This window comes from Rosa rugosa, chromosome 5 (assembly GCF_958449725.1).
Source record: "Rosa rugosa chromosome 5, drRosRugo1.1, whole genome shotgun sequence".
Taxonomy (NCBI): domain Eukaryota; kingdom Viridiplantae; phylum Streptophyta; class Magnoliopsida; order Rosales; family Rosaceae; genus Rosa; species Rosa rugosa.
In genome coordinates, this window is record NC_084824.1 from 14,982,825 (window position 1) to 15,123,904 (window position 141,080).

General features: G+C 39.5%; 14 protein-coding genes, 1 long non-coding RNA gene, 5 other non-coding genes and 1 pseudogene across 27 annotated transcripts; 8 read left to right on the plus strand and 13 right to left on the minus strand.

Moving 5' to 3' along the window:
- Window positions 1-6,516: 6,516 nt before the first annotated feature.
- Window positions 6,517-14,947, minus strand: LOC133708770 (uncharacterized). Its single transcript, XM_062134292.1, has 14 exons — window positions 14,807-14,947; window positions 13,379-13,719; window positions 12,684-13,092; window positions 11,954-12,611; window positions 11,719-11,759; window positions 11,222-11,290; window positions 10,866-10,966; window positions 10,654-10,732; window positions 8,547-8,645; window positions 8,342-8,410; window positions 8,184-8,233; window positions 7,970-8,051; window positions 7,450-7,544; window positions 6,517-6,936 (listed from the first exon to the last, which is right to left on the minus strand). The coding sequence occupies exons 2-14, from the start codon at window positions 13,669-13,671 to the stop codon at window positions 6,792-6,794; spliced, it is 2,190 nt and encodes a 729-aa protein (XP_061990276.1). The 5' UTR covers window positions 13,672-13,719; window positions 14,807-14,947; the 3' UTR covers window positions 6,517-6,791.
- LOC133708771 (serine/threonine-protein kinase STY46-like) lies at window positions 14,830-20,733 on the minus strand. 5 transcript variants are annotated; one of them, XR_009846033.1, is made up of 14 exons: window positions 20,210-20,733; window positions 19,545-19,959; window positions 18,803-19,469; window positions 18,395-18,435; window positions 17,913-17,981; window positions 17,552-17,652; window positions 17,315-17,393; window positions 17,076-17,174; window positions 16,880-16,948; window positions 16,704-16,753; window positions 16,529-16,610; window positions 15,903-15,997; window positions 15,220-15,443; window positions 14,830-14,969 (listed from the first exon to the last, which is right to left on the minus strand). XR_009846033.1 is itself a non-coding variant. In XM_062134293.1 (13 exons), exons 1-13 carry the CDS (start codon window positions 20,425-20,427, stop codon window positions 15,317-15,319), a joined length of 2,112 nt encoding a protein of 703 aa, XP_061990277.1. In that variant the 5' UTR covers window positions 20,428-20,733; the 3' UTR covers window positions 15,079-15,316. The 5 variants fall into 5 exon arrangements, 2 of the variants coding, with proteins under 2 accessions (XP_061990277.1, XP_061990278.1); XR_009846032.1 differs by having other exon boundaries at window positions 14,831-14,969; window positions 15,201-15,443; XR_009846031.1 differs by having other exon boundaries at window positions 14,835-14,969; window positions 15,207-15,443.
- A 2,071-nt stretch (window positions 20,734-22,804) lies between these two features.
- LOC133708499 (phytochrome B-like) lies at window positions 22,805-29,237 on the minus strand. The gene is made up of 4 exons (XM_062133962.1): window positions 26,839-29,237; window positions 24,554-25,361; window positions 24,008-24,301; window positions 22,805-23,558 (listed from the first exon to the last, which is right to left on the minus strand). Exons 1-4 carry the CDS (start codon window positions 28,916-28,918, stop codon window positions 23,339-23,341), a joined length of 3,402 nt encoding a protein of 1,133 aa, XP_061989946.1. The 5' UTR covers window positions 28,919-29,237; the 3' UTR covers window positions 22,805-23,338.
- A 3,278-nt stretch (window positions 29,238-32,515) lies between these two features.
- Window positions 32,516-37,585, minus strand: LOC133708847 (ATP-citrate synthase beta chain protein 2). Of its 2 annotated transcripts, none has more exons than XM_062134384.1 (17): window positions 37,430-37,585; window positions 36,874-37,002; window positions 36,674-36,776; window positions 36,474-36,539; window positions 36,261-36,384; window positions 36,036-36,170; window positions 35,580-35,640; window positions 35,388-35,464; window positions 34,899-35,054; window positions 34,681-34,809; window positions 34,408-34,540; window positions 34,183-34,310; window positions 33,973-34,078; window positions 33,780-33,856; window positions 33,617-33,687; window positions 33,230-33,514; window positions 32,516-32,826 (listed from the first exon to the last, which is right to left on the minus strand). In XM_062134384.1, exons 2-17 carry the CDS (start codon window positions 36,971-36,973, stop codon window positions 32,751-32,753), a joined length of 1,827 nt encoding a protein of 608 aa, XP_061990368.1. In that variant the 5' UTR covers window positions 36,974-37,002; window positions 37,430-37,585; the 3' UTR covers window positions 32,516-32,750. The 2 variants fall into 2 exon arrangements, with proteins under 2 accessions (XP_061990368.1, XP_061990369.1); XM_062134385.1 differs by lacking the exon at window positions 37,430-37,585 and adding an exon at window positions 37,205-37,355.
- A 1,022-nt stretch (window positions 37,586-38,607) lies between these two features.
- On the plus strand, window positions 38,608-39,603 carry LOC133711252 (uncharacterized). The gene has a single exon (XM_062137405.1). It carries the CDS (start codon window positions 38,608-38,610, stop codon window positions 39,601-39,603), a length of 996 nt encoding a protein of 331 aa, XP_061993389.1.
- Window positions 39,604-45,673: 6,070 nt separating this feature from the next.
- LOC133713226 (U2 spliceosomal RNA) lies at window positions 45,674-45,868 on the plus strand. Its single transcript, XR_009847899.1, has one exon. It is a non-coding gene; the product is annotated as a U2 spliceosomal RNA (small nuclear RNA).
- A 3,712-nt stretch (window positions 45,869-49,580) lies between these two features.
- On the plus strand, window positions 49,581-49,697 carry LOC133713235 (U5 spliceosomal RNA). The gene has a single exon (XR_009847906.1). It is a non-coding gene; the product is annotated as a U5 spliceosomal RNA (small nuclear RNA).
- A 750-nt stretch (window positions 49,698-50,447) lies between these two features.
- On the plus strand, window positions 50,448-50,642 carry LOC133713224 (U2 spliceosomal RNA). Its single transcript, XR_009847896.1, has one exon. It is a non-coding gene; the product is annotated as a U2 spliceosomal RNA (small nuclear RNA).
- On the minus strand, window positions 50,491-53,612 carry LOC133710033 (uncharacterized). Its single transcript, XM_062136005.1, has 13 exons — window positions 53,454-53,612; window positions 53,183-53,328; window positions 53,051-53,099; window positions 52,806-52,952; window positions 52,380-52,516; window positions 52,201-52,270; window positions 52,026-52,116; window positions 51,830-51,899; window positions 51,616-51,711; window positions 51,394-51,493; window positions 51,197-51,283; window positions 51,045-51,112; window positions 50,491-50,927 (listed from the first exon to the last, which is right to left on the minus strand). The coding sequence occupies exons 1-13, from the start codon at window positions 53,506-53,508 to the stop codon at window positions 50,790-50,792; spliced, it is 1,254 nt and encodes a 417-aa protein (XP_061991989.1). The 5' UTR covers window positions 53,509-53,612; the 3' UTR covers window positions 50,491-50,789.
- Window positions 53,613-55,087: 1,475 nt separating this feature from the next.
- Window positions 55,088-56,542, plus strand: LOC133711253 (receptor-like protein kinase ANXUR1). The gene has a single exon (XM_062137406.1). It carries the CDS (start codon window positions 55,088-55,090, stop codon window positions 56,540-56,542), a length of 1,455 nt encoding a protein of 484 aa, XP_061993390.1.
- A 311-nt stretch (window positions 56,543-56,853) lies between these two features.
- On the minus strand, window positions 56,854-56,970 carry LOC133713234 (U5 spliceosomal RNA). The gene has a single exon (XR_009847904.1). It is a non-coding gene; the product is annotated as a U5 spliceosomal RNA (small nuclear RNA).
- Window positions 56,971-65,628: 8,658 nt separating this feature from the next.
- LOC133708899 (major strawberry allergen Fra a 1.06-like) lies at window positions 65,629-67,270 on the minus strand. Its single transcript, XM_062134467.1, has 2 exons — window positions 66,656-67,270; window positions 65,629-65,882 (listed from the first exon to the last, which is right to left on the minus strand). The coding sequence occupies exon 1, from the start codon at window positions 67,139-67,141 to the stop codon at window positions 66,659-66,661; it is 483 nt and encodes a 160-aa protein (XP_061990451.1). The 5' UTR covers window positions 67,142-67,270; the 3' UTR covers window positions 65,629-65,882; window positions 66,656-66,658.
- A 481-nt stretch (window positions 67,271-67,751) lies between these two features.
- On the plus strand, window positions 67,752-68,531 carry LOC133708900 (major strawberry allergen Fra a 1.07). The gene has a single exon (XM_062134468.1). It carries the CDS (start codon window positions 67,842-67,844, stop codon window positions 68,322-68,324), a length of 483 nt encoding a protein of 160 aa, XP_061990452.1. The 5' UTR covers window positions 67,752-67,841; the 3' UTR covers window positions 68,325-68,531.
- A 183-nt stretch (window positions 68,532-68,714) lies between these two features.
- LOC133713261 (U1 spliceosomal RNA) lies at window positions 68,715-68,880 on the minus strand. Its single transcript, XR_009847927.1, has one exon. It is a non-coding gene; the product is annotated as a U1 spliceosomal RNA (small nuclear RNA).
- Window positions 68,881-70,324: 1,444 nt separating this feature from the next.
- Window positions 70,325-73,720, plus strand: LOC133708898 (receptor-like protein kinase ANXUR1). The gene has a single exon (XM_062134466.1). The coding sequence runs from the start codon at window positions 70,711-70,713 to the stop codon at window positions 73,294-73,296; it is 2,586 nt and encodes an 861-aa protein (XP_061990450.1). The 5' UTR covers window positions 70,325-70,710; the 3' UTR covers window positions 73,297-73,720.
- Window positions 73,721-74,034: 314 nt separating this feature from the next.
- On the minus strand, window positions 74,035-75,289 carry LOC133708525 (TPD1 protein homolog 1-like). Its single transcript, XM_062133989.1, has 3 exons — window positions 74,698-75,289; window positions 74,481-74,594; window positions 74,035-74,363 (listed from the first exon to the last, which is right to left on the minus strand). The coding sequence occupies exons 1-3, from the start codon at window positions 74,777-74,779 to the stop codon at window positions 74,056-74,058; spliced, it is 504 nt and encodes a 167-aa protein (XP_061989973.1). The 5' UTR covers window positions 74,780-75,289; the 3' UTR covers window positions 74,035-74,055.
- Window positions 75,290-96,047: 20,758 nt separating this feature from the next.
- On the minus strand, window positions 96,048-97,239 carry LOC133708335 (leucine-rich repeat protein 1-like). Its single transcript, XM_062133796.1, has one exon. It carries the CDS (start codon window positions 97,053-97,055, stop codon window positions 96,495-96,497), a length of 561 nt encoding a protein of 186 aa, XP_061989780.1. The 5' UTR covers window positions 97,056-97,239; the 3' UTR covers window positions 96,048-96,494.
- A 1,420-nt stretch (window positions 97,240-98,659) lies between these two features.
- On the minus strand, window positions 98,660-102,250 carry LOC133710244 (protein high chlorophyll fluorescent 107). The gene is made up of 8 exons (XM_062136268.1): window positions 101,695-102,250; window positions 101,449-101,592; window positions 101,047-101,352; window positions 100,867-100,926; window positions 100,455-100,700; window positions 99,889-99,999; window positions 99,505-99,681; window positions 98,660-99,388 (listed from the first exon to the last, which is right to left on the minus strand). The coding sequence occupies exons 1-8, from the start codon at window positions 102,178-102,180 to the stop codon at window positions 99,065-99,067; spliced, it is 1,854 nt and encodes a 617-aa protein (XP_061992252.1). The 5' UTR covers window positions 102,181-102,250; the 3' UTR covers window positions 98,660-99,064.
- Window positions 102,251-102,835: 585 nt separating this feature from the next.
- Window positions 102,836-109,512, minus strand: LOC133712476 (FIP1[III]-like protein). Of its 3 annotated transcripts, XM_062138583.1 has the most exons (10): window positions 109,000-109,512; window positions 108,615-108,787; window positions 108,393-108,519; window positions 108,129-108,200; window positions 107,929-108,030; window positions 107,676-107,777; window positions 107,399-107,595; window positions 105,794-107,310; window positions 105,537-105,688; window positions 102,836-103,981 (listed from the first exon to the last, which is right to left on the minus strand). In XM_062138583.1, the coding sequence occupies exons 1-10, from the start codon at window positions 109,399-109,401 to the stop codon at window positions 103,370-103,372; spliced, it is 3,456 nt and encodes a 1,151-aa protein (XP_061994567.1). In that variant the 5' UTR covers window positions 109,402-109,512; the 3' UTR covers window positions 102,836-103,369. The 3 variants fall into 3 exon arrangements, with proteins under 3 accessions (XP_061994567.1, XP_061994566.1, XP_061994565.1); XM_062138582.1 differs by having other exon boundaries at window positions 105,537-107,310; window positions 108,129-108,191; XM_062138581.1 differs by having other exon boundaries at window positions 105,537-107,310.
- Window positions 109,513-128,064: 18,552 nt separating this feature from the next.
- Window positions 128,065-130,796, plus strand: LOC133710502 (uncharacterized). The gene is made up of 7 exons (XR_009846727.1): window positions 128,065-128,328; window positions 128,895-129,046; window positions 129,504-129,603; window positions 129,704-129,811; window positions 129,957-130,067; window positions 130,191-130,307; window positions 130,613-130,796. It is a non-coding gene; the product is annotated as an uncharacterized LOC133710502 (long non-coding RNA).
- Window positions 130,797-132,276: 1,480 nt separating this feature from the next.
- Window positions 132,277-134,432, minus strand: LOC133710789 (palmitoyl-monogalactosyldiacylglycerol delta-7 desaturase, chloroplastic-like; annotated as a pseudogene).
- Between the last annotated feature and the right edge of the window lie 6,648 nt (window positions 134,433-141,080).

Genomic DNA, 141,080 nt, shown 5'->3' on the forward strand with positions numbered 1-141,080 from the left:
CTGGCATATTGTATTCTATATGTTTGGCTCCAATTTTGTTGCAGCTGGTCAACAGTCTCTTTTCTTGCGCAGGCGTGCCAACACCGTTCAGGTGCGGTCGTCGGGGGTGTCCCTTGACCTGACTTCTATCAAGCGATTGTAGACGAGGAGAGCACCAACCTCGTCGTGGGATTCTTTGTGCCTCGTGGCGAGGACTTTGCTGAAGTTTCTTCTTGTTCACAAGTCGATACTCAATATTGCAGATTGAGCAGAGCGAAATCACCGGGAAGTATTGAGATCTTGCTAAAGCGTGACTTTAGCTTGGCTGGGTTGCTAGGGCGTTACCCTTGCTTGGCTGGTTCTGTAACCGTTGTGGTCGCGGCACTACCGTCGGCTCCCGAGGAGACTAGGACCGAAGCACGTTGACAGAGGGTTTGGTGGCACTGAAAGTCGGCTTCTGAGAAGACTAGGACTAGGAGTGTGATCACCGGTAAGAGAAAGAGAAGAAGAGGAGTTGCTCTTAGAGAGGTTGCTCTAGAGAGAACTTAGATCATCTTAGAGATGTTTTGATGTTGTGAATGTGTGTTTGAGAATGAGAGGAGAATGTGTTTATATAGGGAAGAAAAAGAAGAGTGAAATGATGAGTGGAAGAAAAATAATGAAAGTGGAGTATGGAAGTGATTTGTAAAATATGGAAAAGATAGAGAAATGATGAAATGAAAGCAAAGCATGAAGGTGCAGAAACATGGAAGTGATGATGATCTATTAAAGAGATTGTAGAAGAAAAATATATCCAAGGAAAAAGAGAAAAGCATCTAGCTTTCTTCATGTGGGTAGGAAACATGAACATGATGAATATTAAGCTGGTTTTAGGTCAGTTTCTGCCCCTTTATTCCTTCAATTATTTCTCCAACAAGACTTCATAATGAGCCTTAGACTTCTTCATAAAAAATGTTCCACTATGAGTGTAGATCATTCTGATAAAGTTTCAGAGCTTTATTCCATGCGGTTGGGCCGGAAATGCTGCTGGACCTCTTACAGGTCCAGTTTTCCAGTTTTGCTTCTGTAGAAAATTGGACTGATTGTTTGAAGGCCTTCCACTCAAAACTAGCTCTGGCACTCTTCATAAGAAATTATTCTTGGAATATCTAGTATTAATCTGGAAAGTTTTAGCTCATTTAGATTTTATTTGGTTAGTCTTCCGCCCCTACCTCCTTGTTTAGCTCGGTTTCTCCTAGCCGAAGTAGGAAAATGTGCTAAAGTTGACTTTTCATGCTTCCATGCTTCCATAGTAGACTTTATTTAGCCTCTAAATATATATTTCGAGCTTGTCGACAATATATAGCTTGAGCCACTGACATTGGCTCAATTTCTCCAACACATGCCTTGTCAGGCCAAAATGTTTATTTTGGGTCCAAACACTATACTCTATAGATCTAGAATTGTCCGCACTTCACTATTTTCTTGCGGTTTGGGGATCAAGATAAGACATTGTGGGGACATTCCATGTTAATTCACGCCGTTCATCAGGAACGGTGACGTTCTTATCTCCCCCTAACGGCGGGAAGACTGTCTCATCAAAGTGACAATTAATCCACAAATCTAGCGGTAAAGAGATCGCCTGTCAAGGGCTCTAAAGAGCACATAATGGATGAGACTCATAATCGACATGTATGCCCATCCTTTGTTGAGGACCCAACTTTGTACGTTGTGACGACACAATTGGCACGAGGACTGCATACCCAAATGCGCGTAAGTGCGAAACATCAGGTTCGTACCCAGTCACCAGCTGTAATGCGGAGTAAGGTTGGTAGCAGTGGGCCTCAACGGGACCAACATAGCTGCATGCAAGATTGCATAGCCCCATGCAGAAATTAGAAGCTTGGTGCGCATTACCAAGATTCTATCTACGAGACCATCTTGGGTGTGAACATAGGGAACTAAATGTTCATCATCTATCCCAAGGGATATGTAATAATCATTGAAAGACTTCGATGTAAACTCTCTGGTATTATCAAGTCTTATGGACTTTATGGGATAATCCAAGTGGTGAGCCCTCAATTTCATGATATGGGCGAGAGTTTAGCAAAAGCAGCATTTTCTTATGGACAATAGTGTAACATGTGATCATTTTGTCGATACATCAACCAAAACCATTAATATTTAACTGGTCCACATGGTGGTTGGATATATATGTCCACAAATTTCTCTTGCATTCTGTGCAGAAAAATGGTGGTGTATGTACTAGTCTTTGCATATAATGGTCTAGTATTAAATATTCTTAACGAGTATGGCATAGTGTGTCATTATATACAAGACCCTTATTCAGAAGGGGATGCACCTGCGATGAGTTGAGGATACGTACGGTGCATCATACTTTGACCTGGGTGTCCCAAACGGTCATGCCATAGCAAGTAGTTGCTTGAATTAGTTAGCTTCTAGCTAACAGATTTCAATTTCTCCAATGTATTCTTCTGGCCACACACTTGGAGGTTATGCAAAGATATTATACTCATTTTTCTCAGTGGTTTCAACGTGATAACCGTTGGTTCGAATATCCTTAATACTCAATAACGCTCTTCTGGAACGTGGAGAATATAAGGCCTCATTAATGGTAGGTTCAGTACCATTGGACAACATACAGTGAGTTTTTCCATAACCCTCTATCAGGTTGGATTGGCCTAATACGGTTGTCACAGAGATATGAATAGACAATAAGTTTGAAAAACATCTCCGATCTGGGAGTATGGTGTGCGTAATAGCACTTTTAACCAGGCAACAAACTTCACCACATAATATGCCTATTCATTTATTTAATTCAATGGATCACATGTACAAATAAGTTTATTGAATTAAATATATTCGAACATAACCACATTTCTATAATCCAAAATAATTGAAAACATAAATCACCAAAATCCGAAGATGTTTCATTCATTAAGATGAAATAGATATGGCACAAGGGGCCAATTATACCCATGTCTTCGAGTTCTAATCCTTGGTATGTTCAGTAAGTGCCTGAAAATCCATGATCTCTAGTGTGGAATCGATAGAAAATGAACCTTCAATAAAGTTGGTATTTCGAGTTCCGCGACCGGCGTAATACTCATCTACTGCTTCATCTATCGCACAACAGGTGCGGGACCAGCAATCAATTCCTCCACATCGATAACAAAGATCATGCTGATTCTGGTGGCGACAGGCCGGACCAGTGTTCCTTTCAACTCGGGCTTGCTGAGTTATGGCATCATGGTTCCTACCACATGGGCCTTGGCCACGTGGAGCCTGATTACGTGGCCTCTTGGGCTTTGGCCAAGTGGCAGACGGTCATATGGGCTAATTTCGTTCTGCCAATCATGTCTTGCTTCAAGCAAGAAAATGGTCATCTGATGGTGAAAATGCTCTTCCAACGCGACCCAAAGAGTCTGTGTATCCTCTTCATCGGATACTCAACTTGGAGTGTTTTCTCCATATGTTTCCTTTTTGAAAATTATGGCACTCATATTAAAAACCTCAATGACGACATTGTTAGCATTGATTGTTGATCTCATCTTCTTTGCAGTCAGATTAATTTTCACATCTTGAGTTCACTTTAGATAGTTTCTTCTGGAGACCTCCAAAGCAACAAAGTCAAACATGTTGAGATTTGACATTTCTTACAGGAAAGGAACAAATAATATTAGTGTTTTGGGTAATATCATCCATAAGCAAGTAATTAATGAGAACTTCAGGTTCTATAACATGGTATGAGAAATCGGATTAGACATGTAAAATCTACTGGTTTTATCATGTGTGGTGAATTTATGAAGGAAACTTCAAGTTTCTTAAACGGCATTATCGAAACTACAAGTTCGATATATGTATGAACTACTGGTTCATTTAGAACTTCTAGTTCATTAAGTACTTGCATTTTCTACACATATATTCTAGTGCGAAAATTTAGACAAGTAACTCAATAATATTGAATAAAGCAAATTGAAATAATCTCACAAATTTGGATAAATAAAAGTCACAAATCAATTGAGATATTAATTGCATGCTACTAATTTAACATATTAACTATCACACAATTATGTGAATAAATGCTTCTGGCAATTAATTACACATATTAGATATGGTGAATTTATTTACAATATCAAATCATTTTTCATTTTATTTTTGATTCTGCTGGACCAAAGAAGGAGTGGGCTTGATAGTGAAGCCTATCGGGCTTAGTCTGCAGGCTTGTGACCCGGGCTTTCATGCGTAAGTCAAATGGTGTGTGAGGCCTGCTGGCTGCTAGGTCCCGCAGAGGGAGAGTGGGTTTGCTGGGCTCAGGTTGGTCTGCCAAAGAATGAAAAATTATTACTCAACCATTTCGGTAACTCCAATTGAATACGACCAGGTAAGGAAAGATGAGGTTTAGGTGGAGCGAGGCTCTCTTAAGTACACAGCCTCATCTGAACCTTACCTAGACATCGCATCCAACTGGATGAGCCTACTTTGAGAAGATTCATAACCTTTGTTATGGCAACACGTGGCGAACTTCTGTTCTGGCCTTATAGCTTGGGCCTGAGCTTCTGGCTCGGGTTTGTTGTTGTGACTTTGAGCTTGATTTTGAGCTTCTGACTCAGCCTCATTTAATATTCACAATTATAACATAACCAAATTCAATATATGTTATTAAATCGTAACGTAAATAAATTAATGCAGCGATTATGTACCTAAGGAATTAGGTTCAAATCTCATTAATGCTTCTGACATTTCGTATAGGTAATAAGGGCAAATGTTTCTGGCTTAATGTTTATGTAATAATCCTGTAATAATTTAGCCCATAATGCTTTTAGCATAAGGAATTATAATGCCATAATTCAAATTTGTGAAACCAAAAATTAAGCTCATAATTCGCATAATATACAATATTAAAATGTAGTAATAAATGATACATTGTGAAACTACTATGGTAATTGTTTTGGATAAATATCAATCAAAACCAAAACATGAATTGAATCAATTGATCAATCACCAATTATATGGAGTTGAATCTGCTTCTGGCAGTATTAATATTAAATGGTGTTGATAAATTTCAGCTAGCCATAGTGGCATGGTGGACAATGTGCTAGGCTAATGCATGCTGTGGTTGGGTTCGAATCCCAGGAGCAACAGAACCCCTTTTCTTTTTGCTTGTTTTTTAATTGGTATGCACTAGGGCTGGGCATTTAGCCCGAAAACCCGAAAATCGGCCCGGGACCGGCCCAAACGGACCGGGCTTTAAAAAATAAGTTTATAGTTTTGCAAGGCCCGGCCCGAAAGCATTATAAACTATCCGTGCCCGGTCCTTGAAAGTCAAAAGAATAAAAGCCCGAAGGCCCAAACTAATTATACATGACTCATACTTTTTTAGTTTCTTATTCTTTTCTTTCTTCTTTGTGGACCCTTGTCTTCTTCTCTCTCTTCGCTTTCTTCTTTTAGTTTTTTATTCTTTTCTTTCTTCTTTCTGGACTCGTCTTCTTCTCTGATCTCTCTCTTCACTTTCTTCTATCTTCTTTCCTCTTTCTTTTCCCGTCTCTTCTTACCTCCCTCCCCTCTTTTGTCCCCCATTTTTCTTCTCTCCTTATGTTCTTCTTCTTCTCCTCCCCATACTCTCCACTGTCTGTTCTTTTGTTTTCTTTTCCTTTCTCTCCCTAGTCCTCCTTCCCCATCAGATCAATCGTAGATAATGAGAGAATTCCTAATTCTTCTTTGTCTGTACTCAACCCCAAAATCGGAGGACGAATCCGAGTTTGAGCAAGGGGATCGAAGTTTGAGCTTGATTCCATGAATCCAGACTTTCAATGGTGGTGGAAAGGTGCTTTGGAGGGCGGAGGAATAGGTTTGGAGCAAGATCTGCTCTCAGATCTATTTTTTTTTTCCTTTCTTTTCCTTTTAACCTTTTGGGCCCGAAAAAACCCGAGGACCGGCCCGGTTTTTTTCGGTCCGGGCCTTTCCGGTCCTTAAAACTGAAAAACGAAAGTTGAGCCCGACCCGAAATATTCGGGCTCGGTCCCGGGCCTTGCAAATTACATATCGGGCTGGGACCGTGCCCAGGCCTAGTATGCACTATATGGTACTATTGGACCAAATGCTTCAAATCCAAGAATCCCAACCTTTTTTTTTTCTTTTCCAACCAAACAATCCAAGCCAAATAAACCAAGACACATAAACGAATATATATAAATATGTATATACCAAATATTAGGGTTCATGCATCATGGTGATTGTTCATATTCAATCAATAGGCTCAATAAGTATGAATATAAAATTAGATTTTGGAAAGAAAAATACTTGATGACGAACAGAAGAATCTTCAGTTTATATGTGCAGAACTGAAAAGATTGTCTTCTCAGCCAGTCCAATAACTCAGGAGTTATTCGCCTCTTCTCTTGATTGAATGATGAACCACCTCTTCTCCGCAACTCACAATCTGAATCCTAGAGTTCGTCGTGCTGATAACGTGTTGTAAAATGAAAAGTAACAGAGTTTGAGAGAAGAGAGAAATGACACAGAGAATAGAGAGTGTGAAGAATGAAGTGATTCTATTCATCTCACAATGAGGTTTATATAGGAGTACCTCAGGTTTACAAAATGTAACTATCTAACGATTACATCAATTACTCATCTGATTACAATCAATCAATCGCTAATTATATTCTGTTAATCACCAATCAATCTTAATTGGCGTATATCACGCCACACTAATTGCTATTACATGAATAGCCACATTAATATTTACAACATGCAGCATGTAAAGACAATTGTAAGCAATCAAATTGATATACATTCAAGTCCATCATTCAGTCTTTCAGGCTGGTCTGCAATTCGTTTTGGGTGCTATCACTAGAGGCAGAACGCGCTGCTTTGAACTGGAGAGCACGCCATCTCTGCAACGCTTTAAGTTCTTCCAGCAATTCATGAAATGTTGGCCGGCTAGCTGGATCACTAGGTAAAAGCAAAAAGAAAAAAAGATAGAAGTTAGTCATAACTCATAACACAGCAAAGAAAAAACACTTTGACCTTTCAATGCCATTATGTTCAAATGAAACTGACTTTTACAATAAACTGATAAGAGGTTGACAAACAGAGTCCACGTCTTGTTACAGAAAATCACATATTATCTTCCAATAAAATCATCCTAGCTACTTGCTATGGAATTAATATGAACATCTGAAATTCTTAATTATGAAACATATCTAACTTATGCTCGCAGTTGGCTACAGACAATAATAACGGTGACTGCAAAACCATATCGATCAAGTGAGTTCTGGCTAGAAAGTTTAGTGTTAATCAAGTGAACCTAAAGATCATAGGAACATTTTTAACCTTCCTGACCAATCACCAGGTAGCAAAAAAATGTGAAGTCATCCAAGTCGAGTAGTATTTCTTACATTAGATGATTTTTCATTATAGTAAAAGAAAATTAAATCAACTAACAAGCATGGAAAGAACTACCACCTGTGCCAACATCTCTCAGTCATAGAAGCCCATTGTGGATCCACATCCTTTGGGATCTCTAGCCTTTGGTTCCTGAACCCTACAGCTCCAATCACCTGCAAGAGTATCCCAAACAATTAGTTATTTATATGTGAACACAATCTGTCATGGTCCTTTTGTTTACTACTACAAAAAGAAATTAGCATGTTGAAAAGACACTACGAAGAACTCAGTTCATTTCTTCCCATAAAAATACAGTCTTCTTCTTTTTGGATAACAAAAGACACGGTCTAGTCCGAAGAACCGAAAATCAAATTATCCAAACAACTGATTGAGTACAATATCAGACCTCTTAGGAAAGCAATGAATATTACAATATTTAGTGAAGTAATTTTGATACTCCACTTTTAACGACTCAGATGTAGAGTTTAGTGTGAAAAATGTATCAAAATTTGGAGTGCCAAAATCACTGTCAAGATTAGTTAGATATCTTTCTTTAATCTCTTGAATAGAGCTGAATATAGTTGAAATAATAAGATACCTGCATTGCATTCAGATCATCCCAAGGAATCTTCTCAGTGGCGAGCTCCCACAATATCACCCCGTAGCTGTATACATCAGACCTGTATATGTCAAAAAAGCACCAAGAAATACATAAAGAAATATAGTTGAGAAAAAAAAAAAAAAAAAAAAAAAAAAAAAAAAAAACAAGAGCAGGGGAATAAGGAGTAAATTCAGATGAACAATCAACATACTTCTCATCTGAGGATTCATTACACAGAACTTCTGGTGCCATCCATTGAGGCTACAAAAGAGAAAAATGATAGACTTAGGCAAGAATTTCAAAATACAGCGCCCTACAGTAATATTTAGACTGGTTTTTATATGTAATAGTGAATGCCAGTTACAGTACCGTCCCCTTCCCGGTCTTGGTATGGAGAAATGTTTCATGCTTAAGACGTGAAAGACCAAAGTCACCAACCTGTTTGATGACATCAAATGGGTCACATATATTTCTTACTTAAATCTAGTTGTACACTCTCAAGAAACAAACCAAAACAGAAAAGAAAAAAGTCAAATTAAGGGATTTACGAATAAAAACATGAACAATGTCCAACCTTGACAGTCCAGTTCTTATCAACTAGGAGATTTGAAGACTTCAGATCTCGATGAATAATAGGGGGGCTGAAATGATGAAGATAATTCATGCCTCGTGCCTGTGGAAGGATTGCAAAATAATTGATACACTAAATGAAATAAATTAATATATGGGGCTGTGACCAGTTACCCATTTTTAGCCCAAAAAATGCCCACTTACTCCACCAAGAGTTTTTTAACCCCATTTACCCAATCTTACATCTATTGACATTTTAGCCCCTGTTAATTAAATTAAAACCCATCCATCTCTTATCAGTCTCTCTCTCCTTCCCAAACTCTCTCTCTCTCCCCCCGATCTCCACCTCCACTCTCTCTCTCTCTCTCTCTCTCTCTCTCTCTCTCTCTCTCTCTCTCTCTCTCTCTCTCTCTCTCCTCCCCATGATCTCCACCTCCGGTCTGTCTCTCTCTCTCTGATCGCCGCGCCGGAGATGCAGTCCAAATCTGAACACGACGATGAAGCTCCAGTCGGCGATCCAACGTTCTCGTCGCCGTTCGATTGATCGGCGATCCAGCCACTCCAACGTCCTCGTCGCAGTTCATCGGCAATGTGTCTACTGCCCCTAACGCTGCCCCTAAACCCTAAACTTAACACGAAGACATTATTTGGGGGCAGTAATGTGTCTACTGCCCCCCCCACTAAACCATTATTACTGCCCCCCACTAAACCATTAAAACTTGCCCCAGTTTTGTGAAGGGTTCTGACTTCGTATGAAGACATTATTTGGGGGCAGTAATGTGTCTACTGCCCCCCACTAAACCATTAAAACTTGCACCAGTTAAGTGAAGGGTTCTGACTTCGTATGAAGACATTATTTGGGGGCAGTAATGTGTCTACTGCCCCCCACTAAACCATTAAAACTTGCACCAGTTTCAAGGATTTACAGTGTATTGCACTTTATCACAAACAAATCAACAAGAGATGATTACTGTCTCCTAAGAAAGACATTATTGGGTGGCACTAATGTGTCTACTGCCCCCCAATAGACCATCAAACATTACACCGCTTCCTATGTTTCGCAGATTATACAAGTTATTCACACTCAAAACAACAGATAATGTCTAAAAACCCACATTATGAGGGTCAATATTCTGTCTACTGCCCCCCACTAGACTGACACAAACAACACAATTTTTTTCATTTATCAACTACTGCAATTTAACACTACATTTACTTTGGAATAGCAGTTTTCAGTCCGTCAATAAATAAAGCAGTCATCATTGGCCCCCAATACAAAGTCTACTGGGGGGCACTAATGTTACAACTTTTATGGTTATGACTGCACAATAGCAGATAGCCATTTTCAGTCCGTCGTCGATTCCTTCAGAAGGTCAACCCCGGCCTCGCCGAGCTTCTCAGCGACGAGGACCGTCGGCTTGGCGTCGAGCCTGGCAGCGGAGAGCACGACGACGAGTTTCGGCGCGGCGATGGCTAGAGCAGGCGTCGTGGGCGACCTGCCGGAGGGATGGAGGGAGGGAGAGAGAGATCCGACGTCTTCTGGAGAGAGAGAGAGAGAGAGAGAGAGAGAGAGAGAGAGAGAGAGAGAGAGAGAGAGAGAGAGAGAGAGAGAGAGAGAGAGAGAGAGAGAGAGAGAGAGAGAGAGAGAGAGATAGAGAAATCGGTGAGGGGGGAGGAGAGAGAAATCGGTGAGGGGGAGAGAGAGAGAGAGAGAGAAACTGAGAGTAGAGAGATTGAATGAGAGGGCAAAAAAGTCCCAAAAATTAATAAAAAGAATTAATTGGGTAAAGGGGAAATAATCCCTTAGAGTGTTTTGGGTAAATGGGGTTTAAAAACTCTTAGTCGGGCAAGTAGGCACATTTTAAGCTAAAATTGGGTAAATGAGCATTTTCCCTTAATATATTTTAAGCACAGATTAGTAAATACATAACCAAGACTCTATTCAAACACCAGATGAACACAATTTGATGCAACCCAGAAGATAGTCTGATATAAAATGCCTCAAGAGCCTACAACAATACATTAAAAAACGAGAACAATGGTGTGAAATAAACACTGTAACCATATTTTTTCTTTCTTTTGTTAGCGGATGGGGCAAAGTCGATACTCACTATATCTAAAGCCATTTGAACACGTCGTCTCCAGTCTAGTTTTGACTTGTTCTTCTGTAGTAATTGAAACAAACTTCCACTGCATTAAGAAAAGATTGAGATGAGAGGCAGCTGTCAGCCCAAGAAGTACATTATACAAGACAGTATGAACTATGAAACAAATATTTATTAACAAAGAATAAAGAGTTTTCAGAAAGGGAAGTCAAACAGACCGTGGGAGGAACTCTGTTACAATGCAGAGACGCTGAGGTGAAGTCACCGCTCCCATGAAAAGCAGCACGTTTGGATGTCGAAGCCTTTTCATTAGAGATACCTACTTAAACAACACCAGCGTATGCCATCAGATAAAAAACAAAAGAAGAAGAAAACCAAATTTATTAAAACCAAGATAAATGTAACACAGTGGAACAGTATGACACAGATCAATGAAGACTGCCATGGCCACAGGGCAACAACTTCCTCAAGCACTCATAAAGAGAAATCTCGAAATGGCACATTTCAAATTTTTCAGTCATTTCATCTGTCTTTCGAGTACAAAGTACTAATACTGCATAAGTAGGAAGCTCACCTCTTGTCTAAAAGAAAGAAGCACATCACCTGGATATTCTTGCTTGAAGAATACCTTAACAGCAACATCCTGTAATTGGCAAAGATAAAACTCAATTTACTCAACCATACATTAACATTATATATCATCTTTATATTTTAGCTGCTTCTCTCCATTTCCATAACCTAGAGACTATTACGGAGAAAACAGATCGCAAGATGCACCAGCACTGTTAGACTTGTTGAGATATATGAATAAGAAGGGTTGTTCTGTTCTTAAGTTTATATGAATAATAGTTTGACATTTCATCAAGTTATATGCTTTATGCAGAAGACGTAGGCATGAAAACACTGTTTAGAGAGACATTTTATGAGCATTCTTTTCTGGATAAACAGGTGTCACTTATTGAAATTTGAACTGCACTTTTTGTCTACATTGACTAATTGGAAACATCATTTCCTGGAAAAAGGTTTGTAGCACATCCATATTTGAAGTAGAGAAAGAGCAAGATAACATACTGATCCATCCCACACACCATGGTATACAGTTCCACATGAACCTGTAGAGGAAAGTAAAATGGCAAAAGAATATGTGAATTTCAACAAAGCAAACAGTAGTGGCAAAAGGATATCAGAATGAAATTCATCAAAGCAAACAATCAAAACTGGTATGCGAGAGGAGAAGAAACATGAGTAAAAAAAAAAAAAAAAACTTTGTTTTGTAGCAGGCATTGGGCAGTTGAAAGATCATTACCTTGCCCAATCCTCTCTCCAATTATCATGTCTTCCCATAAGACTTCATAGTCCAAGCAATCAATATCCACATCCTCCTTTTTCGCAGAACTGTTGGTACTTCCAGAACTGCTACCACTTCTTGTGCAGTTAACATTAAACAAAGAGGTCCAGGCTCCTGAAGCTTCATTAGTTGCAGGTCGATTACTTTCATTCACCTGATTTTCTGGTTTTAAAGCACAATTACCCTCCTGAGGTATTGAATCTTTTCCTTGATCATTATGCAACCAGGGCCAAACAAAATGAGTGCTCCTAGTCACCGACCCTTCTTTCTCATTTTCTTTCCATGGCCATGATAGTCCCTTCTTACCAATCCATGCTTCTGCCTTTGAGGTTATTATCTTATGCATTGGGCGTTTTCCTTCACTCTGATCATCATATTCTCCGGAGGGTTTACCTGGAAACTTGTCTTTAATTTTGGCAAACATACCAAAAGGAGATGGACGTATATCTCCTCTTGGTGTGCTTGCCCCACTTGAACACCCATCCTCCAAATGGTCAGAGAGATGAGAAACTGAACCATGATCACACCAGCAACTATCTCCACTCCCAGCTTTGTCATCCAAGTTTTCTTTTCCATCCTTAACTCTTGACTTGAATTTGTTGCAGACCTTGGATGCCTGTTTCATGATTATGAGATGCCACTTAATTTGTTAAACCAGAGGAACATGAAAACTAACTAGAAGACTAACCAAATTTGTTATTCTTGATGCAAGTTCATTTTGCAGAGGTTGCTGAGGATCAACACCAACTTGAGTTGCCGCACTAGTGGTAGGGCAACGGCCGAAGCTTGAGTCTGGTTCCAAACATAACAGTGGAACCCTCGTTTCTTGAAAATGCCGCAAATCCCATGAAACACATATAACCCCAATGAAAGTGCCATCATCATCATAAAATGGAGTATTGGTGGCCATGGCTGAAAAAATTTCCCCCATTTTGTTCTTGACAGGGAACTGCCCGGTCCAGCTCTCCTCCTTGGTGAGACGTTGAACTATACTATATCCTACAGCAAAGGCCTGGGGATCTGCTAAGAGCTCAAGGGGATTCTGTCCAAGGGCCTCTGCCACAGAATAACCATATAGATTTCCAGCAGTCTTGCTCCTATAAAATTGAGTTCTCTTCAATACACCAAATTGAAACCTCCAAAACACTAAAGAATTTGGAAGTAAAAACCCAAACTTCAGAGATAAAATTTCTATGCAAAAGCAGATAAATGTTGATCACCAATTCAGAATCACAACCCATTGATCTAGTGTATTAACAGTTGCAACAAGTATTGAAATCAAATAAGCACGGAAGCACCCCAAAATTATACTGAAAACTTAAAATCCAAACATATGACAAGGTCAAAGCCAAGACATTGGTCGAGTTGAGCTGAGCTACTCACCAGTAAATTATACGACAACTGAGATCAAATATGTACACAGACTGCCCTATTGACTGCAATATGTTGAGATACTGCCTGTCACTGAAGTTGAGACTTGGCGGCCGCCAACTTGCACCGCCACCGCCACCGACTCTTCTTTTGGAAGAGAATCTTGAGCACCTTTTTGAGAGAGCCCTTTGGTTCTCCAGTTCGGCATAGGAATACTCCGAGAGCTCTTGCTTGAGGTAGGCGTGACCCTCTTCCAGCACTTGAAGCTTCTTCAGAAGCTCCTCTGCTGGTGGTGTATCATCCATTGCTCACTGATTTCAACAAGCTCGGTTTGAAAAAAAAGGCTGTAGTAGCTGCTTCAGAAGGAAGAAAATGTTCAGGCTTCACTCTTACGTACTCGTGAAGAAAATGAGTAAAGCTATTGAAAATGGAAAAGGAAAAAGGAAACAGGGAACACAGTATGGGCATGACATGAACCAATAAAGATAAATTAAAGTCTCTTTCATCTTCCTCACAAACTTGCTTAAATTGGTACCAGCTGATCTGTTGGCACCTTTCTTTTTTCTATTCATTAAAACTGTCATCACTGCGTTCTTTTTCGAGGTCATGGCTTTATTTTAAGGAGAAGTCAAGTAGACACATACACAATCATAAGAAATTCTAAACAAATTCTGAGGTTTAGGATGTAGACCAAACTTCCTATAGTAGTAATAGGACCCGTAGTAAATATCAGGCTAAACTTATCTATCAATACATGGAACCTGTCTACATCTATACCTAATTGGATACACGAGATTCAGCATATATAAAAACTTCATTCACCAAACTATGAGTGGTTCTGATTATAAAAAGATAAGGTGATCAGAATCCGTTACTAACATGGGATGTATGAGCAAGTTCACCCTTGAAGGGAACTTTACGAGGGAAAACCTAAAAATTATTCTTTTTACAATGAAACTGTACTATATGATGAGTGAGCAACTGAACTCCCATCTGTCTAACAAGTTGCCAATTATCAAAACAAAAAAGTAACCAGCTTCTATCCATTGTTAGGCAGTACAGTTATTTTCGCAGCAGATATGCATGGGATGAGCTAGGCAGGACGATCCAATGGGGCTGTAACCTTTTCCTTTGAGTACATGACCATCACGGAAGTGACAGTGAACTTGTAACACAAACAGGAGGATCCAAGAATTTATCTTCACCAATTGAAAAGTATATACGAATCAGTTAATTACATCACCCAGGCTACCAGCTTCATTATACAGAAGAAAAGAATAAAAATTTACAGTTCAGAAAAGAAATAGTGTGGTAGAATGCATGCATGGAGGACAAAGATGCAATTAATCCAACCACCGAATAAGAAGCAGTTTGTTCCGTGCAATTTGTTTTGTGACAAGGAGCATATCTTGTTGAAATCAGAAAGTCTGGAGTCCTTACCTAATCATCACTCCTTGTGCCTCTTGGAGCGACAGGAAGCTCCAATAACATCCTTCTTCTCTGATATATTGGACTTCGCCATTCATGAGCTTTTTTAGAATCTTCCTTCACATGCTCCAGGCTTGGCCCTCCTGAGCTGAGTCCTCTATCGACTGCTATAGAACTAGTTCAGGATAGGAGATTCACCAGGGCATACCAACATTCACACCATGTTAATTAAATACCAAAAGAATAATAACATTCATGACATGCACAATATAAGAAGGATAGAGTTGCACTAAGCTGAGTGATCTTTTTATGAAAGAAGATGGCAGATAGAGGAATTAGAACTGTGTTACAGAAAGCACACTATCTTTCGACTTAGACTGCTAAGAAAATAAACGATAATAATTACCATTACCACTTTTCAATACCAGGTGGAACTGTGGAAGTATCTGAGAGTGGCTGCTTCATCTACCAATGTGGTGAATGAAATAATGAAACCCAATGAACAAAAACGTGGCCTGGTGATTACAATTCCTTTTGGGTGCTCTCACTAGAGGCGGAACGCGCTGCCTTGAACTGGAGATTATATTGTCTATGCAACACTCTAAGCTTTTCGAGCAGTTCTAGAAATGTTGGCCGGCTAGCTGGATCACTGGTGAGAAGGAAAAATATATCCTTGTAATCACAGACAACACAGCGTAGAAAATTGCAGTTGACAATTGGATGCCATCATGTCCATAGGATGATTAGGATCTGATGAACACATCTAAAACTACACTAACAAGGAAAATGAAAAGTAAAAAAATCATGATTGAGAATCGTTTGACAAGAATAAAATAGTCCCAGCATCAAACCATTCTAATTGTTAAGCAATTAATATGACCATCTGAAATACAGAACTTGTAGAAAAGCCTAATTATACATACTTGCCTTGATGAAAAGCCCTAATATGCTAAATCTGGTTAGATCGGCAAGTCAGTGAACAAGTGCAACTGATGATCGTTAGGAATTTTTCAGCATCTTGACCAACTACCTAGACAGTATTCTACATCTTAAACTAAAACCTCGGACCAACTAAACGAAAATCAACAAAGAAGTGCAGAAAGAATACCTGTGCCAGCAACTCTCCATTATAGAAGCCCACTTTGGGTCCACATCTTTTGGGATCTCCAGTCTTTGGTTCATGAATCCAACAGCTCCAATCACCTGCAAGTCATAGAAAAATTGTTGCTCATATGCGCACACAACATGCCACCAAGAAAATGCCTCTAAGAAATTACATGTTAAAAAGATAGTGCTAAGAACTAAATTCTTGCCATAGAAAAGAATAAGAAAATATTGTATAAAAAAATGAAAAAATAAAATAAAAAGCAAATTATACTCGGTTAAAAGAAGCTAGATATTAATCAAACATATCTATTAAGTTTAATACCAAATCCCTTAAGAGTAATAGATGTAAATATTCAAAATTTACACAGAAATCTTGTGCTGGCTTTCTTTCCTAAATGGTGTCTCAGTGTAGTACATATTAATCGAAACCACTGCAGTCTAATATCAAATCTCTCAAGTAATAAGAGCCCATTGGACAACTGTTCTGTTTTGCTTTTTAGTTAAGATTGCTCTAATCCCCTGAATAATACAAAATATTTAACTAGCTCATGTCTTAGTTTATAGAACTGTTGTGATATCTTTCTTTCTTGAATTCTGACTGAAGATATGTTGAAAAGAAGAGATTACCTGCATTGGGTTTAGATTATCCCAAGGAATCTTCTCAGTAGCAAGCTCCCACAATATCACCCCGTAGCTATATATGTCAGACCTATATAACCAAATATATTTAGAATATGTAAATATAGTTGAGAGAAACCGAGGGGATAAAGACACTAAATCCAGAAAAACAATTACAACATACTTCTCATCCGAGGGTTCACTACGTAGAAATTCTGGTGACATCCATTGAGGCTACAGAGAGAATACGACAGACCTTGAAGTCAGTATATCCAAATGTAGCCTCATGTAATAATTTTTGGACTGATTAAATTTAATACAATTAAGAAAAAAGGTTGAAGTAAATGCCAGTTAGAATACCGTTCCCCTGCCACTCTTGTTTATAAGAAAAGTTTCATGCTTAAAACGTGAAAGACCAAAATCGCCAACCTGTTAGTTAACATCAAATGGGTCACTTTTTTAACTTGATACAGAACCAGAAGAAAATAAAAACAAAATGGACAACAACAAACCAAAGGGAGGGCTTTAAGAAACAGAAACAAGAAATATGGCAGACCTTGACAGTCCAGTTCTTATCAACTAGGAGATTTGAAGACTTTAAGTCTCGATGAATGATTGGTGGGTTGAAATGGTGAAGATAATTCATGCCCCATGCCTGTGGAACGATTAAACGACAATCTATTCGGTAAGCACAAAAAATAAAAATTAAAGGCATGGACTAGTAAATTTAATATAGAATCCCACATGCGCACAAGTTTATTCTTTTGTTTGGGAAGGAGGGAGGTCAATACTCACTATATCCATAGCCATATTAATACGTCGTCTCCAGTCTAGTTTTGATGGGTTCCTCTGTAGTATTTGATACAAACTTCCACTGTTCAGAGAATATTGAGATGAGATCAGGGTAAGAAGTACTTTAAAATACAGTACGAACCAATATAAACATTCTTACATTTTTGGATATTATAAACATGCATCAGAGTACGGGTAATATAGAATAATAAGTTTCAGAATGGGAAGTTGAGAACAGACCGTGGGAGGAACTCTGTGACAATGCAGAGACGCTCAGGTGAAGTCACCGCTCCCATGAAAAGCAAAACATTTGGATGTCGAAGCCTTTTCATTAGAGATACCTACATAGATAAAATCATAATGTGAAATTATACTAGACATAACAAATAAAATTAAGAAATGAGAAAACGAAAAATAAAAGTAATTAAAAAGAAAACGTATAGGAACATTTTATAACAGAGTAATATGGGATAGTCAAGATTGCTACACCCAGAAGTTGCTCCCACACTCATCAAGAGAAACGTCCAAATATATCAAACTTTCTGGTCAAATTCTCATCTGCTTCCGAAGTAGGTGGTCGGTACAGATATTTTTTACTTACCTCTTGTTTGAAGGAAAGTAACAAATCATCCGGATATTCTAACTTGGAGAATACCTTAACGGCAACATCCTGTAAGAGCAGAGATTTAACTCAACCGCACATTAAAGTTATTTAAGCTCACAAAAACTTTCATGGTTCTCCCCACTTCCCTAATCTAAACACTATTCAAACAGATTGCAGATTCCCTAGTCTAGACTTGTTCATATGATAACAAGTATTATTAAATTTTACTGCAAAAACACATAGATAGACTTTGAGCACTACGTTTGGCACTTTATCCAAAAGTATACCATATGAAACCAAATGTTTAGCAAGAGAATTTAGGATCATTCTTTTCTAAGTGTTACTGCTTGAATTTTGAACTTGATCTTTCTTCATTAGAGTAATTGGAAATCATCCCTTGGACATATCACTTCTGTTACTTTGTTGATGTGAATCCACTTAAAGTTGAAGTGAACTAGAGAAAGAGAGAAAGAACATACTGATCCATCCCACTGACCATGGTATACAGTTCCACATGAACCTGAAGAGGAGGGGAGCAGCAAACAGATATCAGAAGGAAATTTAACCAACTAAAAGCAGAAACTCACAAGTGAACCGAACACAAGTACAAAAAAAAAAAATTTGTTTGGTTGAGATGATCAAGTCTACAGCTACAGAAAAATGACAGTTAGATCAACATTTTGGTCACCATGTATGTCTCTTGACCAGTGTCAATATGCTATACAAAACAGCAGTGGTTCAAGAAAGATCTATCTATTGGAACACTCATTTAATCACCTTTTGTGGTTCAGTCAATTACAGCTTTCCTAGCAGTAATTAAACAATTTGTAGAAATGAACAATATCAATACTTCACCAGCATGCTTCCGTCACTAGAAATATTATTACCTTGCCCAATCTGTCTTCCAATTATCATGTCTTCCCATAAGATTTCATAATCCAAGCAATCAGTGTCCACATCCACCGTAGGCAAAGCACTACTGGTCCTTCTAAGGCTGATGGCACGGCTTATGCTGTTAATATCCAATGGAGAGGTCCAGGATCCTTGAGTCTCATCATTATTATTTGTTGGCCGATTACTTTCGCTCACCTGAATTTCTGGTTCTGAGACACAATAACTCTTCTGAGGAATGGCAAAATTGACTTGATCATTATGAAACCAGGGCCAAACAAAACCACTGGCCCTAGCCACTGACCCATCTCGCTCATTTCCTTTCCAAGGCCATGATATCTCCTGCTTACTAATCCATGCTTCTGCCTTTGAGGCAATTAGCTTGTGAATTGAAGATTTTTCTTTGCTCTCACTGGCAGAGTCTATGGAGGGTTCTCCTAGAGGCTTGCTCTCAACATGGTTAAATACACCAAAAGGAGTTGCTGGGGGTATAGTTCCTGTAGCTGTGCTAGTCCCACTTGCATTCCCATCCTCCCTATTGGCAGATGTGACAGAATCTGAACCATGAAACGGATGATGACTATCTTCGCTGTCACCTTTGGGATCCATGTTGTTTTCTCTTGCCTGAATTTTTGACTTGACTTTGAAACTCATCTTCGATGCCTGTTTCACGATTATAACAATCACGACATACAGCTACATTACAAATCAGAGGAACATGAAAACAATAAGACTAACCAAGTCTGTTAGTTTTGACAAAACCGCTTTTCGCAGAGGCTGCTGAGGATCAGCACCGAATTTAGTTGTAACACTAGCCCCACGACTGCTGAAGCTTAGATCTTGTTGTGGTTGCTTCTCAGCTGACATTGGAACCCTCATTTCATAAAAGGGCTGAGAATCAGTTGATGTAGCAACAACCCCAATTAAACTGCCAGCATCATCATAGAATGGAGTATTTGTTGTAATGACTGAAAACCTCGCCCCCGATTTGTGCTTTACAGGGAACTGCCCAGTCCAACTCTCCCCGTGGATGACACGGTGGACTATATTATATGCTACACCAAAGTCCCGGGAATCTACTATGAGCTTAATGGAAACCTGTCCAAGGGCCTCTTCCGGAGAATAACCATACAGTTTTTCAGCACTTCTGTTCCTGCAATTTTGAGTTTTCTCAATTGCACCAAACTTCAAAGACTAAATTTCTATGACATTTAAATACACAAATGTTATACAATAATCAAAACCCAGAGGCATATATAGTTGATAGCCCTTTCTATTATATGAATTCCCACTTCAAATAAAGCACCCTATAATCCAAAAACTGCTGAGACATAGCAAAAATCAATAACCAAACCATACTATAAAACTCAGCAAGACTTTGATTGAGCTAAGCAGCTACTCACCAGTAGATTATACGACCACTACGATCCATTGCATGCACAGACTGCCCAATCGACTGCAATATGTTGAGATACTGAGCATCACTCAAGTTAAAAGTCGACGGCAGCCGACTGGCACTGCCGCTCGTTTTGGGCTGCGGAGTACCGGAGCTGGCGATTCGGCGGTGGCTGGTGACCTGGGACATTTCTTGCTTGAGGTGGTCGAGATCACTTTCGACCATTTGGATTTTTTCAATAGCTCCAGCTCTGTTAGCTAGTGAGTAGTAGTGTCCATTGAAGAGCGAGGTCCCAAGTGAAGAAGAAGAACGTTGAGGAGATATGAACAAGGAATGTGGGGAAGCTCCCAGAAGTGTGCACAGACTTAAAAAGTCTCTGGTTGCTTCACTGTAAAGTAATCGTCAGGAAAGGGTTCAGCTGTTGCTGCTCGCCACAAGTTGCACTTTTTTTGTCAGACATAGTTTATCATTAATGAGCAAAGTACAGTTTCAGTCCAAGGATGGGGATGACCTGTTCGGATGATCCATTAGGAGCACATGAGTCAACAAAAACACACACACACACACGTAATGAGTCGATATTATGGAAGTTACAGATTCGAATATTAGTTTGGGATTGTCGTGACTTTAAAAAAAAAAAATGATCATTACCCAATTTTAGCTTGAAAATTGCCCACTTGCTCCACTAATAGTTTTTTAACCTCATTTACTCAAAACACTCTAAGGGATTATTTCCCTAATACCCAATTAATTCTTTTTTTTTATTCTTTTTATTTATTTTTGAGACTTTTTTGCTCTCTCCTTCTTTCTCACTTAGAGAGAGAATTCATCCTCCACCTTGATGTGCTCTGCTGACCAGTGGCCGGGCGCCGACTCCGGTGACCGGTGACCGATGACCGAAATCCGGCTACCGGTCACCGGAATCCGGCTACCGATGACCAAAATCCGGCCACCGGTCACTGGATTCCGGCATCTGAATTTATTGGCCCCTAATAATACCCAGTAACCATATTATTGCCCCCCCCCCAGTAATCATATTATTGCCCCCCAATACTCATATTACTGCCTCCCAATAATCATATTATTGCCTCCCAAAATCATATTATTGCCGTCCAATGAATTGTATAAACTCCCAAAACCAAAATGAATACACTACAGGCACAATTGATCAATTTATATGCATATTATTGCCCCCCAATACTCATATTATTGCCTCCCAATAATCATATTATTGCCCCGCAATAGACATGTATAACTACTCAATAAAACTTTTTTTTTCATTCTTCTTTCTTCTTTCCTTATAAGCCTTCTGCCAAATTTATCAAAAAAAAAAAAAGAACTTTGAGAGAATTTCACAGAAGAAGAAGAAGAAGAGAGAGAAAATTTCTACAGAGAGAAAGTTTGCAATGGCGAACGAGAAGCCACTGAGGAAAATTGCAGAGGCATTCAAGGAGCTGGAGGCAGTCGTGAAATCGGAGACCGGCGAAGTGGAGGTTGCGCCGATCTCGCAGGCGTGTTCTCTCGTCTCGCCGATGTTTCAAGACGGGCACGGAGCCGGAGGTGACAATGGGCATGGAACGGACGGCGGCGACCTGAGGCTGGAGGAATCGAACGTAGCGGTGCGCCGCCACGAGCATGGTGACAGTGTCCATCTTCTTCTCCCACGGCGGCAGCTTCTGCAGCCGTCCGGTGCCGTCTGAGCCGCGAGAGAGAGAGAGAGAGAGAGATCGGGTCTGTGGTCAACATATCGCCGGCCGGAGGTGGGAGGGAGGGAGGGAGAGATCGATGAGGGGGGAGGAGAGAGAAAATAGATCGAAGAGAGAGAGTCTAAGAGAGAGAGATGTAATTTATTAATTAAAATAAGGGCAAAACTGTCAATGAATGTTAATCGGGGTTAAAAAACTCTTAGTGGAGTAAGTGGGCAATTTTTAGCCTAAAATCGGGTAAGTGGTCACGGCCCCTTAAAAAAAAACCGTTGATGTTCGCCTCTGAATTAAAACAGTTTCGTGTTTGGTAAACAATACTTTTAAAAATGTTGTCAGTACGTAAAAACAACTTCAGAGCGTGTTTAATCGAAAACAGCTTTTAAAAGTAACAATAGGTTGGTTTTAAAATCTGCTGCTAGTGACCTATAATTTTCAATTAAAGCTGTCTTTTATAAATTTACCAAGCACTATAAAATTTAAAATTTTAGACATAAATTGATTTTTTTTTTTTTTAAATGAAGCAATCGTAAACGAGACCTAATACTGTTATAAAAACAGCACACCACTGATCGAAATTCACACTAGTCTCCCTTACAAAAATAGAGCCACCAAAACAGTACCAAAGCAAATGTAAAGAAAACGAAAATTAGGAATGAGAGTCGTGATTTCTTGAAGCAGAGTAAACTTCTCAATAATTTATTCAAAAAAAAAAAAAAAACGAAAATTAGGAATGAGTCATGATTTCTTGAAGCAGAGTACACTTCTCAAAAATTTCAGACTATTTGATAACTATTGACTGGCAAATTCTGAATTTTCCAGGATAAAAGGCTGCTTTAAATAAAGAATTGGTCTGAGGCTTGGTGTTCCGTGATGCTACATAGCAGGGATCCATCGCATCCTGACCAATTGAGAACCATATTTAAATCAGATATTTATATCTTACATCAGATTCAGCAACTGCTTTTATTTTTAAGAGAAAAAACTCAGCCCCTAATTTATTACACAAAGGAAGAAATTTACACCGAGAACCTGTTACAAACAGAAATATACAAGGTAGAATGAATGGGATAGCAGAATGATGTCATTCAATCCAACCACAAGTCACATTGTCACAATACCAAAGAGATTTCTATTGTATTTGTGGAAGCCCAGTTATCCCAATGCACCCGCTTGCTCTTTTTCAATAAATAACCCACAGCAGCAAACCAACTCAATAACATTTTCACCATGTTAGTGAGATCTTAAGCATATTGGTGACTTGAACTGTTGTTGGCAGCAACAAACACCAATAACTCGATGAACTGGGTAGAATCGCGATTTCTGATGTGTTGAGTACCGTTAAAAAGAATCGGGTGGCTAGTATGAGGAACGGTTTGTTCTGGTATAAGGAGCATTTCTAGTTGAGACTATACTACAGTGCAAGTATTTACCTAGTCAACACTCTTTGCATGTATCCGAGGCATAGCAAGCTCGAGAATAACTAAGAAATAACATCTCTCTGATTCTCTGATATATTGGACTTCTCCCTTCATGAGCTTTAGAATCTTCCTGCACATGCTCAGTCCTAGGCCCTCCTGAGTCATCCATCGACAACTATGGAACATGTCTTGAACTAATTGAGGGGGAAGACCTTCACCAGGGCATACCAACCTTCATCATAAACACCATATTAACACTAGTCAATCACATATCAAAAGAATTATAAATGCATTGTCATTAATAATATAAGTGCATTGGTAAACACTAAATCAAGTGACGTTCGTATAACACAAAACACATTATCTACCTAGTTAGACTTTGCCAAGAGAAAATCAGGAGTCATTAGTGCCAAACAGAACATTGTACTACCAACCCAAATCCATCCAACCAAGTTATTCAAAACACAACAAGGAGGTTACTTGCTATGATCATTGCAGCAGAGATTTATTAACCCAATATGGCTTTGATCAACACATTCACAGCCCAACCTAGACTAGCTTCCTAGTTGAAGTTCAAGTTGAATCCCCAAGACACCAAGGACAAGTTGGTTACTTACTTCATTATGTTGACTTCAACAACATACAATTATAATATCAAAACAAAGACAAAAGCCAAAATACCTGAATTCTGTATGAACCATAGAGTGTCCATCAGGAATTGTAGTTAAGATTGGACGAACATGAATCTCCACCCAGCCTTCCTCAGATGGTGCATAACGTACCATATTCAATAAGAAATCAGCTAAGACCTGCTGAATTCTCACTTGATCACCATAAACAGCTAGTGTTTTGACTTCTTCAGGAATATCCCGAATCAATTGCAAATTTCTTTCCCTCAGCAATAGCATTACTTGGCTAACAACAGCATTTATGACACTTCCAAGTAAGAATTCTTCCTTCTCAAGCTCCAAAGAACTAATTTCAAAAACAAAAGAAGACAAAAGAACTTAATCATGTTCATTGATATGAATTTACAGGGGATAATGTTATTATAATACACTACAATGTGATAGGAATCAGTGGGCACATATATTAATATAAAATAATATTTAAATAATCTTTGGTTCCTTACAAGCATGTAAATTTTTTGTAATCCTCACCCCACCACCACATGCATGCACCAAAAATATCATGCCTAGTAAATTAGTTTTTAAACCAAAAACTTACCCATCTTCAATGCTAGCCAGATCAACGTCCTTTATAATCTTCAAAATTTGCTTCTCACAAGCACCACTAGTCTCCAAGAACTGCTTTTGATCTTCAGTCAACTCTGTAGCCTCCAAAAGTGAGTTAGTAAAGCGTATACCACTTAAAGGATTTTTTATTTCCTGACATATGTAAGCGAATTCTTTCATCCTAGTGAAACATTGCTTCTCCTGTTGTCTCTGAACTCTAAGAGCTTGCTGCAGTTCTGGACTAGGAATCTGCAGAAAGCAGAAAGCTCCAATAACCTGGCCGTCTATATTCACCCTCTTATTTGCTGTCAAGAGAGCTTGTACATATTTCCCATTCTGGTCAAAGAATGAAAAAGGAAACTTGTCCGTGTCTAAGCCTCCAATGGCGTTGTGCAAGACAATCATGAATTTTGTTATAGCATCTGGACCCTTGAGTCGACAACAACTGCCAAAGACCTCCCCAACCAACATTTTTCCAATGATATCTCCACGGCTCCACCCAGTAAGTTTTTCCATGGCAGTGTTCCACTCTGAGCAACATGTGTTATCATCTGACGCAAATATGGGCGGGATCAAAGCATTGGGACTATGAACAATGGCCTTGTAATCACCTTGTATGTTTATGAATTTGTCCATTACCACTTTTTGACCAGTAACATCCTGACCAACAAAGCAAACTCCCACGATATTATTAGTGTAATCCTTGCTAGAGCAAGCATTAACCACCACAAAAACAGGCTTGTTTTCATGCTCTGGGCCAAATGTCCTCAGTTTTATCTCTACATTTTTATCTTCTTCTCCTGCATTTGTGTTCAATACAAGTTGATTACTCACCCAATTCTGTTAAAGATAGAAGTTGATTATTCAATAGGGCAATGATATAGGGCCTCAATGAGGCCTAAGATTTGTGGCCTCAAATCCTAGGTGTCATGCCATGTAAGCAAATTCAAATTTTATTTTCAATTCCACATAATAAATCTTGTCACATCATACTATTGCATTCCACATAATAAATCTTGTCACATCATACTATTGCAACACCAACTTTATCATTTTAGATGTTAGGGGATGAATCAATTACATTAAAGAATTAAATTAGGTGACGAAAAAAAAAGATAAGCTATTAATTATGTATTCATTTAAGAGATATGTCTATAAATTCTTTGACAATTATTTTTCTTCATTTAATTAAATTCTTTCCTATAATTTTTCTTTCCAAATAGCATCAATATAGTCAAGAAATAGGCATTAACTTTTCTTTTCAAATATTGATTAATTTCCTCCAAAAAATAGCATTAATAAATTGAATTTGAAAAATACATATGTCCAAATTAAGAGGTAAGAAAAAATTTCATCGATTAATTATCATCTACAAATCTAAATATAAGGAAAAAAAAACAAACAAAAATAATAATAAACTCAAAATATAACATGTAAACCCTAGCTACATATAGAGAAGAAAAAAAAATTTAACATAAGAATACATATAATGAATATGTACTTTTCACATTATACTTTCAAAATTTACAAGAACCCAACAAAGGTTGAATTCATATACATGTGTTATGCAAATCTATTGATCGAGTGTATGTGCAAATCTATTGACTGAATTACATGAATTTTTTTTCCATTCTTGATTGAAGAAAAAAATTGTTGTTTAAATCTAAGCATGAGAGTAATGAAAAGAAAAAATGAAAAAAAAAAAACCAAAATAATTTTTGTTTAGAAGAAAGCCAAAGTAACTTAGATTCATTAGATTTTGGAAAGATAAGATTGTCTTTTTCTTAAGAATTACATGTCATGATATGACAAATTAGTGATGTGTGTAGGTGACATGGCATGACACCTAAGATTGAGGCCACAAATCATTTTCCTTATTCAATAACAGACTAAGAAAATTACAATGCTAATTCAAGAAAGTCTAAAATAATTACATGTGCACAGAAAATCAAATTAATTAGAAGGTATCTATGCTCCAGACTGAAGCCACCATCGTTAACACATGGCACTTGAAGTAAGCCAATTTTTAGTTTGACTTTGTTCCGTGTCCTAGATTTCTAAGGAGAATTTCACGTATTTACTTTCCTCAGAATTTTCATGCAACACTTTTATCACGACAACTTTGACAATGAACTTACCTTTAGTTTTGAAAATGGTTTTACTAATGTGTATATATATTGGAATAGAGAATAAAGTAGGAAAGAATGTCAACAACAGCCCATTGACAAAGTTTTTTGAATCGAGCAGGAACAAATACATTAGGAAAAAAAAAGATACCTGTCAGAGCGTGGAGGAGAAGTTTGTCAACAGTTTCTTCAGATTCTTTGTAAACCAGATCATGTACCAAGGATTTCCCTGTAGCCTCCTCAACTGAGAGCCCTGTCAGCTCTGCAACCTTTGCATTCCACCCATTTATACACCCATTAACATCTACAGCAAATATGGGAGCAGTTGCAGTCTCTATCAATCTAACCATTTCTCTTGCCACTGAGCTGAGCTCGTCAATCCCTTGATATTCGAGATCCCCACGCTGGGCCTGTGTAACAGCCTTTAAGTTGTTTGTCTCAGCATCCTTAAATGAGTCTCGCAAAATAATTTGCAAGGAATGTATGGCATCCATTTCTGCATTGTCCCATGGCAAACTACGGCTTTTAACCACTTCCAAAAACGCCTTAAAGGAAGAACGTGGATGCATCCTCTGCCCATCATCCTTGTCCTCAGGATGATGCTTTGCTCCACCCCATTTCACCTCTTTTGCAGTGTGGGATCGGAACCAGAAGAGAAAGTCCCTTTTAGTAATATAAGCAGCAGCCATCCCACAGACAGCATCACCAAGTGAGGCAGCTCCAGGGTACCCAGCATCAGCCAAACTGTCAGTGCTTAAACCTGTCGAAGTTCCATGTGAAGCCAACAACCACTCAACAATGTCCCTGATCTGAGCTTCAGTGGGGGTGACACCAATTGGGTAGTACTTGTCTTGGTAGTAAAGCGCTGCCCCATCACACTTGACAAGATTCATGATACTAGGACTTTGAGTAATAATCCCAGTCGGGGTGTCACGAAGAAGCATATCACACAACAGAGTCTGAGTCCTCAAAACATGTTTCTCCGACATCTGTGAAGCCAACTGCAATTCCATATTCAACTGTAGTCCAAAGGCCTGCATTAGAAACTCACAAGCATACCGAAGAGGAAACGGGATGCACCTCGCAGAAGTGTGATGGCAAACAACCAAGCCCCACAGCCTCATCGAGCTCCGTCCACCAATAGCCTCATCATCATTTCCATTAATGATAACCGCCAAAGCCAAGGACGCAATGGAGCCCATATTAGCCATATACTGGGAATGACAACCATGCGGCGCGCGCAGCGTTGATCCAACCAAGCACAGAGGCTGCATAAGCCCTTCATCCTGGATCACATGAACCGGCGTGGCATGACAATCCACAATCATTCTCACCCTATTTTGCTTGAACAAAAACCTCGACGCCTGAGGTATGTCCGTGGCCGGATAATGCAGCCCAAGATAAGGCTCCAAATCGGGCCTCTTACTCTCCGCCAAAACCTCCCCGTGCTCATCCTCATGAAACTTGTACACCATAACTCTATCATACCCAGTGAGCTCCCTCACACTCTCCACCACCGTGTCGCACAAAAGCTTAATATCCCCACCGGGCAGTGACTGCAGCAGCGAAATCGCCCTCACGGCCAGCTTCTGAGACTGCACGGCCCCGGCTATAGACAGAGCCGGGTCCTCTGTTCTAGCAGGCTCCAAATCAATGACAACCCCGACATCAATCCTATGCAAAATCGCGTAAAACGGCTTGCCGGAAACCCTCGAATGTATCCAAATTGGGTTGAGCAGAGTAATCTCCCGAGCGCCAAACGCCTTCTCCAGCAAAGTCGAGCTGGAAGGCGTGAAGAGCGTCCTGACGTCGGTCCCGATTGTGAGGATCTCCCGCCTCTCGAGCACCGGAACCGACTGGGGCATTAGGTCGAGCAGGTCGCGGGCGTTCTCGCTGTAGGCAATGACCCCGAAGGTCGACTCGTCCACGGCAATCGTGCACCCGAACGGCTGGATATGGCCGCCCCTCTGGATTTTGGACAGGTACGCCGTGATTTGCTGCTCCGGCACCGATTCTTTGGTGCTTCTCATGCTCTGCGAGTAGTCGAAAGACTTCCCGGACTCGGACTGCTCGAACACGGCGTGCAGCCGAGCGTCGACCGTGTACTGCGCCACCGCTTTGCTCACCGACTCCGCCGGAGTGCTGCTGTTGTGCTGCTTTAAATTGCTGGTGCCCGAAGACGACTGAGCCTTCCCCCAGCCGCCGCCGCCTCCGCCTCCTGCTGAAGCCATTATCGGTTAGTTAGTGGGTCCCGCACGACGCAATTCTCAGTAGAATTGCGGCCATGAAGAAAATGAGAAACCCAAAAATAGGTCTGATCAGAAAGAGAGGTCACAATGAAGAGCAGAAAAAGAAAAAGAAGGGAGTAGAAGAGGAAGAGCTTGGTGAATGTGACTGCTTTTGGATTTAATTGAGGGGATGGGGAGGGGCCATTGGGCCAATGAAGGGAAAAGCTAAAGTTTTGGCCTTGGCAGTGATCTTAAATTCGTTTTTTTGTTTTGGTTGGATTCAGTGGAAGAGGAACTAGTAGTGGTAGTAGCAGTAGTACTGGGATTTGGAAAGGAGAATGACTCTGTTTTTTTTTTTTTTTTTTCCTTCTTTGTTTTATCTGATTTATTACATGCGTTTTTCTTTGCAGGTGGTTTCTATAATTTTTCTTTTACTTGTGGGTTGTGGCTGTGGGTGGAGGGAGGGAATATAGAGGAGGCAGTGCGATTGGTGCACGCGTGCCAATCACAGTTTTCTGTTAGCCTTTTGTTTCCTTTTTTTTGAATACAAGGGGTGTCAGTCCATTGAAGTAAGAGAAATGACTCACCCGGACTCCAGGCAACGACAGAAGAGGGAGCCATGAATGACCTCGACCCTAATCACTCCTGGACGACCATGCAAGCAACCTCGAATTTGCAACCCGCCATGAGAGCAGCAGACATCAGATCCGACGACAACCCCGTGAAATCCTCGTTGCCAAACGTCCAAGGCCATCAACACCTTACCACCATCTCCATCATCAAATGGAGACGACCACAGATCAAACCCATCGAGACCGGCCACCATAACACTTCTAGCAAAAGGAGGAGCACCGTTGGCCAGGAGCTTGTTGATTGCGCCACCATAAGCATCAGCAATGCTGACGAGGGGAGGGAAGCCGAAACCACCCAGTGCTAGGAGGAGCCACCACACAAGGCCGTAACCCACACCCCTATGAAAACCCAAAAAGGAGACCAAGCCTCCATCTCGGAGAAGAAAGCCCGGGCCACTACAAAGAAACCCTAGGAAAGAACTCGAGAGAGAACGCATAGTTTTTCCAATTAGTATATGTTAATGTGGGTTGTTACCTTTTTTCTTTGTTATTAGCAAGGTTTGAAAAATTGTTAGGCGCTAGTCGGGCGGTGGTCAAGGGACTAGCGCCCAAATGCTTAGGCGGATGTCTAGGCGGTTTTTATTTTCTTAATTTTTATTTTTATATTTATATCATATAATTATATATATATATATATAAAGACTTAAAAAGAGTTTAAAAAACTACTTAGAAGAGTTTATATTTACTAGAATTTCTATTTCATTTAATCATATATTGTTGATTCGTGGGTCAATTTGCTAAGTCACCTTAGCAGAACAGTGAGTTAAAAATATTCTTAGAAAAAAGAAGAAGAAGAAAAACATGGGGTTAAGAAGACTAAAAAACCCATAACCATGTTTCTTTTTCTTTTTTTAAAAGACAAAGTTCAATTCGTCTATCATCTCTTTCATTCTATCTACCTTCCTAGAATCCCAGATCAATGACTCCTCCTCCTCATCATCCTAAGCATTGATCATTGAGATCTTTTGATCAATTAAAACATGAGGTCAATAAGTGTTTCAGAATTCAGAGTTTCAATGAGATCTCAAATGTAGATGTAAAGATGAATTTCATTTGCTTCAAAAATCATTGAGATCTCAGATCTAAATCATCTGATGAATTTCAACGCCTAAAATGGCCTAGCCCCTCGGCCGCCCAGCCTGCCTTACTGCTTGCCCAACCCGCCCAGCGCCTAGTCGCCTCAGCTGCCCAGCCTACCCAACCCGTCCAGGCGGCCGCCTAAATCCTGACAGCCCAATGCCTCCGATTACCCATTACTCGAGTCGGCCAGCTGCCACCCAGCACCTAGGTGGCTTGGGTGGCCGTTTTTTAGAACATTGGTTATTAGTTTCTTCTTGAATATAATATTCTTATATTTTCAAACGTTTTGTTTTTTTTTTTTTTTAACTTGAGGATCGACATACCAAGAAAAACAAAACTTGAAGATCGGATTAAAAAAGGAAATGTTTTAATAGATTCGGATGCGAGTTTGATGGGTTGGATTTGATCGAAACTGTCTACTGGATCAATAGTTGGTCTAGCCTTTTATCGAAATCGTATCAGATTCGGACTATTTCTGTTGATGAAAAATTAGTTGTCGAGAATGTAGTATGAGACGATGAAGATGAGGCAGAAAAATAAAAAAACTATGTTTGGCTAACTCCAAGAGCTTTATATGATCACCATATTTGGTGAGCAAATTTGATTTGATTAATTGAGCAAATTGACACCTAATCCAAAGATTATGACCTTGGAGGAAAAAGGAAACAGTGTCTCTCGAAGCCATACATTATTTCCATTTTCCAGCCCTATATGGCTATATCATAGACTCGATCTCGTATACCAAGTTACCAACAAGAGAGTGAAAAGAGGCATACACGTGTGAGATGCTGCTAATCGGAGAATAGCCTCGAGTGCCATCAATTATTGTCTGGTCACGTCAAATTGTGAGAAAATTATGTGATTGGAAGAAAAAGGTTTGTACTATTCCCAACACATAGCTTCATTCCCACCTGCGTCCCACGTGAAAATTAGACCCCATCCCCAACTTAATAATGGAATTCTTTTGCACTAATTGAAGACGAAAATTCTATAGTGTATTGATATTCTGAAATCAAGAGCTATTGGCTGATTTTCTAATGTCTTGTAGTATTCTGTAATGTTGAAACTTCTGATCGTTAGATTAGCTTTTATGTTTGGAGTACCTCACACAATAAGACAATAACGTAATTTTCAATACTCTAAAGCAAAATAGAATAGGAGGGTGCGTTTATTTCCACCTTACTAAATACTTTGTTCATCCTATAACAAAAAAATTTCTTTAAAATTCCAAAAATTGTCCTTAACAACAATTATTAAAAGAAAACAATGAAAATGAGAAATCAATTTTGTTTTAATTAAAATTTTACCCAACAGACATCCTAATTATGAATTATCATAACAACTTTCTATACCCAAAAAAAAAAATTTATCATTTTAGCTTCTTCATCGCTAGCCAACCAAACAAATAATTAGACGAAATTTTCAAGTGATAGCAACAAGTGAAAAGCATTGTTGGTTAGTATTATTTTGTTCTACTTCATGTGACTCGTGTTTGATTTTATGTCATAGTAGTTGATGAAGGGAGAAAATAGAGAAGAGGAACAAAAAAAAAAGAGTAAAAAGAAACTAGAAGGCATGGGGTTGATGATTTTCTTTTTCTTTTTTCTTTTCCAATTTCACATTTTCAATGGTAATATCTTTTCTTCTTTTTAAAATTATTTGAGGGTGAAATTGAAAATTTCATGATAAAAATTTAATTGTAGGGTGAAAATATCCCGCCTCTTTTAGCTCAAATGGCAAGCCTGAGATTGAGCACTTACACAGAAAAGAAAGAGGAAATACAAAGTAATTGTATCGGAACTTTTGACGACTTTCTATTTATTCATTGACCACCTTTTTTTGGAGAACACGTGATACATTAACAGGCAGAGAGCGAAACCAAGAAGAATTTGACAGAAATCATAAACTTTGTTTAGTAAAATGATCGTGGGTTCTCGGTTTTATGAACTTTTCGATACACAGCTTACAAATGAACGTACTCCGGCATTAGCAGTACAAACACTATACTAACAAGTGAAGAAGAGCAATCATATTCCAGCAAATTGCAGACTCAAGAAACTCGGAGAAGACACCATTGCTCGTAGAAAGCAGGTCCAGCTTTGCACTAGCTATAAGACGTCTTTTCACTTGGTGTAAAGAACATCCTCCCATGGGTGGCGGTACAGGGGCTGCTTCAACCTCTTCTGGTCAAATGTGTGCCTGAGATTTAAGGGAAGGGAGCAATCAGTCATTTGAAAGTATTCTACAGAAAAGCTTAAGGAATATGATATAAAAAAGCAGAAAGTGATGCCCTTTCTCCCTAGGATATCTGACCCACCAGCTTATCTAGGAGAACCTTTTTTTCTTGTACTCGCCACAATGCCAAATTCAAGTGTCTAAAGTCTAAACCTAAATTATACCCAATAAATAGGAAATTGACTGACTCTAGGAACATAGGACCACCTAATCTGTTTAGAGACCCATTAAGTCCAAATGCATTGGCAGTATGGATGACAAGGGTATGTAGAGTCGGTATTCAGATTGTTCATGTGTCCACATCAAGAAATTAATTCTACCTTAAATAGTATATTGCCTAACTTAGCGATAAGGCAAAGAACTTTACCCAATCAAACCAATGGAACGTGCCAACACAAACAGCCCATTCAGATAGCCAATCTCCACAATCTCATCAATCTCTGGCTTGTTGAACATTCCACTGCCCGCAAGGAGATCCAAGAACAAGGTTCCAATAGCACCATCCACATTCATGACCAGGTTGTTTGCCTTTGAGAGCGTGTAGGTCTCAACTTGTACGGCGTATTCCATGTACTTGACGGAAGGGAAATGTGTGCGTGCGAACAGTTGTAGGAGCTCTACTCTCTTATCTCGGTTGTCTCCTCTCTTAATCCTTTTTCACAGCAAGTAAAGTATACAAACAATAAGATATGCTGCTATTAAAAAGCCTTAAAATTGAAAGTCCTAGTTGCATGATTTAAAAAAATATCAATACCTGTGACCAATCCCTGGCACACGAATGCCCTTCTTTTTCATGCTTTCGACAAACTCATATGGTGTAAGATTCTGATGAAACAAAGGAGGATAGCTTGTTAGAGTTGAAATAGAACAGTGTTCACTGTTCAGTGATTCCACACATAATGTCCAATGAAGCTTACCTTGTCATATGCATCCTTGAAGTATCGAGCAGCATCATCAACGGCACCACCAAATCGTGGACCAATTGTGAGCAAACCTGTTTCAGAAACTCATCTTTGATTATTCTATGACAAAACAATCTCTGGTAACCCCAGTCATGGAGCAGAAGGTTTAATAACTAAATATAGAAGCTTTTGGTGGCAATATAAGTACCTGAGACAAGGCTGGAAACAAGGTCCTTGCCAGCCCTAGCGGTTACGATTGTGTTGTGAGCACCAGAGACGCAAGGACCATGGTCAGCACACAACATGACGCATATCTGATATCAACGTCACATGTTTTAGTGAAAGAGCTAGAGTTTAAATAAATAAAAATTAAATGGGAGGATAAAAAGTAGCAGCTCTAAAGTAACCAGCGACCTACCTCAATAAATTTGGTACAGTAACTGGGAAGGCTGCGTTTGAACCACAAAAGAGAGATAACATCACCTACACCATAACCCTGCTCAACAATGGAAGACATAGGTACACCAGCATAGCATGGTTCCTCACCTGCAAAGTACATCAAAAGGAGAAGTCAGTGAAACTGATATCTATAATATCTAACAAATTAATTATATGGAGGAACATCATCCAATTGAGTACATACCTCTATCATCAGAGATTGTGGATATAACATGAGTTGGAGCCCTAACTTTTCCACTCTTAATTGCGGTGTTAAGATCTTCAGGAATCTGTGGAGGCTTAAATTCCTTCACTGGTGCAATTTTCCCCTCTTCAACCTGTGGAAATCAACAAAATTACTTAATTTTAGACAGCCACGCATACAACTGAATTACAGACTTTGTCAAGAAAATTTTTGCGGTGTTTATCTTGAAGAGAATGTTGGTTTAGGATAGAGTCAAGGATTGCTGTAAATTACCAATTTCTCAAAGGTTTCCTTGATGGCAGTTTCTAGAGCTTCATATGAAGTGGGAACAACAGCTCCAGCGTCCCTCAGGGCTTGGTTCTTTGCTTGTGCAGACTCCATCTCACCACCACTTTTAGCGCCCTGATCAGAAAAAGTCAAGAAAGATTCAGAATATAACCCTCCACTGTCTTGGGAAGAGACCGATCAAGAAAACAGAGATGATGACTTACAGCATGTCCAAATTGTACTTCGGATTTGAAAAGCGTTGCACAAGTTCCACTAACCCAAGCAACCACTGGTTTGTTAACTTTTCCCTGTTTTAAAGCTTCAACTAGAGAATACTCATCTCTCCCACCAAGTTCCCCAAGTACAACAATAATTTTAACCTGCATTAGATCACAAAATCAGATTGCAAAAAGGACAATGACAAGAAATGCAACACAATGGCAGTATCATAACCTGCATCCATAAAAATGCGATAATCCTCCTAGGTTGACCACAAAAACTTGCATGACTTTAGCATGAGAAGCATAGTTCTGGGACTTAGAGGGCACTAATTAGACCATTCATCTTGTGGATTGCATAACATCACTTATACTTGATAGAAATAAATGACAGCCTCACAACAAATGCTAATCAAGGACAGGGGCTCTCAAGAGAAGTAAAGGAAAGAAAATAATCTGGTCTGATTAGACGCTTGGTTTTTCCCACATGCTTACCTGAGGGATATTGTTAAATCGCAGAACATGGTCCGAGAGAGTAGAACCTGGGAACACATCACCTCCAATAGCAATACCTGAAGAGTTCCAATACCATACCCAAATTGTATTACAATTTCTAACAATATTTGAGTCCACACATTACGGCAGCTAGAAAAATTAAATTAAACAGAGCAGCAAGAATGTGGCTACCTTCATAAAGTCCATCTGTTACACGGGCTACAGTATTGTACATTTCATTGGACATCCCACCCTGGAATTACAACAAACTATTATTTCTAAGAATTTTAAACAGGTATATGACTTTCTTCACAAACACATCTACATCGCATTTTGAATAAATCTGCGGAAATGAATCTATCATGTGTGGAAAACTAATGGCAATTTGCATAACCATATCTACTCTCAGTAGTGGCTCTTCAGCCTCAAGGCATAAGACAGATATCAATGAACTCAATCCCACAGTAAAAACATAATACTTTCTAACTAGATACATCCTGTTTGATGACAAAACTCAACATACATTATCATAGATTTTAGATATCTAATATCCAAAAATTATCTAAAGGTTCAAGATTTGACTTAAGAGTACCATTAAGAATGGTTAAGAATTGGAACAAAAGTGCATGCACTGGGATAGCTACTTACAGATTTGGAGACAAAACCAACAGATCCAGGCCTGTACAGCTTGCAATGAATAATGTTATCAATTGTTCCGGCAGTGTCACCAATCTTAAAAGCTCCAGCTTGGATTCCTCCAACAGTAGCTGGGCCAATGACAACCTGCATCACAATACCACCTTTAAAATTTGTACTTCTTTGGTCAATCGCCTAATTAGTGCAATCAATATGACTTTGTAACAATTGTCTAACCTTGTTGTTTGCCCGTGCATATGCGATCAATTGCTTAGCGTCTGACTCAGGCACACCCTCAGCAATAATTGCCACAACTCTGATGGTTGGCTGCTTGAGAGCAGTCATGGAAGAAGCAGCAGCACTGCAGATATATCAACATATATTCATCATCAAGTACCGCCCAATAGCAGTGCTACCCTCGAAAATAACACAAACAAAACAAGCACTGACCTTCTGTAGGAAGCAAAGTTGATAAATACATCGGCAGTGGGATGTGCGGCACATGATGCCTCAATGCTGCAACAATTATCATTATTAAGGTTAGACAATCTCAAAACATCATCTAATCAACATAACCACAGATCAACCGTGCACGACACGATACATCCATAGAAATGAAACATTGGAAGAATTAAATAATGATCACATACCTGGAGTGCACTGGTATGGCGATTTCCTCCTGACCGAAAAAGAGCTTCTGAAATCCCTCAGCACCGGGATTAATGATTCCGGCAACAGACGGTGTTTCCCTCCCTATAACAAAACTCAGTCACTACATTTCTATCCACATAGAATCAAGATCACGCTTTAAAACCGAAAAAAAAAAAAAAAATCCGAAAGCTATACACACCACAAAGGAAGTCAAAATCAAGCATGCGCTGGATGGGGAGCTGCTTGTAGTTGTAGAACAAGGCTTGAGTGGTCCGGGAAAACAGTTGACCGGTGGACATGGTTTCCGACTCAAGATAACCTCCGATTTCTGATCATACAAACAACACCACAAACCAAAAGATCAAACTACAAAAATCACAGCACAGCACAGGCCAAGCACGAATAATTCGGAAAATAAGTAGATCACGAATCACGATCAAATGATTTAGAATGAGGTAGATCTAGTGTCAAATTCACGGTTAGCTAAAGCACATCCACCTAATGCCAACCACATCCTAAATTATAGTTACCTAACAGATCTCTACGCGAAATGCACCTAACCGAAACGAGTCTGGTACCAACCACTACTCAAGTTTCAATCTCAAATGCCTAAATATATATACACAAGCGCAAACGCGTAGAGGAAACCAAACAAAATTGAGGATCAAGGTTCGGCCTCGGGGATATCAAAATTCCGGGATTTAACTAGAGACAGATAGCGGGATCGCAATGAGAAGAGAGGAATTGGAGTTTACCTGAGAGTGGGAAAACGGAAGGGGAGGTGAGATTTGGGGGTAAAAATGTGAGTGCTGGGATTTAGGAATGGATTTGGTAATGGGAGGGTTTAAATAGAGAGAGTGACGACCGGGAGGGGGGGGGGGGGAAGGTAGAGAGGAGAGAGAGGTGAGCTGGTCACGTGGCGGAAGGTAGTTAGCTCAGTGAGAGTGACGGGTTTTGTTTATTGTTTTTGATGGCGCTGTACAACATTTACTGGTGTGCTGCGTGATTGTGAGGGAGAGAGAGAGAGAGTGGCGGGCTGGTTGGGAATCGGTAGGTGGATTGCCCCTCCACAGGACAAAAGGGGTTGGCTGCGCTTGACCGGAAAATATACCATATATTTCACACGAGTTTTCGGTTTAGTAGTAGATTGCCCTCCGATTTAAGTACAAACTACGAACCTTGCCATGACCGTCTTTCTTGTATTATATATATATATATATATATATATATATATATATTTTAAGAGCAAATGCACCCATGAACTAAGGGCAATTGCTGATTTGCCAATCAAATTGGTACTACCAATCCACTATTCATCCCAAATTGGCAATTGCCTCTAGCTTATACAATGCACCAATGAAGGGCAATTTGCCTGCCAATCCACTATTCACACTTCAAATTTGAATAATTCATTAAACTTATAATTTAATTAACTAAACAATTAATAATTAGATTAATCATACAATGTTAATTTAATAAAAAATAATGCATAAGTTTTAAAAACAAATAAAATTATATATCAAGTATAAATAATTAAATATCGTTCCCGGAAAAAAAAAAAGTTATCGTTATGATAAAAAAAATATATATATATGACAATTGATAAGATTATCGACCAATCTTCATTTACCATGTGTCGACTTTAGATACCTTTTTCTTACAAAAAATATATATGATTTCTGATAAGATAATCGCCCAATCTTCATTGGACACGTGTCAACGTCAGATATTGTTATCTTCTGAAAATATATCTATGATATGTGATAAGATTTTCAACCTATATAAACGTGACACGTGTACTTATCCTAACTTTTTATCTTTCAATTTTGGTAATAAATAAGCTTCAGACTCCATTCTTTGCTCACACATTCCTCTCATTCTACACCTACATTTCTTTTGAAATCTATCATCCATCTCATTTCTCCTTTTTCCGATGGAAGAATTGAACAAATGGTTGTTAGAAAGGGAGCGTGAAAATATGGAAGAGCTCGAGCGGATTCAAGCTACAAACTCTCAAGCGGCTGCAATGGTGGCGCAATATCAATTATCGGAGACACCTAGAGGGCGTGGTTCAAGACCTGGCCGTGTCCCAAATGTCGAAAGACATATAGAAGTCCGAGGTCATTTTCTCTTGCAGGATTATTTTGTCGAACATCCAGTGTACGACGAAGCAGGCTTTCGAAGGAGGTACAGAATGCAAGCACATGTCTTCCAACGCATAATGGAGGATCTTTGCAACCTCGATAGTTTTTTAGGGCAAAAATCAGATGCCACTGGAAAAATGGGATTGCTTCCCGAACAAAAAATGACAGGTGCCCTGAGAATGCTTGCGTACGGTGCAGCTGCTGATCAATGTGATGAAATCACTAGAATGGAAGCTTCTACGGCACTGAAATGTCTGAAGAAGTTCTGTAGACAAGTCGAGTTTCTTTACGCCGGGTGGTTCCTTCGTCCTCCAAATCCTGCTGACTTACATAGGCTTCTCAATAGAGGACAACGCCGTGGGTTTCCAGGCATGATCGGAAGCATCGATTGCATGCATTGGGAGTGGAAGAATTGCCCAACTGGCTGGGCTGGAACTTTCTCGGGTCGAAAGGGTAGACCAACTATTATTCTTGAAGCAGTGGCGTCTTACGATACGCATATATGGCATGCTTTCTTTGGAACTCCTGGAGCTCAAAATGACCTCAACGTTCTTGGTGCATCTAATGTGTTCGAGCGTGTCATAGGTAGAACTGCTCCTCTGGTTGAGTTTGAGGTCAATAACAAAAGGTACACTAATGGTTATTACCTTGCCGATGGAATATACCCGAGGTGGTCAACTTTTGTCAAAACAATATCGAATCCCAGAAGAACAGGTCCAACATCTGCACCAATTGCAACGGTGCAACCCCATCATACGGCTGTAGGACGACAAGGGAACGGTTAAAGCTCCACGGCCCTCCCATCATAATCTTTCTGGAGTCGCTTCGAAGATCGAAGGAGAACATAAACCGATCTGGGGTTCTTTGCTGAACATGAAAACCTTGATTTAGTACCCATACACGCCGGAAATGGCGCCTCAGATCCACAGCAGTCGTTGGTTTCTTGGTGAGCGGCCAGGCGAGGAGGTAGGACTAAGAGGTTCGCTGCGCTCCTCCTTCTGACATTCCATAGATGTCAACGACATCATTACCCGCAATGGCGAGTGAAGTGGCAAAACTTCTGGTCATCGAGTCAATGGTAGACATGGAGAGCAGTGCTACCGGTTGAAATCCGATTGGTTTAGTTATAGAGAACGCTAACGCAGAGGCCGGAATAGGTACTAGGGTTTCTAGGTTTGCGCGGCTACGAGAGCCTTTAGGGTTGTTGATTATGATATATTATTTGCTGGCACAATATGTGGATATTGAAAAATTCTTCTATATATGGCGGTGCAAGTCCATGTACACCAATTATGCAATCTCAGTCGTCCATATGTAGAATTTGTTATTTATCACTCAAAACAGTCAAATCTCAGCGGTGCGTGTATATATTATCTTCAATATAATTGAACTACTTACATTAGTGAAGATCTTGATATCATTAGTGATATTACCGTTCTTGGAAAATACAATTGCGGAGTACTGTTTCCAATTGCTCAAAGTAAACATGGATGATTGAATGAGAAAGTGTTGCCCATGTTGTCATTTCTCCTCTTGGTTAAGATTTAAGAATAAGAAACAACACGTGTGTTTATTTCATTTTTCTTGATCGAGACTTGCTCCCTGCTAACCCTTTATGTGACTTTTTTTTTTTTTAAAAGATCGGACCTTTATGTGACTTTCAAATATTATATAACTAAACACTTCATTTTTTATCCAAGTGTCTTAAAATTGGTCTCTTCAGCCAACTCAGTGACACTGATATTCAGTAGGGGTAAAAAGGGAAGCTCAGGGAGAATTTTGGAGGCTGGTTCTCCACATTAAGTTGAATTTAAGATTTTTCTTTTCTTTTTCTTTGTATTTAGATACTCCTTTAAAGGAAGAATATGTATGGGTCCATTTGGCTTAGGAATTGTATCTGACAAAAATTTTCTGCAATGTATCAGCATATCTCCATGTTGCCTATTACTTGGCTCATAAATTGTATCCGAACAAAAGAATTTCATATTATATCGGCCTTATATCTCCGTATTGGCATATTATATGATCGTTTTTCTAATAATAATATGAGAATGAAGTTAAATTTAACAAAACCTCAATTTTAAAAAGTAAATAAACAATAAAACAATTTGGTTTGTTTGTAGCATAGTCAAAGAGGGGTGGCCTCTAAAATCCAATTGGTCCCTAATGAAAACAACTAGAGAAAAAAACTATATCTCCAAGGCTCCAAGCTTAAGCTTAACACATGTTGGTTTGTATCATCTTTATATTTTTACTGTTTTTTTTTTCATTTTATTCTAATATTTAGATACAGTAGAATGAGTAGATGCAAGATAATCTTTGTTTTTGGGTCCTGAAACCTAGTCAAATTTCAGCTCCTACAATATTTCGGCTATGTCAATCGTTTGCATGAGATTATGAGATTCCACACCAACTGCCAATCATGCATATATCCTTCCTGTAATTAAAGAAATCAAACGATCAATATGCTAGTGGACGCCGTGACGTCTATTCGTTTGATTTTTAACACTGGATTATATTAGCTCTATTTAAATTTAACACTCAATTATGAGAGATAAAAAAAAATAATCTTCTTTTTATAAGTGAAAAATTCTGAATTCGACTTAATTATGATAATGACAACAAATATGTCTAAAGTACAAATGTAGTATAGTTCGAAAAAGCTAAGAAAATGACAAATTCTAATAAAAAAAATTAAAAAATTAAAAACAAGACAATGACATGGTCAGTTCTCTTTTGTAAATTGTAATGCACAATCCACTAATTTCCCACCTGAAAAATCATAATGGTCTTATGAATGATCATTTTGGTTCTTTTATTTCAACTGAAGGGTATGTTCGTAATATCCTTATAAGCATTATATTTCTCTCCCGCATTTGTATTTTATATTTAAGGATATAATTTTCATCTTTATAAGTCATGTTTTTGCTAGGTTAGAGTCTGAAATACACGAAAAAACAAAAAATTGAGATGACTCTATCAAAGCTACGAAATTATATGCATCGGTGTTGGGCTTTAAACTATTATCTAGGTAGGTTTTCAATCAACACATATCATTTTAGAGATGGATGATTTAGGAGTAATCGATGCTTTAGGAGTAATCAATGCTTTGAATGCTACTGATGTTGATTTGTCGATTGAAGGTGCTTTAGTTGAAGAAGTGCGAAATCTTTTCAATTTCTTCTCTTCAGTAATATGTACATATAGCCTTAGGAAATGTAATTAGGTAGCATAGTATAGCCAAAAAAGCGCTTTTGTTTCCTGCATTTCAAGTTTGGGTTGAGGAAGGGCCACAATGGCTCTCCAATGTACTTATTTCTGATGTAACTATCCAGATTGCTTTTTAATGCAATTCACTTTCTCAAAACAAAAAAAACAAAAAAACAAGCTAAACAGTGAGCATTTTCATTAGTTGGTATGCAAATATGCATAAAGGTAGAACTAAGATAGATGAATCTATATATAGGTAGAATATCACAAATGATCACTCAACTATTACCTGTTTGACACTTTGGTCACTTACTTTTTAAATATATCACTTTGGTCACTCAACTTTAACTCTGTTATTCACTTTAATCACTCCGTTAATTTTTTTCATTAAAAAAAAAACTTTATTTATTTGCCACAATATCAAGGATATTTCGCCCATCCAATCGTGAAAAATTGAGAAATCTAAATTGAGATGGTTGGGAGAAATGACTAACGTGAGACAAAATACTAATTCGGTGACTAAAGTGATTGACAGAGTAAAAGTTGAGTGATCAAAGTGATATATTTGAATTGAGTGACCAAAGTATCGAATGAGTTATAGTTGAGTGACCATTTGTGAAATGCTCTCCTATATATATGGATCCAATATATGCTTGAATCCTGTAATAGAGAAAGCTAAATCTAAATTGAGGTAACAAAAACAAATAAAAGTAAAAAGTTTTCACGAAAATTGAGAAACAAAGCCTAATGTATAATTGTATATAGTAAGACAGTACATATAGATGGAAGATATATGAGATGATACTAGCCGCTTCTTACTAGTTGTTGTTGATTTGAAGCTTAAAAACGCACCCCAAATCAATAATACTCAACGAAGCGAGATCATCATCACTTCTTAAATATACACTGCTCGTCAATTATGAGAGTTTAAATATGTTTGTCATCAAATAGGTGAGAAATGTGAGCACATAGTTCACAAGTAACTGTAGATTCTATTGCTTTTGGTTCAAAAAGATATTTTAAGGTGTAACGAGTGCATACACATCTACCTTCATCACATTTATCTAACTATAGTAATTTTAAAACCAAGTATTACGAAATGAATATTGTCCTCATGATGTTTAAATTATATTTTCGCAATGAAAACGGGTTTTGAAGACTCATGAGGAGACAATCTCGGCCTTTAATCTCTAAAGTCTATAGTTTTTTGTATATCAATGATAGTATGGTACGTGCACATGTACAAACTAGACATACAGTTGATTACTCTATTTTTCTGGTTCATCTCAAAATCTTAAAGTCAGCCTTGTTCAAAACTAGGGTAATGCTTCTCATTGGCCATGAGATAACCAAAGCTTTGACAAATGATCTAAACATTAATTATGTACATTTCTTGCTACTCTTGCATAGATATTTACGTCACAGCCAACCATGCCACACGCACTAGGTCTCCCACTCATTATACGACTAAACAAGTCAGAATGACAATTTTGACTCAAACCAAGTACGCACGTATCAAATTCCTCTACTTGTTTTTCATGGAGTTGAATTCCCAATTGGTGTTCCCTCATCATAGTCGATTCTCACTTGAATTTTATATATTTCAAGTAGTTCACATCTAAGTTTCATTTGTTTTCTTGTTTATACAACACTACTATAGCTAGTGTGATATTAAACTATTTGCAGCCCCTCAGGATTGACCAGACTTATACACATGGAGTTTGGACTCATGTTTCCTTACCTATCGTGTGTGAAGCATTTCAATTGCAATAATTAAGATTAAATCTATGAGAAGAAAAGCTTTAGATATCTTTGCTAGGGTACAAAAATCACTAATTGACAAACCACACTAGTATAGTATACGCTATTTGCTAATTTTCTAATGCAACATTATAAGCCAGATAGTCGATAATAGTGTTGTTTAATTGGTACAGTTGTTTTTTATTTTTAAGAGTTCATGCATCGGGATCTTTAACATTGTTTTCCTCACAACGCCAAAAGACGGTCTACATATATAAATTATATATGATTATATGGTCATGAAGCTAGGTAATATTATCAGAGAGAATATTATACTCGTAATCTTCTCACTGATTATATTGATATAGAGAAATCTTTCATGTCAGCATATACAGCAAAATCGAGCAGAGCTCACTCCAAATCAAGCAGCTCACTGCAGTTTGGCTCCTAAGTGTAGTAGCTTCATTTGTTTAACATAGTGGTAAGTTCATGAATTTTCTTCCTTTCGTGAAACCAGGGATGATGAAACTCATACCCGAATTTATTTTGTTTGCCTCGATTCCTGCTTCTAATTGCCTAATCCATGGTTTTCATTCTAAAGATAAAATACATCAAAGGAATTATTCACTTATTTAACAATTTTATGTGTAGAAAAACAATCTACACATTGTTAGGATAATTGTTTTCACATAACTGGTTAATCTTAGTTAGTGGATAGCAGACCATTATTATAAGCAGCCGGCCTAAAGTTTTGTATACTTATATCCCATGTATTCACATCAGTCTACATTATTTCGGAAAAAAAAAAAAAAATAGAGAATAAAAAAAATTGGTTAATCCAAGTTCAAGTCCAAATTGGAATACCCCATGAAGAAACTAGTTGGCCAGAAAAAAAAAATTGAACAGATATTTAGGGGGAATATTGTATATCAATTTTCAAGCCGAAAGTATAAATCAACTACTACGGTGACAGTCTAATAACCCAGAAATTTTCAAGGCTCCATTTGTTAATACCTTACACTGCACGATCTAATCATTTTCAACGCGCAAAATAGCACATACTGTACAAAGATGGTGTGCTCAAAGTGGACCCTACAGTATACTCTATATATCACTGAAGGCGTAACAACATTACAATGTTCTCAGCACCATTATTAGCTATATGTAGTGGAGACCCAAATATACCCGATCACTTCCCTTTTGTTTTGTTGTTTTTCGAGAGCAACATGATCTCGATTTCTTTTTGTGCCTCTGAATTTCACTTCCTTTGTGATTCGGAAGCCTAAACTTGCTGTTTAGGGATTCCATTCCGATACGTTCTTGAACCGAAATCTATATCAACGGATGATTTCCGGTATCTGTATTTGCCTCTTCTTTCTTCACCCTATCTTCACCACAGTTTTTGGCCACGTACCCAACAAATCCAATGATGAGTTCTCTATCAACATCCCAATCAATATGAGCTGAAAGACTGAGGGACTAAAGACTACGGAGTTAAGACTCATTAGTTGAAGCTAGTCTCTTCCATGTTTGATGAGAATGTTTAGTGGCTAATACATATATGAGCAAAGGTCCTCTGGGATTGAGCATGAAGGATTAGTTATGGTAGTTTTCGGCTTTCCCGTTCCTGGGTTTTTTTTTTCTTTGAATGTGCCACCAAACGAAGTTCAGAAAATCTGTTGATTATTGTTTATCTAGTAAAGGTCATCTGGAGCTGCTCATATCGATGTAGTAGGGGATGATCACATTAAAAAATAAATGTTTTAATGTGAGTTTGTGGCCGGGAAGGAAAAAAAAATAAAAATAAATAAAAAGCAAAACACAAACATATTCCCACATCGCTAACTTGAAAGGAGTACGGGAAGAGAACTGGTATAAAAGAAGCACTCCAACAATGATAAAAGCATACCTTTCTCGGCCTTTTGGCTAAGATCAAGTGTAGTATCTGTTCTTATCAGTTTAATATCTGATACGTGAATCAATGGTTCACATGATATTAAATTAATTTTTTTAAGGGATGAGTCCACTACAATAGCTTGTTATTGGGGCTCACAAGTGTCATCTTTGTGTTGCACTATAGCAAAGCTTGACGCACCCTACCAAATCTAATTGAATATTGTTGTACCATAACTAAACTTAACGTAATTCTCCAAACAACCGCAAGGCAGTGACCGGTTATTTTAGTGGTTTACATGAATGAGGAATCATACTGACTATTAAGCCTCCTTTTAAGTTTTAAGCTTATGTGGCGAGGGGCTCTCCATCAGCATCCAGAATAATATTCAGACATGATTGTTCTAACACACTATACAGCCGACTGGTTAGGTGCCTGTCTCCGATGGGCGAGACTTCTTTCTTGGTAGTAGTTTGAGCTTTGAAGACCAGAGGAAACAATGTGGGATTGGCAAGATAAAATTATGATCGCTATTTTTATCTATCAAGTCTCAAAGGAAGGTTTTGAAAAGTGAGTAATAATGCTGTTAAGTGTTAACTGTCGTACTTAAATTATGACCAAGACTTGAGCCCCATCAAGAGTGGGGAGGAGTAGGCCTCATCAAAAAGCTCGCGGATCAAGTGGGCCGATGGAGGCCCGCCGGCCCTGAGGGCTAAAAGCCCGGCCCGGCCCGTTAAAAAGCCCGCCTCGGGTGGGTAGTGGGTCGGCCCGCAAAAAGCCCGCAAAAGCCCGCTAGGCCCGGCCCGTAAAAGCCCGTAAAATATTATATATATATATATATATATATATATATATATATATATGTAGATATGTGTGTGTGTGTTTATAAATATATATATACACACATATAGATATATATTTGTGTGTGTTTATATATATATGTGTGTGTGTGTGTGTTATATAGATATATCTATATATGTGTGTGTGTTTATAAATATATATATATATCAATATATCATGTATGTGTGTGTGTGTTTATATATATATAGAGATATATATATATATATATATATATGTGTGTGTGTGTGTGTGTGTGTGTGTGGAAGTTCTTATACTTCTATATAAAATATGTGCATATATATATATGAGGTAAAATATGTGCATATATATATATGAGGCCCGATCAGGAGCGGACGTCCGCACTTTCGCTAAAGTGCGGACGTCGATGCAGCAGCGGCTTCCAGGCGGCAGCGGCGGCGCGAGGCTGGCCGGAGGGAGGCAGGAGGCGTCCCAGACCTCTTCTGGGCGGCGTTCGAGGTCGGAGGAGGTCGGGCTTGCCGGTTTCTGGGCAGCCACCTCACCTGCAGTTGCAGGTTCTGTGCAGCACCGCATAACCATCGCCGGCGACTCCACCGGACCGCAGACCCCTCCGCACGACCCCCAGCGTCCCTCCGGCAAGCCGCGCCGCGCCGTCGCCGCTCGATCGAGGCCGGAGGAGCGACGTCCGCACTTTTTCTGGGTTGCGGACGTCCGCTCTCGAACGGCTTCTTATATATATATATATATATATATATATATATATATATATATATATATATATATATATATATATATTCTAAATATCGGTTGACCAATTCGATCGATATATATATATATATATATATTCTAAATATCGGTTGACCAATTCGATCGGATTCGAAAATATGGTGAAATTGGCTAAATTTTTTACCACACTCAAAATTTATTGTAATAAACTCATCAAACGGTCGGTTTTTCCATTTTCTTTGAATTGATAGGGGTTGCTCTTAGGAGTGTATGATATATAAATATAGGTTTATAAGAGTAACTACGTTTGACCTAGTTGATCGAATTCGAAACGATAACCAAATTTGCTAGATTTTTTACAACCACCATAAAATATTACAATCTCTCAATCGAGCGGTTGGTTTCTCCAAATTCATCTTCCACTTCATGGTTGTTTTAGAATGGACCTCAACAATTTAAATGCAATGTATAAGTCATACAACTTTAGGAGACAAATTAGTATAGGCCAACGTATTTGTAATTAAAAATTGAAATTTTTATCTTATGTCCACACACATCCATCGATGAATTATTTACAAGCGTGATGTAAAAAAATAAACAAGTTTTGCATTCATCACGCCATCGGTCAACCAAGAAAACATGCAAGTGACTATAGTTGACTAATCCGATCGAGTTCGAAACTATGGTGAAATTGACTAAATTTTTAACCACACTCATAATTTATTGTAATAATCACATCCAACGGTCGGTTTTCCCATTTTCTTTGAATTGATAGGGGTTGCTCTTTGGAGCGTGTGATATATAAATATAGGTTTAGAATAGTAACTAGGTTTGACCTAGTTGATCGAATTCGAAACGAAAACCAAATTGGTTATATTTTTTACAACCACCATAAAATATTACAATCTCTCAATCGAGCAGTTGGTTTCTCCAAAATCATCTTCCACTTCATGGTTGTTTTAGAATGGACCTCAACAATTTAAATGCAATGTATAAGTCATACAACTTTAGGAAGAAAATTGGTATAGGCCAATGTGTTTGTAATTAAAATTAATTTTTTTTATCTTATGTCCATGCACATCCATCGATGGAATATATACAAAAGTGATGTGAAAAAATAAGCACGTTTCGCGGTTGTCACGCCATCGGTCAACCAAGAAAACATATAAGTGACCACGGTTGACCAATCCGATCGAATTCGAAAATATGGTGAAATTGGCTAAATTTTTTATCACACTCATAATTTATTGTAATAAACTCATCCAACGGTCGGTTTTTTCATTTTCTTTGAATTGATGGGGGTTGCTCTTTGGAGTGTATGATATATAAATATAGATTTATAAGAGTAACTACGTTTGACCTAGTTGATCGAATTCGAAACGATAACCAAATTGGCTAGATTTTTACAACCACCATAAAATATTACAATCTCTCAATCGAGCGGTTGATTTCTCCAAATTCATCTTCCACTTCACGGTTGTTTTAGAATGGACCTCAACAATTTAAATGCAATGTATAAGTCATACAACTTTAGGAGACAAATTAGTATAGGCCAACGTATTTGTAATTAAAAATTGAAATTTTTATCTTATGTCCACACACATCCATCGATGAAATATTTACAAACGTGATGTAAAAAAATAAGCAAGTTTTGCGTTCATCACGCCATCGGTCAACCAAGAAAACATGCAAGTGACTACAGTTGACCAATCCGATCGGGTTTGAAACTATGGTGAAATTGACTAAATTTTTAACCACACTCTTATTTTATTGTAATAATCACATCCAACGGTCAGTTTTCTCATTTTCTTTGAATTGCTATATGTTGCTCTTTGGAGTGTATGATGTATAAATATAGATTTATAAAAAATTAGTGCCTTTAAAAATTTATTTATCAATAAATTAGTATCTATATATAAATAAAGATTTTTTTTTGGTATCTCCTCAAAAAAAGATTTTTTTTTGGTACAATATAGAATTATAGATATGTTATCTTTGATTGTATTTGATCATTATCCAATGAATTTCCAAAGCTTGATTAAAAAAAAAAAATTTGTGTCTTTAAATATTTATTTATACATAAAATCCGCAAGGCCCGGCCCAAAAAAGCCCGCAAGGCCAAGCCCGCAAAGCCCGCTTTATATGGACGGGCTTGGATCCGTCTATTTTTAATAAAGCCCGGCCCGCTATTATTTAAAAATATAGCAAGGCCCGGCCCGTTGACGACCCCTAGGGAGGAGGTGGGGTTTAATAAAATAAAAAAATAAAAAAATTATGACCAAGACCACACTTCGAGTCCCACATCAGAGAAGAGCAATGTATATCTAGTGTGAGTGTTATAAAACAAGAAGCTGATTTCTGTAAAACCCACGGAGCCATGCGTTGAGCATAGAGCGAACTATTCTTTCGCCTTTTACTAAAGAATACCGTGTGAGCGGCGCTTTAAGTGGCATACGCCTATTTTTGAAAGGGTGCACCTCTGTGGGTGCCCCTCAAATTCTAGTTTACGAATGTTTGGTGCCGGGTTCTCCATAAAATACAGGTAACAATTTACCATGTTTAAAATTTAACCTCGGGTTCCAGTTTCAAACATGTCCAAATGTGATGTTCCAAAGCAAACAAGTGCAGCATATGAGACAGTCATCTCCATTTGCTGTGTATCATGCAAGCAGTGTACACAATCTAGTTAAGTTTGCCTCTAGGTCATAATTGATGGAGGTTTTTGATGAATAGAGTTTGTACTTGAAGCAGTGGAAGTTGTTGTACAATGTTCAAGTGCAAACGTGAATTTGATTTTAGATGCTATATATGGCCTAGTTAAGTAACTATCTATACCATACGAATTGCTAGCGTTCTTTGAATATGATATGTTAATGTTCCTGAATATATAAAACCTGCACTACATCCCCCGTCATTTGTTGAAGGCATTCACAAGTGAGATCTGCCCAAAGTTTGTGTCAGTGGGCTTTTTATGGTTACAAATCTCCTTCTTTACAAATCCAACAGCCCTGGATTAAAAATCTAAGAACGGGTAGACTACTGGGTAATTCAATGCTAGGGCTTGGGTTAGTTTGGTGTTAATATTAATCACAATTCACAAATACATTTTAGAAAAGACTTTCAAGTTCGGCACTCCTAGACTTTTGTTGTTTGTATAATGCGAGCAGTGTCACATCGGTTACTGGCAGAAGGAGGGTTTGAGTGGTTCTATAAAAAGAGAAGAACTTGGTTAAACAAAGCATACCTTTCTCGGCCTTTTGGCTAAGATCAAGTGTAGTATCTGTTCTTATCAGTTTAATATCTGATATGTGAACCAATGGTTCACACGATATTAAATTAATTTTTTCAAGGGGCGAGCCCACTACAATAGCTTGCTATTGGGGCTCACAATTGTCATCTTTGCGTTGCAATATAGCAAAGCTTGGCGCACCCTACCAAATATATGTAAAAACATTAATAATACTCAGAAGCATGTTGTGGTTTGTTGATCAATCTTGTACAGAATCTAGAAGTATGTTGATCAAACAGTTGCATCCCATACTTCTCTCCAGGTTTCTGAAGACGATGCTACTGCACATGTATCTAAATGGACCGGTAACATTTGAGTTTTCCAACTAAAGCTAGGGCCTCTCTAAGTGCTTGAAGGAGATGCTCTGGATAATCCTCAATCCCAGTAATGCCGTGTTGTGATTGCATAGAACTCAGGATTCTTCCAACAATCTGGACATATATGACAAGCATGCTGTTCCTCTTAGTCAAGCAAATTTATGCCAAAGCCTTCAAACAGAAGTGAAAGAAATTGTATGATGCTAAGAAAGTAGATAGTTGGAGAATGACCTTTCGTGCATAGCCACCATAAGCAACACCACCAATCATAGCTGTCGAGTTTTCATCCCTCGGGTTCTCTACCAGAAGTTAGGAAGATATGAGGAATATATAACAAATGGTGAAAAAGGAGTACTTGAACCTAATAAATGGGAGAAAGTTACTTGGCAAGGATGTCGCTTGAAAAAGTCCGACTTTCCTCAACCCATCAACTGTGTGAGCATTGGTGCCACCCGCTAATTGAAGAAAACCTGCCATGTTAATCACCAGCGGATTAAAAAAAAAAAAAAAAAGTTTGTGTACCAAGGCTGGAAAACAACAATGATATTCTCAAAAAGCATGGAAAATCGTCTATACAAACCATGAGGCCTTTCTTTTATAGCAGCCAAACGAAGAGCAAAAGCAATTGATTCTCTTGTGGCACCTCGACCAATATCTCCGCTCATGGGGCGGCCATCCAACTTCAGATTAGAGGTAGTTCATAAAGGTAGAATGCCAGAAAAATTACTAACTTATGTTTGATGATATCGTGTGATAATACTTGAGAGCATTCATATTAACTGTTAAGTAATAGGAAGCACACCTGCCATAAATTGAAGCAACATAAATCCGGTTCCATAATTGAGTACATAGCCTTCATTGTTGATACGGTTGACTCTCCAAGATCAGGTAAACTAACCTGAAAATGATAACAACTATATCAAACCTCCCAAGATATTCTATTAGATTCCCGTTTAGTAGTACACCTGAATAATCCCAGTGAATTAGTAAACAGCAGAGATAGGTGGGACACATACTGCTGCTAGTCTGAGATGTTTGATTGAATCTCCCAAACCATCCCAAAGTTCTTTGAATGGAGCAATCTGCCTACAGAAACTGAGGCTTAGTACAGAGTGATAGCCAAACACTTGTATTCTCCCATGAAAATTGTAAGAGTTCTTCCCTCAATTAGATACAAGTACTAAGCTTATTTTAATGATCAAGATACTGTACCTTCCACTTGTATGAATCTCTATAGCATCAACATCATTTCTTTTGAGAAGTTCAGAGGTTGCAGTAGCATCTCTTATGTATGTGCTCACACCTATATCAATTTCATAGTTTCGTTAAAAGGGACCAATCTAGACACGATAAAGGCAGCTACAATGTATACAGTAGATGTATATACTTATTTTATCGTATGGGCAGACTGGAATGCAGCGGCCACAGCCATAGCAGCGCTCAGTTAGAACTCCGGCCTGCATATTTAATTAACAGTTTCAGAAGGTCATCCTTGATGAATAGGCGAACACCATGTAGACTTGGAAGTTTCATAACAAAAATATGCTCCAAAGAGAAAAACAGAACCTTTAAAAAGGCAGGTGTTTTGGTGGCATAAGAGAATTGTGTAATTGATCTTCCAGCCTCAAAGGATATTGCATCAGCAGGACATACTCTCTCACAAGGCCTTGAACAGTCAAGTGGACAATCCTCTGGATCAAATTCTGTTTGCAATTGAGATGTTACTCAATTCAGTTTTAGTTAGCCTTAACCAAAATTGTTGGTAACTGAAAGGAACCCAAGAAAGTATTCTGTTCAAGCAGAATTACTGATAGCTGAGGCCTGAGGCACCTCACCTTGAGATTTTAGATCACAAACTTATGTCAATAATAATGTTAAAACATGAACCACATAAAGCTAATGCAAATTTCACCAAGAGAAATGGAATATGTCAACTCATTTCAATGCTTATTATGCTAAACAAAGTAAGTAAAGGAGGAGGCACTCAATCACCAGCTTTTCGAAAGTGAAGATCCTCATCATCATTCACACTGATCATCACCCAAGGCCTTGGAAGAGGGAAAATCTCCAATGCTGCATCAATCCCCTCATTTACCGCGCTCACCACCGACACATCTGCTGCACAGTCTATGCAATCCACTGCAACAACAACAATCAATAAGCTCACTCACTCGCTCAACCAACACTGAACAGTTCAGTTAACAAAGTTTCTAATCCTAACTAGAGTTTTTAACTACCTCCTGCAAGAGTGTAAACTAGGGAGAGATTCCTTACATCAACTACATCCTAGAGAAGAAGACAGAGAAAAGTTAGTTAGCGTGAGGTAGTTGCCATATAAGCTTAAGGATCATTGTTGTTGTACCCATTACCTCGAAGCTCGCGCCGCATATGAGCTTGACCCAGTTGCCATTTTGAAGTGATTTTACTGGAGAGGACGCAACTGATGGAACCCCAACAGTTTTTATGAGGCTCCTTACCTCTTCAAGGGCTTTGTTGGCTCCAAGGTTCAGTTTTGCTGAAAGTTTTAACACAATTAAAGAACTCTCAAGAAGATGAAGAATGGGAATTTGAAGCAGTTAAAGGTAAAGCTTTTTGATCAGACAGAAGCCAGAGAGAGAAGTGAGGAGAAGAAGAAGAAACCTTGATGTTGTTGAGGAGCAATTGAAGCACAACAGGAGAAGAAGCTCAGTGCCATCTCAAATTGAGATTCTCAAAAAACCAGGTTCAGAGATATCCATTAACAGCAGAATTTGGCGGTTAGGAAATTATCCAAACAACCCTGCTATTAATTCCAGTAAGTAACAACTGGGCTTTTCCTAAAATTGAACCGCAAAACTAAATACAAAAGGGTCCAAGACCTGCCTAGCCCAATAAACAATAGTTACATGTCCAAGTATTACGCATCTTCCTATTGAAATAAGAGAAATGTAAACTTTACATATCCAGCTATTAAACTATTACACAAGATCAATAATGTTCACAATCACAAGTGATCAAGAATTTTGTGATCACTCACCTTTTGTTTTAATTTCAAGGATTGAGATTAACTTTTTTATAAAAATATTTAATAATTAAATCTAAGACTGAGTGATCATAAATTCTTAATTACCTGATGACGTTGTAAAGTTGTGATCATCACTGTATACATGATAACTCACCTCCCTTCCTTCAACTTTTTAATTTAAGACTATTCAAAATACCATGACGTTCAGACTCTTGAATTCAATCTCCTCAATATTTGAACTTGATATTTTAGATAGACATTAGGTGTGAGTTCAAACACATTGGGGTGACGTTATAGACACAAAGCTACCAGAATTAACGAATCATCCATGCTGACAAATATCGTTCAAAAAAGAAGCAATAGTTGAGTTAAGAATTGAATAAAAGGGTTGAAGTTTTGTGCTAAACGAGTCTCCAAAATAATACTCTCAGACACTCAGAGACGGGAATGACGTAATAAGCTTCAAAATGCTTCGGATAGAAGAAAATAAGTGTATATCCGATTATCCGGAGACTCCCAAATAGGTTAACATTAACCTTTCTCGATTTTAATGTATTAGGTTCGTCATATATAGCTTTCATTCAGTAGCCTCCCTCTACCAGTTGGCCACTTCGATCCATTTCATTTGGATCCCGGTGGGTTCAGGCCAGACCCGGACCAGCATGAACCGGTGCAACCATGTGAAAGCTTCTACATCAAGGATATACACAACAACCAACAATCGCCAAAGTTGTTCATGCCAACCTCTGTTCCACTTGTGGAGGAAATCGATGAAGTCAGAACCCTTGCTCACTCAGACACCTCATGTTCCCTAGTCTTGGGAGTTTAGTCGACCAAATATTATCAGTTAAGTATTTTAGTCCTAAGTGGAAAACTACAAGTACATTCGTAACAAAGATTACTACTAATTTATTACAACTACAGAGACTGGGTCTTCACTCTGTAGCGTCAATGGTTGCCTAAACATAGAAAAAATAAACACCTAAAGAAACGCCGAGCCAGAAAGCATTTAGCTTTTTCTCTCTTTTTGCCGTTGTTCTCTAACTAACCAATAACTACCTCCTGTCCTAACGGTCTCCCTGAACAAAGAAAAATAGACTACTGCAAACATAACACGGTTTGGTGTCTGACTCCTTTCACCATTTCTAACAATATCCATGTGAGAATTTGTAACACCTTCACTATCAGCATAACACCGCAGTTGAACACTGGAAGTCTCAGTTTCTCTCATTTATTCTTCTTCCCCTGCTTAGGGTTTCTCCCTTCAGCTATGATCTCCAATACAAAGATCTTATGTATTCTGATTCTGTTATCTTTATCACTAAACACCATTCATGTTCTTGCCGGAGACTCAGACAAAAAAGATTCAGATGAAAAGGACAAGGACTCGGACTCGGACCAAAAAGATAAAGACTCGGGCTCGGACTCGAAAGAAGACTCCCACTCGAAAAAGGACTCAGACGAGTCTGAGTTGTTTTTAATATCTTGTGGCTCCCCAGAGGAGGTAACAGATTCCGAAGGCCGGAAATGGGCCCCCGACTCCAAGTTCTTAGCTTGTTCCGACAACTCATCGACGGCAAAGGCCGACTCAATTGACCCTACTATCCCCTCAGAAGAACCCTACGGGTCCGCACGAATCTTCAACACAACATCCTCTTACAACTTGTCAGTTACGACCAAGAAACGCCTCTGGATCAGACTCCACTTTTATCCATTCTCTAACGACTGTCTCAACCAAACCAGGGCCTATTTCTCCGTCGTCGCAAACGAGTTCACTCTCCTCAACAACTTCAGCGCCGCCACAACGGCCGAAGCTCTCACAGAGGCCTACGTTGTCAAAGAATTCTCACTCACTCCTGTCACATCCGGGAAACTCAATATTACAATCACACCATCTCAGCAACCAGAGAACACAATCGCATTCCTCAATGGCATCGAGGTGATTCCGATGCCGGATATTTTCAAGACGACGCCCTTGGTCGGATTCGTCGACCAAACCATCGAGGTCCAGAACTCCTCTGTCCAAACCATGTATAGACTCAATATCGGCGGAAACTTTATTCCGCCGACAGAGGACTCCGAAGGCGGAGGTAACCGGACGTGGCACGAGGACTCCGGTTACTTAATCGGTGCCCCCACCACGAAATTCGGGATCACTGGCGAGGCAAATGGCAATGTCACCATTAAGTACCCTGGAGATGTCCCCGAATACATTGCACCACTAGCTGTTTACAATACCGGTAGATCAATGGGGCCGAGTCCGAACGTCAACCTCAACACCAATCTGACGTGGCATTTCGACGTCGATGTAAATTTCACATACGTCGTGAGATTGCATTTCTGCGACTTTGAGCTCGAAATGGCGAATCAGAGAGTGTTTGATATCTTTCTCAACAACCACACGGCGCAGCAAGGCGCCGATGTGATCGGGTGGGCCGGGTCCTCAGCACACGGACACGGCTCCTCGGGGCAAGGGATTCCTGTTTACAAGGACTACGCGATTTATGTGAATGATCGCAATAATGGAATTGAGCAGGTTTGGGTGGCGTTGCACCCAAATGAGGAAATGAAACCTGAATACTATGATTCGTTGCTTAATGGTTTAGAGGTCTTCAAGATCAATGACACATGTGGGAATTTGGGAGGCCAAAATCCGGTGCCGGTAAGACATTGCTACACAAACGAGTTTCTAACGAAGAAAGGTGACGACGAAAACTCAAGCTAGGACATGAAGATACTCTGAGAAAACAAATCAAGGTCCTATACTTGTATTTCGTGTATGGTTTTTGACAAACGAAGTGTGTTTAACAGTATAATTACGTGAAAATACATGCATCTGTGTTTCTTTGCACACTAGTCAGCTGATTATGAAGATATGATTCATGCAATGGTAGTGATTTAGCATGTAATGCCGGCCCACTTTGATTCAACTTCGTTTATGCGTGTCAAAAATTTCCATGTCATATACAAAGAAAATTTAGTGTTCAACCATGAAAGTTGACTGATATCAAACACTTGAAACTAACATTTGAGGGGAGTACTCATAAAGGTACACCCTTTCAAAAATAATTATACGCCACTTAAAGCGCCGTGCACACAGTATTCTTTAGTAAAAGGCGAAAGAATAGTTCGCTCTGTGCTCAACGCATGGCTCCATACTTTAACCAAAATCCAACTGCCTTATTTTATATCACCTACACTTAGACAGCTCTTGCTCAATTTTGATGTGGAACTCATAGCCTCACTCATTACTTGAAGTTTCAGTTCGACAATCCAACTTGCATAAAACCATATAAATACCCGCCAGCATTCCAGAACAAATCTGAATGGCCATAATAGACAAAAATCATCAATATGTGAGTATGCAAGTTTATGATTCTTGACATAATTTGTTTTCCCATCATGGAATGGGAAAGTTGACAAATAACAACAGTGTGGTACAAGGACAGAGCGTGAAAGGCTAGTACTTTGTGAATCTGTCACAAGTATTTATCACCAATAACTCCCGAGGTCTTAGCCTCATATTACAAGAAAATTAAGAGGTTTTGACCACTTCCTTGGTAAGGACATTCGGAAAAGACTAGAACTCAACAAACATCACTTATCAGGCATGAAAAAAAAAAAAAAAAACCATGAAGTTCCACAGGAACAGAACTGGTTCTCATTTGGAGAATTGTCGGGGCTATACTTTGTTGCCAAAGTAATGTTTCTCAATTTTAATGAGACATTGTTGTAGAGAATTGTAACTGTGTTTATTATTGATAATAGGAGCCATTTATATAGGGAGTTACAAGGTACACAAAAGGGAATAGAATCCGAATACAATTGAATACCTAGAACACTTTCCTATTACAACTCTAAACCCTAGTTTGAGGAGGCACACATTATGTCGACATCCTTCAACACTCCCCCTTGTGCCGCTCAAACTTGGTGATGACGCTTTGATCGTTGCCTCGTTAAAAACCTTGCCAGGTAACAAAAACCCAGTAGGACAAAAATAACCTTGGTCGAAGGACAAAAAGAGCACAACACGTCCTTCACTCTTCGAGATCGAACATGTAGACATCATGCCTCCCCCTGATGTCGACATGTAAGTATATTGGCACATTGCCATTCAACAAATGATTTCCCATTACAACAAGGAAACCGGAGCTTCAAGAAAAACAAAGAGAAAGATCACAAGATCGGATCTTGAAGAAAAGATCAAGCCAAATCGAGTCACTGATCTTGAGTTTAATGTGTATTCATTCCATATTTGGTATAATTCTAAATTGATATGCATATCGTTGTATTAAATAAATAATCTCTTATGCATTAAAGTGGTGTTTAACATGCATATCAATTTGAAGTCTTGTTTAGGAAAATATCGATTGCATATTCAAAAAACTGTTTTAAACCTTTCCATGTTTATCTTAATTAATTATTAAGAAAAGATTTGATTGAGGGGGAGTTTTTCTCCCTTATAAAAAGGTTTTAAAACAAAAGTTTTAGTTGGGGGTTTTTGACCGCATAAACTGTTTTCTATTGAACTACTTGTTAGGTTAAAATCGTTTTTCTAAAAACCCTCTTTACTTGTTTCATGTGTGATATTGTATAATCATTCATAATCATTCTCAAGATCAGTGATTCACTTGAGTGAAAGGAAGATTGAAGATTGATTGTCTAGAATGTTGAATTAAGAGTTAGAACGGTTGTAAAACAAGTTAGCATTTGTTGCTAAGAGAAAGTGTTTGTTATGAACAACACTACTTGTGTTCTGTAAACTCTTGTGTTTAATATTGGATTGTTCTTTTCGTGTTGGCTACGTTAAAAGCCACGCAGTGAAGTTTCCTCAGTGGAGAGGTTTACACTGCGTTAGCAAATCCTCGTGTCGTGTATCGTACTTTCTTTAGTTAAATTCATTGAGATAAATTATTTTATCAATACTTGTTCCATCTAGTATTTTCACGACATCTCCCCCTGATTGCTACAATCATGGGAGTTCGGATAACTTTCTCAATCCGAGGCTCTTCACATGTTTCTCGAAGGTGGATTTTGGTAACGACTTAGTAAATAAGTCCACTACATTATCCTCTGAACGGATTTGATTCACTTCAATCTTTAGAAGTGATCAATGTTGTTGCTGATTGTAAAAGAACTGCGATATATGCTTGGTGTTGTCGCCCTTGATGAAACCTAACTTCATTTGCTCAATACAAGCTGCATTATCTTCATAAATGCATGTAGGTTCATCTGTGGTAGACTTCAAACCACAAGATCCTCGAATGTGTCTAACTACAGACCTTAGCCATATGCATTCTCGCACGGCTTCATGTAGAGCAATAATCTCTGCATGATTTGAGGAAGTAGCAACAAAGGTCTGCTTTGTAGACCTTCAAGATATCGTAGTGCTTCCCATGGTAAAGACATAACCCGTTTGGGAGCGACTTTTGTGAGGGTCAGAGAGATACCCCATCAGCAAAACCCATCAAGACATCGTTGTCATTTTGATGGAGGGGAGGAGGAGCACGGAAGGTAGCGTTTTGCCTTGTGGAGTCCGATCCCACACTTCCGTTATTTCTTCTCTCTGTAGGGATAGAACAAGCCCATATCAATCGTACCTTGTAAGTATTGAAAGATTGTCTTTATACCAATCCAATGGCGTTGCGTTGGCGCGGGGCTATATCTAGCCAACAAGTTCATAACAATTGAGGTGTCCGGTCTTGTATTGTGCTAAGTACAATAATGCGCCTATTGTACATAAGTAAGCACTCCTGCTATTAACACGTCTTCGTCATCATCCCTGGAACGAAACGGATCCCTTTTAGGGCCAGGACTACGAACGACCATGGGGGTGCATCTTTGACTTTATCAAAATGCCTAAGCATCTATTGACACGGTATACAAAACCGTGTTCTCCCAAGGTCCTTCCTCTCAAACTCGGATTTCAGGTGTTCAGCGGTTTTCCTTAACTCACAAGGGTTCCAATTATGTTTATCAACATAAACCGCGACAATTGCAAATCCGGAACTTGTCATGGAAACGCGTGGGCATAGTTCATCATATCCCTTCCCAATCAAGTAGTCACTTTAGTGAGCGTTTGCAACGATTCCGTGGTCTAGAGCCACTTGACTTGGGTAAATGAAGTTCACAAGAACCTTCATTATATTCTGTATCTAGATCCCCATAAAGATACGTAGTGACCACATTTGTAAGCTGCATGTTCAGTTATTTGGAAACTACCAAACTGACAAGGTAGTGGAGTGCAATGACATCCATTACGAGAGAATATGTCTTCTCGTAGTCGATTCCAGGGCGTTGTGAGAAACCTTGCGCCATAAGGTGAGATTACCATATCTTTTTCTCATCACACTATCTAACGAAGACCTATTAATGTCAATAGGTTTTATGTTAGGAGGTGTTGGCATCTCAGGCCCGAAATCCTTCCTCTTCGTTAGTGAATCCAATTCAACCTAGATCACATCTTTCCATTTAGGCCAATTTTCTCTACGTTGGCATTCTTCAACGGAGTAAGGTTCGATGTCATTGGTCTCAACAATTCGACGTCCTCATGTACACTAGTGTAGTTCGTAGAGATTTCTATATTCTCAGGAATTGGTTCTAACATTGAGGCGTCCCCCAACGATGTCTCTTGGACATAACCACAATCCAAAATATTCTCATGAGACGGATTTTGAGTATCAATGATCAATGGATCAAGTTGTGCCAAACTCGCTCTCTTCTTAGGGCGAGAATCCATCGAACCTATGGGTCTCCTACGCTCTCTACCGGAACCCATGGCCTATGACGCCATTATGCCACCTTGTGGCGTCACCATACCACCATCCATGGTGGTGGTGCCGTACCCATCTTCTCTGGGTGGCACCATGTCCTCTTGTGGGGACATCAATCCTTGCAGGCATATTTGCAGCAGGTATATGTAATCTCGTCACTTTTAGGGGATCAAGATGAGACATAGTGGGGACAGACCACGACAATTCCTGTCGTTCCTGTTGAACATTGACGTTCTAATCTCCCCCTAACGACGGGAAGACTATCTCATCAAAGTGACAATTCGCAAATCCAGCGAAATAGAGATCGCCTGTCAAGGGTTCTACGTAGCGGACTTATATATATATGCATTCGTTGCAATGACTCATGTTGATGCGCTGTGGCGGCGCAATTGGCACATAAACCGCACACTCAAATATGCATAAGTACGAGATATTAGACTCGAACCCAGTCACTAGCTGTAACGCAAATAAAAGTTGAGTGGCTACTATGAGTCGTAGATGAATTAGCATAGCTGCATGCGATATTGCATAACCCAAGCGGAAATATTGGTGCGCATTACCAAAGTCTGGGCTACCATCTTAGTCTTTTAATGGTGGCTTTTCTGCCAGACCAATTGGGTGTGTACATTGGAATATGATACTTGATATCAATACCCAATGATATGCAATAGTCATCGAAAATTTTCGATGTAAACTCTCTAGCATTACCAAGTCAAATTGACTGAATGAGATTATCTGGGTAGTGAGCCCGTAGCCATATGTTATGTGCTAGGAGTGTAGTATAAGCAGCATTACGAGTGGATAATTGCACAACACGTGACCAGCGTGTTTGCGTATCAACCAACACCATAAAACATCTATACGGTCCGCAAGTTGGTTGATCCAATCTACAGAATTCCCTTAGATTCTTTGAAAGAATGAAATTATTTTTTCAATCTCCTTTGCATAGGATGGTCTCAATCCTAAAGAACAGGCTTTACAGAACGAAACATGGGCCTTATAATCAACCAATGAAGGTTTTGGTTAAGCCACAATGTCAAAATGGACTTAAGAAGTAGAGAGAGGAGTTTATGGCATCAATGCCATATATTTTCCGCAGGGGGTAGGCGGCGCCGGCCATGTGTGGCTGGTCTTGCACAATCATGGCGCCATGAGGCGCATGTGTAGCTCCTCGAACCAATTCTTGGTTCTTACTTTTCTTCGTTCTGAAAATGGATGTCCGTGTGAAGCCTTTTAATACACGGATCATCATGTCACGACTTGGGTGTCCCAAATGGTCATGCCAAAGCCTATATGTGTCAGAATCCCATAAGTCGTCTCTCATGACATGGTTGGATTCAATAACTCGAATAGTGGTTGCATACAACCCACTAGAGCGACACATAAGTTTCTCTAATACTCGTTTATGTCCGTAATCATTAGAGGTAATGCAAAGGAACTCTGTCCATTCTCATAATGTGTTTCCACATGAAAACCATTGGCTCTTATGTAATAAAGTTCAAATTAATTAAGGTATGTCCAAGACATTAAGTAAAAGAATCGACACTTTATTAATAGCCAATGATTACATCAAAGTTTCCAAAGTCTAATCCATAATAAAAATCAAACTTAGACAAATCGTAGTCACTCAATCTGTTTGGTAACTCCAATCAAATATGACCAGGGAAGTAGAGAGAGATGTTGGTGGAGCGAGGCTCTCTTAAGTACCACATCTCAATTACTTTCCTAGACATCATACTTCATTGGATGCGCCACATGAGAAAGAGTTAATGCAATTGTCATTTATTGACTAAGGCATATTGCCATTACATATTTCTTGGAAAATAAAAGACTATTCGAAATAAAAATCTGCGGCATTTTGTCTTCATCGCCAGATTTAAAGTCTTTTTGAACTCGATGTCTTGATCACCATGACGCGGCTACCTTCTTAGGTACATTGCAAATTCGGGTCCATTGATCAGACGTTCCATATCAGAAATAGACACCATAACGAGGATTCTCCCTTGATTGAGGCGCATTGGTGCAATTTGCATGGTTCTTAGGACCAGTGACGTTGGAAAGTGATGACCATGGCCAACGTTGGCTCCATGGTTTCCAACCCTTCTTCCCTCAAAATCACGGCTCCTACGGTCGCGTGATTGTCACCTTGGGCGATTACCTTCTCGAGCATTTCGATCGTATGGATCATGACGTCGATGACGACTTTCTCTAGCCATGGGACGATGCTCTTGATGGCCATCTTGAGGCCTATCAATATCTCTGTTCATAGCTTCAATAAGCTGTTGAAAACTTGTGATCTGTCTTGCATTTATATATGTCCGAAATAAATCACAGGATCTCATAGCATAGACAGGGAAGGTATTGAGGGTTTTCTCAATCAATTGTTCTTCTGTGATCGTCTTGCCACAGAAGTGCATCATTCCTCTGATGCGGAGGGCTTCCGAATAAAATTGCATGACTGTGTCAAATTCAGAGAAGCGAAGATCTTTCCATTCTGCTTCTGTATTCGGAAGGATGGAGTCACGAACATTGCCATATCGTTCGCGAAGCGTTTGCCAAAGCTTTATAGCGCTATCCTCATTTATGAACTCAAACTGGAGGTCACTATCCATGTGACGGTTCATGAAGGCAAGTGCCCTGGAAATATCTTTCTCAGTTTGAGGGTCTGGAGCTGTTTCTATAGGACAAAACTCTTGGATTGTATGCAATAAGTCACGGGCAATAAGGTGGAGCTCAACATCCTGAGCCCACGTTAGGTATCTTTTGCCTGCATAATCCAATGGAACAAAATCGAGTATGTTCGAGTTTGACATCCTGAAAAGGGGTGAAACAAGAACGAATTAGTTTCGGAGCTAAACTTCCATGAAAACTAACAATAATAAGATTTCCGAGCTATGCTACCAAGAAATCGATTTTCAAGAATCTCTTTTGGATTAGACCAAACAATGATGTTTTTAATATGGTCACAATTTGATGCTTTATGGACGCTCTTAGTCCAAGCATTATGAACACTCTTAGTTCATACGAACGCTCTTAGTTCATTTAATTATGAACACTCTTAGTTCATACGAACACTCTTAGTTCGTTAAGCGCGAATCCCCACAATTCCGCTTTGTTAAATACTCAAAACCATTTAGCAACATATATTCCAATATTCTGCAGAAAATAAAAGAATTTAAAATACATGAAAGCAGGAACTTTGATCATAAAAGCTTACTTGGTAATTTGAAGCTTTGCTTTACGATTCTTTATACACGCGCGTGTTGATGCAGGCGTGTAGCTAAATTAGGATTGCCGGAATCTGATCGGAAATTGGCATTTGGTGGGCTGCCCTTCTCCCTTCTTTTTTTTTTTTGTTCTTTTTTTTTTTTTTCGCGGCCCAGGCCTGCTTCCTTTTTTTTCTTTTCTTCTTTTCTTTTTCGCGTCTTCTTTCTTCCTTCTGGTTCTCTCTTCTCCTTCCTTCTGGATTGCAGATGGGTGTCTGCAGCGAGGTTGGGTCGGGTCTGTGCGTCGAGGCCGGTCTGGCCGGCTGTGGGATTCGCGCTGGAGGCTGGTGGGCTGGAGGCAGCGAGCTGTGTCTGCGATGGCGCGCACTGGAGGCCGGTAGGGAGCAGCGATGTTGCAGGCGCGGGGCGAGGGTGAGCGTAGCAGTGCGTTGGGCTGGAGGCTGGCAGGGAGGAGGCCAGTGTGGAGAGGTTGATTGGGTTCTGGCCTCAGGTCTGATGCAAAGCCGATCTGGAGACTGTGCAGATAATGTTTTTTTTTTTGGGCTGCGATTGGTGGTGCAGGCGGTGGACGCTGGGTGGGCTGCGCAGGCACGGTGTCGATCTGAAAGGATCAGAGATCGTGGACTGAGGCCGGTGAGGTGAGGACGGGGAAGAAAGAATTTTTTTTTTTTTTTGTTTAGGATTTTTTTCTTCGCTAGGGTTAAAGCTCGTGCTGATAACGTGTTGTAGAGAATTGTAACTGTGTGTTTATTATTGATAATAGGAGCCCTTTATATAGGGAGTTACAAGGTACACAAAAGGGAATAGAATCCGAATACAATTGAATACCTAGAACACTTTCCTATTACAACTCTAAACCCTAGTTTGAGGAGGCACACATTATGTCGACATCCTTCAACAAACATCTCATTATTGATTAATTGTCAGTCAATCTGTTATTTTGAAGTTGAATTTTTGAGTGTTTGAACTCTGAACAAACTAAAACGATTAAATGTCATGAATTTTTTTGAATGAGAACACATACAACATATTATGACTTGGATACCTTAAGCAAGCACTCCACTTAAGTGCAATGGAGTTCACCAGTGTAAGCTTGAGTTTTCTTGATCGCTCATTGACCCCATTAAGGTAAGTATGTTTTAATGTTGTTGCTTTGTTTATACCTTTTATCTTTTCTCTTGTCTCTTATTTGGTTTTTGTCAATATGTGAGTATTGCGAGTATTGGGATTATCCATTGCCAGTTCGTCAACGTAGATGAATACAACTTTATAAGTTTCTCAGTTCCCACTAAATAGTATAGTTTTAACTTAGGAACTTGCATATTATTGCATATTATATGCATATTAACAACAACTAATTGCATATTATTGCTAACACACGACCAGGGCCGGTCCTGATTCTTTCAAGATCCTGGACGAGAATTATCCCTAGGCCCCTTACTTTTATATTGATAAGCTTGAATATAAGTCTTGTATATTGAGTGCAACAAGGTCTATATAAATCCATGTTTCAAAATTAATTATCTTTTCTTCTCAATGTGTTTTCAATTAAAAATGTATTAGCATCTAATTTCATCATGTTATTGTGAAAATTTAGTTTCAACTTCATGAATTGGTTCTTTTTAATGAGGGAGAAAAATAATGGGTTCTCTTAGGGTGTGGCAGACTCTAGGACCATCTATGATCTGCATACATGAAGTGATCATCTCAAAAGAAAAAAAAGTTGATATTCATCTAAATAATGAAAATAAGAATTAATAATTAGAACAACTCATAAGAAAGAATGTCACACTAAAAAAACTCATAGGAAAGATATATCCATTGTCCAAAGCTAGATATTATTCAAAACTAGACAAAAAGACAAGTCAAGATCTTTAAAAAAAAAAAAAATACTACATAATAGAAAGAGTAGTGATCTGCAGATATGTCATTTGTCTAAAAGGCTGGAAGCTAGGTATTACTCAAAACTACAAAAAGACAAGTCAGTCAACTCCTTGGTGCCCCATTTGATCTGCAGTCCTGGGCTATCGCCAAGGCTGCCTGGCAGTACTAATTAAGGCTGAGCCTGCACACAACACATGTAGAATTAATTAATATATCTCATCTTTGTTATTGGTTAGCTACTAATTGTTTGAAGAAAAAAGACTTTAAATATAGGTCCGACTTTTTTTAATTTCCACAAATATCTCAAGCTTTGTATGAAAGATGATTGATTTATTTTCTTAGTAACAACAAACAAGTATTTGAAGTAAAAGAAAGAAAGGTTGTATAGACAAAGAGTATCAAATACTACATGACACAATGGAACAAGAAAATCATGAATAACAATAACTTTCTAGGTTAGGCTTAACATTGTGATCGATAAGACAATACAAATGATCAATTTCATTCAATTCTTTTTGTAATCGGAAATAAACGTACTTCACATTGTGTGTTCTTTTACTTCTCCTGATTGTTAAATCCCACATCGCAATTACCAATTTTCTTAGACACACAGTTAGCAGGCCTTCCGTTTAATGAAAACCAATTTGCAGGGAGAAGACTTTTGAATTTTAATTCATTGGTACGTAGTAATGAAAATAAGCCCAAGTCAATATAGTCTTAAGGATTTGGAAGACATTTTGATTTTCTTGTAGACTAATTATTGAAATACAGAAACTAAATGCACATAACGTGTTTGCAAGATAACAACAATTAATTGATTAACAGGAGATTCTCATTATTTTAGTTGAAAATAATACAACAATCAATCCATGATATTCCAATTGGAATAAGATGTTGATGGAATATATGAAACTGGAAGATCATGAAAAACTGAACAACAAACTGATAACATACAATTTAACAGTACTCATTAGGATTGGCCAGGAGGTACTCTTCAACTAGCTTGAAGAGGTGGGATGCCTTCTCTTTGCCAGCCTTAATGTGCTCTTCTTTGATCTCCACATCACCTTTGGTGTGGTAGTTGCTTGTGCTCTTGATGACGGATCCTCCATCGGAAGAAGCCACCAATTTGGTCTCGTAAGAGATCTTCTCAATCTTGTCGGACAGGGCATCTCCTTCGATCAAACTGTAGTTGTAGACAAAGTTATCTTTGTCAATCCCATCAATCTTGTGAGTTACAGAGCCGAACTGGCTGCCTTCACCGAAGGTGATCTTCTTGATGGTTCCTACGCCTCCATCTCCTTCTACAATTTCAGCCCCCTTGACTGCTTGTGGAGCAATCTTTGGGATGAGAGTGTCGGCATCAAGGATAAAGGCCTTGAATAATCTAGCTGGTGGGATGACGGAGGTGAACTCAGTTTCATAAGTGAAGACACCCATGATCAGCTTATGGAAGGGATAAAAAAAAAAAGAGAGTAAAAAGAGATAGGTGTTTGAGAACTAGGAGGAGGTTTTGAGTTGTGAAAGAAGAGAGTGGTCTGGGTGGTATTTATAGATCGATTACTCGATCATGATCGAGTTGAGATATGAGCTGGTTGAGTGTCCCTGTGGATGCTAGTACTACTCTCTTGGATGGTCAAAGAAAGCATCCTAGCCCCAATTGGGTTTGGTCGGTGTGCTAATACTAGACGACCAAAACTAAAGAGAGAGAATGGGGTCGTGTTCTAGATGATATTATCTCAATCTCGCTAGTTTTCAATAGCTTCCTTCAGTGTTTTCACAAAGTAATGTCGGGCAGTCAACATTGGCTATCCCATTTTATATTTCTTTGGTTCAAGACTTTACAATCAAACGAATGCTCCATTTTCCACGTTAGAATGACTAATTGTGTCTCACATCTAAGAACCATTTGAGGCGGCATCTCAGACTTAAAAAACAATGCATTGACAAGTCTATTTTCATGTTCTTTGAAAAATTCCCTTGCCTAAAACCCTCAAACTTTGATATACAGGGTGAGCTACTTCACCTTAACCTATAAATACCACCTCCAGGGGTTACATTTTCTCACACCAATATCAATATATTCTCTTAGCTTCCTCCACATTTCAATCTTCTCATATTAAACTTGTAAACCATTATCATGGGTGTGTTTACTTATGAAACCGAGTTCACCTCTGTCATCCCACCACCAAGACTCTACAAGGCCTTTGTTCTTGATGCTGATAACCTCATCCCCAAGATTGCCCCACAGGCTGTGAAGAGTGCTGAAATCGTTGAAGGTGATGGAGGTGTTGGAACCATCAAGAAGATCCACCTCGGTGAAGGAAGCGAATACAGCTATGTGAAGCATCAGATTGATGGACTTGACAAAGACAACTTTGTTTACAACTATAGCATTATTGAGGGGGATGCTATAGGAGACAAAGTTGAGAAAATCTCTTACGAGATTAAATTGGTGGCATCTCCAAGTGGAGGTTCCATCATCAAGAGCACCAGCAACTACCATTGCAAAGGTGAGGTTGAGATCAAGGAAGAGCATGTCAAGGCTGGAAAAGAAAGAGCTGCTGGTTTGTTCAAGATCATTGAAAACTACCTTTTGGGCAACCCTGATGCTTACAACTAAATCGAACCATGATACTATGATAGTGCTACTGCATTATAGTCTTCGTGTCCCGCTCCTTTTGTCATTGGTGTGGCTTTGATATTTTTTTTTCCTTTTCTTTTCAACCAAGAGTTTTGGTTTGCATTTCGGTTTATGGCGAATTTTAATGATCATATTGGATTTCATTTACCCAAATAAAGAATAAATTGTTGATACTCTTTATACAAACTTATGGTGAGTGATTATTTTTGAATATACTGATCTTAAATTACATCCGTATAATATACAAGTCTCAATGTATAATTCATTTTCCGAGCTAATTATTTATATAACCATTGAAAAATAGAAAAGAGAATAAAAGCTCTAATCTTGGGATTATGTCATGACTTCAAAGTTTATTTCACCTTTACGCGCGAGGCTGCGCGTACGCAAAACCCCCTATAACAAATTATGACATACAGGCTCTCCCTCTTGGGGAGACCTTGAGCAGTACCTCTCAAAGTGCAATGGAGGTCACTAGCCTAGCTAGGCCATGAGTCTTCTTGATCGCCCATTGATGACCCGCCCAGTTAAATATGAGTCTTTGTCTCTTTTTTCTTGTACTAAATGTGGAACGCCTCTGAAACTTTAGATCACTCCTCATTGCCACATCTCTGAAATATGAAAAAAAAAATCTCAATCTCTAAGTCCCGATCCATCTGTAATAAAACTAAGACCATGAGTTTTACACAACAAGTTCACCCCATATGTGCTACTGCTACTAAATTAAGAATGGATTGTAGACCCATATATCAATACTAGTTACTACTGGCTCTTCTCCATGTGTGTTTGATATGCCTCCGATTTACAGCTTGACTGAATCCATGATGATCAACTCATGAGCCAAAACATTTAAAGGGTGATTCCATTTCCAAGACTGGTTTCCAAGACTGGTTGGAAATCTTAAACGTTTCTCCATTGAGTAAATTTTTTTGTACCAAAATTATAACAAGACTTGGCATATGATACATAACAATAACCGAACCCATTACTACCTTATTCATCCGGCACATATTTATTTATTTTATCTTAAACCGCCTCTTTTATACCCAATTGCACTCTCCTACTGCTTTCAAGTTGGCGATGTGGGACTGTGAATGCTTTTATTGTATTTTATTTATTTATTGTTTTAATTTTAATTTTTTTTTCATGTGCTTTTGCTGACTCTGTGGTTTGTACTTCTCCACAACCTCATCACAACCACAAATAGAACATCAAATGTGGAAGTGCTTGGTTAGATCCACTGGTCCTCTTTATCGTTGCATATGGGGGTTTTGGTACTCCCATTCCATAGCTTAGTTTGAACAGAAAGAGTCCTAGTAGGACAGGGATTGCTCTCTAACCGGGATTTTCAATAGGCATGGGCCGCACGGCAAAGCAATCAACTATGCTGCTAAGCAAAATACGAACTTAAAATGAATATTGTGTAATGCAAAAATAGTTGCAACATCATCTGTTGCACTTTTCTCTGGCTAGTTCAAGTTGCTCAAGTAATGCTTTTTTTCCGTCGAACTTTCACGATATGTTGTGTAATTTAACTCTTATTATTAATAGAAAAGATAAGAACGAAAAAAAAAAAATGAATGTTAGATGGTGAAGTTGCTCAAATTCTTCTTTTGTCAAGCTTTCAAGGTGGTCTATCTAATATTATCTAACTCACATTATTAAATCAAAATTTACGTCTACCTACCCTTAAAAATTAAGGATAAGACGATGAGTGTTAGGCGGTGAAGTTTCTCAAATAATATAGTCTCTCTTTCAAACCTAGTGTGGTCTAGCATGCATAATTTAACTCTTATTATTACTACAAAATTAACGTCTACCCGACCTCTTAAAAAGAAAAAAGAAAAAAATTAATTTAGGAGAAGAAGAAGATGAAATGTTATGATAATTTGGAAAGGTTAGGTGAATGTAGCACCACTCCCTTAAATGAAACCTAAAGAAACGCCAAGGCACTCAAATTCCGATTTCCAAAAGCGCATTGTGGCGTTTCTCTCTCAATTACTCGATCTAGTAACTACCTCCTATCCCAACGTTCCATCCATGTCGTACCAAAAACGCAGACAAAAAGAACCAAAACATGCAGAAAGAAAGAAAAAAATTACACAGAAAATGAAAGCCAAACCACCATTTGGTTTGTAATCTTGAATCACTTCCTACATTAATTTTCCAGGTAAATCTGTAATCTTTTACTTCCATGAAACTAAAGTACGTACTTTGATTTGATACACAGAGCCATTGTGATTAAACTCCATCTAGTACAGGAAAACACATTCTCTCATTGTTCTTGTTTCTCTTGTTTTCCTGTACTCTGTTCCATATCTCTCTGTTTTTCAATTCTATCCCAAAAGGGTTTCTGATTTCAGCTATGATCTCCAACACCCAGATCTTATTTTCTCTGATCTTGTTATCTCTATGCACCATTCAAGTTCTTAGCGCAGACTCAAAGTCTTCCAATCCTTACATACTTTATTGTGGCTCTTCAAACGGTGGCACCGATTCCGATGGCCGGAAATGGTCATCGGATTCCCAGTTTATTTCCGGGAATTCCACGACGGCGAGGGCCCAATACCAAGACCCTTCTCTTCCTTCCGAAATCCCATACATGTCTGCAAGAATCTTCACCTCTCCATCCTCATACAAATTCTCTGTTTCACCAAAGCAACGTCTTTGGCTCAGACTCCATTTCTACCCTTCTTCCTATAACAGCCTTGACAAATCCGACTCGTATTTTGATGTGACCGCAAATGGGTTTACTCTCCTCAACAATTTCAGCGCCTCCATCACAGCCGAAGCTCTCACGCAGGCCTACATTGTCAAAGAATTCTCACTCATTCCTGTCGAGTCCGGGAATCTCAACATCACGTTCACCCCCTCTTCGTCACATAAGAAATCATTTGCTTTTGTGAACGGGATTGAGGTGATACCTATGCCGGATATATTCCATCCAGCCAATTTGGTCGGATTCGATGAACAAACGGTCGATGTACAAAGCTCGACTCTCCAGACCATGTTTCGGCTCAATGTGGGTGGGCAGTATGTTGGGCCAGCCAACGACTCCGCCGGGCTTAACCGGACATGGTATGATGATTCGCCTTACTTGTTTGGTGCAGCATTTGGGGTCACATCTGAGGCTCAGAAGAATGTCTCGATTAGATACTCTAATAATGTGTCAGAATCTATTGCACCTGTTGATGTTTACAGTACTGCTAGATCAATGGGACCTGACCCGGAGGTCAATTCGAATTACAATCTCACATGGGTTTTTCAGGTGGATGCTAATTTCACTTATGTTGTGAGGTTACATTTCTGTGAGCTTCAGGTCACCAAGGTCAATCAGAGAGTGTTTGATATATATGTGAACAACCAAACGGCGCAGCCGGCTGCAGATGTGATCGGATGGACAGGGAAGATTGGGGTTCCTCTTTATAAAGATTACGCAGCTTTTGTGAAAGATAAAGCTGGTGATGACGAACTGTGGGTGGCATTGCACCCATCTGTGTCAATGAAGCCTGAGTTCTATGATGCAATACTTAATGGATTGGAGGTCTTTAAGATCAATGATACTAGTGGCAACTTGGCAGGCCCCAACCCTGTGCCGTCTCAGATGCTTCAAGATGCTGAGGCGGCCGCGGCTGCGGCAAATAATCCCTCCCCACCGGCAGCGGGATCAAAGAATAAGGGTTTGGTAATTGGTGGACTCACTGGTGGGGCTGCTGGTGTTGTTGTAGCTGCCGCGGTTGGCTTTGTTGTGTACCAAAGGAAGAAGAGATCACATGAGTCCGGGGTTGGGGCTTGGTTGCCGCTCTATGGTACGTCTACCACATTGACTTCTCGAAAGAGTGGTACTAATACCGGTAGTACTAGCCATGTTTCGAGTTTGGCTGCTGGTCTATGTAGGCATTTCTCATTATCCGAGATCAAACATGGTACCAAGAACTTTGATGAGTCTCAAGTTATTGGGGTTGGAGGGTTTGGGAAGGTTTACAAAGGGTTGATTGATGGAGCGTCGACTGAAGTGGCTATAAAGAGATCCAATCCATCTTCCGAACAAGGAGTTAATGAGTTCCAAACTGAAATCGAGATGCTTTCGAGGCTTAGGCACAGGCATTTGGTCTCCTTGATTGGTTTTTGTGAAGAAGAAGGCGAGATGATTTTGGTTTATGATTACATGGCTAATGGGACTCTTAGGGAGCACCTCTACAAGTGCAACAAGCTTCCATTGTCATGGAAGCAAAGGTTGGAAATTTGTATAGGAGCTGCGAGGGGACTGCATTATCTTCATACAGGTGCAAGGTACACTATCATCCATAGAGATGTGAAAACAACAAACATTCTCTTGGATGAGAATTGGGTAGCTAAAGTCTCCGATTTCGGGCTATCCAAAACGGGGCCTAATCTTCACCAAACCCATGTTAGTACAATGGTGAAGGGTAGCTTCGGGTACTTGGACCCTGAATACTTCCGCAGGCAACAATTAACTGAAAAATCAGATGTTTACTCATTCGGGGTAGTTCTATTTGAAGTTTTGTGTGGAAGGCCAGCACTCGATGCTACATTGCCTAAGGAGCAAGTTAGTCTTGCAGATTGGGCTATGCACTGTCAAAAACGGGGAACTCTTCACGAAATCATCGATCCACATCTTAAGGGGACATCAATAAATCCCGAATGTCTTAAAAAATTCGCAGAGACAGCTGAGAAGTGTTTATCCGATCATGGACTATATCGTCCTTCAATGGGTGATGTCCTTTGGAACCTTGAGTTTGCTCTTCAATTGCTTGAACATCCAGACGGGGAAAGAGTTGTAGCTGAAGTTAGAGCAAATGATGCTTATGCTATGCACAATGCCACTCTGGTCATTGAAGAAGAGAGCACTACTGCAAGTGTGCCTGTTGATGAGTTGACCAATAGTACTGTTGTTTTTTCACAGTTTGTGAATCAACAAGGAAGATGATGAGCAGGACAATGAATCATTTGACTATTGTTATGCCCGAGTTTTGTTACTCTTTTTGTATGCTTAGGAGTTTTGTCTTGTAGATTGTGCATACAGACAACTGAAACTATCAGAGAAGCTTTGGGGGATACACATGCTTTGTGGATTGACCCCATCTTTCCACCTGGTAAATATCTAGAGCTTGAAAAATTAACTTGCGTTGCTTTTTTATTCGTTTTCCTGTTCTTTTGTTCGGCTTTCAGCCAGTACATTAACGCATCTATACATTAAGCTAGATTAATTATATATATGTAATGGTGGATGTAGACCAGAGTAAATTAGTGATAGACCAGTCTACCATTGCATAGATATTGTATCACTACAGAGAGCTGATCTACGTCTGTATGGATGTTTACTGCACTATAGCATTTTCTTCTTTTTAGTTTTTCATGTTTTTGCTTAAAAGTTAAAACCATGATGCAGCATATTGCAGCTTTTGTTTGCAAAACATTTGTCACCTTGTGCCCCATATCAGCCTCTCTCTCTCTCTCTCTCTCTCTCTCTCTCTCCATAGTCCATACAGACTAGATAAAAAGAGCTTATGACTAAGAAACAAATTTATAAAATTTTTGGGGAAGAGATTTTATCATCAACAGACAAGCCACAGCAATGTAAGTGGGCTACATATATACTAAGCTAAACTTTGCAAAGACTGAGAAATACATGCCAATGATAATTTTCTATTTTTCTGGACCATTAATCAGAAGTTTGGCTTTTGAATTAGCAAAACTTGGCAGATTTGAAAGAAAGGGGGTACATAAAGGAGTTAAAGTAAGTGAAACTGATGCTCTGACTGGTCTTCAAAGGCTTGCCTCCATTGACCAAGCAATCATCAAATGAGAGCCTCTTGAAGATGGTTGGGTTTATGACTCTTGCTGAGGCAAACCAACCACAGTGGAGATGAATATTTGAAGCAGCACATGACCCAGAATTAACACAGATGTTCACAATCTGTACTATGTATCTTGGAATCCCAGACGTGGTGTCTATGCTTTGTGAGATGCTTATGTCTCTATTTGCACAGCTCCCTGTTCACAAAAATTAGTTTGTTCTAAACAAGAGGAAAGTTAACAAATTTGTGAGGATAAGTACTAATCAGATCATGGGTATGTGTTATAGAAAAATGAAAAGGATGGGATCTTCACCATGAAACAAAAGCTTTCTGTGAGTTGATGAGTTACCCTTTTCTGAACATTCCATAGTTGCTGAGTGGTTGCTAGAAGCTCCATGAAATGAAGACAAAAACTTGTTTGAAGGACCTGTATAAAGGAAAAATACTCGTGTTATTATATATAATGTGTGTATGTACTAGAAACTCTGTATTCATGAGCATTTACACACAAGAGGTTAATTAGGAGGTACCAGAATGTGCTCCAAGATTGCAGAACAGAATGATAAGCATGATGATCAAATAGATGAGGAAGAACACATGATAAGAACTCATGATGATGGCCTCTTTAGTTACAAGGTCAAACTGCAAAGAGTTCTGTGGCTAGATCTCCTATTTTGTTTTGGTAGTGTTGGATAGAATTCAATCCACAATTATGCAGTGGAGGTCAATGCAGTAAGAAATGGGAGGATAGGTTATGCAGAGAAGATTTTGTTGGATTGCTGACCCTATTGTCTACTGGATATATGTATTCAAGAAGGGTTTGAACAATTAAGTACACTCCAATGAAGTCTGCAGGCTAAGGACTAAGGGAGAGTGAATGAGTCACTTTTCTATTCTGCAAAGACAAGGATGGTAGCAGCAATTTATAATATGCAGAACAAGAAATTGCTATTTCCCAAGTATTATATTGCCTCAACTTCCCTTCCCTAATTTCCCATACAAACCAATTGAAACCAGACACATACAGATTTATAAGAAGAAAAGGAAAATATTAGAACCCTAGATTTGCTTACTAAATGATGCGTGTATATTATATAGTCTTGGAAAAATGAATTAAATAACTTCAGACCAGGCCCTGATTATACTATTCCAAACGCTGCCGGACCTTGCAGAGCAGAATTTGATATACATGTTTAGTGATTGTAGCAGTACTATTCCAGGAATGTAGCAATACCAAAGAAAAAGAAGAAGAAATTTATAAACAGAGAGGGAGCAAAAAGAAAAATAAACTCTTGACAGATATGCCACACTCAAGTGACGGCAGTCAGTTGTTTTTGAGTCAGATCAGTGTCTTTTAGTAAAGAGATTATGAAAATTTTTGTGAAAAAAAAAAAACAGACAAATACTACTCAAATAGTGACAAAAATAGTCTAGTAATTACTATTAACCCCAGGTATAAAACTATAAATAGCAGGCACAAGGGCCACTTCAAAGGAAAATGAATTTTAATCCAACCCTGCTTCTTTTTTTTTTGAAAGAAAACAAACTTACGTTAAAACAGCGAGGCCTACTAGCCCGGCTATATCAGTACTACAACAACATCCCCACTACTTTTTGTCTCATGTTAACCGGCTAGCAAATAGTGTAGCTCATTATCTTGCTCGGCTTTAGTTTCAAATACCTCTCATTCTTAGTATCTGTATGCTCTCGAATTTATTAGGGATGTCTTTTTGAGCGATATTCATCGCTAGTTCAATGAAGTTTATCTTTATTAAAAAAAAAAAAATACAGAGAAACTTAACCAACATCAAACCCAAAAGGAACAACATCCTGGGGAGAAATGTGGGAAGGATCAAACAACAACAAACTAATAAAGGAGGAAGGAGGATTGGTAACCCAATCACTAGGAAACATCCGGCCTCCTGGAAGCCAAGGCCGCAATGAAATCTGCCACCTGATTGGCTTGACGGCTGGACCAAATCCAGCTAACATTGGAAAAAGATGAAGTTAAAGAATGAATTCTCCAGACCAGCGGAGCTATCATCCAATCCATAGAAGAAGAATGAACATTCTTAAGAGTACAAATAACTTCAGAAGAGTCTGATTCCAATATGAAAGTAGATAAATTCAACCCATATATTGTCCCCTTATTCTATGATAGAAGCATTCAACAGAAAAGTCGACCATGGAAAATAATGGTATCCTTTATGTTTTCACTTAACTATTAATTGGTCCACCAAATGCCCCTATAAAATCAAAAGACAATATCAGTTTATGTTCTTGTTTTCCCTTCATCAAATTGAGGAGGAGCCTCAATCAGGTATTGTAGGGCAATCCATCGTCAAACCTTATTAAGAATAGGGGAATCCTCTTCTTCCTCCAAAGAGACAAAGAACAATATATATTATTACAAATTCTCATACCATTATCACACACTGTTTCCGTGTGTGTGTTTCGACATTGAAGTGAAAATAACAGTGTGAGAAGGTGAATTTCAGTACGTAACTCTTGCCCCTTTTGGGGCGTGTGTGTTACATCATATCAAAGCCTGTTTCTGCATGTATGCCCCCTCATATCCTGCTCATGTCTCCACTTAATGGAACCATTTGTAATTGGTCAAAAAGGAGATCCTTTTCTTTTCATTCCACACCCATTACAAAATCTTTCATTTTTGTTTTTACCCCATTGCAATTCTTAATAAATATTTCATTCTCTTTTGTTTTCTTTGAGCATTCTGGATCTTTCTCTTCCTGTCTTGAGAGGACCTCTGTCTGAATCAGTAGGTACACAATATTCCAATGGCCAGAAGAAGCACTAACCTAAAACAAGAACTTGTAGGAACAGCTAGCTTTTCTATCCTTTCAAAATCTTGCTTTCCATTTTCACTTCTGCTAGCTATTGCTGGCACCAGTCATGAAATACAATGCCTCCACATTAACCTAGGTAACAAAATCGACTACAACATATGTGACTTACATCCACTTTTGGGTCTAGGATGCAGGGGAACTAACTTCTACATCGATGACTGCTGATGCATTTTTCGGAAGGGAAAATATCACAAATGGTCATAGAGTTATGCTACATCGATGACTGCTGATGCATTTTTCGGAAGGGAAAATATCACAAATGGTCATAGAGTTATGACTTGTTCGACACTTTACTCACTATATTTTCAACAATATCACTTAACTCACTAATTTTTATATCCGTATTTCACTTAACTCACTATAGTTAACTTTACCGTTAGAAACTGTTAAACAGTGACTATTTGTGATTTTTTGCCTATTGGGAATTTCACTTTTTCAAAAATCTCCTTGATGTGGTCGCATGTGTAACAAATTTCCACATCATAAACTTGGGTATCATTTTGCAACAATCACGAAGAATTTGGGGACTAAAGCGTCTGGGTTGGGATCGGCATCGAATGAATTCATTCTACAAAATGAATGGAAGATTACACTGTGCATGCAAGGTATGGAAGAGATTGACAGATTGTGGAAGATTAACGTACCACCCAAGGTACGTATGCATGCAATGCGGCTGGCGAAAGTTAGGTTACCTTGTTGGAGCCGTTGAAGTTTGAATAGATGGTTGTGAGGGTTACCATTAGGGTTTCCTTGTTTGTTTAATAACTCCTGTTTAAGAGGAGCGTGCATTTGTTTCTGTTAGGGTTAGACCTGGTCTTTAGGATCAGGTTATGCTTTGAATTCATGGTTTAGGGTTAGCATGCTTTAAATTAGTCTGTTTCTGTTAAAACACGTGGCTGCATGTAGCCAATACGTGAGCTTGTCTTTAGTCTTGGTTGTTAGGGTTTGAGGCTATATAATAGCCGGAGTTATGTTGAATAAAGTATTGGAGTTGCATTCAATCCAGTTAGAAGTGTTTTAGTATACTGCTAATTCTAAGTTCTAACAAAGTGGTATCAGAGCTCCTTAACGGGGCCTGATTGGGAAGAAAGAGAGAGAGAAGAGGGCGAGAGAAAAGAGAGTCCAAGAGAGAAAGAAGAGGAGTGAGAGATATGGCTGCAGAAGGGAACTTTGTTCAGCTAGCCATTCCCAGATTTGATGGTCACTATGACCATTGGTCGATGCTGATGGAAAATCTCCTTCGATCGAAGGTTTACTGGAGCTTGGTGGAACAAGGTATCACAGTGCTAGAAGAAGGTGTGTAACCAACTGAAGCTCAGCGGAAAACAATGGAGGATCAACGAGTGAAGGACCTCAAAGTCAAGAACTATTTGTTCCAGGCGATTGACCGGACCATTATGGAAACGATACTTAACAAAGATACAACTAAAGGCATCTGGGACTCCATGAAGCTGAAGTATCAAGGGTCTACAAGGATCAAAAGAGCACAGCTGCAGGCTTTAAGAAAGGAGTTCGAGGTGCTTCAAATGAAAGAAGGTGAACAAGTGGATGAGTACTTTGCTCGAACACTTACAATTGCGAACAAAATGAAAGCTCATGGGAAAAAGATGGAGCAAGTGGTGATTATAGAGAAGATCCTGAGGTCCTTGACGAGCAGATTTGATTATGTAGTATGCTCAGTTGGGAATCAAATGATCTAGACAGACTGACAATAGATGAGCTTCAAAGCAGTCTCTTGGTGCATGAGCAGAGAATGAATGGCCATCAGAGAGAAGAACAAGCATTAAAGATCACCTCCGAGGACAGGTTTGGAGCAAGGGAAAGAGGAAGAGGAACATTCAGAGGAAGGGGTCGAGGTAGAGGCATACAGAGTTTGAATAAGGCTTTGATTGAATGTTACCGATGTCACAAGTTAGGGCATTTTCAATACGAATGCCCTAGCTGGGAAAGGAAAGCCAATTATGCTGAGTTGGATGAAGAAGATGAGTTGCTCTTGATGTCTTATGTAGAGCTCAACAAGTCAAACAGGGAAGGCGTTTGGTTTCTTGACTCTGGATGCTCAAATCATATGTCAGGCAACAAGCAGTGGTTAGTCGATTTGGATGAGCAGTTCAGGCACTCCGTGAAGCTAGGGAACAACACAAGGATGCCTGTGATGGGAAGAGGAAACATCAAACTGGAAGTGGGAGGAGTAACACAGGTAGTAACTGATGTTTTCTACATTCCTGAATTGCAAAATAATTTGCTAAGTATTGGTCAGCTACAAGAGAAGGGCTAGCCATCTTGATACAAAATGGAGTCTGTAGAATTTATCATCCTAGAAGAGGGCTTATTATGCAAACACAAATGTCTGCAAACCGGATGTTTGTTTTGCTAGCAAATGTGATGTCGCAGCCTTCAGCATGCTTCAAAGCAGCTTCTGAAGATACCACTGATCTGTGGCGTCGAAGATTTGGGCACTTGAGCCACAAGAACCTCAGAACCTTGGAGAACAAGAAATTGGTGAAGGGACTGCCTCAACTCAAAGTCACAAGCAAGCTATGTACAAGTTGTATGGTGGGGAAGCAGCACCGAGAAGCTATGTCAAAGAAAAGCCAATTGAGAGCATCAAAACAGCTTCAGTTGATACATGCTGACATCTGTGGCCCTATAACCCCTGCTTCAAATAGTAACAAAAGGTACCTCTTGAGCTTCATTGATGATTTTAGTAGGAAGATTTGGGTATATTTCCTAGCTGAAAAATGTGAAGCGTTTACAACATTCAAAAATTACAAAAATCTTGTGGAAAAGGAGATAGGAATGTCTATATGTGGCTTGAGAACAAATAGAGGAGGAGAATTCACGTCAAAGGAGTTCAATGTTTTCTGTGAAACTAATGGCATAAGACGGCAGCTCACCACAGCTTACACGCCCCAACAAAATGGGGTTGCAGAACGCAAAAATCGTACCATCATGAATATGGTTCGATGTTTGCTATCAGAGAAGCAAATGCCAAAGTCTTTCTGGCCAGAAGCAGCTAGATGGACTGTCCATGTACTTAATCGTAGCCCTACCTTGGCAGTGAAGGATAAAACTCCTGAAGAAAGATGGAGTGGAGTTAAGCCAGACGTGGAGTATTTCAGAGTGTTTGGTTGCATAGGTCATGTGCATGTGTCGGATGCCAAAAGATTAAAGTTGGATGACAAGAGCTATAAGTGTGTGCTGCTTGGCATGAGTGAGGAGTCTAAGGCCTACAAACTTTTTAATCCTGTAACTAAGAAGGTGGTGATTAGCAGAGATGTGTTGTTTGATGAAAATGAAAGTTGGAACTGGGGGAAGAGTGAAGAAGAAGTCAGACTTGATACACTTGCGTGGGGTGACAGCGATGAGGAGTTAAGTGATTTAAGTGATAGTGAAGATGACACAGAAGGAGGTCAAAAAAGTGAAGTGCCCGAAATGCCTGGTTCAAGTGACTCTTCTGCAGAAAGTGTACCAAGTTCGCCTGAAGGAAGGAATAGAAGAATACCGGTGTGGATGCAGGATTACGTGAGTGGGGAAGGCCTATCTGAAGGAGAAGAGGGGCAAAACTTGGCCATGTTCATCTCCTATGAAGATCCAACATGCTATGAGGAGTCCGCAAGGAGTGAGAAGTGGAGAAGTGCCATGGATTTAGAGATTGAAGCAATAGTGAGGAATGAGACTTGGGAGCTGGTAAATCTACTAGTAGGGACTAAGAAGATAGGAGTAAAGTGGGTGTATAAGACTAAGTTGAATGAGAATGGGAAGATTGATAAATGCAAGGCCCGGTTAGTTGCAAAGGGCTATGCTCAAAAGCATGGGATAGACTACAATGAAGTGTTTGCTCCTGTGGCTAGGTGGGACACCATACGAATGGTGTTGGCTTTGGCAGCTCAAAAGGGATGGATTGTGTTTCAGTTGGATGTTAAAAGTGCATTCTTGCACGGTGAATTGAGTGAAGCAGTGTATATAGAACAGCCACAGGGATATGAGAAGGAAGGAGAAGAGCACAAAGTCTACAAACTCAGAGCACAAAGTCTACAAACTCAAGAAAGCTTTGTACGGGTTAAAGCAGGCACCTAGGGCTTGGTACAACAGAATTGAAGGGTACTTTGCAAAGGAAGGATTCGAGAGGTGTAGTCATGAACATACCTTGTTTATCAAGGCAGAAGATGGAGGAAGAATTCTGATTGTAAGTCTTTATGTAGATGATTTGATTTTCACTGGAAATGATGTTTGCATGATTCAGAAGTTTAAGAGTTCCATGAAGGTTGAGTTTGAAATGACAAACCTAGGAGAAATGAAGTATTTCCTAGGAGTTGAGGTTCAACAAAGTTTAAAGGGTATTCACATATGTCAAAAGAAGTATGCTCGGGAAGTTCTTGAAAGGTTTGGGATGGAGAAAAGCAATCCTGTGAAAAATCCAATCATTCCTGGTTCGAAGTTGATGAAAGAAGGGGAAGGAGGCAAGGTTAATGCAACATTATTCAAGCAAATGGTTGGGAGTCTTATGTACTTGACCGCTACCAGGCCTGATCTGATGTATGTTGTATGTCTTATTAGTCGGTTTATGGCTAATCCTACTGAAGCTCACATGCTTGTTGCAAAGAGAGTGCTAAGGTATGTGAAGGGAACAGTTGAGTTAGGGGTGTTTTATAAAAGAGGTGTTGCAGACGAGCTGGTGGCTTATACCGACAGTGATTATGCGGGTGATGTAGATGACAGAAAGAGTACTTCAGGGTATGTATTTATGCTGAGTGGTGGAGCGATATCTTGGTCCTCAAAGAAGCAACCAGTGGTGACCTTATCCATAACGGAAGCAGAGTTCGTCGCTGCTGCTGCTTGTGCTTGTCAAAGTGTTTGGATGCAAAGGGTGCTCAACAAGTTTGGTCTTTTTCAATGTAAGTGTGTTACAATGCTTTGTGACAATAGCTCTACTATTAAGTTATCAAAAAATCCTGTTATGCATGGAAGAAGCAAGCACATCGATGTAAGATTTCATTTTCTACGTGATCTCACAAAGGATGGTGTTGTGGAGTTAAAGTATTGTGGTACCAGTGAACAAGTTGCAGATATCATGACTAAACCATTGAGGCTTGAGAGTTTTGAGAAGCTTCGTGGGCTACTGGGAGTGAAGGCTAAGTATGATATAAACTGATTGCTTTCAGCAATTTCAGTTTAGGGGAGGATTTGTTGGAGCCGTTGAAGTTTGAATAGATGGTTGTGAGGGTTACCATTAGGGTTTCCTTGTTTGTTTATTAACTCCTATTTAAGAGGAGCGTGCATTTGTTTCTGTTAGGGTTAGACCTGGTCTTTAGGATCAGGTTATGCTTTGAATTCATGGTTTAGGGTTAGCATGCTTTAAATTAGTCTGTTTCTGTTAAAACACGTGGCTGCATGTAGCCAATACGTGAGCTTGTCTTTAGTCTTGGTTGTTAGGGTTTGAGGCTATATAATAGCCGGAGTTATGTTGAATAAAGTATTGGAGTTGCATTCAATCCAGTTAGAAGTGTTTTAGTATACTGCTAATTCTAAGTTCTAACATACCTTGTCACGCCCCGAATTTTGAATGATAAATTCAAATCCGAAACATGAATTAAACCACTTAATCAAATAAATGTTCTGAATTTTTTTCTCAATATAACCTCTCCACACGGTACACAAACTCCAAATCTCGAAACCTCGAGTTCATTATTACAATTCACTCTCACAAGCAATATTGTAAAGCTCTAAATGAGCATAACACACCTCACAACTTACAATTGCTGTACCGCACGATCACCGTCCTGGTTCTCCTGTCCTGTAGGATTACCCGCTACACAATTTGAATAGTGTACCGGGAGTTGCAACAACACAAAACCCGGTAAGCTTTTGACAGCTAGTATGAGTAAACAAGAAAGAACTGTTGATTTATTAAATTACAAGACCACCACAAACCCACGTTACTTTCTCACTCTCATATATATATATATAGACACTTATGAGTTACTCTCAATTTAGCTCATAAGATTTCCCAACATTTGACAGACAGACTCATATATATATATAGACCCTTATGAGTTACTCTCAATTTCCCTCATAAGGTTACCACATATATATAGACACTTATGAGTTACTCTCAATTTCACTCATAAGGTCACTCCACATTTGGCAGACAGACTAGAGCTCTAACTGAACGTAACCACTCGTCCGGCCACAGACGTGATTACGATTTAATACTATTAATAACCACCAGCCCGGTACGAGAGCGTGATTCACTAATAGATGCCATGGTCACCTCGTGACCTAGTGATCTCCACAGATCACAACAATTTATTGTTCCTCAACAATAAAACTCAACACCTCTCACAATATATTGTTTCTCAACAATAAACTCAATACCTCTCACAATATATTGTTTCTCAACAATAAACTCAATACCTCTCACAATATGTTGTTTCTCAACAATAACTCAACACAACTCCAACAATACATATTATTTCACGTAATAATATATATACAGACATTCACACAGGAATGTCTAGTAACACCAACAATAGTTCATATGATTGCAACAAAATAAAGCAATTAATTGTATTGGGTTCGTAATATGAACCACGTGAGGTTTACTCACCTCGATAATCCCGCTGCGTCTTCAATTCAGCTCAAAATACGATCCACAATCGTCCACCAACTCAAACCGTCAATCACCTAGTCAGATACGATCTTAACTTAGCAATCATTCATAACCCACACATATACGGAAATCCAACGGTCGGATTCTAATTTAATGATGATCCAACGGTCAGATTGAATTTATATGATGATCCAACGGTCGGATCCTCACGGATCGCCCTTAGGATCATCCTCCAAAATTATCACGAAGATCCAACGGTCAGATCTTCTTGAATCGCTCTAACAAACATCTCCTCAAAATTATACGAAAATCCGACGGACGGATTCTCACGAATCGCTTTCCGAATCACCATTTCTCAATTATACGAAGATCCAACGGTCGGATCTTCGCCCGTGACCACACAAAGTCATCGGGACAGTCATACGATCAACATATCGAATCTACCATTCCATCAGACGGTCTGATCTTCACAGATCACAAATCGAACGATCGAAATTGATCGAAACTTAAAAATTCATAACTTAATCATACGATATCCAAAAATTATGAATTATATATGCAAACGATCGTATCGACACGTAGAACACAAAAATGGACAGAAACTGTCCTTGGGGTGGCCGGAGGTCGCCGGAAACCACCATCACAGTGGCGGCACCGCCACCCATCCAAAGTCAAAATTAGACAAAACTCCCAACATGAAAGTTCTTCATCTTAACTCGAATTGAAACTTTCATAACTACACCAAAGTCAGATTATGAGCCAAAAAGTAGAATTTTACCTCGCAAGTTTTGAAACCCGAAGAACCCTAGTTTCCCAATCTTCAAAATTCGATCACCCCGGATCAAATCGCTGCAAGCCTTCTTGGGGATAGCTTCTACTTCCTCTGGGCTAGAAAAGCCCTCAAAGAACTCGAGCTATAGTGGCCGGAGCTGGGAGAACCAAGGTGGCGAAGGAAGACGATTTCCAGCTCGGGCTGTGCGGCTTCTCGGTCTTCTAGCGGCCACCACGATGGTTATCTCAAGTCGATGTCTTCTGGAAAGTCGTAGAAAACTTCACGGTGAGAAAAATTGCTTTTGGAATCAGGTCGATCGGAGGCCTGTAGAGGAAGATATGGCCAGACAAAGTAGAGCCCAGAAAAAGTGGGGAAGAGCGATTTCGTCTCCGACGAGGCTCTCTTCTCGACCTTGTAGAGCCTCATACAGCTCGTATTTCACTTCGATTTCTTCTACAAACTCGTAAAGGGGGTCGAGACCAGAAAACCCCACTTTGTTTCACATCAATCGGTGGCCGGATGAGGAAGAACGAAGGTGACGAAGGGAGGGGGTCGCGGCTGGGCTCGGGAGAGAAATGGGGAGAAATTTCTGGAGTTCCAGAAATTCTGTCCTCATTTGCAATATTCGGATTTTTTTTCATATTTATAGAAAATCCCAATTTTCAAATATTCGTAACTTATTCATACGAACTCCGAATATTGCGTTCCATATGTCCACGAACTCGTATCGACGCGCTCTACAACTTTCATGAAAGAAGTTTTCCCAATTTCCCAATGTATAAAAAGTCAACTCCTTTGACCCCCCTAAAACGTTCAGTTTTCAAAATAAAATCGTTCGAACTAATTCCACACTCCTCCAAGCTTCGTACTCGTGTCCACGACCACGAAATCATTTCCAAAACGTCATCGGAAATTAACTTGAATTTTTCGGGTATTACAATCCACCCTCCTTAAAGAAATTTCGTCCCGAAATTTAAGCGCAAGTTAATTGCTCTCGATTACGGTTAACCTAACCATCGAATCTCCATCTTTCCCAAAACTGTAGTAATCTACAAAGCCATAGCCCTTTGTATAAAAATACATTCTTATGGCCACTAAATCCTTCCATCACGATGTAAATTCACAAAACAAATGCTCAACATCACTCCACATCAATTACACAAAATCATCACGTGGATCATCTCATAGATCCTCACATAGATCTTCACATAGATCATCACATAGATCTTCACATAGATCATCACTCTGTACTGGCATACAAGCATAGTAAACACTCCCACAAAGCGTTTCGCTACTCCATTAGCATCACGGTAAATCTCTATAGTAAAACTTAAGCATGCACTATTCTACACAACAATAGAGATGCATCACTCAAAACAAATCATCCCCAAAAGCATGCCAATAAAATATGTCACCCAGTGATGATGACTTGGGCTTGCTCAATCCTTGGGCTAAGCATTAGGGCTGGTCATTTGGGCCTGAAGAAATCGGACCATCCACATTTCGAACCGGCCCAAACCAATTTGGGTTTAACATTTGGGCCTACTATTCGGGCCGAACGATTGGGCTTAACATTTGGGCCTACCATTCGGGCCGAACAATTGGGCTTACTATTTGGGCTTACCAATCGGGCCGAACAATTGGGCTTACTATTTGGGCTTACTATTTGGGCTTACTATTTGGGCCTACCAATCGGCCCACCAACTTCCAGCTCGGCTACGGTATGAAATTGTACATACCGTATATACGTATGCATACCGTACAGACCGTATATACGTATGCATACCGTACAACTGTATATACGTATGCATACCGTACAGACAGTATATACGTATGTATACCGTATATACGTCCGTATATCAAGCATATACGAGATCCAAAAATATTTGTAAGAGGTAAGGTTCGAACTCCCGACCTCGAACACGAAGGTTTTGCTCCCAACCACTGAAGCAAGAGCTGCCTTCATTAATATATGCTCACGTGTTATATTTATTATGTCATAAGCGACATAAATAAAATAACGGGGAAGGCAAGGTTCGAAACCTCAACCTGCTGCACGAAACCTTTGTCCCCAACCACTGGAGCACAAGCTGTGCTTAATATAATGTGTACAAATGTTATACTTATTATGTCATAAGCGAACATAATAAAATAAACGAGAGGCAAGGTTCGAACCTCGGACCTCTAGTACAGGGACTTTGCTCTTCAACCACTAGAGCACCAGCTGCTCTCGTTACTATCCATGCAACTCCTTTTATTTATTCTATAATAAGCGATAGAATAAAAACAAACTGTCGGTACACTCCACGTGCCACGACACGTCTCTTCCGTGATTTACGGAAGTCAAATTTACTTTCGGCTAAAGCTGTCTGCCACAGCGCCTCGAGATTCTCTCAGTCCCCTCATACGCTCTCCACGCGCCAACAGCTTTTCTGTGTTTTCAGGCGACTTTAATCCAACGCGTAGAATGAATCTCAGAGATCGTCCATCCAACGGTGGAGATCTGCTCACCTTGTTCTATAAATAGGTGCATCCTGGAGAAAAACTGTTCACACCAAAGAAAAGAAATTTTCCCCAGCCATTCTCTCTCAAACTCTTCAGCCTTCCTCTCGAAACTCAAATCCTTTCTTCATCAATTTCAATCCTTCTCTTCTGATCTTCTCTCCCATCTAGTTGATTCAATCCCATCTTTTCTCTGAACTTTCAGATCTCCATCCCACCATCATCATCCTTAATCCCTTTAACAACAACTCCTTCAAACACTCGACAACTTTACTCTTCGATCTTCACATCCCCTCAACCCATCACCATGGAACCATGAACTCTGCAACTGATGGAGCTACAAACCCAACAACAAATCGAGGATGGAGGAAACAACCAAACAGCCGGGAGTAGTGCCAACACGGATTTCTGGCGAAGCCGTGCCAGGTGGGTTCCTACTCCAGATCAAATAAGGATCCTCAAGGATCTTTACTACGACAAGGGAATTAAGTGCCCAACTACAGATCACATTCACGAGATCTGCCTCCAGCTGAACCAGTATGGACATGTTGAGGGCAAGAACATTTATTTTTGGTTCCAGAATGTCAGGGCTCGAGAGAAGCAGATGAAGAGGTGCAATCAAGCTGCTCAAGTGCCCATGGGAACTAGTTCTCCTGGTACTGGTGGATCCATTGATCTCAATTTTGGGTCCACTGGTTCTACTGGTGCTGGTGGATCCATCGACATCAATTTTGGGCCAGCTGGTGGATCCATTGACATCAATTTTGGGTCCACTAGTTCTACTGATGATGGTAGATCCATTAATCTCAACTTTGGTTCCACCGATTCTACTGGTAATGAAGGATTTCTTGATTTAAATTTTGTTTCATATTCTTCCTCACACTTCAACACTAATACCAGTACAACTCTTTTGGCACAACAGGAGGACAAACATCCCTGCAACAACGAGGAGGAGATCACCAGGAGGTTGAAACTCTTCCTCTGTTCCCCGTGCACGGCGAGGACGTCTTTGGTAACCCGAAGACTACTTCCGAGGAAGGTAGCGCATTTGGTTACTATTCTGGTGGCTCAGGCGGTTACCACAGTGGCTCAAACGTTTCTCTTGAGCTCAGCCTCAACCCATCCGGAGCTGCTGACTAGGCTTAGTATAGCATAGTCCTCGTTTCCCTTTTTGTAATATAAAATCAATAAGATTGTGTGCATGTTTTCTTTTCTTATTGTTTAACCAACAACAACACCAAGGATCGAACCTTGGTCACTCAATACTCTTTTCAAAACCATCGAGAACTCTGCTGCACACATCTTTCAAAATGATTTATCACGAACAATCATTCAAAACCTAGCAATCAATTAAGTCACACAGAGGTCAAGCTAGTATCCTCTGAGTCAAACCAAACACAATAATTTCGTCGCTAGAATTAGGGATTAATAAAGCTAAACACTTCCTGAGTTAGCTAGGAAAAACCCACATCTTTAGAGTTACTCTTACAACTCTTATAGAATCTCGATAATTCCATCTATCAATTGCTTCAACAAAAACTCACCACAATTCAATCCCTAACATTTCGCGATTCAGAATTCGAAACAAACTCTATATCACATAGTAATTCCCTTGAACCACTATGGCTACCCAACAATGTCACTAAAATCAATCACCAAAGGCACACACTCTCGTCCAATATCATTCACAAGAGTTGATTCCAACTCTCCCAATTATTTACTGACCAAAATTAACTCCATTGCAAAACCTTAAGTGTCCCGCCTACTCACACTTAAACACAAAACAACTGCGAAACTCACTTAAGTCCATAACCATACTCACTACGATCCAAAAAAAAAAAACTAAGAAGACATAATCATAACTCAACAGAGTTAAAAATCAATTTCCTTCACTTGAATAAAACTATGTCCACAAGTCATAGTCAGGTCAACAGACCAAGGTGTCCAAACGGAGAATTTCCAATCCAGTTGTCTTTGTGACAAGCAAAATATCAATCAAAAATGATGCTCGCAACATCAACCACGTATACAAAACATGTTCCTCGGATCTCGATTTAAATTTAGAAATACTAAAACTACCACTAGTCCCACTTCAAATAGCCCTTAAGATTTTAGGTACTCGGAGAGAACTCAAATATATAGTCGTTCGTCTCAATCACTCAACACGAGATCAAACTCCGTTCTTGCACCTCAAACTCTGCTCAACAACTTACAAGCACATGGAAGAATTAACCACAATAATTTCTTCCCTAACCGCAACACTACTCACAACTCCACATGAGTCTAGAATCTATTCAAATGCATCTGTATGTCCAACTTAAGAAGGCAAACTTACTATCAATTAATACTCGTATCCACACTAGGTACGTGCATAGGTCCACATCATGCCTTCAACCAAACACTTCAACATCCAAAAGAACCTTACTTCCATAAAACAATCCTCGTTGACTTAACAGAGTTGAATCAAGAGGTTCCTATTCCTCAAGGATTGTAACTCGCGGCCACTGAACTTATTCCAATAAGAACCTACAAGACAACTGTAAGGTTCTAAGTACAACCCCTTCGAATATCCATCACCTAAGGAGTATAGTATGCTTGGCTAATACATGTATAACACTTAAAACATAGTATAAGTCAAATACAAATTCATATTAACCAAGTCAATACTATAGGGAAGGTATTCACGTTCCTAAAACGACCTAGCGGCCTAAACAACTCCTAACACTCACGCATACCCAATGACTTAGCCAATACCGAAGAGCACACGATGGGGATCCGCTGCAGACGGGCCATCACTCGGAAGGTATTGACACATCACCAAATATGCACCTTACGCTCTGATACCAAACTGTCACGCCCCGAATTTTGAATGATAAATTCAAATCCGAAACATGAATTAAACCACTTAATCAAATAAATGTTCTGAATTTTTTTCTCAATATAACCTCTCCACACGGTACACAAACTCCAAATCTCGAAACCTCGAGTTCATTATTACAATTCACTCTCACAAGCAATATTGTAAAGCTCTAAATGAGCATAACACACCTCACAACTTACAATTGCTGTACCGCACGATCACCGTCCTGGTTCTCCTGTCCTGTAGGATTACCCGCTACACAATTTGAATAGTGTACCGGGAGTTGCAACAACACAAAACCCGGTAAGCTTTTGACAGCTAGTATGAGTAAACAAGAAAGAACTGTTGATTTATTAAATTACAAGACCACCACAAACCCACGTTACTTTCTCACTCTCATATATATATATATAGACACTTATGAGTTACTCTCAATTTAGCTCATAAGATTTCCCAACATTTGACAGACAGACTCATATATATATATAGACCCTTATGAGTTACTCTCAATTTCCCTCATAAGGTTACCACATATATATAGACACTTATGAGTTACTCTCAATTTCACTCATAAGGTCACTCCACATTTGGCAGACAGACTAGAGCTCTAACTGAACGTAACCACTCGTCCGGCCACAGACGTGATTACGATTTAATACTATTAATAACCACCAGCCCGGTACGAGAGCGTGATTCACTAATAGATGCCATGGTCACCTCGTGACCTAGTGATCTCCACAGATCACAACAATTTATTGTTCCTCAACAATAAAACTCAACACCTCTCACAATATATTGTTTCTCAACAATAAACTCAATACCTCTCACAATATATTGTTTCTCAACAATAAACTCAATACCTCTCACAATATGTTGTTTCTCAACAATAACTCAACACAACTCCAACAATACATATTATTTCACGTAATAATATATATACAGACATTCACACAGGAATGTCTAGTAACACCAACAATAGTTCATATGATTGCAACAAAATAAAGCAATTAATTGTATTGGGTTCGTAATATGAACCACGTGAGGTTTACTCACCTCGATAATCCCGCTGCGTCTTCAATTCAGCTCAAAATACGATCCACAATCGTCCACCAACTCAAACCGTCAATCACCTAGTCAGATACGATCTTAACTTAGCAATCATTCATAACCCACACATATACGGAAATCCAACGGTCGGATTCTAATTTAATGATGATCCAACGGTCAGATTGAATTTATATGATGATCCAACGGTCGGATCCTCACGGATCGCCCTTAGGATCATCCTCCAAAATTATCACGAAGATCCAACGGTCAGATCTTCTTGAATCGCTCTAACAAACATCTCCTCAAAATTATACGAAAATCCGACGGACGGATTCTCACGAATCGCTTTCCGAATCACCATTTCTCAATTATACGAAGATCCAACGGTCGGATCTTCGCCCGTGACCACACAAAGTCATCGGGACAGTCATACGATCAACATATCGAATCTACCATTCCATCAGACGGTCTGATCTTCACAGATCACAAATCGAACGATCGAAATTGATCGAAACTTAAAAATTCATAACTTAATCATACGATATCCAAAAATTATGAATTATATATGCAAACGATCGTATCGACACGTAGAACACAAAAATGGACAGAAACTGTCCTTGGGGTGGCCGGAGGTCGCCGGAAACCACCATCACAGTGGCGGCACCGCCACCCATCCAAAGTCAAAATTAGACAAAACTCCCAACATGAAAGTTCTTCATCTTAACTCGAATTGAAACTTTCATAACTACACCAAAGTCAGATTATGAGCCAAAAAGTAGAATTTTACCTCGCAAGTTTTGAAACCCGAAGAACCCTAGTTTCCCAATCTTCAAAATTCGATCACCCCGGATCAAATCGCTGCAAGCCTTCTTGGGGATAGCTTCTACTTCCTCTGGGCTAGAAAAGCCCTCAAAGAACTCGAGCTATAGTGGCCGGAGCTGGGAGAACCAAGGTGGCGAAGGAAGACGATTTCCAGCTCGGGCTGTGCGGCTTCTCGGTCTTCTAGCGGCCACCACGATGGTTATCTCAAGTCGATGTCTTCTGGAAAGTCGTAGAAAACTTCACGGTGAGAAAAATTGCTTTTGGAATCAGGTCGATCGGAGGCCTGTAGAGGAAGATATGGCCAGACAAAGTAGAGCCCAGAAAAAGTGGGGAAGAGCGATTTCGTCTCCGACGAGGCTCTCTTCTCGACCTTGTAGAGCCTCATACAGCTCGTATTTCACTTCGATTTCTTCTACAAACTCGTAAAGGGGGTCGAGACCAGAAAACCCCACTTTGTTTCACATCAATCGGTGGCCGGATGAGGAAGAACGAAGGTGACGAAGGGAGGGGGTCGCGGCTGGGCTCGGGAGAGAAATGGGGAGAAATTTCTGGAGTTCCAGAAATTCTGTCCTCATTTGCAATATTCGGATTTTTTTTCATATTTATAGAAAATCCCAATTTTCAAATATTCGTAACTTATTCATACGAACTCCGAATATTGCGTTCCATATGTCCACGAACTCGTATCGACGCGCTCTACAACTTTCATGAAAGAAGTTTTCCCAATTTCCCAATGTATAAAAAGTCAACTCCTTTGACCCCCCTAAAACGTTCAGTTTTCAAAATAAAATCGTTCGAACTAATTCCACACTCCTCCAAGCTTCGTACTCGTGTCCACGACCACGAAATCATTTCCAAAACGTCATCGGAAATTAACTTGAATTTTTCGGGTATTACATACCTAATAGAGCGGCCCTTTCCAAACGGGTCCAGCTCCCAGATTTACACTGTGCATTTTGTTTTAATTGTGTCGAAGATGCGCTACACCTCTTCGAAATGCTGTGGAAGTAAGGTCCTCTGAACGTTCAACCTGGTAAGCACCTTGCAACGTTGATTGATGATGTTAATTAACATGCATGATGAACAATTGGAATTTTTCTTAATGGCGCTGTGCCGCTGTGGGTGGACCGAGAGAAATAACCTAGTGTGGAAGGGTGGTTCTTAACTTCTTATAACCCAATTGATGAATTGAATATGGTAGCACGGGCTGCAACTTTCTTGGAGGAGTACGAGAGTCAGCACCAGCGTGAGGGAAGAAAGTCAAGAAGGTTTCCTACAAAATGGGAATGCCCACCTAGTGGCAGACTGAAAATTAATATCGATGGGAGCTTTGGGGTACTAGCCTCGGAGGGATTGGTGTCGTACGTGGTTAGAGACTCTGAAGGGAGATTTAAGGCTGCTCTTGCGAGAGCTATTCCTGATGCACAATCAACCATACATATGGAAGCAGCGGCCCTCAGAGCAGGTTTACTGATTGCACTTCAGGCTAGGGTTTGATGGAGATTGAGGTTGAGAATGATTGTGCTAATATATCTGATACATGCACTTCAAGAGCATGATGACTTCAGAGTCATGGATGATTAATGTAGAAGATATGCAGGAGCTATGAATCTTTTTCACTTTCGACACATTTATAAGGAAGCAAATGGTGTTGTTAATTAGACCTGTAAATAGACCAGATTTAGATCGGATCGACCTAAATCCAAATCTGTTTACTTAAAAAAAAAATTCGATCCAAACCCGCTCCGTTAACCCGGCGAATCATTGATAGCTCGATCCAAATCCGTATCCGCCGGATTAACGGATACCCGATCCGCTAATCCGACCCGTTTATAATTTCAAATATTTTAAAATTTTAAATAGTAATATTAAATTTATATCATGATACCTCATAAGATATTAATAAAATATTAAAACAACATGAAAAATATCACCAAAAATAGAATTACATTATCAAAATTCTTAATGCTTCTTGAAATCTTAGGTGATGGACTGTCCCTTAGATTTATGCAAAAAATTTGTATTAGAAATTCTTCATATTTTATATTTAAAAAAATAATAATGTATTAATAAATAATAATAATTTATTATTACTAAAACGGGCTAGATCATTAACGGATCGGATCGACTTAAATCCGTATTTGATCCGTTAAATAAACGGGTTAACGGATTCGTATCAATGGATCAAAATTTTTGATCCAAACCCGTCTAATAGCCACTGATCTGAAGAGGGTCCGGATCAAAATCCGGTCCATTTACAGGTCTAACGCCTATCCAACCCTAAATCAGAGCCACTGACTTGACAAGCGTTTACGCCTAAAGACCATCCTAGTGTACATCGCTACTCATCAACTAGCAAACAACTACAATCGAGGGCACAACAAGGTGAGAGTACGTATTCAAAGCAGGAAAAAAAGGCTAAGCTACCTCCCAACAGCCATAACAGGTCCAATCCAAAAGATTAAGAAAAGGAAAAAGATCAGCCCAGTAGACTCAAAACGGCCCATTGGCCCACTGCCCCAAGCTCAGCCCAAACCAAACTAGGGTTTCCTGCCGAGAAAAGCGAGGAGCAGACCCAAACTAGTCTGGCCCACCTCCGCCAACGCCTGGGCCAATTCCGTCGCCGTCAGTGACCTAGACTACCTTGGTGACTCCTCTCCGGTCAAAGCCAGGGCATATATCCTTCTCTCTCCCCGCAGATTGGCCTGCTGCGAACTATTGGAAAAGTAACGATCCATCACCGATCCGGCGGTCAACCACGATCCTCCACCATAGCTTTGGTTTAGAGAGAAAGCTCCTAGACCCCGACCTTGACTCAATCAACCACGATCAGATCGCCACCCCCAAGATGAAGAACACCGGCCTCCTCAGAAGTTAGGAAAGCCAACGCAGTCTGTGTGACCCTCCGACGTAGCAACTCAAACACGATCGGCCGAACCACTGCTAGAAACGCACCATCAACCACCTCAGCTGAGAATCATCATGACCTAAGCCCTCGAACACCTTGGTCGAGATCACAACGCCGTTGCTTGATAAACCATCTTCTCTCCGAGCTGATGCCGCTGTCGTCCCGCCTCTGCTTGGTTTGGGGAGCACGAAGCTCACCGCCGCCACCACAAAACCTAGGTTTCGCCTCACAGGGTCGCTCCGAAAGCTTCGAAGGTCCTCAGGTCTGTATATATGTGCATTATTCATTTAGTTCTGGGAATTTCACTTTTTCAAATACCTCTTTGATGTGGTCGCACGTGCAACAAATTTCAACATCCAAAAGAAAATTTGGTAGTTTCAAGCGTGAATACTTCTAATTTAGTTCCATACAATGATATTATCATCTATTTAACCACATTTTGGAGGTGTGGGGTTTGCATCGAAAAGGTCTTCGTGCCTTTTGCACTAATTATTCTCAAAATTAGGGGTCCAATATGAAATAAAACTACGGCACTTGAGGCTTTTTAATACATTGAATTATTTTTCTTTTAACTAATATAAAATATTATCCAATAAACCTAAAACAAAGATTTCGTAGACAATTAAATTATTCCAATCAATATCTTAAGATACATGTAACAATAGCCATGTATATATATACTGCATATATGGATATGCACTTGATTGTTTTATCGACTTGTATTGCGACAATCCTAGGCTTATGTATATTTGTTAGTTTTATCAATTCTGCCTCCTTTAATTTTAGCACATTGTGATCTACTAGTCTAAAATTGTAATAATTTTGTTTGTCCGTCAATTCAACAATTAAATTTGACCATTGATTGATAATCTACTAGTATCTACAAATGCAGAAAATCATAGTACGCACAATTAAAACTACACGTTTGTGTGGATAAAATCCCCTACTAGTCTCCTAGAGTTCTCCATAATGTGCTCAGACGAATCATTTGGCCAACACGTCGGTGATGACTCCAATCACCGTTCACGTAAACATTCCATTTTGCCGCGCTAATTCTACTTGACATGTCATAGGAGAATAATTTCCACATGTCATAGCATCTTGCAGCCAATCTTTAATGCACCATCATAAATATCAAATGTTGATATATTCCTGTAAATGGACCGGATTTTGATCCGGACTCGCTCTAGATCCGTGGTTATTGGACGGGTTTGGATAAAAAAATTTTGATCTGTTGATCCGTTAAAGATCCGAATCCGTTAACCAGTTTATTTAATGCATCAAATACGGATTTAGGTCGATCCGATCCGTTAATGATCCGACACGTTTTCGTAATAATAAAATATTATTTTTTATTAATATATTATTATTTTTGAAAAATATAAAATATAAAATATGAAGAATTTCTATACGAATTTTTTGCAGAAATCTAAGGGACAGTCCATCACCCAAGATTCCAAGAAGCATTAAGAATTTTGATAATGTAATTCTACTTTTAGTGATACTTTTCATGTTGTTATCATGATATAAATTTAATATTATTTTTTAAAATTTTAAAATATTTGAAATTATAAACGGGTCGGATTAGTGGATCGGGTATCTGTTAATCTGGCGGATACGGATTTGGATCGAGCTATCAATGATCCGCCGGGTTAACAGAGCGGGTTTGGATCGAAATTTTTTGTAAGTAAACGGATTTAGATTTAAGTCGATCCGATCCAAATCCGGTCCATTTACAGGTCTAATAGAATGCAATGAAGTTGTATACAGAATAAAGTAGTTTACTCACTCCTACACATAAAACTTTATTAGAGCAGCTCTTATTTTCCAAGCATGCATATTTCAATCTAGTACATGTGATTTATTTATTTAAACATCTTTAAGACCATAGAGTCCATCCTTCATCAAATTCCTCAACGCACAACCCTCAAGTCAATTAAACAAATGGCCTTCCGGTAGGGGGTATTGTTAAACTTGTGTTCGAGATGTCGAGGCGCGGAACATGAATAAGACCCGGGGGGACTGCCCCAGATAAAAACTTGTTATTACTGAGATTTAGAATCTTAAGTAATTTCAAGTTCTCCAATGAAGAAGGTAAGGTCCCCGAGAGGTTGTTATCAGACAAGTGCATGGCATCGAGGTTCGTCAGCTTACCGAGCTCCGCTGGAATACTTCCTTCAATGTTGTTCTTGAAGAGTACTAGATATCGAAGTTGAGTTAGGTTTCCAAGTTCAGGTACCAGTTTGCCAGAGAGGTTTTGCAAACCTAGGTCGACTCGAGTAACGTAGCTCTGATCGTTGCAGGTAATGTGGAACCAAGTGCAAGGGTTGACAAGCTCTGTATCCCACGACTGGAGGGCCTTGTTTGGATCAGATAAGCTATTCTTCAGCGCGGACAAAGCGGCCACTTCAGGGTCAGGGTACACCACGGCACTGAGGAGGTCTACACTCAGGATTAGGGTTACGGCGAATAACAAGAAAGTGCTCGGCATCGCCATGGTTGGAGGTGAAGATTTAGATGTCAAGAGAGAAAAAATGAAGAATTGTGTGTACGTGAGTTTGTGATTTTCATAAGGGGGCAGAGCACCAAATTTATAACAGCAGAGATTGCGCTACAAAGGAATACATTAAATCAGGGTCGATGATGATGATGGTGTTGGAAATTTGGTCGATGAATGTTATTTTCGTCATCAGATTTCGTTTCCTACAAAATTCTACAGATACAATATTTTATTAGTAAATAAATATAATCATATTAATGCCATAATAAGCTGAAAATAGAAGATCAACACTTATCTTTTAGATTTGCGAGTCCCACCCAATGATTACTTCAAAAAGAGTTTAAGGTTGAGGCGTGTAAACACTGCCCTTAAGAGTAGATTTCGCCCCTCGGAGACAATGTCTCTGTGTAGCAGGTTTGTGACGCCCTACCTTCCAGGGTACAACAACCTCGATTCTTGTAGGTGTACACTCACAATACTCAGATCGTATCGAACAGTTTGAAACTTTCTTTTGGTGGCATAGATAAATTAAAGGAAACACATGAATACTTTGAGCTCGGAAAGAAAACAAAGAAGATTGAATTTCTTGTTGTATATTTTGATTTGGAAAGCTAGAGATTATATAGGGCAAGGATGATTAATGCAATAACAATTTGCCAATAGCAATTAAGTTTTGTAACTTATGTAACAGAAATGAATGTAATGACATTGATTAGGAAAAATAAAAACCGAAGGTATCAATAAGGAATGAACCAATATAATTGCAGAGTTAACCAAATGAATAATCCAAACTGATGAAATCTTTGTAATAATCACAATCAAAGAGAGTTAATGACACAAAAAGAATTAATGACTATTACTATATGCAAATAACGGTTCAAAGGAGGTTTCAAATTCTAATTAAATTCCAACAGATGGAGGCATGCAAAAAGGATTTCAGTGTGATTTATGAGTCAACATTATGGGTGGGGATTATGTTGAGAGTAAAGTTGGTCAAGGCTGTTATGGGAGGGAGCTTACGGGAAGGAAGCAGCAAGGAAAAATATTTTCTTTTAGCTCTTTTTGGTAAGTTTGATGTGAGTAAGATCGTGAATCATCCAATAGGGTGTCATTTGAATGAAATTCTGCAAGAATGATTTTGATTCTCTCCAAAACCATTTAGGAGATTAGCACTTTCGGCAACGATTGGCATTAAAAAGTTAGAAGTGTCGTGTAGTTATATATATGCACTTTCTCATGGTCTTCAGAAAAGATTAATTACAAAGTTATTAATCCGAAAAGTTACAAAGATTAACCTTAAAGTTATTAATTCCCACAAGTTCATTGTGAACCATTAGAGCTTGTAGTTACCACGTATTTTAATCCGATCATATACTTGGGAAGGTTAAGTATAGGTTAGGAGTGAATCCAAATCCGAGCAGAATTCATTCTCTTATAGTGTTCTCAAAGAGCCAACACCTTGTTAGAGAAAAGGTGTTGGTAAAGATTAAAGCTCGACTTACCTTGCTCTTTTATAAAAAGTGAAAGAAAATAGATTTCGATTACATGCATAGGACTAGAATGCTGTCATCCACTTTATCAGAGCCACTCACTCATAAACATGACACAAGAATTTGGGTATACTGGGCATTATGATGAATATCGATCATGATCCCAATACAAAATGGTTTTGCTGTCGAGGTAATCCAGTAAGTTAATTACAAAGGGCTATAGACAGCCTACTTAAAGCTTTGAGTGTAGCTCTTATCTAGTTACCTTACGCCGAGGCATGAGATATACAAGGCAAGCCTCATACATGATACATACTTCACTTACAAACCACCAAGCCTACCAAAGCAAGCCTCTTTGTCCCCAACACTTCCACCAGCAGACTGAATTGGAAGGGTGTGGTAATCTTGAATTCTATATACGACTCGGACTCAAATGCTGTAATGTTATCTATACTGGAGCACTCTAATGCTAGCTCCATCCTCTTTAACATAACAGATTTCTTCATCACCAAATCACTATAAGACTTTCTCTCTAGATCTCTTTACTGGTGAAGGCGGTGAGAATTCCATCTGAACTTGTAGCTTAGATGGATCCAAAGATAATCTTTCTATACAGAAAGCATCCACATCAAAGCCACTCTCACTTTCCATGTCATTGCTATCTGACTCTTCATCAATGTTATTTCCATTTTCTCCTTCTAGTATTGTTCTGAGAGAATCTAGTCGACTTTGTTGGGATGCTGGATCCAAGTTCAAGACACTCCTGATTCTGTCAAGTGCTGGATCTATGATGTCCAACAATCCCATAACCCATGAAGCATCATCCACAACTTCAGTGCGCTATTGCAAAGAAACCAGAAAGGGTACTGTTAGCTTCCAAGAGTTGTGTTTGCAAAATCATTACTTATATTACTCGCATACAAGATGCAGTAGCTATAGCTATGCTAGTTACTAACCTGCTGGAAATAGAGATCACGAATTTCCTCTGCACGGACAGAGTTCCCTTGATTTTCCTCAAGTGATGCCCAAGTCATCCATGTGACATAACTCTGAGAATTTATGTTGAGAGAGGACCTAAATAATCTCCGGGCTGCTGATAGGTTACCAATTCTCTGTTCTAGAACTCCCCAAGCCTGCAAAACATGATCACTCACATGAAACCTTGACAAGACATGTGGTTCATGTTGCTAACACTTGGAAATATGGCTTGATATGTGTTCATTAATACTTCCATAGTCTTTTTAGTAAGGAACTTGATGGAAGAGACCCATAACAAGTTTCATGTTCGCATAACATTATACAAGAATATGAGATACTAGATACCTAACTATGATCATTACCTGTAGGCAGCGAGCAGCAGTTTCACTAGTCGAGTTAATAGACAATGCTTTTTGGTATAATTTCCTTGCTGTGGCAATGTTTCCTTCTTTCCATTCCATCCATCCCCAAGCCTAAACACTCCAACATTTTGGAATCAGCCAATTAGTTTTCTGTTGAATTAACAGTGATGCATGTATGAACAATTAAGTCCTGTAATTTCAAAAGATATTTCTATCAGCTTATTATTGAAAAAAGGCCAATGCATAATGATGCAAATTACTTTTCCTTTTCTGTGAGAAACAATGACTTGGCATGAGAAAAGCCTAGACAAAACGATTATCAAGGGTATAGGCAAACAATGAAATGAAATGTAATAGTTTGCAGTCCATCCGAAAGATCTATCCCTAGTCCCTACCATCATAGTCTGACTATTATTCTTGACAAAGAAAAATAATTCATCAACCAATAATGGGCATTATGATAGTCACGGATTAGATTTGCATCACTCTCACAATTTATCAGGTGGTAATCGCAAACAGATGCAAAGCGCATCAGACTTATCTCTGTACTGAAAAGAGTTTCTTACAGTCCACACTGGTTGATGCCTTGGATCCAACTCAGATGCTCGCCTGAACAACTGTCGAGCAAGATTTGCAGTTGAGTATTCATATTCCAATAAAGCAAGAGACTGAAGGAGAACTGGATCCCTTGGATTGAGTGCATGGCCAATCTTTAATAACTTTCTCCCCTTCTCAACATTTCCCATTTTAGCTTCAAAAAGTCCCCAAACATGCCATGCAAACCTATTCTTTGGGCTTGCCTGTATTGATCTCTACAAAAAGAGGAAGAGAACATCAAGTTGCATGCAGAAAGACTTAACAAACTGAACTAGAACTAAACAGAACCCAACTTGGTAACTGAAGCATCCTAAGGAATAGATTCCTCTGACTATCTACACAGAAACAGAACTCAATGCTGATGCATAATCATATAATCACCTCAAAAAGTTGCCTAGCAGCACGATTGTTTTCCTGTTGCATCTCCATTTGAGCCCACGCCTGCATCATGATTATTTGACAAATACAATAACAAAAGCATCTCAACATACCACAAACCACAAAGACATGGAAACTAACTTCATAACAGAGAGGCCTACGTGCAGGAAACTGATGACTTACAAGCCAACTAGCACAGCTTTTGGGATTGCATTTAGTGGCCTGCCTGAACAAGTACCGAGCCTGCTCATAGCGACTTGCTTTAGCTTCCAATCTTGCCAGTGTCTGGTATATGTACTCATTCCCACCACAAAACTTCAAACCTTTGGCCAGCAGATGCCTTGCCTTGCTGATATTTCCTTGCTTTAGCTCTAAAACTCCCCATCCATGCCAGGCAGCAATGTGCTTCTTATCAGCAACGGTCGCCGCATCAAATAATTCCCTTGCTCTCCTCGTATTTCCCATCTTATCTTCCAAAACTGCCCAACACTGTAAACCAAACACCTCAATATATCAATCCTAAGAATCGAACCATTAACAATTTGCACAAAGATCACAATCTCAAAAGCAAAGAGAAACGCCAACCTGCCAAATGTATGGATTTTCTCCTTGAGTAGCTTGGCAGCCTTTCTCATACACAGCCCGGGCTTCGGCCGTCTTCGATTGTTTGCTTAAGGCCTTCCCCAATGCCACATAAGCTCTCCCATCTTCCGGCCAATAATATATACACTTTTGCACACAAAATTACCTACTTCAATCTCATCTACACCAAAATATACATGAACCACAAAATATCGTACACGAAAATAAGTAGTAGAATGGTAAATATACCTTTTCAAGTATTTGCTGTGCTTCAGCATAGCGGTAATTTCTGGTCAGGATCTTAGCTCGGTACAATGCCAAGTCCAAGTTCACCTTCAATGGCTTCTCTTTCGGATCCAACCCGGCGGCGCCGTCTTGGGGCTCGAATATCGCAATCTTCTTGGCGAACTTGGCGAGCCCGACGTCGATGGGGGAAGCCGACTCGTCGTCGCTCTCGCCGTCGGAGGGGAGCTCCATGGCGGGCCGGCGGACGACGAGTGCTCGTTTTGTTTCCGGCACGGAGGCATTGGGTCGACTCCGGTCGTCGGAAACGGCGGCGTTGGAGGAGTCGTGGTCGAGGAGTTGGGTGGAGGAGGAGCAGCGTGGAGGGGAGTGGAGGGGTAGATTGGGGATTTTGAAGGTGAATTTGGAGAGGTGGTTAGGGTTTGGGGAGGTGGAGAAGAGAGTGAAGTTGGGGTTTGAAGAAGAAGAGGAAGAAGAGAGAAGTTGCTGCATTTCTCTTTTGTCTTAACGGATTAAACTGTATTGTATGATCTAAATGTGAGGCGGGCGGGTAGGGGAAGAACACTGCGGATAGAATTACCATTATGGCCACGTTGTAGACTCTAATATTTATATGACCACGTTGTAGTAAAACTAGTGATCAGCTGATAAGTAAGTAACAATGGAAATCATTTTAATTGGTTTTGTGTAAGGGCTATTTTAGTCAATTGGGAATGTGACCAACGGTTACTGGTGTGCATTGTGCCACGTTTTCACTCTCCGGTATGGTTCTCGAAAAAGCAGATTTTCTATGACACGTGGAAGACCATTATTGGAGTATTCATCAAGATCAGATTGGCGAGCATTTAAATATTTAATAGATCGATAAAACAAAAACAAATGGGAGAGTCTGAGTCTCTGAGAGAGATGAAATATAGTGAAAATTCACATCTCTTAATTACAAATCATGCTTCATATTTTTTTTTTCAATAACCAAAATTTTTTTTTTTTTTTTAAAATCTCAAATTAAAAAGTGTGAATTTCATCCTCCAGAAATATAATGATGCATTTTTGCATGCAATATAACTAGGGGCCCTTTAACTATCATCGGCCGAGTCGTATTTCATTTTAACTTTTGGTTGGACCATCACCATGGGAATACTTTAACTAATGAACAGTGACTTCCTTGAACCATGTTAAATTTCAAAGAGATAAGATGACAGAGATTATTGAGTAAATAAAACAAGTGACTTCCTATAGAATTTACAATTCTGACTATTAGAAATATATGGTTATAAACCCAGCATAGATATAACCCTATAACCCAGCATAAATGTACAGATTCTCAAAACTGAATCTTGGATTGGAGAAATCTACCTCCAATTTTTATACATTACACAAAACATTGAATAACTATTATTAAAAAAAAAAAAAAAAGTATTGAATCTCCAATTTCTCTGACAAAAAGAATGAAGCTGTAACCTTTATCTGAAATGCCGAGCTGTGTTTTAATTTATTTACCTGCTTCAAATAGGAAAAATGATTCTGAGGAAACTTTCAGCCCTGACACCAAGTCTGACACAACATTTGAAAAAGAGACATCGCATTTTATAAATAGCAGCCTACCGGAACCGGCAGTAGTTTCATCAGCTTTATTGATCACAGCTGACCGTTTGCAATGAACAGGTCAAAAGATGTTCTTTCAGAACCTTGCTTTCAATGGAATCCCCAACATTAGAGAGTCGTTCTTTGAGAACCTACTACCCCACCGCCTCTTTCGGGCTGGCCTATGTTGCTTTTCGTCAGCTGCTTCAACTGTGGGATCAACCTCAGGCTTGAACGACTTGTCTGGCTCCTTTTTAAAGGTGATCGGCTCCTTAAAGCGCTCCCCTCGTTGCTCCATTTTAGCCATTGTCTGAAGAATCCTTTGCGTGTCATATCCTTCTACAACCTTATTCCCAATGGAAGCATTATGACAATCAAACGTTCTCTTTTTCACGCTGTGGGCTGGTGCTGTGTGACCAGAGGCATGTTTTCTCTGCAAAGGATTTGCTGTATTCTGTTCTTGTATTACAATCTGGCCCTCCTCTATATCCAAATCAGCATTTTGAGCTGTAACTGGAAACATATGATGCCCTTTCTCGTTGTTTCGGTCCCATGCAACTTTTTGGGTGATTTCTACTGCCCTCGCCTTCACAGATTCACACGACTGCAATTTCCCTGAAGTTATCCCCTCTCCACCAATCTCTGCACCCATACTTTCTGGCCTACCATTGCACATCGAAATTCTGGCTTTGGAGCATCTTGCAGAGATCTGCAGTGTATCACAAGGAAATGTCACCGATACGTACTATATCAGTAATTGCATAGGTAAAAGAGATGATTAACATCAGCAGCAGAATGCATGATAAATAAAATTCCAAAAAGTGTCATATGGTACATGATCCCCCCTCCCCACACCTACAAAAGTATATAGAAAGCCAATAGTTGTCCCCGACTCTCTGTTCCCATCCTTCTAAACTGATTTCTAAACTCCCTCTGTTATGAAACAAATCAAGATGAAATTTTTTGTAGAAGTTAAATGACTAGAAGATCACCATCAACATCTCAAGTTACCTGTATGCATGGGTAAGCTTGATTAACAGTAGGCACTCTGTTATAAATTGAATACATCAAACAATGGAGTATTATGTCCATAAGCAATGTAGCTATACTGCTATATTAAGTGATAAGTTCTAAGCTCCGAATCCTAGTTTTTACACAGCTAAATAAACATCTATTTTGTGGCAGAAATTTCTACAATATCTTGAGACAAATGAATGTATAAAATAACATCTATAATGCTGATCGCTGAGTCTTTGGTAGACAACTAGATATCACATGACTACAGTTTCAGATTTAAACTAAGAGCATAAAATGCAGCAGACATAGAGGCTGATATATTTTGACAGCAAGGCAGAGCAAACTTCAATAAATGAAGGACAAAAGATAATGATCAAGAGTCTTCCCCAAGTATTCAATCATCAATCTGGGTTCCCAAAGGAGTCCGACAACTATGGACGAAGATAGTCAATATAATTACAGTCAATTTGAGATCACATGAATTCATATGGAAATGGTATAGCACCCCCAAAAAAAAATAGTAGATGTATGCTTTAAGATCAAATGAACCCAAAAGTAGAACAAAGAAATAGACATGGAACAAAGAACATGAATGGGACAAAGCACAAAAGAAAATATATTATCTTCTTCATACACTAAAGAATAGTCATTCATATGAGAAGAAATTAAAAAACAAAAAGTATGTTGGATTCATGCAATTTGCAACCTAAAATAGTCATGTATTCTGCTAACTTGAAGAGTGAGTCTCAAGAAACATCTAAACACCTGTCTTACTCAACTATTAGCATATTTTAACACCATCATTTGATTTGCAATGTCTGGAACAATCTTTCTGCATGAAATCAACATGCATGGCAAAGCCTACTTTACCTTGAAATGCCTGTAGTGATACTGAGCGGTACAAAAAAGGAAAAAGAAAAGAAAATAAAACATTAAAGTGAATGAACTAACTCCACAACTAAGAGGTCATGCTAGAAATCAATGCCTAGATGATTGGCAGGGAACCTTTTTCCCTCTCATTTTTATGAAGGACAAAACAAAAAAGTAGAAGTCAATTAAAGGCTCATAAAACGCATTACTCGGCAAAGGGATAGCAATACACGATATAAGAAACCAAAAACAAAAACGGGAAAGATGCAATGTAATATCATTGACCAGAATAAGTAAGGCTTGCTCAACTGAATTGGAGCACTCATATATACAAGTAGGGTGATGAAAGGTTTCACCCTTGGTTTCCCCAACTTTACCTTTCGTTCCCTAACAGCCAAGTCCATCGAATCCCTGCACCTCACCGTCTGCTCATGCTTACCTCTATACATCTTAGCACTTCTATTAATAAAGTTAGCACCAATTCCTTTTCTGGGTATTTTCAATCTATGCTGCTCTGGCTGCATAATATCTGTAGGCATTCCATCACGCAAAAGACCATATTTAGCATGAAATTTTTCACGCCGTACATATTTCCGATAAGAACAGGATGGTTTCTCAGAATACAATTCATCACCATGATGTCTGAAAGTAAACTGATCTTCAGTCCAGTGCATAACTTCAGATCGCCAGTTAGATCTTCTCCACCTTAAATGATCATTAAGATACATGTTATCTTCGATTTCATAAGCATCATAGTGATCATCAAACCAATTAGTCTCATTGGCTTCTTCGGCATCTATTTTTCTCACATGTCTCCAATATCTTTCATCAGCTCTTCTTGGGTAAGAAGCATTATTTCTTGGTGATATGGAGTGATTCCAGCTTCCTTCGTCACCTGTATATAAGTCTCTGTAAGACTGATGGGACAAGTATCGATTTTCTCTGCGTTTGCAATACTCATCTTCAAATTTCTCAGAGTGTGAATCATCCAAATAAATGGGACTGTCCACATATCCACCCCTTTGCTCCCAGTTACTTAATTCTCTCCCAACAGGTGGCAACTGCCTTTCATCAAATTCATCAAAATTATTCCTTTTTCGACCAGTGAATGATGCGCATCTCCCAGATTTTTCTCCCAGAAAATCATCTTCATGCCACTTATAATTGGTTATTTTCTTAAATAGCAGTTTATTGCTGTTCCTTCTCCATTGAGCATTTCTTTCTTCAACAGTGGAGGAATACCTAGAATGCAACCCCCTGGCCTCCCTGCTGGGAAGAGAACTCCTCTCCTCAGTGAACTGCGTTCTTCCAAAGTGACTCCAATCTCTATCCGTATCTTCACTAAAAGTCTGCCTTTCATTGAAAGTTCTTTTCGCATATGGATCTAGTTTCTCTTGGAACTGGTGACTACCTTTTCTGCTTGAATAATTTCTCTTATCTCTTTGATTCTGATCATGGTAATCATCATATCTAATACCATAATGGCAGGAAAACTTTGGTTCTTTATAATCTGAACTATCTTCTCTATTAATAAGGCCAGAATCTTGCAGCCTGTCCTTCTGTCCATGAAAATTCTCTGAGCAATTCCTGTTATAAGGGTCCTCTCTATCTGAGGTGGGTGACCCATCATTGTCGTTGTTTCTGTGATTACTCAGTTCATCAACACCATTAAGACTCCTGGCCTGATGATTATGCTTCTTTTGAGAAGAACTTCTACAGATGGAATAATCTTGAATATCAACTCTTTTTCTCTTGATGTAATTGCTTTTCGAGTTCTTAAAAGACGATGTGACAGACTTGCGTGGTTCAGTGTGTGAATTCACGACAGGCCTTACAGGAGTATGAATATCTTCTGGATCAAAATGAACGCTGTTCTTGGAAGCTTCAGAATCAGATGCAAAACATGATGAAATGAGACTAAGTTGATCATCATCATCACTCAGCGATAATTGCGTCTCCACCCTGCATTGATCAGCACAGGAAGTATTCCTGTCAAGACTTTCTGTCACTTTATTTGCAATTTCAATGGCCTCCAATGAGATACCATTCACTACCTTATGGTTATTCCCATCCACATCAACGACCTGGTTATTTTTGTGATCATCAGAGTCTATTGTCATTAGATGGGATGCACTCATCTTCTGGGAACACCTGATGACATACAAGGAAAAATATATATAGAATTATAGAACCCACAAACTGTAACAGTAACCATACTGGCATCAAACAGAATACGAACCTGTCTAATTTTCTTGTGTTTGCTTCTGGACTTCCTAATGATGAATCATCATTGTTTGTAGTATTATATGACATATTATTTTGGTTTTCATTTGCATCAAACTCCGCATTTTCAGATGTCTCATGGGCCCTGCTATTTGTATGCCCATGTTCCTCGCCAGAATTGGAGGTTTCCTGGGTGGGATCCTGCACAGAAATCTACCCAAACACTTTATTAGTGATAAGAGTACTACAGTAGCTTCAAAACATCCATAAGACGATTCAAAGTGGTAGCACACCTGTATCACAACATCAGAATTCCAACTACGTGGATGCCTGCTATCAAAAGATGGTTGGCGTTCAACAATACTATCTTCTATCTGAATTGCTTTCCCTTTTGGCTGAAACAATCAAAAGCCAAATAATAATTATCTCGGACCAAGTATCTTAATAAATTTCTTTGGGAATAACATGAAAGTATATCACATGTACACAAGATAAGGAGAAAGGTAGATCAATTAAATTCTGATATACTAGTTCCAACTGTCTCACTCTGCAATCAGAAACTGTTGATGACGGAGGAGCATATGTGCTTGATCCAACATAATTCATTTCCTGGGTGAATCTGCCATACTCATATCCAGCTTCTTTAGCCTATTTTATGTAGGAAAGACGATTGGAGATGTCAACACCAAAAACTTTAAACAATGGTTGTGGTGATATGATAAGACTCCAACAAGATTCAAATAAACCTGATAAAATTTTGAAGAGCCAGGCATGCCATACTGTGTGGATTTGAGCTGCCGAAGTTGTTCCTGCATCGTCTAAGCATCAGGATTTAATTCAATAAAGTGCAGTATTGCAGAAAAGCAGTAACAACCAGTTGGCCCTATGGCCAGAGCATTTATAGCATACCCACAAGTTACTCTGCATAGAAAGTTTAGGAAAATAATATTCAACATGCCAGAACACCCAAATGAGAGATTTATGCATGGAATCAGCAGTACTTCACTTACCAGGGAGTTGCAGTACTCTTTCCAGCTGTCCTCGTTCAAATCAAAATTGAAGTAATCTGTTATATCAACTCCAGGATACCTCCATGACTTCTCCTCAAATGATTCAATATCCACGTCCAGTATGGTCCTGTAAGAAAGAAAACAGGGCATGCTTTTGGTTAAACTTTACCACTGAAGAAATTGGGTTTGTGCGGAATTAAACTTTTGGATGCATTTACTAACCTATACCAAGGAAGTCGAAAACCATATCTATTTCGAGTCACCACTGGATTAGGTGCATCACGAACACGACTAATCTGCGAGTGGTCTACTCCAAACGGCATGGACGACACCAAATCCACAGACTCATTGGCTTTTCCATTGCTTGGACAAGTAGATCCTTGAGTCCATACATACTACACAAACCAGTGAAACCACCAACGATCTCTCATTTACAAAAGTAACAAGGCTAAGCAAAAGAAACACAACAAGGTAACTATTTTCACATGGAATAAAATCATCAATTTGAAGTTGACATGCCTAAACACCAAGAATACCAATTATAATCCAAATTCAGTTCTATCATCATAAAAGTCTCTAAAACCACAGATTGAAAGTAATAGAATACCTTGCAATCTTTCATGGGCACAAGAGCATCATCATCCTCATCTTCATAATCATCAATCCTCCTCATGCCCCCTCCACCTGAAACCGGAAGGGGTATACCTTTACAGCCCCCATCGTTCAAAACTATATTCAGGTCATCCTCACTGTCACTGTCGCTGTAATCCTCATCCGACTCCGAACCCGAAACTTTACCACCCAATTCCTCTTTGAGTTTCTTAGAATCGGAGACGAAACCCTCGCCGGAGCAAGTGTCGCCGTTCTTTGCATTGTTGTTACTATCATTTCTATCTTCTTCGGGTTCTGTATAGAACTGAGCGAAGTCCGATACGCCGTTGATGGCTGAAGCGGCCTGCGCTTCGACATCAGTGTAGATGTCTCCAAAATCGTCGTCCAAATCTGCCATGGCTTAAACCCCAGGAATTGAAATGAAGATGGGAAATTTTTGATAGAGTTTAAGGGTGAGAGAAAAGCTCCATCGATACGAATGAGAGCGTTGCGGAATGCTAAACCCCCTAAACCCCTTCCACTGTTCTGAAGGCCTAAAACCCTACTCGCTGAGTGAAGGTAACGGCGTTAACTACTGCACCTTTTGTTTTTAACGGTTCTTGTTTTTGTATAACTTTTTTTTTTTTGGATAACGGTGCAAAAAAATAAAGAGACAAATCCTTTTATTCATTTTCTGATGAAAAATATTCTTTCTTTTTAATGATAATGGTTAAATTTTTTTTTTTCCTGAAACTAATAATATATTCTTTTCGCTCAATTTTTTTTGGTCTAATGATATCAATCCGTCATCGAGGTGAAAGACAAGAACATATGTTGTTGGATGGATTAACTGTTTCTTGACCATTAACAAATAGTACATAATCACCACAAGTAGCCTAGTTGGTAAGAGGCTCCCGGTGTGGAACTCTCATACGCGGGTTCAAATCTCGCCGACAAAAGTTGGAGTTAAATTTCAATCTACTATTGGTCGTTAGAGAGGAGGAAGCATTCTAACTTGATCCGCTACTGTGTAGCTACTTATGCATTGCAGGAATAATTATATAATTAGGACCACTATTGGTTCTTTGATACGGGTTAATGTGATTGATTTTTTTACAATAATCTTTTCTTGGCCATCTGCAGAGATGTATAGTGACACATGAATGATTGTAAGGACATATGAGCAAAGGAAATTACTCTAACTAAATGAAGCACTAATTAGTATAGAATTGCACATTTAGGTGGTGTTTGTTACATGGGATTGGACATCCTTATCTAGTCTAATCCCAGTTATCCCATGTTTGGCAGCAAGGAGGACTATTTTTAATGAGACTCCACAGTCCCAACAGCAGCCCCAACACCTTCTACCACAAACCATGGGATTGTGCAAGCCTCCTTCTACTCCAGTATTCATCATTCTCACTCTCTCTCTCTCTCTCACGACCCTGCTCTCTCTCGACCCCGCTCTCTCTCTCTCTCTCTCTCTCTCTCCCAATTTCATTTCAGATCAGCCACTGGGCAGATCGCACAATAGAAGAACACCCAACACTAGGATGATTCTATGCAAGCTAAGAATCCCTCATTTCTCAGTTCTCACTTTCCTCACCAGACCTTAACCCCCAAAACCAGAGGCCTCTTCTTCCTCCTCCCTCTATTGCCTCTACATTTCCAGGCGTCGGATTCAAATCCTCAACGGCTCAACGCCGGCCGAGACCCACAGCTGTATCCGGTAATCAATCGATGGGTCTCAGATTATGAGCTGGAAGCATCGACGAAGACGAAGATGAAGCTCAGATTCAGATCAAATCTGAGATGATTGCGATCCTGGGGAAGGGTTTCGATGGAGTCGGAGAGGCTTTCTTCACTTCCGGAGTGGAACTTCACCAAGATTTTGAGGAACTTCACAGGAACGCTCATCTGGAGATGATTAAACTCTCGAAGAAGTTTGCAGCATTGAAGAGGAAGTATCAATGATAGTCCTGTCATCACCAAACATGAGTCAAGTACTAGAATAGCATAAGCCAGGCTAGAGGAGTCCAGGACTCTTATAGAAATTAAGGTGGGCAATGACAGTCCTGTGTAACAAACGCGGCCTTAAGGGACAATTTTAAGAGACTGTGAGGGACAAGTAAATCTCAGCCACATGTATTAAATTTATTCTCAGCCATCAGATGGACTTATCCCTCACAGTACCTCAAAAACTGTCCCTTAGGTGAGTGCTCCTGCTAATTAATGTGCTACACGGAAAAGAGAGTTTTAATGAGACCAGGTTTAAAACACCCTCAGTTCTAATCAATTAGAGTTTTAGCCTCCTATCATTTCAACAAATTGAAAAAAATAATAATAATAATAATAAAATAAAGGGTGGTGTTATTCACAAGGGTCCTTGACCCAAAGCACCAAAATGAGAAAAAATTATCTCACTTACCCCAACAACAGATTTTTATTCCCAGCTACCCAATTTAACATAAAAAGACAATTTTACCCTCAGACAATTAATAAACTACCCTCTCTCTCCTCTCTCCGGTGAGAATAGAAGATGCGTCCGAGGCTGTCAGGGTGTTGCTGGCCAAGAATCATCAGAAGCAAAAGCCGAAGCCTTTACCAGAGGAGAAGAGGAAGTTCCGGGGCGTACGGCAGCGGCCTGGGGCAAATGGGCCACCAAGATTCATGACCCGGTTCGCAAGTCCCGTGTTTGGCTCGGAACGTTTCAGACGACAGAGGAGGGAGTCAGGGTGTTGCTGGCAGACGGCGGAATCCGAGCCCGACCCTCCCCACGAAAATCTCCAGCACGTTGGTGATCACATCCACCGTCTGCAACCGGAAAGAAGGGAGGGAAAGAATGGAGAAAAGGACATGGGTGCCCAAATAATTTATTTTTTTTGGGTAAAATGAGAGCAAAATATTTTTATTTGTAAAAGTAAATTGAGATTGGAATTGGTCTCCTCATTTCATTTCATAGTCTCTTTATATAGAGAGGGAATTACAACGGAAATATCAATTACAATGATGACATTAAATGCAGATTGATCTGTAATCGATGCTGATTGCTGGTAATCGCTAATTCCTTGGTTCTCTCTTCGTCAGTCACTATGACGAAGGCACATAATGTGTTTTTCCTTTAACACTCCCCCTTGTGCCAAGTTAAAGACGAAATGGTGCATGAGTTGTTGCCTCACTAAAAACCTTGCCAAGTAACAATAAAAACCCTGTGGGACAAAAAATACACATTGGTCGAAGGAAAAGGGCACAACGCACCTTTTACATTTGAGGATGACATGTGTGTGTTAGACTCCTCCTGACGTCTACACCTCCCCCTGATCCTTATATTAATCAAGGGAGCTTGGAAAGTCTTCGTATTCCTATGTTTTTCACATGTTTCTCAAATATGACCTTAGGCAATGATTTGGTGAACAAATCTGCCACGTTCTCCTCAGACCTTACTTGATTCACTTGAATCTTGAGAAGAGCCTTGTTGCTGATTGTAGAAAAACTTTGGCGATATGTGTTTTGTATTATCACCCTTGATATATCCTAGCTTTATCTGTTCGATGCAAGCTGCATTATCCTCATAAATGCAAGTAGGCTCTTCAGTGGTAATGATAGCTCAAAACCACTAGTCCCTCGAATATGTGTAATGATAGCTCTTAACCATATACACTCACGAACCGCCTCATGTAAGGCAATGATTTCTGAGTGGTTCGAGAAGGTAGCCACAAGGGTTTGCTTGGTTGATCTCCAAGATATCGCCGTGTTCCTAATGGTAAATACATAACCAGTTTGGGAACGACCTTTATGTGGGTCAGAGAGGTACCCAGCATCAGCAAAACCAACCAAAACATCATTTGGCGTTTTGGTGTAGTGAGTGGTGCTTTCGCCATCAACATTTCCTTTAGGGATTGCAGTTCCATCTGTGGTCTCTCTTGTCTCTCTGTAGGGAAAGAACAGTCTCAAGTCAATGGTTCCTTTTAGGTATCAGAAGATATTCTTGATACCATTCTAGTGACGCTGCGTTGGCGCTGAGTGAAATCTAGTTAACAAGTTCACTGAGAATGCAATGTCTGGTCGAGTACATTGGGCTAAGTACAATAATGCGCCTATTGTACTTAGATAGGGAATTTCAGCTCCCAACACCTCTTCGTCATCTTCCTTTGGACGAAATGGATCTTTCTTTGCATCCAAACTTCGACCGATCATGGGAGTGCTAGCAGGGTGCGCTTTGTCTATGTTAAATTGCCTGACTTTTGGACATACGCAGACTGGTGGATTAGTATTCCACAAACTCGGTGTTCTAGTTCAATGCCTAGACAGAATCGAGTTTTCCTAAGATCCTTCATCTCAAATTCGGATTTCAAGTAGCTTGCGGTTTCTCTTATTTCATCAAGAGTACCTATTATGTTCATATCATCGACATATACAGCTACAATTGCAAATCCGGAACTTGTTTTCTTTCTGAATACGCAGGGGCACAATTCATCGTTCTTATATCCCTTCCCAATCAAGTAATCACTTAGACGGGTATACCACATCCGCTCGGATTGTTTCAATCCGTAAAGTGAGCGTTTCAACCTAATTGCAAACGCACTCCGTGGTTTAGAGTCACTTGACTTGGGTAATGTAAGGCCATCAGGCACTTTCATATATATCTCTGAATCAAGATCCCCATAGAGATATGCAGTAACCACATCCATGAGCTGCATTTCCAGTCCTTCAGAAACTACCAAGCTAACGAAGTAGCGGAACGTTATAACGTCCATTACGGGAGAGTATGTCTCCTCGTAGTCAATTCCAGGGCGTTACGAGAAACCTTGCGCCACAAGGCGAGCCTTGTACCTCAGGACTTCATTCTTCTCATTACGCTTTCTGACAAATACTCATTTATGTCCTACAGGCTTTACACTTGGTGGGGTTAGCACTACCGGACCAAATACCTGTCTCGTTCCCAGAGAATCTAGTTCTACCTGGATTGCTTCTTTCCATTTAGGCCAATCTGCTCTTTGTTGACATTCTGCAACAGAGCGTGGTTCGATATCATCGTGCTCTATGATTTCTTGAGCAACAGTGTATGCAAATACATCATCAATGTGTATGGAAGATCTTTCTATCAACTCATACACACTCTCATAATCCATTAAGATTTCTTTGTTCTCTGGAATCATTTCAAACATCGGAGGGTCCTCCAGTATTGATTCATGGACATAACTATAATCAGAGACAATCTCATGAGAGGGATTCTCTACATTGATGATTAATGGATCGGTTTGTGCCTTACTCACCCTCATCTTCCTTGAGTGAGTGTCAATCGAACCAAATGGCCTCCCCCTCTTCCTTTGGGGAGCCACGGCCTCAACCACACCTCCACTAAGTGTGGTTGCAGCGCCTCTATCTGCGGCGCTGTGCCCTTTGTTGGGGACTTCTAACCTTACAGGCACGTTTGCAGTTGTTATATGTGATCTCGTCACTTTTGCGATATCAGTAAACGCATCAGGCATCGAATCTGCTACGTTCTAAAGATCGATTATTCTTTTCACTTCACTTTCACTTTGTGAAGTGCGGGGATCAAAATGAGACAGAGTGAGGACAAACCACGACAATTCCTGTCGTTCCCTTGGAAAATCCTTTTTCCTAGCTCCCCCTAACGACGGGAAGACTGTCTCATCAAAGTGACAATCCGCAAATCTAGCGGTAAAGAGATTGTCTGTCAAGGGTTCCAAGTAGTGGATAATTGTTGGAGATTCGTATCCAACATAAATACTTAATCGTCTCTGAGGACCCATTTTGATGCGCTGTGGAGGCGCAATAGGCACATATACTGCGCAACCAAATATGCTTAAGTGTGAAATGTCAGGCTCATATCCAGTTACCAACTGATACGCAGAAAATGGTTGGCTAGCTATGGGTCTGAAACGAATAAGTAAAGCTACGTGCAATATTGCATAACCCTATGCAGATATAGGCAAGTTGGTGCGCATAACCAATGCCCTAGCCACCATCTGTAGCCTTTTGATGGTGGCTTCTGCGAGACCACTTTGTGTATGCACATGGGGTACAGGATGCTCTACATCGATCCCAATAGACATGCAATAATCATCAAATGCTTTTGATGTAAACTCTCCAGCGTTATCAAGCCTTATAGACTTGATAGGGTGATCAGGGTGGTGAGCCCTTAAACGTATAATCTGTGCTAGGAGTTTTGCAAATGCAGCATTTCTTGTGGACAATAAAGCGACATGTGACCAGCGTGTCGAAGCATCCACTAGAACCATAAAGTACTTGAATGGTCCGCATTCTGGATGGATAGGTCCACAGATATCTCCTTGTATCCTTTGTAAGAATGGAATGTTTTGTTTTGTGTCTTTAGCATAGGAAGGTCTCGATCCTGTTTTTGCTAAAGAGCAGGCTTTGCAAAACGAGTGATATGCCTTTGAAATAGTCAATGAGGCATAATGAGAGGGAGGTAGTGCTTCTGGTACTTTAGAAGGCAATGGCTGCATGAGAGGGAGGATTTTTCTCCCATTTTATTTTTCACTTGAAAGAAGGGATGTCCATGTGAGTTCTTTAAAATACAGATCATCATGTCACGACCGGGGTGCCCTAGGCGGTCATGCCAAAGCCTGTATGAGTCAGTGTCCCACATTTCATTGTTGGTGACAGCATAGGATTCAATGATCTGAATAGTAGTGAGGTACAGTCCACTAGATTGACTCATAAGTTTCTCTAAAAATGCGTTTCATTCCATATTCATTAGAGGTAATATAAAGGTATTCAGTTCCATTCTCACAGTGTGTTTCTACATGATAACCGTTGGCACGAATATCTTTGAAACTTAACAAGGTTCGATTAGCTCTTGGTGCATATAGAGCGTCTGTGACATTAAATATATCTCATATTCTTTAGAGTATTTCTATTTTAAGTAGAATGATAATCTTTTCATTTAAATAATTTTTTCTTTTGCTAGATGTATTGCTTTACACCTTTATAGTGCTATTTCGAACCGTGTAAATATGTGTAGTAAATAAAAGTCAAACGAATTCATTGCTTCAGAATAAGATCCGAAATTTATTAACAAGCCAACGGTAATCAAATCAAGGTTTTGTTCAGAAATCTAATTTATCAACTCTTTCCTGTTTGACTGAAGGATTCATCGGTGCCCTTTGCACCTTGTTTCCATGACCACTAGGGCCAGCACCGCCATCTCTGTGCCATACATTGGGAGGACCTCCACGACCCCCACGTCCCTTGCCACGTGGTGCATTGTTGCCACGTGGGTAGGGATCAGCACGTCCAAACCCCTATGCATTGGGGTTCTTTCCACCTTTCATTTTTCCATAATTAGCCTCGTGAATTTTCTTTATCCTAGTGGGCCTGTCATTGTTGTTCAAGAGAACCTCATTATGCCTCTCAGCCACTTGCAGTAGGTTGACAAGCTTATTGAAGGTTGTGATTCTTATGTTGTCATACTCTAGCATATACTAGTTCGCTAGTATAAGTGCTGAAGTGGGAAAAGTGGAAAGAGTCTTCTGGATCATATCATCTTCTGTGAGTTCCTTTCCACAAAAATTTAGACGTGCTTTTAGACGCAACATGTCCTTGTTGAAGTCATTGACCCTTTTGTAGTCCAGTAAGCAGATTTCATTCCACTGAACGGTCAGTTCTGGGAGCAAAGTATCGTGAATGTTCCCAAAACGTCCCTTAAGGGCATCCCACAGTTCTTTGGGTGTCTTCAACTGAAGGTACTCCCAGCGTAGGGCAAGATCAATATGTCGCCTCCGAAACATTAAGACATTTGCTTTCACCTTATTAGACGGTACATCATCTTTAGGGTTGGTAATGGTGGTAGTGTAATCTTTTGCCACAAAGGCAGTTTATACATCTGAAACCCAACGGTGGTACTCAAGTCCTTCTGAGTCCAAAATGTCAAACTCAGGTCGAGTTGGATCAGCCATCTACATAAACAAGATGGAAGATATAAATTACGCAGTCATAAAGACATCCACGTAAATTATTTTCCAAAAATATGAATTAGATTTCAAATCCAAGATTCGTAATGGTCACATTTTTTCGATGCTATGTGAAAATGCTTTATCACGGTAAGTATGTATTTATAATGCGCATGAATTTTCATTATCATGGCAAAACGCAATTTTTGTATAGCATTCTAAAAATAACCATAGCACATTTAAACATAGCATATATAAAAATAAATTGCATGGCATGCTCAAATTTCACAAATATACAACAAATTATATACTACACATAATAATAGCAATAATATATCATGCATAAAATAAAATGTAAACAATAGCATAATACAAAGCATGCGTAGGCATAATTTATATAAGCGTAAATAAAATAAAAACATGCTCAAAATTTCATAATAAACCATAAACAATAAAATATACCATAGTATGAAATTAAAATAAAAGAGAACATACTTGATTTCGAGAAAATAAAACAATCCTAGCGTACGCACGTGTTGATGCAGGACGAGGACGAAGGACGAGGCCGGTTTGGATTGGGTCTGGCCGGCTGTGGGCTTCGCGGCGGGGAGGAGCAATATTTTTTTTTTTTTGGTTCAGGGTGCCGGCACAAAAGAAGAAAAAAAGGTTTTTTTTTTTTTTCTAGGTTTCCGTTTTTTTTTCGACGGGAAGAAGAAAGAAACTAGAAAACTAGGGTTTTTTTCTCTTGGCTATAGGCTCTGAGCGTGCTGATAACGTGTAAAAGTAAATTGAGATTGAAATTGGTCTCCTCATTTCCTTTCATAGTCTCTTTATATAGAGAGGGAATTACAACGGAAATATCAATTACAATGATGACATTAAATGCAGATTGATCTGTAATCGATGCTGATTGATGGTAATCGCTAATTCCTTGATTCTCTTTTCGTCAGTCACTTTGACGAAGGCACATAATGTATTTTTCCTTTAACATTATTTTATTTTATTTTTTAGTAAAATAGGGGCAGAAGAAGGAAAGGAAAAAAAAAATATCGGGGGCCAATTAGACCCCAATAGACGTCTATTGGGGGGTAATAGACGTTTTGAATTGATGTAATCTCCTCATTTTTTTTTCTTTAATCAAAGTTTTATTTGTCTAATTTTAGGAAGATTAGTTCCCATTTCGGTGATCGAAATGTCTATTGGGGGTAATAAACCTTTTCGGCGACCTATGAGATCTCCGATGACCTCTTTGGGGACCTCCGGTGAGGTTTTCAGAAAAGTCTGGTGGCCGGTGACAGGAATCCCGCTGCCTGTGACCGGATTCCGGCGAAAGTTGTCCGGAATCCAACGACCTATGACCGGAATCCGGCGACCGGTGACAGGAATCCGGCAAAGTCTCCTATGGTTTCTCTCTCTTCCATTCTCTCTCTCTCTCTAGGTAACAAAGGGGTGAGGGTAAAATGGTCTCAAAAAAAAAAAAAAAAACTTAATGGGGTATTAGGGAAGACTTCCTTAGAGTGTTTTGGGTAAGGGGGAATTAAAAAAACTTAATGGGGTACCTAAACCCTAATATCCCTAGAAATGGGGTAAGTGGATAAAAACCCTATTCACAAACATCTATTCACACATCTTCTTTATTTTTCTATTACTTTAATTCAATTTTTTGTACAAACTACCCTCCCTTGCAATTCAGTTTCTTTTTTATTATTTTTTTATTTTTATTTGGCAAGTCAATCATCCCCAAATCCTAAACCCTCATTCTCCCGCAGACTTAGAGGACTTCAAAACTCTTTGCGATTCTCTCTTTTCCGTCAAAAACTTCTCTAGCATAGTTATTAATCTATCTCTCTACTGTGATGCTTTGAAGTTTAATATGGTAGAACAAGCAACTTTAGATCCATCTTTAGAGAAAATTTTACATCTGATTTGCAATGGATACATGGAAGAAAAATATGAGTTTAGTGATCATTCGAGCCCCTTTGAATCCATCATTCCTGGTAAGATTCTAACTGAAATTATTTGGTGTATTTAAATCCATCGTTGTCCACTAAAGAGATCAGTTTCTAAGCGATTTGGTGGATCTAGGAGCTTTAGATTTGTGCGTTATGTTCATCTCAGTTTGATTTTGGTATGGGTTGCTTGCTAATCGTGGTTTTGACTTGAGTTGATTGTGTTGTAGAGAAACGGTAATTGAGAGAGAATTGTTGTGTCTTCTCATTGATAATAGGGGCCTCTTTATATAGAGGATTACAATGCATAGAATCTGAATTGTACAAGGAAAGGTTTGGGCCACTAGGTATTCTCCGAGATTCTCTCTAATTAAAACCCTATTACCACTAGGTCAAGTAACCTAGAGTTTGGGCCAGACACACAAATAGAGATTTACTTGAACACTCCCCCTTGTGTCGCCCAAACGTGGTGTTCCTCTCGTTGCCTCATTAAAAACCTTGCCGAGTAACAAAAACCCAGTGGGACAAAAATAACCTCGGTCGAAGGGGAAAAAGAGCACAACACACCATTCACGTTTCGAGACCATACATGTAGACACCTCCCCCTGATGTCTGCATCTCCCCCTGACGACTACGGTCATTGGAGTTCGGATAACTTCCGCAAACGATGCTACCAACATGTTTCTCGAAAGTGAATTTAGGCAATGACTTAGTGAGCAAGTCTGCCATACTGTCCTCAGATCGAACCTAGTTCACTTTGATCTCGAGGAGAGTCTGTTGTTGCTGATTATGCTTGGTGTTGTCGCTTTTGATGTAGCCTTGCCTCATTTGTTCAAAACAAGCAGCATTATCCTAAATGCTTGTATATGCTCATCAGTGGTAGACTTCAAACCACAATTGTTCGAACATGCGTAATTATGGATCCAATCCATATACTTTCAGAAACCACTTCGTGAAGAGCAAGAATCTCTGCATTATTCGAAGATATAGCGACTAAGGTCTGTTCTGTAGACCTCCAAGATATCACGGTCTTTCCCATGGTGAACGTTTAACCAGTTTGGGAATGACCTTTGCATGGGTCAGAGAGATACCCAACATCAGCAAAACCTTCCAAAACACTTATGTCGTTTTGGGATGGGGATAGTGGATGCAGGCCAGTGTTGGCGGCGTTCCTGGTGTGTGATGGGTCTGAATCCATCATCTCTCTGTAGGGATAGAACGAGCCCATATCAATCGTACATCTCAAGTACCGAAAGATATCTTTTACACCAATCGAATGGCGTCGCGTTGGCGCAGAGCTATACCTTAGCTAACAAGTTCACTGCAAATGAGATGTCTGGTCTTGTGCATTGAGCTAAGTACAATAATGCGCCTATTGTACTCAAGTAAGGCACTTCTGCCTCTAGCACATCTTCGTCATCATCCTTCAGACGAAGAGAATCCTTTTCAGGATCAAGACTAAGGACGATCATGGGGGTGCTTGAAGGTTTGACCTTGTCAAAATGCCTAAGCATCTATCAATACGATACTCAAGTTCCAAACCGAGGCATAATCGTGTTCTCCCAAAATCCTTCATCTCAAACTCGGATTTGAAGTGTTCAGCGGTTTCCCTTAACTCTCTAAGGGCTTCTAATAAAGATCATGTCCAACATGAACCGCGATGGAATCTGAAACTTATTTATGAAAACACGTGGGCATATCCCTTTCCAATCAAGTAGTCATTTTAGCAAGCGTTTCAACCTCTTTGTAAACGCGCTCCGTGGACTAGAGCCACTTGACTTGGGTAAATGAAGTTCACCATGAACCTTCATGTATATTCCGTATCTAAATCCCTATAGAGATACGTAGTGACCACATTTATAAGCTGCATGTTCAGTTATTCAGAAACTACCAAACTGACAGGGTAGTGGAGTGCAATGACATCTATTACGAGAGAATATGTCTCATCGTAGTCGATTCCAGGGCGTTTTGTGAGAAGCCTTGCGCCATAAGGCGAGATTGCCATCTCTTTTTCTCATCACGCTTTCTAACGAATACCCATTGGTCAATAGGTTTTATGTTAGGAGGTATTGGCATCACTGGCTCAAAAACCTTCCTCTTCGTTAGAGAATCCATCTTAACCTGGATCGCATCTTTCCATTTAGGCCAAATCTCTCTACGTTGGCATTCATTCATCAACGGAGTGTGGTTCGATATCATCGGACTCAACAAACTCATGTGCAACGAAGTGCGTGACTACATCATCAATTATGATGGAGTTTCTATCCCACGTCTTATGTACACTAGTGTAAGTTTCATAGAGCTCTATATTCTCAAGAATAGGTTCTGACGTTGAGGCGTCCCCCAATGATAAACATAACCCGGAAGATACTCATGAGACGGATTTTGAGTGTTGATGATCCAAGGATTGGTTTGTGCCAAGATATCCTTCGAACCCACGAGCCTCCCACGCATTCTAGCTGGGGCCATGGCCTGTAACGCCAGAGTGTCACTCTCTTTGGCGTTGGCGCCATGCCTACCTCCGTGTAGGGTGGCGCTACGTCCTCTCGTAGGGACGTCCTTCTTTGCAGGCATGTTTGCAGCATATTTGTGTGATCTCGTCACTTTAATAGGGATCGAGATGAGACATAGAGGGGACAGGCCACGATAATTCCTGTCGTTCCTGCTGAACATCCGTGTTCTTATCTCTCCCTAACGACGGGAAGATTGTCTCATCAAAGTGACAACCCGCAAATCTAGCGGTAATGAGATCGCCTTGCAAGGGCATTAAGTGGCGGACGATTGTTGAAGTCTCAAATCCAACGTAGTTGCCCAGTCGTCTGTAAGGACCTATCATAGAGCGCTGTGGCGGAGCAATTGGCACATAAATGGCTCACTCAAATATGCGTAAGTACGATACTTGTACCCAGTCACTAGCTGTAACGCAGAGGTACATTGAGTGGCGGTGGGTCGTAGATGAATTAGCATAGCTGCATGCGATATTGCATCACCCCAAGCGGATATAAAGGGATTGGTGCGCATTACCAATGTCCGGACTATCATCGTAGTCGTTTCTGCGAGACCATTTGGGTGTGTACATGGGAATGTGATGTCCAACATTAGTCCCATTGCAATAACCACCGAAAGTCTTTCGATGTAAACTCTCTAGCATAGTCAAATCCAATTGACTGAATAGGATGATCCGGGGAGTGAGCCCGTTGTCATATGATATGTGCTAGGAGTGTAGCATAAGTAGCATTTATAGGTGGACAATGGCACAACACGTGACCAGCGTGTTTGCGTGTCAACCAACATCATGAGATATTTAAACGTCCGCAAGTTGGTTGAATCAGTCCACAGAATCCCCACGGATTCGATGTAAGAACAGAATGAGTATTTTCATATCCTTTGCATAGGACGGTCTTAGTCCTAATTTCCCGAAGGAACAGGCTTTGCAAAATGAGCGAGGGGCCTTAGAAGCAACCAATGAGGATTTTGGTTGGGCCTGAGCGTCTGTAGCGCTATTAGAAGCAAAATGTGTGACTACATCTCCCATCATGACGTTGGAGCCATGGAAATTAGCATGTATGGCGTCATGGCCACTAGGAGGAACAACCATGGCGTCATGCTCATGGTTGGCGCCATTTATGGCGTCATCAGATTCTTGCTTCGTTTTGCTAAAAAGGATGGATGTCTGTGTGAAGTCTTCAGTATACGGATCATCATATCATGACTAGGATGATCTATCCTGTCGTGACAAAGCCAATATGTGTCTAAATCCAAGAGATCTTCTCTCATAACTTTATTGGATTTAATAGCTCGAATAGTGACATAGAGTCCACTAGAGAGACACATAAACTTCTCTAAGATGCGCCTTTGTTCGCAATCGTTAGAGGTATTGCAAAGGAACTCATCTCCGTTCTCTACATGCGTTTTCGCATGGAATCCGTTGGCTATTCATAGGGCAATTTGCCCTAAGAGCGTAGTGAGTTTCTGTGACAGTAATCAATGTGCCATTTGGCAATGGGAACTTGGGCTATTCCATGTCCTTGAGTTAATATTGATGGCCCAGCCATCGTAGTCACAAAGTAATATGCTAAGAATCAAAATTGAGTCATAATGAAAAGAACTTGGAATTTTATTCATAAGCCAACGGAGTACATCATTGTCTCTTAACCATTAGGAGAATCTAATCCAAAAGCTAGTTAATGCAAAACAAAGGTAGTTGTTTGACTTCTTTCGGTAACTCCAAAGTAAGTATGACCAAGTGAGTAGAGAGATGTCGGTGGAGCAAAGCTCATTTAAGTACCACTTATCTCAAAACCTTCCTAGACATCATACTCATTTTGGATGAACTTATGTGAAGAAAAACGAAACCAATGGCATTTACTACAAAGTATATGGCAATTGCCTATTACATCTCTTGGAAAAATAAAGACTTAAACAGAATTGGCGATCTATCGATCCCAGCCAGATTTGTAGTCTTCAACCCTTCACTCTAGATCATTTTCTTGATCTTCTTGTTCCACATAGTGAGCTTCTCTTGCTTCACAATATGCTTTGTAGCGCTTCATGAGCTCTACAAATGTGTGCCCAATGATCAGACACTCCACATCGAGAACATACATCTCTTTGCTCAAACTCCATTGATTGAGGCACTTTGAAAACGTCATTTAGATGGCTCTTAGTGTTGGTGGCGCCACCAACATGGCCAGAGGTGTTGCCTCCCTCTCTCTTTCCACGTTGACCTCTTCGGTTCCGTGTTCGCCTATTTTGGCGGTTACCTTCCCTAGTAGAGCGATTATATGGACCAGAACGTCCAAATGTATCCCTAAGATTAGGGTTTCGCTCTTGGCGCCCTTTCTTTGGGCGCGACTATAATTGGATTCCGGAATATGCTCTGTTCCCACGGATCTCAAATTATAGTTCTTCACAATGATGTTGTCATGCTTTTCAGCGACATTCATAGCTCCAATAAGCTCATGAAACCTTGTGATCCGTCTTGCAATAACATCGATTCGATAGTTCTTAGCAACCATCAATGCAGAGACGGGGAAGGTAGAGAGAGTCTTCTCAATCAACATCGCATTTGTGATCTCTTTACCACAGAATTCCATTAAGGATTTAATGCGAAGTGCTTCCGAGTTGTAGTCAAGAACTGACTTGAAATCACAGAAGCGGAGGCTATGCCATCTCACTTCTAGGTCAGGAAGCATGGGAGTCACGGACGTTGCCAAATCTTTCTTCGAGTGAGACCCACAGCCTTCTGGGGTCTTCTTCATTCATACACTCGTACTGGAGCGAATCATCCATATGACGAGTCATTAGGATGATGACTTTCGTCTTATTTGCCTCTAAGGCTGCTCTATTGGCTTCCAAAGCTTGAGCTTGCTCAACAGTTAGCACGTCCTGGCTAGGCTCGAGAATCGTATCTAGGATTCCATCGGCCTTGAGATGCTGGCGGACATCACGAACCCACCTGTGATATCCAGAGCCAGTTGTTCCCAATGGAGCAAAGTCTAATTTGTTCAGGTTACTCATCCTGAAAGAGAACAAGAAATTAGGGTTAGTTTCGGAGCGCAACAGGCTACCACGAAAACATATAAAATTTCTTAGCGTAATCGCTTCCAAGAAATTAGGAATTTCCGAGCGTAGTCGCTTCCAAGAAATTCGATTCCAAGAGATATTGGATTAGATCGAAACAATGACGTAAGTGGTCGATCATAAATTCTCTACAAACTCTAAGTTTGGAGATCTCAACAAGCTCTAAGCTTGGAGTGAGCACGAACCCCCACAGTTTGGCTTAATTTGGTCTCCCCTATGATGAAGAAAGGGGGGTAGAAGAAGGGAGGTTGCAAGTCCCCGAAAAAGAAGAGAAATTGAATTAAAAAACTCTAAAAAATGGGAACGTTTAGTAAAAAATACCTCGAAAATAGGTCGCCGGAAAAATTGACGGGAAAAAGTCGCCGGAAAAATCGTTGACCGGGGGTTGACCGGAGTGCTGACGTGGCACTGGGTCCTGTGCTGACGTGGCAGTGCTGACCTTGGGCTGATGTCAGCGGGCTTCTGGGCTTGGGTCAGTGTGCTTCTGGGCCTGTTCCTTTTTCTTCTGGGCTGGGCCTTCCTTTTTCTTTTTTTTTCTCTTTCTTCTTCTTTTCTTCTTCTTTCTTTTCTGCCGGTTTTTCTGCCGTACTTTGAGTGGGCCTGTTCAGCAAGTTTTACACCGGATTTTGGATTTTTTATTCCGGTTCCTGAAATTATAGATCAAGAGTCTTCTGCTACCAAAGTTTGGTGGAAATTGGAGGTCTAGAAGATGGTGAACCGGTGGAATATTTGCTGCGAGTTGTATGGAGCTTCCGGTGGCCGGTTCGGTGGGTTTCCGGCCGGTTCTTGGGGTGGGGTTGCCGGTTCTGGACTCCTGGGATCGAGTTCTTCAAGGTGTGAGGTGGAGGCAGAAAAGGCTTCAAGGTTTTGTATTCGGATTCAAGGTTTTTAGCTTCTTGAATCAGGATTTGGCTATTTGTTTCAGGGTTAGGGCTTCGTGCTGATAACGTGTTGTAGAGAAACGGTAATTGAGAGAGAATTGCTGTGTCTTCTCATTGATAATAGGGGCCTCTTTATATAGAGGATTACAATGCATAGAATCTGAATTGTACAAGGAAAGGTAATCATACAATGAATGGATATCTCTAAGATATTCTCCGAGATTCTCTCTAATTAAAACCCTATTACCACTAGGTCAAGTAACCTAGAGTTTGGGCCAGACACACAAATAGAGATTTACTTGAACAGATTGATAATTTTAAAATTATTGACGCTTTGATTTCATTTTGACTTTAGTTGATTGGCTAGTTAATTTTATGTTACCTAGCCAGTCAACTACAATCTAAGTACATTTTCTTAATAGATTGATAATTTTTTGTTGACATATGTAGCAATCATAGCAATCTAAGTATATTTTCTTAATAGAAAATGTATTTCACTTTATCTGAAAAAAGTTTCTCTCTCGAGGAAACCTAAAGGCCGGTTTTTTGTTATGGGCAATCATCCTCGTCCAGTGGCGCTTGGGCGCACCGGCTGGCCTTTGGCCTCGCCGTTGTCACGAGGTTGGCTGCCGGACAGGTATTGAATGGACTATTGCTCGTGGGATGGCATCTGATGGGGTTTGCTCGGGGCTTGTGGATGGTCTGGCTGGGATGGAGGCAGAGATGGTGGTTGTGCTTGCAGATCTGGCGATCGATTCTCCGAGGCGACGTGGCTTGAAGCGACATGGCTCGTGCGGGTTTGGGTTGTCGACGGTATGCTTGTGGCGGTTCGGATCGTGCGGTGCAAGTCGTGGTGGCGTGTTCTGTGGGGTTTTGGGTCGCTGGAGGTGGATGGTTGGGCGCAAATCGAAACGGTGCTGGTAGTGGCGGCGTACGGCGGACGGAGCTTGGCTGGCTGGTCTGTGCGTCGGGGATGGAGTTTGGCTGGCAGGTGGACTAGACCGGACCAGGCTATTGGGCCTTGGGTGGACCTTTGCTGATGGCATTCTATTTGGGCTTTGGGTTTATGGGCTGGGGCTTGACCCTGGTCTCTCAATTGGGCTAGGGTTTAGGCCATTGGCCCAACTCTATGTTTTTAGCTTTTTTGTCTAATTACACTAAGTTCCCTTGTATTAGGAACCTAACATCCCTATGTGGTAGGGGCCTATATTCTATGTCTCCATTTTATCCATAGTTTATAGGCTCACTTTAAGTGAGCGGTTAGTTCGAATATAGGTGGTCTATCTCTATGTATCACAGTAGTTTTGCTACAACTTCTTGATCTGTCTAGTTGAAGGCAGCAGAAGGATATGTAATGGCCACCTTGGCATGCGTCAATGAAATCCACATTCCCTTCAAAAAAAGTATATTTTCTTAATAATTAGAAAATATTCCTTGTTTGTAGATTGATAATTTTTTGTTGACATACGTAGCTAGCAATCATAGCAATCTAAGTATATTTTCTTAGTAGAAAATATTCCTTGTTTGTAAATTGATAATTTGGTGATATTTGGGAAGCATATTCTTTTTCTAATAATACAGGTCATTCAAATTAATGAACATATTATTTTTCCTTCATTTATAAGTAAAAAAAAATTAATTTAATTTATTGTATAATGATATCTGATTCATGATTGACTTGCCAAATAGAAAAAAGAAAAAAAAGAAAAAGAAACATAATCATAAGGGAAGGTAGTAGTTAGGGTAATTTGCAAAAAAAAAAAAAAAATAATAATAATAATAATTAAAGTACTAGAATAATAGAGCGTGAGTGTGTGAATAGAGAAAATGAGTGTGTCAATAACACCACCCAAAATAAAAACTAGAATGCGGTGCAATGAGTGGTCAGATGCTCAAACCCTATAGTTGGAATAGAGTATAGTTGATAGTGTAACTTTGGTTACATTAATGGAAGAGTATATAGTTGATAGTGTAACTTTGGTTACATTAATGGAAGAGTATAGTGGATACTGACAACTACTATTTGCCTTCATTTGGCCACGTTTAGGGTCGGTTGTTCTTGTTATTGCTCTTGTTTTTTATTGGTCATTTGTATGACTTATTTTAATTCATAAGATTTTTCTCCTTTTCATAATAAAATTAGTTAATTACTGATCGAAAAGAAAAATAACTACAAAATGGTAAGCATTTTCTCACTAGTAGTTTTGAAAATTAACCAGCTAGCTAGAATCACCCGCGATTACTTTGGCTTGATAAGTGATAACGTACAATTTCCCCACTTCCCACCTTGGTCCCAAAAGAAAATGCATTTTCTCTTTGTTATCATGCTTGTCTAACTGTCAATGCAAAAAGAATAGATTTGGTTGGTATTTTATAAAAAGACAATTTTCAGATGAAGACCTAATTTAAAGGAATGCCTGTATAGTATCAGAAACCAGTCGTACGCGATGCCGATAAGGGCATAAATGGAAACTCCTTAATTCAGAACGAAAGAAAGAGATGGAGACATTAAACGATAGGGCTTTGAACAGTCCTGTCACTACAACAAATATGGGCAAAAGATACCATTAGTCCCCACAATTAGCTAGATTAATGGTGACAGCACCAAAAAAAGACTCACCAATCCTCTGTTTTTTTTTGTCCGACACTCACCAAAGCCCACAAACGTGTGATTGCAATTTAAATATTCATAGAAAAGGAAGATTTCAAAGTCACCAAACGCAATTTTATTTAGATAAGTAGGGGTTTACTACCAAAACAAGGGCAAAGCCCTGTTCTCAGAAACAAAAATGAAAGCCGACATGAACTCTCTCTCCCCCCTTCTCCCTTCTCCCTTCTCTTTTACCAGCAACTATGGTCTCCGACCATCGGTTATTGTCACCGCTCAACCCATCTGCCGCAGGAACCAACGATCTACAAACTATACGAGCGCGTTGGATCTCCCTCTACTCGACCAGCTATGATCGACAGTTCTGGATGTCGTCGTCGATTGGTAAGTCAATTTGCAATTGGATCTAGTTATTTTCGCCTTTGCATGTTCGTTCTCTCTCAACTTGCCTTGGGTACAGTTTGTTGTGGTGGCTCTCTATTCTATTGTTGTTGCAGTCGGCTTCTTTCATTCTCATCTATGGTTTTTTTTTGTTCCTCCACCATTTTATCCTTAATTAGTCTTAGTTGTTTTTATTTTATCCCTGCACACGACTTTAACAGCGGAAGAATATGAAGCTGCAAGTGCCAGTATCATATTCATTAGGGAAACAAATGTGATATTTGGGAAAAAAAAAAAAAAAAACAAGTTGCTATGAAAGATAGATAGCTGGAACGAAAGAAGAAAAGTGATGGAATTATTACATTTGAATTTGTTTGGTTCATCTATTTCTCTAATTAATCTCTTAAAAGTTCTAGGATTTTTTAATAGTGGAATCATTGTAAGCTTCAGTTGTATATTTTCATTGGGTTTAGTATCCATATCAACCATTGTCTCTTTTTTATTTCCTGCAGTTTCACTCACATATGCACTTTCTCTTTACCTAATTTCTTTGTCAAATTTATTCGCAGGTTTCAATTTTTTCAACCTTAGGGTTTCGAATTTGGGGCTTGTGCAGCAACCTATCAAATTTGTTTCCCTCGTTACAAAATTGGAGTTTATCTTGACACGCATACAGACTTTCCATGACGAGTTCAGTCACTGTGATTTTAATTTAGATTCGGTATGGATCTGAATCCATGTAGCTTATTTTTGTTTCTGGTTTGCTATATGGCTAAGATTTTATCTTTTAATTTTATTCTTCTGGGCATGAAAGAGGCATATTGGTGAGATAATGTTTTTAACTTTAGTTTTGCATGCCAGTGATTAGTTGTAATAGCATATATGCTTGGTACGTTTTGTTGAATTGTGATGTATGCCACTGTTTTCCTCTTCCAAATATGCTTGGTATGTTTTGTTTTCTCTATTATGTTGGTTTACTGGAATTATTGTTGGTTGGAATTATGGATGAGGACTTAGAAATAGTAATTGATAATGCTTCTTGTGGATGTTCTTTGATTTTGCAAGTTTTAACTTCTCATTACATTAATTTATTTTATGTGCTATTTTACTTTGATTCTTCATACATATATGCTTATGTGTTACTAATTTGGTCATGATCTGCCATGTTTCTTTTGCAGAACAGCGTATGATGTGAGTTTGAGTGATGAGAGCTGACCTCGAGATCTCTTTGATTTCGTCAGCGGCAAATGCTTTCAAGTCATGGGAAAGGCTTGATGTGTAAGTGTCAACTGTTTAATATGACTCTTGCTGCTTTGTATGGTTTCTACTTTCCACTTCTTCTGTTTATTATTTACTAATTCTGCATACTGGTTTCCAGAGGTGGCATTATATCCCACTCTTTTGAATTGGAGGCCAAGATGAAAGGACTGTTTAGCGGTGCAACAGCTGTTATTACATTCGCTTTCTCTCAAAGGCTGCTCTGCAGGTTGAATAGAATGTCCAAATTCCTTGTATAATGCGAGCTTTTCTTGTTTCCTTTAGGAGGCATATTCTGTGCCTTCTCCCTTTACTCCTGTTCTTTCTTAGTAGGAGCCCTCCATTTAACGCAATGACTTGTACTTTTTCCACAGGAGAGTGTTGATGCTTTTATCAACTGTGTTGTGAAAAACATAGGATTCAGCTAGGGAAAGCACGTTGCATGTTTGATCAGAATATGGAAGGACCAGTCACATATACAATTGGTATACAGCTTCCTCCATTTTCTTCTATTATAGCTTCTTCCGTATTTTTTTTTTTTTTTTTGTATTTTTCCCTTCACATATGCTATGTAATGATTGTTAAACTGGTTAATGAATCTGTTGCAGTTATACTTTCGATGAGAATACTCCACTTGTTGATGTCCATAGTACATCTCTGCATTGGGTGAAACAATATTCAAGGGACTGCAAAGCGGAGATAAGGATGGGGTCTGGCTAATGCAGGTAAAAGGAAGGATTTAATTGAGTCTTACTATTTAACTCTGAGTATCTCTTTTAAGAGAATGTAGCTAGTTACATTGACATCCCACTTGTAAACAGTAACCATGCCTTCTTATTTATGTTTCTCTAGATATTAGCACACGATACTTGCGCCATTTTCATTTTAGTGCAAGAAGCATGCATACTATGGAATAGTTTTTATACCCTCATATATTGTTTGTGCATTAGTCCCTAAGCATGCATACTCTGTGAAATCATAGTGATTATTTCTAGCCAAGTAAGCTGACTTGCCCCTTTGCTGCTTGCAGGAGAGATATTTTTGCAGTTCAGTGATGGACCAAGAGAGATGATATATTGTTCTTATTTCAGATGAAAGAAGAGTGAAAGGAGTCTCCTGTAGAGTTGTTTACAATAATTTGTATTTACATATTTAAATATGGGTCTTTCTAAATGTACCCAGCAAATATCTAAATATACCCAGCAAATTTTTTACACCCAAAACAATCCTAAAATCTCTAACTACACCCAACGAGTTTTCCGATAATACCCTTATTTTTTATTAAACCCAGCAAAACTCATACACCCAGCAAAACCTTATCGAGATGAAGAATAACAAACACCCAGCAAACTTCTTCGTTCTTCTGAGATGAAGAATACCAATCTTATAATGATATTTTTATTGCTGATCTGGTAACATAGATTTAATTTAATTAATCAGATTGATCCTTCCGATCCAGTGCTTTCTTTCTCGATACGTAGAATTGAGATAGATGATGATGGAAACACCGGTCTAAATCCATTCTCATTCACTTGGCTATCATCAATCGATCCAACACTCAATTTGCTCAGATTGCTTCACTTCCCCAACTCTCGAGTCTCGATGTCTTTCTCTTTCTCTTTCTTTGTCCCACATCTCAAGTCGGAGGTTAATATTTTTAATTGGATCAAAACTCAAAACTCAGAGTTGACGAGTTCAGGTTAGTTAATTGCTACCCATTCTAAAGCAACATCAATAGGGACTAGGGCAAGAATTAGAAAACTCAAATATGTACTATGGATCCTAGGTCACTAGTATCCGGCCAATTGATTTCTCAATGTACTATAGACCTTTGAAATGTTCAGGTCAGTAAAGAATTAATAACTTAATGCACGAGCCCGGAGATGTATTTCATTGTGGAAGATATATAGAGGACACTTGAGAAACTGTATAATGGTGCCAAAAGAGGCTCACAAGGTACAAAGAACGCAGAGATGCAAACGCCTCACTGCAAGCATGGCATCAAGAATCACAAAACCCAGCAACAGTGGAAAATGCATTTTCTTCGATCTATTCAGCAGCTAATTAAGTCTTTTATGTTGAATGATAAAAAAAAATGAACATACTTTAATAGAAGTTTCTAAAATCATGATTGCACTCACACTTTTGGCAGTACCATGTGTATTAAACTTAAGAAATGAAGCAAGTTTAATGAAAAATGAAGTTTGGAATTCAAGTTTTTTGCGGGAAGAAAACCATGTTGTTTCATGAATATAATATTGCTAGGTACAAATAGAAAACACAATTTCAACTTTTATGGTTTTTTTTTTGTTGTCATTATCTTAGTTTACCATGACTTTTAATGTCATTTCTTATGGGGATACAACCGTCTTTTCATGCAAATTATGATTTGCTGGGTATACTTAGATATTTGCTGGGTACATTTAGAAAGACCCTTTAAATATATATATATATATATATATATATATATATATATATATATATATATATATATATATTTTTTTTTTTAAATTGGAATATATGTAGTCACCAAAGGTTGTATTAGTGGGTATGAAGTTGTTGTGGGACCCATAATGGCAGACACCAAAAAAATGATAGTGGGTATTTGGGTCTTTGTCACGCCAGCAAAGGAAACCATTGCTCATAATATTGGCTCAACCGTGGCTATTGGTGTTAGGAAAATTCTACAAAATGTTAACGTATGACATGCATACAATTGCCTTAAAAGTGGTAATTTGAGTCCTCAAAATAGTAATATTAGTCCTCAAAGTTGTAACATGAGTCCTTAAAGTGGTAAATTTTCTTAGTTACCACAAGAGTCCTCAAAATAGTAATATTAGTCCTCAAAGTGGTAACATGAGTCCTTAAAGTGGTAAATTTTCTTAGTTTACCATATGAGTCCTCAAAATAGTAATATTAGTCCTCAAAGTGGTAACATGAGTCCTTAAAGTGGTAAAAATAGTTGATGTATGAGAAATGTTAACATACCATAGCTTTACCCATTGGTGTTATACACCAATGACTGGTGCCCATTGACCCAATAGACACCATTAGTGATGGTGTCTAAAGGCCAGATTTGTGATAGTGTGTTCATACATAGTTCATCACCATACACTAGTACACTACTAATTAACACAGACATGCATCTACCACGTACGTACGCGATTGCATGAAATTATTGCGTGCAAATAGCTAACAGAATTATTGGTATTCAATTCAATATTTCTTGAGGGCTTTGCGACGCATCTGAGATTCAGTGGGAACTTTGACGTCAGTTGCCAACCCAATTGCTTGAAGAGCTGTGATTACATACCAAGTGAAGTCGACTTGCCACCATTCCAGACCCTGTCGAGCTGAGTATTCAAATGCATGATGGTTGTTGTGCCACCCTTCTCCAAGTGCGATCCATCCCAACCACCTGTTAAACAAAACAAAATGATATATGTCCCACTTAGTCGTCGTTGATTAATCTAAATGTAGGGACCGAGATCGAATAAATCCATACCAATTGTTCTTTGACAGGTCGCCGGTGTTCCATACTTGTTTTCCCCAGATGTGACCGGCCGAGTTTACTAGCAAGGTGAAGTGGAAAACATATACCGTTCTCACTCCCTGCAATCATTCATTAATCATAATGATAAGTTGTATTCGATTTTCAACTGTTTCTCTATCCGCAATAGAATGGCTACGGATTTGAGCCATGTATACACATGGTGAAGTGAGGAATTGTAGTTTAGTACGTACCATTCCCCAAATAAAGAAAGGTAGGTCCACCTAGGGCATAGAGCAAAGCTCCAGAAACAATTATGTGTAAAACGTATGTACGATGAAGAAATCTATAGAACCACTGCTTCTTCATATCCTCAACGTTCTTCAATCCTCCATTCTGACAAAACTCATAACATTAATTTCAATTCATATTAAAATGTAATCCTTAATTAATTCCTTCTTACTTTTCGATATCGAGAAGTGCTATCAAAGATCCAACCCACATGACTAAACCAGAAACCCTTCAAGGGGCTGTGAGGGTCTCTCTCTGTGTCTGTAAACTGGTGATGGTATCGGTGCGTGCTCACCCATTCTATCGGACTTCCCTGCAAATAAACCATCGAAAATAAACAACAAACACCATTTTATTCTTTTGTCTAGTAAAAGAACAAAAGAATACTCAAACATCAAAATCATGTATATGTAGTGGCACTTGGTAATCACATACCTGAAGTGATAGAGCCCCGAAATAGGCAAACAAGTACTCGAGCCATTTGGGAAGCCGTAAACTCTTGTGCGCAAGGTGTCTATGGAAACCCAGAGTGACTCCCAAACCAGTGAGAATATAGAGTGCGGCGGCCAACCAAAAGGCAGCCCATGTGAAATGAAACGGAGCAAACAAACAGAGGATGTGGGGGGCCAGAAAAGTGGCCGCCGTAATTATGTCTACCAAATTCCATGATCTCCCCAAAAATTGTACAAAGGGAGTCAACAAAATACTCACCACAAGGCCCCCCATTTCTGGCTATCAGTTGCTGCACTACAGTCTAGGCCAGGTATATATTTGTAGTCGATGAACTTGATCTGTATGAGAAGTAAGTGTTATATATATGTATATTGTAACATGAACAAGCACAGGATCAATTCATAGATATATAAACACAATTTAATGAACACTTATATATATGTCTTGTATAGAAAATAGTTGAATAGAACTAATATACATACATGAAGTATCTATGAAGTCAGCAAAATGAACAATAGCCTTCTGCAGATCTCTAAGTATGAACTCTTTGTTTATGGGGAAGGACTCTATTTCACGTTGTTTATTTCAATGTAGAGAATGCAGGGACTATCTCTTCTTTTATATAGAGTGCTTGAATACTTAGACTCAGTGGCGTAGCCAAAAATCTCATTTAGAAGAGTCAAATTTTATTAACTAACAAATTAAACTCATTTTCATTTATCTTCTAGGAATAACACAATCAGTTGCCAAAAAAAATATATAAATAAATAACACATCTTTAAAAAAATATTAGATAAGGAAATTTAGGGATAATATCACAAATGGTCACTGAACTTTGCTCTGTTCAACACTTTGGTCATTGACTTTTAAAAAATATCACTTTAGTCACTCATCTTTTACATCGTTTTACACATTACTCACTACCCGTTAAACTCTGTTATAATCTTGTAAATAATGCATATTATGAGGATATTTTTGTCTAGTTGAGATTTTTTCTATAAATCATATTAAATTATTTAATGGACGAAGAGAAGTATTAGATCTCACTTCCATCTCCATTCATCGGCTTTGTTGAGAATCCCAGACTTGTCATCAGATGTGCGGTGATAACTAATTCGTTGCTTATGGGAAGCTTCCCCCGACTCGATGTGAACGGAATGAGTGAATAATGACTTTGGTTGGGGGAGGCCGGTGGCGTTTCGAAGTGGCTCCAGTAACAAATTTGATGGGAAGTTAACTGTGTTTGCTAGGACTGATCGAAGAAAGAAGTATTGATTTTGAGGTTTGCCTTTTGACTCGGACTATACAAGCTTTGGCGGAGGATGCAGAGTTCACAAGTATGAAGTATATATGGATGAGGAGAAGAACATGATTTTCATGTTATTAAGACTGGGTTGTGTTTGTATTGTTCACGTCCGCAGGTTCAATTGAATTCATGACTGAGTGGTTATTGATGAAACCAAGAACTATATATGAAGCCTTGAATAAGATCTCTTCTTCTTCCTCTAGGATAAGATCTGATCATCTGAGAATATCTTGCTCCTATCATTATAATAAATACATTTTTGGTGAGTGGTGATCCCACTTCTACATATAAAATTCATACCAGTAATAAAATAAACCATTTTTTTTTTGTATGAAATTGAAGGAATTGGTTGCTTTATCTATACTATTTTTTTTTTTTGAAATGGAGCTGGTGCGGCTGCCCTCACGCCTTGATTAATGAAATTGCAGAATACAAGGGGGGGACATAAAGCCTGAACCCCATATTACAATAAGCATAAAGAGGACATCCTGAAATAATACCAAGAGTCTCCACAAAACCTATGTATTCGAACAAGCACCAATTAACAAAGAGTGCGCGAATGGCTATTCCATTTGCTTTGACATAGCGGTGACATACCGGAAAGATAACTCTATCATGAAGAAGCATCATTACAAATAACGCAGCTTTCCCACCATGTTGCCGCACGGAAATAAATCCGGCGACACTCAATTTCATTCTGCCACTAGGAGGTTGCGTCCATTTGATCAAGCAAATAGCTCGCCGCCTCGCTAGGTTAGTCAAGGCACACAGAGTGTGCATATCGGGCCAAAACCCACTTTGCCCTATCCAAATGTGGTAGGGAATTATTTTTGGCATAGAGCCATAGCTTACTAAAAGTAAAAGTAAATAATAATAAAGCAAAATAGGAAAGTAAGTTGGGTCAAGGGTCAAAGCCCAGACCAACACAGAGTCAAGGGTTAAAGCCCAGACCCAACTCTTAATCGGCCCAAGCCAAGATCCGGTGCAGAAAACATGACGCTCCGGCGCCTCCCCTGTTGTCCATCCTCCGGCAGCAGCACCACCATCACCTACCACCTTCCGGCTAGCCACAACGCCCTTCCTGAGATCGGAATCAGAACACCCAACCCAGTGATTGATCTGATCTGATAAGCTCGGGTCCAATCGATCTAATCTAACACCGGTGAATCGTCGTGACGCCGCCGTCCGGTTATCCCCCTCAGGCTATCTCCGATCCCGCCACACCACCACGAAACACCCCCCAGCTCGTCTGCGCTCCTTCCTCTGGTCAGGCGACATCGGCCCCGACTCCAATCTATCAGCCCACCGCTGCCCCTCGCCGATAAATCCCCCAAACGCCCTGGACAAAAACGTCGCTGCCCTGCTGCCTTCTCCCCGACCGGACCGTGCAATCCCGTACACAAGGTCCCTTCTAGACCGTCCGACGCCGCTGCCTCGAGGGCGTGCCGTCGGACTGGGCATACACCTTATCGGAAGACCAGACGCCGCCTAGGGTTTTGGAGAGAAAAGTTTTTGAGAATCCGAAAATTTTGTCATTTTATCTATACTATTATTAAGAGAAGAGAGCTTGCTCTTCATAACTGATTTTTTTTTTTACGATTATAACCCTAAAATATTAATAAACTTTAATAATAAATTAATTAGGACAATAGCGTCAATACATAAAATAAAAGATAAATAAAAATATAAAATAAAAAGACATCAAATGGCTATAGACATGGCAGAAAGAAACTGGTGACTCCAAGACGTGAATTGACTGTATTTTGGGGAGAGCTGCTGTTCCATGCCAACTTAAGATAATTTTACGAGATATTATGTTGCTGGTACAAAAATTCCATAATGTAATTTTTAGACACATATTTAGAGAAGCTAATTTTGCAGCTGATCATTTAGCAAACCTAGCATATAATCATCAGAATCCCAGGATATGGTTTTACTGTTTACCCCTTTTTGTGTACCAAGCGTTCCATTTGGATCAGCTGGAAATGGGTGTAATTAGGGATTTTTCTTTCTTGTTGTAATTTGTTTCTGTCATAAAAAAAAATGGTAAAAAAAAACTTTCCAACTTTATCACTAAAAAAAAAACTTTCCATTATTTCATATTTCCCTACACACATAAGGTGTGGGCCCTGCTAGTTTTTCTTGATAATGAATGTCTCAGTTCCCTTCCCTTTACCCATAACTTGAGCACCTCTCTGTTTTTTGAAAAGAACCTTTTCTTTTTCCTTTTTTCCGTTCTTCTTTTGCTTTATGGGCAGCAGTCAAACTATAGAAAAATAAAAGTTCTTGATGAATGATGCATCTTCCAGAAGACTGGATCCCATTTTGCTGGTCTATTAATGGAGAAGAAGATCAGAGGGAGATATCCGAATATCCAAACATGGATTAGAATATGAGAAATGATTATAAGACCACAATCGTCCCTGAGCTTCAAACTCGAGATTCTTGATGTATCGTGATGAAATCTGAAACTCTGAAAGAGAAAGAAATCTGAATGATTTTTTTGGGGTGATTCAACCAAAATACCTTTAACATTAAAGGTGTGTAACAAAATATTTAACAACAATGACTAAAGTGAAAGACAAAGTTAAACTTGAGTGACTAAAGTGATATATTTGAAAATTCAGTGACCAAAGTGTTTAATAAGTCAAAGTTCAGTAATCATTTGTAATATTCTTTCAATTATTTAAGTGTAATATTTCTTATACTAATGCGAAAATTGAAAAACCCTTAAATCATGTTGAATAAATTTAAGGATTTGACACTCCTAGACGTAATGGTTGTAGATGAGGGACATCAAAACAACTCAACAAGCTTTACTAGTCTACTATTGTGCAGCAAAGAGATGTGACCAAGAGCATGATTGATATTATACATTAAATTTGTGACAATACACTGTACGTTGATTTTGGACTTATTTGGCGTATTTTATTGAACGTTCTGCCTACCAGGTCTGTTTTGGGACCAAGAAGTGGAAGCATGTACACATTCATTTGAGAATTGTAATGCTCTTAAATGTTTTTCAGTTTTTGGGAAGCAGGCCCACTGAAATCCCTGAAATCTAGTGCTTTGGAGCACCCAGCTCGTTCAGTGCAGGATTGGATTTTGGATATGATTGATGTGTTTACAAAGTGATCAACTTGAATTGTATCCAAAAAAAATAAAATAAAAGTAAAGTGATCACAAGTTCACAACTTGATTTCCTATTCTTTGGCTTGTGGACAATCTGGACGGAACGGAACAACATGCTATGGAAAAAAAAAAAAAAACTTTCAACCTATGCATATATTACTGTTGACTATAAAACTAATGGAGGAGTACCATTGTTATCATCTGAGGGCTGGTAAGCAGAAGAAGAGAGTTGTGACTAAGTGGCAGAATCCCCATCTGGTAGACTGAAAAGTAATTCCAATTGTGCTTTCAACGTGAGTAATGGTTGTGGTGGTCAGTGGCGGATCCATAAACTTTTTTCAGGTTGGGTAAGAAAATTTACTCAAACAAATTAAAGAAACAAACTTTTTCTTTTCTGATATATTTTCATCAGAAGCTAATCAAGTAATATAAGATTATAAATGATAGCAGTCTCTCTCTCTGGAAAACCCTAGCCGCAAGTGAATCTCTCTAAAAACTCTTCTCACTCGTTTGTCTACGCGTCCTATGGACGTTGTTGCCGGACGGGTAGATTTAATGTCGCCGTTTATCAGCAAGTAGTGGCCATGGGCTTTTGGTCGATAGGTTTTGGGGTTCAAACAATGAGGGTTTGCAAGGTTTTTGACCGGCAGACGCTTGGTAGGAGGACCGGAATGGCAGCAACTGGTCAGAGTTGGACGGAGGAGCCGTACGGGGACGTGGTGGAGGGGGTGGCTGGATTGATCTGGTTTGGAGGGTCTGTGGGTGGTTGGCGGAGTGGGGCTGCTTTGATCTCTGATGGTTATGCTGAGCGGACTCCGATCGGATGGGATCTGTCCTCCGATCCGGTGGCTGGCAGGGATGGGAAACTCCAGTTCAGGGGTGATGGCTGGTTCGATCCTGATCTGGCTTAAGGAGGATGGGTATGGGTGGTGTGCTTGTCCGTGACTCCGATCATGGTGGCGGTGGTCCGTTGGGAGAGGTGGTGTGACGGCAATGGCCTCCTAATCTCTTGGATAGACCTTGGGCCTGTGTCATGACTTTGGGCCCAGGCTCTATTGTAGTAGGACTGTTGTGGGCTGAAGTTGGGGTTGGGTCTCAAGTTTTGGGCCCGACCTTAGATTTTAATTTCTTTTATGTTTTTGTTTATTTATGTTATTTAGTTTTATTGCACTTTATGCGAGCAATAAGTCCCTATATTAGTTGTGTAGGGCTAGTCGGGCTATATGCCTGTGTGTGCACTCAGAGTCCCTTGTCTGCTCTAGGTAGGCAGCGAGTTCCTTACTTTGTCAAATGGTTGCTACCGCATAGTGGCAGGGTAAAGTTAAGTGTCGTCGGATCTATTCTCCGGCGACAACATAGTAGGAAAACAATGTTTATGGTAATTATGCTACGTTATAATCGGGTTACAGATCGAGTTATCTTTCCGTTATGTCACTGCTATATCAAAGAAAATAGAGTGACCAATAGAGCACTCTTTGCTAGTTAGTGCTTGTTAGAATACATGTCTTCTGTAGAGATTTCTGATATTATTTCGGAACATACCTGGATGCTTATTGTAATAAGGGGTTTAGGCTCAATGTCACCCCTTGTATTTTGCAGTTTCCTTAATCAAGACTTGAGAGCATCAGCATCAGCCCTTTATTTAAAAAAAAATAAAATATAAAGTAATATAAGATTATAACATTTATGAGTCATTATAGGTATCGTTTATTAACTTTTTTCTTTTTTTCATGGGTCATAATTGAATGTTGACATTTTTAATGGAATATTTAGTATAGGAACATTGATTGCAGAAGATTGCCTAAACTGCTTCTCATTCCTCATATTTGCCCTTTTTTTTTTTTTGGAAATTTTCTGCGATTTCCTTTTGGAGCAAGATCATATACCTATAGCCTTAAATATCGAGATTGGGCAACTGGCCAAGCTTGACACCTCCTAAATCCACCCCTGATGGTGGTATTGGTGCAGTGGTCAGGGATAATTTAAGGAGGAGTGTCGCAGCTTTGGCTAGACCTTTTGTACATGCATATTCGGCTCTAAATATGGAAGCTGGGGCGTGTAGAGTTGATATTCTTCTTGGTATTTACTAAGATTGGTCGGAAATAGATATTGAGAGTGACTCTGCCCTACGGAGTGAGGAGTTGAATTTTTCGGAGGTAAGTCGGGTTTTAGATGACTGTAAAGAATATCTTTCTGCTTTTCAATCAGTTAGAATTCGACATATTTTCCGTTAAGCAAATGGTGTAGCTGATAGGCTTGCTCACCTTGCTAGTTTGTTTGCGTTAAATGATGTATGGTTATATGAGACTCTTGCTATTATTCAGAATCTTATTATAATTGCTTTAATGTTGCACAGAGTTCCGGTTTTATGCCTCCCCCCCCTCCCCCCCCCCCCTCCCCCCTGGCCCCGGTTGCCTATTTAAAATTTAATAAATAATTTTAGTCGTGGAGCTGAGCCTACCAGTTAGGCTGAGTTCCAAACTCTTTCAAAAAAAAAAAAAAACACTCCATATAGAATGATGCTATGTTATGACGAAATGGGAAATAAGAAAGATATTAGAGATGGAAGATATCAATTTTGTCAATAGTTGGAGGAAAGAGGAAAGTAGTTCAATGTTTGTAAATCCAACTGAAACTGTACATGACAATCATAATCACAATGAAACCTACTAGGCATTTATTGGAACCAAATTTTAGGAAATGACACTCACGTACGCTTAAAACCTTTAATTAATGTCTACTGTAACTTGAGCATTATCGATCATGCATGTCGGTATATACATAGCAGCATAGCGCCTTGATTGAGCGTCCCCACTATTGCACCTA

Excerpts from the sequence above, each read along its gene's own strand:
- LOC133708770 (XM_062134292.1), bottom strand. The coding sequence starts at position 13,671 with ATGGATGATACACCACCAGCAGAGGAGCTTCTGAAGAAGCTTCAAGTG. Across the intron at positions 10,733-10,865 it reads GTAACAGAGTTCCTCCCACG|TGGAAGTTTGTTTCAATTAC; the intron begins GTCTGTTTGACT and ends TTCTTAATGCAG. Across the intron at positions 8,234-8,341 it reads CCAAGACCGGGAAGGGGACG|CCTCAATGGATGGCACCAGA; the intron begins GTACTGTAACTG and ends TCTCTTTTGTAG.
- LOC133708771 (XM_062134293.1), bottom strand. The coding sequence starts at position 20,427 with ATGGTCGAAAGTGATCTCGACCACCTCAAGCAAGAAATGTCCCAGGTC. Across the intron at positions 19,470-19,544 it reads TGTCAAAACTAACAGACTTG|GCATCGAAGATGAGTTTCAA; the intron begins GTTAGTCTTATT and ends ATCGTGAAACAG. Across the intron at positions 17,653-17,912 it reads TACTTTCCTTCAAACAAGAG|GTATCTCTAATGAAAAGGCT; the intron begins GTAAGTAAAAAA and ends TTATCTATGTAG.
- LOC133708499 (XM_062133962.1), bottom strand. The coding sequence starts at position 28,918 with ATGGCTTCAGCAGGAGGCGGAGGCGGCGGCGGCTGGGGGAAGGCTCAG. Across the intron at positions 25,362-26,838 it reads TCTCCTCCACGCTCTGACAG|GAGAAGAAGATAAAAATGTA; the intron begins GTATCTTTTTTT and ends ACACAAATGCAG. Across the intron at positions 24,302-24,553 it reads CTGGCTAGCATTGAAGATGG|TTCTTTGGAGCTTGAGAAGG; the intron begins GTAAGTTTTTGG and ends TTTTGAAATTAG.
- LOC133708847 (XM_062134384.1), bottom strand. The coding sequence starts at position 36,973 with ATGTCCACCGGTCAACTGTTTTCCCGGACCACTCAAGCCTTGTTCTAC. Across the intron at positions 34,079-34,182 it reads ACTGTACCAAATTTATTGAG|ATATGCGTCATGTTGTGTGC; the intron begins GTAGGTCGCTGG and ends CGTTGATATCAG. Across the intron at positions 32,827-33,229 it reads CGTTCCATTGGTTTGATTGG|GCACACATTTGACCAGAAGA; the intron begins GTAAAGTTCTTT and ends CTTAAATCTCAG.
- LOC133711252 (XM_062137405.1), top strand. The coding sequence starts at position 38,608 with ATGGAAGAATTGAACAAATGGTTGTTAGAAAGGGAGCGTGAAAATATG.
- LOC133710033 (XM_062136005.1), bottom strand. The coding sequence starts at position 53,508 with ATGGCACTGAGCTTCTTCTCCTGTTGTGCTTCAATTGCTCCTCAACAA. Across the intron at positions 51,900-52,025 it reads GAGATTCATACAAGTGGAAG|GCAGATTGCTCCATTCAAAG; the intron begins GTACAGTATCTT and ends CAGTTTCTGTAG. Across the intron at positions 51,113-51,196 it reads TCAAGCGACATCCTTGCCAA|AGAACCCGAGGGATGAAAAC; the intron begins GTAACTTTCTCC and ends AACTTCTGGTAG.
- LOC133711253 (XM_062137406.1), top strand. The coding sequence starts at position 55,088 with ATGATCTCCAATACAAAGATCTTATGTATTCTGATTCTGTTATCTTTA.
- LOC133708899 (XM_062134467.1), bottom strand. The coding sequence starts at position 67,141 with ATGGGTGTCTTCACTTATGAAACTGAGTTCACCTCCGTCATCCCACCA.
- LOC133708900 (XM_062134468.1), top strand. The coding sequence starts at position 67,842 with ATGGGTGTGTTTACTTATGAAACCGAGTTCACCTCTGTCATCCCACCA.
- LOC133708898 (XM_062134466.1), top strand. The coding sequence starts at position 70,711 with ATGATCTCCAACACCCAGATCTTATTTTCTCTGATCTTGTTATCTCTA.
- LOC133708525 (XM_062133989.1), bottom strand. The coding sequence starts at position 74,779 with ATGAGTTCTTATCATGTGTTCTTCCTCATCTATTTGATCATCATGCTT. Across the intron at positions 74,595-74,697 it reads CAATCTTGGAGCACATTCTG|GTCCTTCAAACAAGTTTTTG; the intron begins GTACCTCCTAAT and ends TCCTTTATACAG. Across the intron at positions 74,364-74,480 it reads CAGAAAGCTTTTGTTTCATG|GGAGCTGTGCAAATAGAGAC; the intron begins GTGAAGATCCCA and ends TTTTGTGAACAG.
- LOC133708335 (XM_062133796.1), bottom strand. The coding sequence starts at position 97,055 with ATGGCGATGCCGAGCACTTTCTTGTTATTCGCCGTAACCCTAATCCTG.
- LOC133710244 (XM_062136268.1), bottom strand. The coding sequence starts at position 102,180 with ATGCAGCAACTTCTCTCTTCTTCCTCTTCTTCTTCAAACCCCAACTTC. Across the intron at positions 101,593-101,694 it reads CACAGCAAATACTTGAAAAG|TGTATATATTATTGGCCGGA; the intron begins GTATATTTACCA and ends TGTGTGCAAAAG. Across the intron at positions 100,000-100,454 it reads GGCATCAACCAGTGTGGACT|GCTTGGGGATGGATGGAATG; the intron begins GTAAGAAACTCT and ends TGGAGTGTTTAG.
- LOC133712476 (XM_062138581.1), bottom strand. The coding sequence starts at position 109,401 with ATGGCAGATTTGGACGACGATTTTGGAGACATCTACACTGATGTCGAA. Across the intron at positions 108,788-108,999 it reads TGCCCATGAAAGATTGCAAG|TATGTATGGACTCAAGGATC; the intron begins GTATTCTATTAC and ends TGGTTTGTGTAG. Across the intron at positions 108,520-108,614 it reads TTTCGACTTCCTTGGTATAG|GACCATACTGGACGTGGATA; the intron begins GTTAGTAAATGC and ends TCTTTCTTACAG.